Consider the following 142214-nt stretch of genomic DNA (forward strand, 5'->3'; position numbering starts at 1 on the left):
CAGGCCACACGATCCCAGTCCACCCATCATGCCCGTTCTGCCTGCGTGATCTTCTTATGTCCCAGATGAGTGCTCTGAACTGACCTCAGCCTCAGCCCCAGCAGGGATGCACCCTTCTGAACTTCTTGCAGGCAGACAGGGATGCCAGGGGCTTCATCTCTGTCATTCCTCCTCCCGCCCATCACCTAGCCCACGGCAGGCTCCAATGACTGCGCCCTGAACATATTCTACGAATGCTATGCACTGAGAGCACTGACTGGGGAGCAGGGACCGGGATCCACATCTAGCAATGGGCTCTAACTTGCTGTGTGACCCCGGGGAAGTCCTTATCCCTCTCTGGGCCAGTTTTCCCTTCTGTAAAATGAGGAACTTGGGCTTGCTCATTTCCAGGAGCTCAGATAGCTCTGACAGTGACCCCCCCACACACACACCGCAGCCCCCAAACACATGGAATTTTGAGAAAACCAGGAAGGTCATTCCCAACTGCTGATGGAAAGTCAAGAAGACAACAGAATACAACCTGGATTTTTTTTTATTAGACTAGGAAATATAATTTATTTCATAAAAATTAATTTTGTTACAATAGGAATGCTAAACGTTATTTACAGGTTGAAGTTTACAGAATAAACAGAGGTGGGATTGGGGCCATCCCTGCATCCGGGGACATATAACAATGTCCACGGCCCGGGCAGGGGGTCCCGCCCTTTGCCCCGAGGAGAGCTGCTCCCTGCACCCAGGCTCCTGGTCACCTCCCCTCAGAGGGCCTGCTAAGGGACCTGGCTCAGTTGCCTGGTTGCTGGGAGAAGGGACCAGAGGGCCCTGGATCGTCTAGGCGATGGGGAAGGTCCCCCATGCCCTCAGGAGGACCCCCAGCCCGGAGCTCGGGAGCCGGGCACTGCGAGAGAAGGCGGAGGAGAGGCACGTAAAAGATACACCGACTGACCCTGTGGACTCAGGGGGGGCAAACAGGCACGCCCGCTCCAGACGCCCCAGCTGGGGACGCGAGGAGGGCACTCGCTCACACACAGGTGAGGACATGTTCCTGGAGGAGCACCCTGACGTGCCCGAGGATAGAAGCACACACACACACGCATGCGCAGGCACACTCAGAGACGAGACATGTAACCAGCCGTGCGAGGGCCGGGCGAGCCCCGCAGTGGCCCCTAATCTGCCGCTCTTGGGGGACCCGGCCCCGTGCGGCTGCCTCTCGGGCCCGAACAAGAGGACAAACCTCGGTCCCACCCGAGGCGGGCGGTGTGGGGACGGAGCGACCGCAGCCTCGGCAGATTGATGGAGACTGCAAACCCTTTCCGGGCTTTTCTTATCAAGCCGGACAGTCTGAACCCTCCCGGGAGGCTCCAACTGATCGTTTCTGTGCTCCAGGCCCTGGTACACGATTTCTGGAAATCAGATTACGGCACCTGGGTGGCTGGCCTGCCTTCAGCCACCAAGAGCTCCCGTCCCCGGCGCTGAGCAAGCCGGCTTCTGAGGGTGGGGCGGGGAGGAGGGGCATGGCCGACCTGGGTCAACGCCTACCCACCAGGGTTCCCATCAGAAGCCGAGAATGACAGCGTGTCAGAACCCAAAGGGCCTCAGACGGCAGCTGCGGGGCCTTCTGGGTATAAAAAGGAAACGAGGCCCAGAGAAGGCAGTCATATGCCTGGGGTCACACAGCAGTTTAACAGCAAAGCTGGAGCTCGAGTGCTGGCCTTTGGACTCGGGGCTGCCTGGGGGCATTTTAGAGCCTGTGCTGGGGACCGCACCAGTAGAGCTCCTTGCGGCACTGGTTAGGCTGCCCTCAGGGCCAGGCCATCACACAGGCCCACATGACTTGGGCTAGGAGTGACCAGGGAAGCTAAGCCCACAGCGGACGCGCACCTTTGGCAGAGAAGGCTCGCTGCCTTTGAGGCAACGTCCACACAGGCACTGGGGTAAAGAGCCGTGATCTCAGCCCTGGGGGCCCAGCCCCGGATGCAGGCTGGCCCCCTGAGCCGCCCTGATAGAAGGAATCCTCTCTCAAACTGAGCAGGCCCTTGTCTGCCCACAGCCAACCCACCCCGAAGGGAGCTGCTGGGTGGTGAGAACCCCCATAAGCTCCCGAGTCCATGGCAGGGAAGCCAGGCTGGGGGCACTGGGTGGACTGCAGCCCCAAACCTGCTTCCCTCCCAGGAGACAGGACTTTCAAAGGCCAGGACATGCCCAGGCGGTCCCAGTGGCTGCTCACGGCCCTGCCGTGGCAAGCTCTGGGGTCAGTGCCCAGAGTTGTCGGGGGAGCTGGCACTTGCTTGGCCCTGGGTGCCAAGGAGGAGAGGCCTTTGATGAGGCCTCTGTGCCAGCTGCAAGATCCAGGTCCCAGCCATGGCCAGCCAGCCGGGAAGGGACCCTGAGGGCCCCTTTGGAACATCCTGGAACAGGCTGGTGAGGGTGTACCAGCCCCTCTGCTCTGGCAACCCTGCCTGTTCAAAGCTTACTTCAGGATCTCCCAGACTGCAGTGGGAGGGTGAGAAGCGGGTGGACGGGAGGTGCCTGTGGAGATCAGAGGTGGGAAAGTAGCCCTCCGCCCTTCCTCCTCCGCTCAGCAGGCGTGTGACATGGCTGGGCCACCCACCTCCCAAGCTCCCGCTGCAGGGCTGACGGCTAACGTGTTCCTCAAAGGCACACCGAGGCCCAGAAGCGCAGGCTTCTGCAGCTAGAGAGGCCCTCTAACCCATCCCTTCTGTTTCACAGAAGGAGAAACTGAGGCCGGGGAAGGGTGGATCCTAGATTCCTGGGCATTAAGAGAATGCCATCCTGCTCCAGCCCTCCTGGTCTGGAGGCTGCTGGGTGGGAGGTGTCTTGGATGGCCCCACCCTAGGGGTGAAGGAGAGGGGTATCCATGGGGGCCCCACATCCCCCACTTCTTTCTCTGCTAGGGCCCCACTTCTGGGCCATAGCCCCTCTCCAGGAGCCACCAGACAATGGCACTGGAAACATTTTCCCTGGCTCACAGCCGGCCTGGCCCGCCACATTTTCCATCGCAGGGCTTCTTCGTCTGGATTCCCAGGAGCCCAGAGGAGCCTGTGGGGCATCTGCCGGGGCTGTGGGAGGGAGGGAGGACCCCACCCCGCTCCAGACCTCAGGGCTCCTCGGCTTTATGGATTCAGCATCTGCTTAAGATTTTAGAGAGAAACATGGTACCACGGCTAAAACCCCATCTGACCCTGTACAACTGGGGAAACTGAGGCCTCGTAAGGATGTAGTCTAAGATGGGATCATTAGCAGCAAAGTGTTCCCTGTGCAGTCTCTCTCTCCCTGATTCACTCACTCACACACACACACACACACACACACACACACACCCCTGGCCATGAGCACGCCCACACTCATCCACACTCAAGAAAAGAGTTTTCTATTTTTTGTGTTGTTTTTCATTTTCTTTTTTTTCTTAAAAAGGACTTATCCAAATATCTGGATAATAAATCACTTGCGTTTCCTAAGAAACTGGGTTTTTCTTTTCCCTTGTGGTTTTGGTGTTTTTCTTCTTCTCTGAGCCTTACTAGCGGTCTGAAACTTTCTTTCTTTCCTTCCTTTTCCTTTTTGCTTTTGGACAGGCGAAAGCAGTTTGTGTGAATTGTACTTGACTCTTAAAAGAGGAAAATGGTGTGAAAGGACAAGGGGCTCAGGGAGGAGGGAGAATCAAGAACTGAGGGAGAAAGTGAAGAACGCAACTATAACAAACGTAACCCAGAGGTCCCGGGGCTGGGGGTGGCCTCTCCTTGCTCCCTTAGCTGCCTCCAGAGGCCTCAGCCCCACCTTGGGGCCTGCATGGAGGTCTGAGGTCAGGAGAGAGGCAGGGGATGGAGAAGGGGCACTGGGTCCTCCCGACAGAGGACATGGATTTCCTAAGGCTGGTCGTGGTCTGGGGGCAGGGCAAGGACAGGAAGAGTGGAGGGTGACTCCGGCTGTGAGCCGGGGGCAGTGGAGGCCTGACTACCTGCCCCACAGGAGGCTGTCCCAGGCCTCCTTGTGCCCGCCTCCTGCCAGTCCCTACTAGCCACAGCTGGGGCAGCTCAGCAGTCCCCGTCAGTGGCCACGGCCACCAGCATCTCACTCTTGCCCATCTCCTCCAAGGCACTGGCCAGGCTGTTGAGGTCCCCGTCGTCCTGCTGCAGAGCCTCCCAGAGGTCCAGGATCACACCCGTGGGGCTCGCTTTGGTGGCAAAGTAGTTCAGGTACCTGGCGGAGGGAAGGAGAAGGACACTGGGTTCCCCAGATGCTCAGCACCTCCCAGGAGCCTGGGGGTGGAGGGAGCTCCAGGAAGGGGGAAGCCAGCGGTCTCTGGGATCCCACGATCCTGGATCTGAATGCCAGCCCCTCTGCTTTCCCCTGGGAAAGTCACTGCTCCTCTCTGAGCCTCAGTCTCCTCATCTCTAAAATGGAAACTGTCTTGCTCATCATCAATCATCATCATTGTTATTATCATTGAAAGACACTGGCCCCAGAGAGACTGTCCAAACCTGCATTCCATTCTCTCTTCCTCTCACCTTCGTTCCCCACCTGGTCTCGCCCCGTGCATTCCTCTGACCCCAGGAACAAAGCCCTGGACATCTTTGTAAATCCCACTCATTTCTAGTAAGATGTCTTCTACATGGCCTCTGCTTAATGCAGGTTTATTAAGTGATTTCTCAATAAGTATAACATAATCATAATGATTATTATTGCCATTATATTTATCCAGCATTTTAAGCTCTCCAGAAGAGTTTTGATGTACCAAGATGTAGTCTGTCACTCAGCAAGCATTTCCAGAACACTGGCTCTGTCCTGGGCATGGGGGTGCTGGTGGTGATCACACCTCGCTGGTGTCCTAGCTTCATCTGATCCTCACAAGCACGAAGCTCCTCAAAGAACGGGCTCCTCGGACTTAACATGCCCAAACCTGAGCCTCTGACCTACGGCAGATGGTGGGATCTGATCTTGGACTGTCAGGTGGCCTGCTCTGCCTGCCCCTTGGGCACAGGGAGGCGGGGGTGGGCTGTGGTCTGGGTGGGGCAGGCCTGTCCCGACACTCACCGGTCCATGGAGAGCTTCTGCGCCAAGAGCCGCCAGTCATTGCCCCGTGAGTTGGGGGCATCCAGGCTGTTGCATATCTTCTGGCGGATGGACAGTGGGATCTTGAAGGCATGGGGTCCCAGCTGGGTGGTCACCACGCTGCTAGGGGCAGAGCAGAGGGCATCCAGGGAGCCAGCCGGCGTCTGGAAGGGCAGAGGGCAAGGGTGAGAGGGATAGAGGGCTCCCCCATGCACGGCACTGGGCCTCCGCCCCTCCCCACCCTCTGGGCAGGCTCCAGCTGCTCAAAGCCCTCCTCCCCAGAAGGTCAGCTCCCGAGGGCCAGAGCTGTGTGCCCAAAGCCCAGCCCTCAGGGAGCACCATGCTGATGTCCCACCCTGGGCTAATGCTGATGCATGATTACGAAACCATAACCAGCCTCAGCCATAGTCTAATCCCTCTGGACCCACTTTTACAAACATGTGGAAAACAAAGTCAAGAAAAGAGAAGTGACTTGCCCACGGTCACATGCCACGTTAGTGGCAGAGCTGGGTCTAGATCCATATCCAGTGCTCTTTACACTGCACTGCAAGGGGGGTCTGGCACCGTCCCCGGTGGCCTGGGTCTTGTAAACCTCAATCCCGATTTATAGCGGGGGAGAGCCGTGGGCTTGGGCCAAGCATTGACCTGATACAAGGCTGATAACACTTGCCCTCCCTAAAACCAGCTTTCTCAGCTCCCAGGTGGGGATCGTCGTTTCTGTCTCCCTGGAGGCTGTGAAGATTTAAGGAGATAATTTATGTCGCCTGGTACAGGCCAAGCCCAGGACCGGCACTCGGTAAGGGGTAGTCATTAGCAAAAAGTAACCAGGCCCCAGCTCAGACTTTGGAGGTGAGGGGGACATGTCTTTATGGGAGATGGCATTTCCACCCAGAGGAGCGGGAGCAGGGGGTCTGCATGCTGCACGCCCTGCCCCCCGGGGCGCCTGTCCTCAGCGCTCACCTCCGCCAGCGTGGTGTGCAGCTGGAATATCTGGCCTTCACCTTCCACCTGCCGCACGCAGATCTTGCAGGTGAACTCCGTGGAGGCCAGGCTGTGCCTCTCCAGGGTGAAGGTGCAGTGCAGGGCCTTCTGGCTGCCACTCCAAATGTGACAGAAGGGGATCTCCTGTGGGAGGAGGGGGTCAGGGTCAAGGAAGTGAGGCCAGCCTGCTCTGCCCTTGGGGACCGGAGGTAGAGGCAGGTAATGGGGTCAGTTCAGGCCTCTCCATCCTGAGGGGCAGAGGACGAAGAGCTGGTCAAGGGCCCTTCAGCTGAGAAAGGGGGAGAAGGCACAAGCCTTAACGTGTGAGTGTGAGTGTGCATGTGTGTCTGGGGCTGGGAAGCCTGTGGACTCAATGGTGTCACACAAGCGGGTGGGGCAGAGGGACATGACCATTGGAGAGTAGTTTGGACAGTCTGCCAGGCATGAATGCTCTCTGAAGATGATGTGTACAGATATTTGTGCGTGGGAGTGTGTGACGGGGTGGGGGTGGGAGTGTGGCTGTCAATGGCCCCGAATGTGGGGGTGAGCCTAAGGATGACTGGGAGCATGGAGAGTGGGTGGGAGGGAGACACAGAGAGACACTATGGGGAGTGGGGTCAGGCTGCAGGACCGAGGGAGGAGGCAGGCCTGGGCCTGAGAGGGGATGTGGTCCTCCCTGCGCAGCCCCCAAGTGCGTCCCCTCCCCAGCTCCATCCCTCGCCCTCCTTTGGTCCAGCCTCACCTGGTACTTGGCCAGCAGCTTGCTCCTCCAGTGGGCATGGGGGATGTCGTGGAGGGAGAGGCGCAGGTTATGGTAACTGTCCTTGAACAGCAGGGGTTTCGGCTCCTCCACCAGGTAGCCGCCCAGGGTCCGCTCCAGCTCCAGCACCTCCTGTGGGCCGGGGTCAATGGGAAGGGGGAGCCCATCAGACCTGGCCAGTGGGCCCTCTCCCGCTGCAAGCTTGGGAGCTGGGGACACATGTGGGCACAGGGAACCAGGCTGTACCATTGAGGGCAGGGGCCCCCCTGAGCACAGGGTTGGGGATTTGGTAAGTGCTCACAGAAGACTTACTGTGTGTGGACAGAGGGATGGATGGATGGACAAAAGGATGGATGAGTGGATTTATAGATGAACTGATGGATATATGAATGGATAGATGGATGGATAAATAGATGGACAGATGGAAAGATACAAAGAGACAGGCAGATGGGTGTGCAGATGGATATACAAAGGGATGGGTATATAAACAGAAGGATAGATGGAAGGAAAGATAAACAGATGAATGGGTGATGGCTGCATGGACAGATGGACTGTTGACTGAATGAGTATATATACAGATAAACAGAAAGTTGGATGGATGGATGGACAGATAGGGACCGAATAAACAAAGAATGCCATCAAGCCAAAATGTGGCAACTTCCTCCTTGATCTCCACTCCATTCTCTGACCAAAGCCGGACATTAGCCAATGCCCCAGTACCAAGAGATCCAGGCTGCAAGAGCATTTCCCAGGAGGCTCCAACCCATTATGGGCCTCCTGGAATGTCAGGCCAGCCTGGTCCCAGCAGGAGACACTCTCTCCCATGAGACCTTTTCACCTGTGTTGCATCAGTCTGCAACCTGGAGTTTGAGACAAGTCACATGAGCCTGGGAGACAAGGGAGCTAGAAGAGACCACAGACCATGGGTGGGAGGAGGCATGGAGCTACCGGAAAGGACTGTGAGGCTTCGCAGAGGAGTGCAGAGGAGTAAATGGAAGGATGGAGAACAGAGAAGGGTTTAAACAGGGTTTAAACGAAGGTTTGTGCTCTTCCAGTGGTAGTCAGGATGAGACTGGGGTCCTGGGAATGAGGGGAGGGCTGGGGAGGGAATGGCTGGGGGGGACAGGGTGGTACTAACACAGGGCTCCATAACTGCCATCATCAGGCTCTATGTGCGAAAATCCAATCCCTTCACCTTCCCTCCCTCCCTGCCCCAAACGGCTCCTCACCTGCCATGGCCCCTCCCTCCTTTAGGGGCTCTGGCCGTTCTTGTGCATACACTAGGAGTCTGGCTGTCAGCCCCAACCCCTCCCCTCTCCCCCTGCTCATCCCATCAGTCACTGGCTCTGTCCATTCTACCGACTAAACACAAGAATCCAGCCCCTCTCCTCACCACTGCCACTGGCTGCTGCCCAGGGTCCAGCTCAGGGTCCAGCTGCAGCTTCCCAGTTGGCCTCTCTGCCTCTTGTCTACCCATCCCCCCAGTGTAGCCATAGGGGCTTCCAAAAGAGCATCTGTGAACAGGTGTCCACCAGGTCTATGCTCCTGCCCACTGGATAGGTTCCGAATTCCTTGGCATGGCCCCCAAGGCTGTTGGGAAGCTGAGCCTGCCCATCTCTCCAGCCCCATCTCCTCCCTCCCTCACGCGCTCACATCCCTGCATGCTCTGGTCACACAGGTCGACACTCCTGTCTTTGCGTAAGCTGCTCTGCCTCCTGGAATGCCCTTTACCCTTCTCTGCCCGGAACTCCTACTAGTCCTTTGGAGCATAGGTCTCAGGTCAGCTCTGCTCCAAAGCTTCTCAGACCCCCTCCTCAACAACCCAGGCCTGGCGAGCCCCTCCCAGACTGGTCCTCCATCAGTGATCCCCCATCTGTCTCCCACCTCTAGCCTGGAGCTTGGCGAGGGCAGGACTGTGCCGGATTCATCTCTGTATCTCAAGGGTCTGATGCCCTTTGAATATTTGAGGAATGAATGAATGAATGAGGCTGATGGTGGTGGAGGGGAGCCTGGAAGGTACCACGCCAGCTGGCTGGCCAGGCGGGATGCCCCCACAGAGTGCCAGGGCTGTGTGGGTACCTATGGCCTGGCCTTACCTTCAGTGCTACGGGCGTGTCCTCCAGGCAGTAGACCCTGAGGCTGTACTCCAGGGAGGTGCAGAGGGCGGGGGCGAAGATGGCCAGCTGGAGCCGCTTGACGGCCGAGCGGGAATAGGACTCACCGGTGAACACGTAGGTGCCCAGCTGGTCCAACAGGATATGGCAGGACCTGGCCTCCAGCTGGCAGTAGCAGGGGGTGTTCAGGGTCTCCTCGTCCAGGGTCACCACCTCCTGCAGGGTGACAGCGGGGGGTGAGGCGGATGGGTCACAGTCAAGGCCCTGGAGGGGTCCATCCAGGTGGGGCCAGGAGGAAAGGGGCTTCCTCTCAGTTCCCGAGCCCCGGGGCAGGTTCAGATAGTGGACCTGCCCCCAGCCTTGGCTCCTCACCTCCCAGTGGCCCTGGTGGGCCTGGGTCTTGAGCTGGAAGATCCAGTCGCCGGCACTGACTTCGGCACAGTGAGGCACCGTGAGGATGACGGGGCGGCACAGCAGGAGGCCCGTGGGCCCGCAGGTCACGGAGGGGCTCAATACTGTCTGGGTCCCTTCTGAAAGTGGGCTGGGGCAGGGCAGAGGGAGGGAGGAAGGCAGTGAGAGAAGGCCTGAAGCTCAGCAAGGGCCCAGATTGGTGCTGGCTCCCACCTCTGCCCCGGCTCCCTTCTGGGCTGGTAGAAGGCAGGTCTCCACCCCTGGGACCCCCCGAGGTCAGGGGTTAAGGAGAGGCAGAAACATGGCATAGGCCTTGACTGTTTCCAGATCATTGCTGTTACACTGCAACATTCTCACAGCCAAATCTTGCTCGCGTTTTCAAAGGTTCTGCACTCTTGGAATGTTTTTGACAGATGTTGCTAAACTGCCCTCTGGAACCTGGTACCAATCCATGCTCCCACCAGCACATCATGGGAGGGCTGCGTGCCCACGCTCTTGCCAGTATGAAGGTGTTACCGTTTGAAAAATCTTTGCAAATTCATGAAGCAAAAAACTCTCAATATCTCATGGCTGTTTGAATTACTATTTCTTTGACTACAAATTAGGTTGAACATTTTCTCATTACCTACTGGCCATTATAAGTGTGTGTGTGTGCACGCACATGGGTGTGTGTATAAGAGAGAGTGTGTGTGAATCCCTTGTTCCCATCCTTTGCCCATTTGTGTACTGAGATGTTCCACTTTTCTCACTGGTCTCTAAAACCTCTTAACATAGGAAGGGTATTAACCCTTTGTCATGTTGTAGCCAGTTTGTCAGTTGCCTTTCAGTTTTATAATTTGTGCTGATTTTGCATGTTTCTTTCCTTTTTTTTTTTTTTTTGGCGAGGAAGATTGTCCCTGAGCTAACATCTGTGCCAATCTTCCTCTATTTTGTATGTGGGACACTGCCACAGTGTGGCTTGATGAGCGGTGTATCCACGCCCGGGATCTGAACCCGTGAACCTGGGCCACTGAAGTGGAGCTCGCGAACTTAACCACTACACCACCGGGCCAGCCCCTGGTTTTGCACATTTTTTGTGTGTGAGGAAGATCAGCCCTGTGCTAACATCTGCCAATCCTCCTCTTTTTTTTTTTTGCTGAGGAAGACTGGCCCTGGGCTAACATCCATGCCCATCCTCCTCCACTTTATATGGGACGCCGCCACAGCATGGCTTGCCAAGCAGTGCATCAGTGCGCGCCCAGGATCGGAACCGGCGAACCCCAGGCCGCTGCAGCGGAGCACGTGTACCTAACTGCTTGCGCCACCGGGCCGGCCCCAGTTTTGCTCATTCTAAATGTGGACATAATAAGATCTATCAATGTTTCCCTTGGAGGACTACCTCTGGCCTTAGGATCAGGCTTAGAAGGGGAGATGGTGATATTTGAGCACAAGGTGGGTGGGCAGCAGAGACAGAGAGGAAGAGGAGGGGGCAGCCCAGGCCGGGCTGGGGTCTCTCTACTCACAGGGTGTTTTCTGCCTTGTTGATAAGGAGGTACATCTCGTAGAACTTGCCCTGGGGGATGGCTCCATTGGGCACCAGCAGGCTGACCCCTAGGGGGAGAGAGAGGTCAGCAGGGAGAGGCTGGAGGGAGTCCAGGAGCTTAAACAGGGGATGGGGGTTGGCCCCCAGCTTGGGGCAGGGAGAGAAAGACACCTGAGCTCCAGGTGGGCACCAGCAAGGGGTAGGAGAGAAGGTCTGGGGACTGGGTGCAAGAAGAGGCCAGGCCACTGACCACAGCAGGCTTGTCCTGTAACACAGGGGCCTCTGGCATTGCAATGGGGTGCAGAGATGGGGCAAAGACCTGGAGGCTGAGGGTCCCAGTGCCAGCTCCAGCCCCAGCTCAGTGTATGACACTGGGAAACTGTCAACTGCTGGCTGTGCACCTGAGATGGGCAGCCCTGACTTTTCAACAGCACTCTGTAGGTTTGTTGAACTACCTAGGGGTATTCTCTCCCACTTAACTGATGGAGAAACTGAGGTTTAGAGGGTGGCTCGTCCAAGGTTCCCCTGCCCTAATGAGGCAGAGGCAGGCCTGAACCCCAGGTCTTCTTATAGTCACTTTTTTCCCCTCGGCCTCACTTTTCCTGTCTGTGAAATGGGATCAGGGAAGCTCTATCTTCTGTGGGGTGGGGGCTGGGGTTGTCGAGGGGACAAGCTGAGGCCAGGCTGATGGGCAGGCAGAGTGGGGGCCCACCTGTGCCGGGGATGCTGAGCCTCCCGCCCAGGCAGCCAAAGGTGCCACTGACGCTGCTCCCCGGGTCACGGGGCAGACCCAGGAGCTGCTGGGAGCCAAGGCTGGCGCTGCGCAGGTGCAGGAAGTGGGCATCCCTGGCGATTTCACCAGGGTACGTGCCAGGTGGCAGGACCCCCAGCAGGTCAGCCCCATCTGGCAGGCCTGGCCCGGAGCTGGTGGTGTTGGAGCTGTAGACCTTGATCTTGAGGCTGGGCAGGGGGTCCAGCAGGGGCGAGTTGGTCATGGGGATCTTGTCGGCCGAGTCCTGCAGGGCGTACACGGGCCCGCGGTACATGCCGGCACTGGCCGTGAGGTCTGGAGGCATCGACGGGTGCAGGAGCTGTGGGTTGTCTGCAGGGGTCGGGGCTACAGTCAGACCCAGCCGTGCCTCGCTGGCCCAGGCCCACCCTCTGCTGCTGCCGGGGGCCCTTCTGTTGCACAATCCCACCCAAATGTCCAGCTGCGGAAGGCTCAATGGCCACCTGCTGCAGGAAGCTTTGGGGACTCGGCAGCCTGGGTTACTCCCTTCCTTTTCTGCACCTCTCTAATCCATACTCATCCATTATCTTTACAGCAAATTCTAGAAAAACCTTGGGAGGCAGTCAGGAGCCCCCTCTTGGGTCTGGCTGGTCTGGCTGGCTGCCACGCTCCTCTGGGTCCCCCGCCCGCACCCGCCACCCCAGGAGTTCCCAGGTCCTTACTGGGCCTCACAGTCTTGAAGTTGACGGGATGGAAGCCACCAGTGAGAGCGGCGGAGGAGTCGGTGATGTCAGTGTCAAAGTCACGGCAGTTGCGGCGGTACACGACCACCCCCACCACCATGAGGACGGCCACGACCACGAAGATGGACACCACGAGACCCGCGTACAGCGCCACATCCCCCGAGGTCTCCAGGACTGCGGGGACAGGAGGGCCGCGTGAGGAGCAGGGGCAGAGACCCAGGGGAGGCCCGGGGTCCCTGGGGAAACTGGCCTGTGCTAGGTTCTAGTCTGTGCCCTGCCGAGACAGGCTGGCGACCTCAGGCAAGCCTTGAACCTCACTGAGCATCAGTCTCTACTATAAGTAAAATGGTCTCAAAACCCCTGCCCTGCTTCTCTCCCGGAGTGGCAAGGAGAGGCAAAGCCACTCTTGGTCACTCCCAAGGGTTAGCTCATTGCTCGCTGCTGAAGAGGGGACAGGGTCTATGGCTCAGAGTCACTGGGGCCCGCTTGTCCCGTCCCAGCTGGGATTTAAACCTAGAGCCTCACTTGCAGCCTGTAGCACCCTCCATAGGACCTCTAGGCTCCCAGAAATCTCTGCGAGTAGCCGCTCTGAGCTCATCCTCCATTCTGTGCTGAGGGTGGGAGGTGGAGGCAGAGGGGGAGCAGGAGGAGGGGAACGAGATGCATGACAATGGGGTGGAGAGGAGATGAGCAGGAAGAGAGGAGAGAAGGGGCTATAGGAGGCAACCCATGGCTACGCTCCCCTCCCCACGACAGGCTGCTGGGCTGGAGGACACCCAGCTCTGGGTGGGGGGCAGGGCAGGCTGCCCCAGGCCAGGGGGAAGGTGTCAGGGTCAAGAGGCAGGGTCTAAAGTACACTGTCTACTAGAACTGTCTACGATGATGGAATATCCTATGTCTGTGCTGTCCCACACAACAGCCACTAGCCACATGCGGCCACTGAACAACTAAAATGTGGCTGTGGCGACAGAGGAACTGAGTTTTAAAATGTATTTAATTTTCACAATAGTTAAAAATACAAGTTTAAATAGCCACATGTGGCTAGTGGCTACCACACTGGACAGCACAGGCGGAGCCAAGACGGCTGCTCGTCCCCCTTGTTTCTTGCGGGAGACAGGAGGCAGCTGTCCACTCTCCCCTCCCAGGGTGGCCCCTCAGGGGCAGGCCTGCTCTCCCTGTCAGGACTCCTCCAGCCCCACTCCCCTCAGGGCCTGGCTCTCAGCCCCAGTGTCTGCCCACTTCTGCCACCTTCTGGGCCCTGGTCCCTCCTGCTGCCCCACTGGCTTCACTGCTCTGTTACTGCAGCACAGAGCACCCCTGGGGGCTGGAAGGTGAGCCCCTCGGCGTGGTGCAGGGCAGCGGGCATCCCAGAGAACCCAGGAAGCTGCGGTCCAGCTGCTGGGGGTACAGTGAGGGGCACCAGGATGGACAGGTGTGGGCCTGCCTATGGGCCCTGTCCCAGGGAGGGAGGCCGAGGGAACAGGGCTTAGCAACAGCTTTGGCCACACAGATATTTAGGTTTAAATCCTGGCTGGATCCGTGGATAAGTCCCTCCTTCTCTCTGAGACTAGGTTCCTCTCCCGTAATGCGAGGGTCAGGATGGTGTCCTGGGCCTGTCAGTCCAGGGTCTGCCTGTCGGCAGTGATGGAGGCCACGACGCAGCGTCGGGTGCTGGGAGCCCCGTGAGGGGTTGGTGAGGGGGCACCTTCAACTCTCCCTGTCCCTTGCCCTGCCTGCACCCCACACCCTGGAAAAGCCAGCCAAAGAGAACCAGGGACCCCCCCAGAGGAAAGAAGACAGCCATGAAATGGGACTTACGGTGGTTTTGGGGGTCACTTAGAGTTTTCTTATCTGTCGAGGGAAATAAAGGGAAAGAGTGACACAGGTGGCAAGAAAGGGTGGTGGAGACGGTGACGGGGAAATGCGCAGATGAGATGATGGACGTGGTGGGCGGGCAGAGGCCCCGAGGGCGGCTCCACTGCAGGCCGGGCACTGAGGCCTGGGGTGGGCTTGGGGGCTCCAGATCCCCAGCCCCGGGCCCCGCCTTCCTGAGGACTCACTCTGCATGCACAGCCCGTCTGTGCAGTTCTTGGAGTCGAGCAGAGTCCCGCTGCAGTCCCGGCCTCCGTTCTGGGGCGGGGGCGCCATGCACTCGCGGCTGCGCCAGTGGGCACACTCGGTGCTACAGGCCGACCACTTGCTCCACTCCGTCCACGCTCCGTCAACTGCAGGAGCACAGCACACGGCACGTGGGGACCCGTGCATGCAGACACATGCACACGCAGTTGTGCAGAACACAGCAATGCGCACGCACGCGCGCACACACACACAGACCGAGGCAGGGAAAGAGGAACCCAAGACACACAGGCCATACAGAGAAATCCACACCATATCCATGCAGCCCCATGCAATCAGGTGCACCAGGCGGGCAAAGAGAACACAAATAGACACATAAGGTCACTCACACAGATACAGCCCACTCACAAGTGTACACACAGAGACACAAACCCATGGTAAAAAACACCACATCGTTCACACCAACAGAAGTGCAAGGACAGACAAACAGATGGGGACACAGAGAGGAAGACGCAGACATAAGGAGAAGAGGATCCCTTCAGGATCAGGGTCGGTGATCAAGGTGAGTCTAACAGTTAAGCTCTGGGACCCTGGCCCAGGGGCCTGACACTGAGAACCCTCAGCGTGGAGGCCAGAAGAGCCCACCCCTCAGACTGCAGCTCAGAGCCTCTGCCTCTGTCTCTCCAGCAGCAGCCCAGGGCAGAACAAGAGGTCAGAGGTCGTAGCATCTAGTCCAGTCTGGTCAGCCAGCTGTGAGCCCAGGCCAAGCACCTTCTGCTCCCCAGGATGGGGAGAGAATGGCTGTCCTGACTCTGGCAGACACCACAGCACAGAAGGCGGGGCTGGGTGTGGGCAGGGTGCCGCCTGGCCAGCGGCCTTACCTGGGCACACAGTGGTACAGGCGGTCTTTTGGAAGGCCTGGCCCTCGCAGAAAGCACCTCCATTGAGTGGGGCGGGGTTGGTGCAGGTCCGTGTGCGCTTCTGCCAGCCGCGGCCACAGCGGTTGGAGCAGGGAGACCACTCTGCCCAGCTGGACCAGCCGCCGTTCACTGCAGGGGTAGCGGGTGTCACCCGGTTAGCCTGGGTCTGTGACCCGTGGGCCCCAGGCCCCATCCCCCAGCCCTGATGCGGCCCCTCCACTGAGGCCTGGCCCTTCTTTTTTGGACCCCTCCTGCCTGCAGGGCTGGGGACTCAGATACCCATGGGCAGACCTGGGCTGCGACTGTCAGCATCAGAGTGGACCCAGGAGGTCACTATCTATTCCCCACCCCATTGTACAGTGGCAAACGAAGGTCAGAGAGGGTCACCCTGTGAGTGATGGGGCATCTGGGACTGGAATCCAATACAGGGCTCTTTCTGCAACACTTGAGGCATCTCAGCTGTGGCTCTGCCCCTCCCACCCCAGGGGACAGCCTACAGGCCTGGGCAGCAGTCCCTAACTCTGCTAGGACAGCAGGCTTGGGTATGGGGACACCCACTGGGCCCTGCCCCCACCCGGACTCCGAGAGAACTGGATTCTCCTTCAGCGATAGGCAATGCGCCTGAGAAGGGGCAGTGCTCCTGGCTGGGGCCCCAGGAGTGCCCGACTTGACCACTAGCTCTGCTCTGTGAGCTTGGCGAGGGCGCCTCCCCTCTCTGGGCCCCGTCCTCTCCACCTGTTCACCAGGGACCCGCTGGCCTCCGGCTAGGGCAGGGTCAGGAGGGCCGTGTAGCCCCAGGCCCTCCCCTCCCTCACCCGCCCCCCCACTCCCCCGCACCATAGACGACAACTGTGGCCGTGGTGCTGCGGCGCTTGGCCACGAGGTTCTTGGCCACACAGGTGTAGTTGGCGGTGTCCGACAGGCGGGCCTGGCGGATGATGAGGTTGTGGTCGATGGTGAGCAGGAAGTTGGTGTCCTGGGTGGGGTCGACGACGTCCTCGTTCTTCAGCCACTCCACCTACAGGAGCGCGGCGGGGGGCGTGAGGGCCAGGCCTGCTCACCTGCCTCCCGGGAGCCGCCCGCCCTCGGGGGAGGGAGGTCTGGCCGTAAATAGGACGGCAGCCCTATCGACGTCCACCCACAGGGGTGACAACGGCGAGGCAGGACCAGGCACTGTGCCGGGCACTACAGGACACAGGGGTTAAGACGGCCACCCACCAGCTGGGCAGCCTGGGGAAGGGCCTTACACTCGGCCTCAATTTCATCAACTAAGACGGGATTTCATAGCATCAACCCTGCGGGCTGTTGTGAGGACGGAGCGAATCACTATGTGGAGAGTGTGGAGAACAGTGCTGGCTCACAGTGAGGACGAAGTAAGTGTTAGCTGGTAGCACCTGCTCTCATCATTAACTCTCCAAACCAACTCCCTGAGCTAGGGTGGGAGGCTTGGCAGGCGAGTAAGTACATGGTCCCTGGGTCTGGCAGACCTAGATTCAAATCCCAGCTCTGGGGGCCGGCCCCGTGGCTTAGCGGTTGAGTGCGTGCGCTCCGCTGCCGGCGGCCCGGGTTCAGATCCCAGGTGCGCACCGCTCCTCCGGCCATGCTGAGGCTGTGTCCCACATACGGCAACTAGAAGGATGTGCAGCTATGACAGACAACTGTCTACTGGGACTTTGGGGGGAAAATAAATAAATAAGATCTTTAAAAAAAAAAAATCCCAGCTCTGCCACTCACTAGCTGGGTCTCCCTGGGTGACCGCTCCACCCACCCCAGCGCTGTTTGCCCGGCCCTAAGATGGGATGACAAGGTCCACCTTGCAGGGTCTCCATGAAGACCAGTGTGCCGAGTGCCCGGCACAGGTGGGAGCCCAGTGAGGGGTACTGAACACAGGGTGTGTGTCCAAGCCCCCTTCCAGATGCGGGCATGGGCTTGGGGGAGGCTAGGTGATCAGAGCAAGGTTCTGGGGTCAGACAGGGCTGGTCCCGAGCTAGGAACACAGGGTCCTATCTTCCCCAACCCCTGTTCTCCTGGGGCCCCCAGCGGCAAAGCTGAGATGTCCCCCATGCCCTGCTCTAACTCCTGGACCACCAGTGTGGGGGTGGGAGAGAGGGAGTGTGTGTGGAACACAGCAGGGGTGGTGAGAGAGGACAGGTGGGCACTGCCCAGGCATGCAAAGGCCACGTGGGGTGAGTACACGCTCAGATACACACATTGTGAGACCCTTGGGCATCCATAATGCTGCAGCCTTGGGTTCTGGGTGAGGCAAGGGGAGACGATGTGTTTAGCCAAAAGCCCTTCCCTTGCAGAAGACTGAGCCTGGGGCCTGTGCAAGGAGCCCTGGGGGTTCCTGTTCCAGCAGGATTACAATATTCCCATCTGTGAAATGGGGGGCGCTCTGAGAGGCTGAGGCATGGTGGCTGGTGGTAAATTCCATGCCTGGCTGGTCTCTGCCACGCCCAGTGTTCCCCGCGTCCCCCACTCACCTCAGCCACAGGCACCCCCTCTGGTGGGCGGCACTGCAGGAGAACCTCGTGGTCCAGGGGCACTTCCTTGCCCAAGGGCTCCTGATCGAAGTTCTTGCGCAGGTCTGGGAGAAGGCAGGTCCCGAGGCACAGTTAGGCAGAGCTGCAGCCTGAAGTGCCCCACTCTGGTCACTAGGTGGCAGTGCACACCAAGGGGATGCTCCTGGGGCCACCTGGGCTTCACCTGGGCAACTTCCTCTTCTCCAAAGTGGGGGCCTCACCAGGTGGAGTTAGGGGAACGGGGTTCCCTCCCTGACCCTGGGATCCTAAGCACATGGTGGCCCAGGAAGGTGAGGATGCTGGCAGCTTCCTCACACAGACATAGACGAAAAACGGCCGTTGGAAATCCTGGGGCTAGAGGTGGCCCAGGTTGTGGGTCCGGGAGCCTTCTTCTGAGCTGGCATCCGTGGGCCCCAATGTCTCTGCGGTGGGCATGTCCAGCCAGGGATGGCCCGACAGATGTGGAATTCCCTCCCTAGGATCCACGGGGAAGGGGCAGGGGCCCTGGGGAATGGGGTGGGGTGTCAGGGCGGCGTACACGCGATGCGGACGTAGGCCCGGCGACTCTTGGTGGTGCCCGCGGAGCTCCAGGCCACGCACTGACACCAGTAATCCTCCAGCCCGAACAGCTCCTCCACCTGCTGCCGTGAGACCTCGATCTGCACCTCTCGTACCCGCAGGCCTGCGAGGAGGAGAGAGGCCACCGGGGGCAGGTCTGAGGATGTGAGGCGCAGGACACGGCCGCGGGACATCTCTCTCTCTTCCGCCAAGTGCCTCTCATTTCCATCTATTTTCTTGTCTCTTCTGCCTCCACCCTGGCCCCAGCGGCTATGGCCACCACCTGGAAATCATAATGGCTAACGCAAGCCCTCTGCCCTGGTCCAATCCACTTTCCACCCTGCAGCCAGTGCGCGCTCTTCAAAATGCACAAACGGCATGTCATTCCCCTAGTTACGTCTCCAGTCCTCGCAGCATAAACACCAAGATCCTTCAGGCCCTGCTCGATCTACCCACTGCAGCCTCACTGGGCGTGTTCCAGTCCTTCATGTTCTCCCAACCTCTCTAGCCACACGGCCTTTGCACATCCAGTCCTCTGCCTGGAACTCTCTTCTGTCCCCTGTGCCCAGTGGACTCTCAGTCACCATCAGCTTTAGGCTGTGGGCCTCACTTCCAGAGGGAAGCCCGGCCGCACTGACCCTGGCCCACCCCTACCCACTCTCAAAGTACCGCCCAGCACTCCCACCGCTGCACTGGACATTGGTCCATGCGGTCATCATTCCCGCCCAGCCTGATTTCCCCACAGCACTGACCTCTTCTGGAACTATATTATCTATTGATGTGTTCGTGCGTTAACTGTCTGTCTCCTGCAGGAGGATGAGGTGGGGCTTTGCCGTGGCCCAGGGCCTGGCACAGAGAAGGGGCTCAACGAGTATCTGAAGAGAGCAGGTGGCCTCTCCCTGGCCATGGCTCAGGGGCCTATGGGGCTGGGGCTGGGGGGCCCCCTCTTCCTGGGAGTCCCCTGACCTCTCAACAGCTCCCTGCTAGGGCTTAGGGCCTCCATGGATAACTGGATCCACCAGCCCACAGAGAGGGAATCACTCACTCTTCTGCCAACTCTCCCTCGACAAAGCTCTCTATGCTCAGGAAAGGAATGAACCCTCCTGGATTAGGGTGCCCATCTGAAGCTCCTCCCCAAGGCCTGTGGGAGGACTGTGAGGCCTCTTCCTCTAGGAAGCCCTCCCTGACTGCACACTGTCTCAGAATTCCTAAGGCTGCTCCCCCTTGCCATGATATATCCCAGCTCATCCTCTCATGGTTGCACATGGGTTCTGATAAGCCCCTCGGGGGCAGGACTGTTGACTATACACACTATGGTACTGCAGCATGGTGGCTAAGCATAGGGCAGGTTGGTTGGACAGGTTTGAATCCTGGTCCCACCCTCACTCCCCAGCTGTGTGACCTTCGCTAAGTTACTTGGCCTCTCTAAGCCTCAATTCCTTCACCGTAGTAAAATACTCAGGGTAAACTCTAAATGAGTCATGGCAATTACTCTGCCATAGGCCCCAGTCCAGGCTGGCTACAAATCTACTCTGGCAGGTCATTTGGATCTCATCCAGCCCATTCCTTTTACGTTTGGAGAAACTGAGGCTCAGAGAGGATAGGTGGCAGGACCAAACTCCCACAGCAAGTTGCCAGCAGAGCCGAGATCAGCTGTCTGGTGTCTTGCCCTGGTGAGAGCTCTGTCCCCTAATGTCTGACACCTCCCCAGACCTCTCCCAATGAAGTCATTGCCTTAACTCTCCCACATCACGGGCGGGGGGAGGAGGGCCTTGCACAGGGAGCCCAGACAGTGAGGAGTACCCCTGCTGATGGCCAGGGATCTACATGAGAGGGGCCTGGGGTTTGCCGTCAGGGAGCACCAGGAGGGGAGAGGCTGCTTTTGACGGGCAGCTCTGCTCGCAGAGGCTGCCTAGAGTGTTGGGCAGCAGGGCGGGGGCCGTGAGCCTGCTCATCCAGGGGGGTCATCCGCCCCGAAGGTTTCAGCAGCACCCAACAGCCGGACAGAGAAACCCTCCCCCGGTGGGGCTCGACACCTTGGTGATAGTCACCAGCAGGCAGAAAGGAGGAGGCAGGGCCTGCAGTCTCCCAGACTTGGGCCCCTGCACCAGGTGTCCCCCCAGCATGGTGGCCAAGTGGCAGGCAGTGCCCAGGCCAGGACATCCCGACGTGGCATGCGCTGGCAGGTGGGCTCGTCCTGCCTGTCCTGGCCCCCAGCTGTCATCCTCTGGGTGTGCAGGGCCTCAGAGAGGGCCAGGGAGGAACCAGCCACACTGCTGCCAAGAGAGTGGCTCAGAGGACCACTGTCCATTCTGTGCAGCCAGTGGGGACAACAGTGCCCCAATATCCAGGGCTGGCAGGGCTTGTGTGCCTGCTGGCCACATTGTTCCCATGCTAATAATCACAGGGTCTGTGGGGGGCCCCAGCAGGGTACACCGTCCCCTGCTCTGTCTGGACCCCCATGGCTGACCTCTGATATAGGCCAGAGGGGCTCAGGGGGACAGAGAAGTCAGGACAGGTTTTGAGAGGAGAGAGGCCAAGAGGAAACGGGCATTTATTGAGCACCTGCTGCGTGCTGGCTCTGTGCTCAACACTGTGCAGGCACCACCTCGTCCCATCCTCACCAGGTCCTTCTGTTAGCATCCCAGTTTACAAAGAGAGGAGTGGGCTCAGAGAAGTTGAGCAGCTCCCCAGGGTCACATAGCCAGAGAATGGGGGCAGCTGGGTAGGTGTTCTTTTTTCCTTTTAGAAATTCCTTTTTTTATTTTTAGCTTTTGGGTGAAAATGAGACTCCAAATCTACTTTTTTTTGGTGAGGAAGATTGGCCCTGAGCTAACACCTATTGCCAATCTTTCTCTTTTTGCTCGAGGAAGATTGGCCCTGAGCTAACATCTGTGCCCATCCTCCTCTATTTTGTATGTGGGATGCCGCCACAGCATAGCTTGATGAGTGGTGTAGGTCTGCACCTGGGATCTGAACCTGCGAACCCCGGGGGGCTAAAGCCGAGTGTGCGAACTTAACCGCTATGCCACTGGGCCAGCCCCTGGGATATGGTTTTAAGTCTGGGTGGTTCTGAAATCTGTGAGCTTTTCACAGAAAAACAGATGTTGAAGGAGGGAGAGAGAGAGAGCGAGAATGTCAGGGGAGAGACACAGAGAAGGAGAGAGAGAGAGGAAGACATAAGAAAAACAGACACACAAGAGGAGACAGGGATGAGAAGGGGGGCTGGAGAGACAGAGGGAAGGAGAGAGGGCTGAAAAAGCAGGAGGAAGAAAAGGATCAAGGAGGAGATGGTGGAAACAGAACCGAGGCCAAGGCAGGCTCTAGGCAAGGGAGCCACCCGCGCCTGCGGACAGCTGGGGCTGCCCAACGCTGGCTGCCTGCAGGTCACCAGCAGAGACCTGGCCTGAGCCCTGGGAAAGTCTTTCCATTCCAGAGGGGCTGGGGACAGGTGAGCCCCCCGCTTAGCCTTGGGGCACCGTGGAGGCAGGCCAGGGTCTGGGAGATGTGAGGAGCTGGGGCTCTGCCTCCTGCCCGGGGCGCCCGGGGCCCTGCACACATCTCAGAAGGAAGGGGCCTCACGCTTCCTCCCAGGTTCCCACGCTTCAGCCACCTTCCTTTCTCCCTGGGCACTCGGGCTACGTCCTAGCACCACCTCGAGAATTACTTACTACTATTAATGCTTTTTTTTTTTTTAACCGAAAACAATAGAGATTTCTATGAAGGAAACTGTGTATGACTATTGTGAAAGGAAACAGTATCACTTCCCACAGACAGAGGGGACCTGGAAACTCACCACGGCCTAGAATTCTGGGCAGGTGGGAGGCAGGGCAGGCAGGGCTGCCAGACAGAGGCCAGCTCCTCTCTGTTAAACGGGGAGCACAGCAGGTGCTGGGGGGAGACCCTGGTCCAGGCTGGACTTGCGCCCCACATAAGCAGGATGGAAAGAAAATGGGAAAGGGAACGAGCGCTCAGCAAGGGATTTGGTGCTATATCATCTGGTCGCTCAGGCTGGAACACTGGAGGAAATACTGATCCAGCGTGAATCCCAGAGGGGAAACTGAGGCCCAGAGGGGCGCCATGGCGGTGTGAGTTCTCACACTGAGCCTAGGGTGGAGCCAGGCCCAGGACTCAGCATCCCTGGCCCATCTGGGCCCGGGGTGTCCCGGGAAGTCCCGGGGGCGCCCGGGCGAGTGGGGCAGGCTCACCGGTGGCCTCGTCCAGGTCCTCCTGCGTGACGTGGTCGTTCTGGCTGACCCACTCGCCGTTGCACTTGAAGTAGATCTGCGTGGCAGGGAAGGCGCGGCAGCGCAGCTCCACGGGCTTGTTCTTCACGATGTAGGCGTCCTGCGGCTCCTGGAGAAAGTGGGGGAGCGGCTCGGCGGGTGCGGACGGGAAGGAGTCGGGGAGCAACTCGCTGCCCGAATCACTGCCTGCAGAGGAAGGAGAGGCTCCATGAGGCCGCGGGCTGGGGCACCTCTCACCCCTCCGGGGGCCCACGGCAGAGAGAGAGAGGGGAGGGGGAAGTGGAGGGGAGGACAGCCAGAGGAGACCTGCTGGGGATGTCCTCTGTGCCCTGGGCAAGGTCTGGCACTCCTGGGGCCTCAGTTTCCCCATCCCGCCCTGCTTTTAAGGGCCTATTCTTTGGAGCCAGTCCCAGCTCCATGCTGTGTGATTGCACTTCTTTACAGATGGAGAAGTCACGGTGGCCCAGGGAGGTGAGGGGCCAACAGGGTGAGGACACCTCTCCGGCCCTCCCAATGTCCCCTGCACTGGCCCTGCTTGGCCTCCCTCCCATCTCCCATGGAGAGGCCAACGTACATGAAGGGCTGCACGTGGGGCTGAGGCGGGAGCTCAGGCCAGGCCAGCTCTGCCCCGACGCTCCGAAGCCACAGCTGCCCTTTGTAGCCCCAGCCGGCCAGGCTGATTGGAGTGGGAAGCCAAGCCTGGGCTGGCAGGGGCGTGGGGTGGGGTGAGTAGGGGTGGCTGCACCAGGCCTGGGCTCCCTGTGGCTTGGTCCCCTAAGGACCTCCTCCTCCAGGAAGCCCAGGGCAAGCGCAGCATGGAGGTGGAGCAGCATGGAGGTGGAGACCTCCTTCCCAGTAGCCTCCCCCCAGAGCCTCACTCCTCTGCTCCGTGGCTCTGACCCACCCCTTAGCCTTTCCCGCCAAACCAAATCCACACCCTCCGCCCAACTTCAGAGGCTGGGAATGCAGCGAAGCTGTGCCCACAGCAATCTCCTCCCCCAGAGGGGCCAGATGGAAACCCTGGCCGGCCCGCCCGCCTCCCTGGACAGAAGAGCACCTCAGGAGGTGAGACAAACAGGAAGGGAGAGGGGCCGCCAGCACCAGGAGGGAGGGGACCAGGCCAGCCAGGCTATTGGTTTATAATCCACTTAGGAAAATCGACTTTCCAACACCAAGTGCCAAACAATCAGGTGGCCAGGGGACAAGCAGTGGGGGACTTGTCCTCCTCTGCTAGCTGCTCTAGGGGAAACAGCAAATTAAGCCACAGAGGTGCGCATGTCCGCCCAGCCCCTCACCAGCCAGCCGGGCCCTGTCATGGCCCCAGGACTCCAGTCCCTCATGTGGGGCAGGGGTCCCGGGAGGCCCGAGGTCCCTGGGATCATGCACTTGTCCCCCAGTCCAGGAAGCCACAGTGGGCTCTAGGGGTCCCCCTGGGGGCAAAGGGGCCTCGGGGACACTGGGTTCTCCAGGAGCAGAATGAACAGACACAGCTAACATGCCCAGGCCGTGTCGTCTCTTTGTGGACCAGGAGCTCCTGCTAAGACTGGGGGATCAGGAGCTCTGAGAAAACGCATGGCTATCACTGACTCGAGGCTCTGGGCCCGGGCAGGGTGTGTGTGTGTGTGTGAGAGAGACCTGGGGGAGCGAAGGGGAAGCCGGCAAGAAGGGATGTGAATCCAGCTCCATCCAAGACATTCCATGTGACCCAGGGAGAGCCCTTTCACTCTGACCTCGTTACTTCGTCTCTGCAGAGGGCAGGGAGGCGAATACTCTTCCTCTCTCTGGGCTGCTTAGAGGATCACACGAAACAAACATGCACAAATGCCGAGGAGGGGCCTAGCGCATGGCAGGGACAAGGTGCTGCATCAAAATAGCAACTAATGCTCACATCACACTAGGTGCCATGTTTTCAGTACTTTTTACACAGTTCACTTCCCTAATTCTTGCAACAACCTTGTAAGGTGTGTTATGTTAGTCCCCAGTTTATAGATGGGGAACCTGAGGCTCAGAGAGGTTAAGTAACTTGCCTAAGGGCACACGGCCAGCAAGAGGCAGAGCTAAGGTTTGAACCCAAGAAACAGACTTCAGCATCTGAGATGCTGCCCAGGACTCCACACTGCCCATCACTCGAGGTGCTGCATAACACTTAGGGTGTCCCCAACACCTGGGGATCCTAACAGACTCCGACACTGGCTGGGACTCTACAGTTACAGGGGCTGTCTCATCAAAGGGCCAGCAAGGCTATGACTGTCCTTGTTTCAAAGCTGAGGAAATTAAAGACCATCCAAATGGGGCAAATGAGTGACCCAAGGCCACCTGGTTAGTGGGCAGCGAAACTGGGAATAGCCAAGGGTTCCTGAGCCGGAGAACCTGCCAGGCTCCATGCCCACCTCCCCCCCACCAGCATCCTGCTTCAGTCTCAGGCCTGAGGGGGTAAGGCAGGGCTCAGGCCTCAGGCTCAGACACTCCTGGGTCTGAGCCAGCCCTTACCGGCCTCGGGCACCTCATCTATGAACTGGGGGGACTGGGAATCCCTCCGGGGGTGGCGGCCACGAGAGGAAGTGTGCAGGAGCCCGTGGGTGCCGTGGCAAGCTCACCCTACCTTCGAACCCTGCGGCCCCCAGCCTGCAGGTGATGGCTGCCCAGCTCTCTGCGGCACTGCGGGCTGCATTTATGACTGCGCTTTATCACCCTAATGCGGCTCATTTATAAAGCAGGAGCAGACGCGACTGGGAAAGTCAACATTAGACATCCATTAGTGCAGCGAGCCCTCCCTGCCCCACCCTCCTCTCAGCCCCGGCACAAAGATGCATCCCTGGCCTTGGCAGGAAGACAGCTGGGCGTCCTCATCAGTGCCTCTCTGTCACGGCAGCGCCGGGTGGCTCTCGATGGAGCTGCTGCCCCCTTGCCAACATCCCCACCCCCCAGGCGGCCTGGAGGCAGACGCTGCCAGGAGACAAGGAAGAAGAACCAAGGGCTGCCCTGAGAGTCCTCCCCAGAGGGACCACTGGCAGACGACATGCTGGTGGGCGCGCAGTAGGTGCTCAGTGAATGCAAATTAAATAAGGTGTTGGGGGCCCTGCCAGGGCCCGTGTTGCAGCTGAGTTGGGCCCCTGCCCAAACCAATGGATACTTCCCCTCCTCCCTGGCCCTGGCTTCAGCCCTAGCAGCTGAGGGAGGCTCCACAGGTGTCCTGGATGAGGCCACCTGAGCCCACCCCTGTGGGCGGCCAGCCTGGAGGGAGAATAATAACAGAGTCTCGGGGCTCCTGGGTGCCCATTCTGCCAGGTGCTGTTCGGAGGGCGTTTCATATTAACACATGGAGCCCCACAACAACCCTAGACAGAGGTTCCCAAACATTTTTGGTCTTTGGTCTCTCAGTTTTTCATGGCCAAAAGAAATTCCTAGTAGTTCTGTTTATTAAGTCGTTACATCCAAACAGCTTAGTAGGTATTTATATCTTAGCAACTTATTAGCCACTTGAAAAAGTAAAACACATAAATTGAAAGAAAAAATAATATTTGTATTCCACGCCTAAACTAACAGGAATGTGAGTCCCTGTTGGGCATTGAACAACTTTTCAAACCTGGAATCAGAGTGGACACTGCCACCCTTGTTTGTTTCTGGGTACTCCCAAATGCCAAAACCCCAGCTTTGCAAAGATATGACGCCATCGAAAGAAGTGTGATGTAACGTTGAAACCGTAAGCTATCTTGAGCTAGCAGTTGTCGCAGTGTCTGCCAGCTGTCCGATACTGCTGTGCTTCCTTCAAGATTAAAAATATCCCACAGCGTCCCTGTGAATCTGCTGCAGCACCCTGGGGTGCCTCGGCACACTGTTTGGGAACCACAGCCCTATGACTCAGGTACTATTCTTATACCATAATACAGATGAGGAAACTGAGACCAAGAGAGTTTAAGTGACTAGCACAGGGCTATGCAGCCTGTAAGTAGCAGAGCTGGGGTGCAAATCCAGGCAGTTGGACACCTGAATTTGAGTTCCAAATCAGCATTTATGTCCACTATGTGCCACGTGCTTCAAAGATTTCACCTGCTATACTCCTCACGGCCCTCCTGGTGGGGATTACCTTCCCGTTTTACAGATGAAGACACAGGGCGTCCTGGTCAGTGGAAGGAAGCCAGGCTTGGAGCCATACCTCTCGGTCACCTGTCTCCCTGGCTTCACCACAGCTCTCCCCACTGCCCCATCTTTACGGAGGAGAACAGACACCTAAGAAGAGCTCCCCCAGGAGCAGATCTCACATCTGCTGGGCCAGATCTGGACTTCTTGCTGGTGGGAAGTGTATTTTTCTAATGGCAGAACTCACTTGGACCTACTGTTGCAAAAATGCAACCTGCCTTTAAAGACGCATACACAAATGGCCCGGCCATCCCGAGATGAAGGATGTAGGAGGGCACTTCCCTGCCCAGACGTGACCACAGACAGTCACAACACAGGAGAAGAAACACCACTCACGCCAGGGGCCTAGCTGGGGCCCGGTGTTGCTGTGTGGCCTGCCCTCAGGCCCCGGAGCCCCATCTGTAAAACCAGGAGGGTGGTCGAGCCAGTCTCTGGAGCCCTCCTCCGGTTCTAACACTGTGAGATCTGAAGATGCCCTATGGGGAATCTGGTAACGTAGGACTGGCCCGGTGAGTCAATTTTTTCTTCATGAAGCGAATTTGCTTAAAATGGGGTCACCTTTCTTGCCATTGCTATTCCTGGCTAAAGACCCAGCACACACTGTGGTCCTAAGCACAGTGTCGGGGGAAGCCGGGGAGGGAGGAGGAGGAACCATTTGCCGCTGGGCTCTCCCAGCCATGCCCCAGCCCAGTCACCTCAAGCCTCAGAAAATGACCACCAGTGCCAGTGGGTGGGACCTCTTGAGGGTGCCATTGAAACCCTCTCTTTTAATTTCCCTATACCTGCCTGTATGAGGTCTCGTGACGGCTAGTCTCACTTGGATGCCTGATTCACAGAGATAGAGGTTACTTCAAGGGCCATCTCGTACAACATCCGCCATCAACTCCTTATGCAACCCTGACTCACATACCTCCAGGGACGGGGAACTCACCACTGCCTTTCTCGGCCAGGTTCTCCTTTGGACAGACATAATAGAAATGTCTTCCTTACTTTCAGCTGAAATATGTCATCTGAGGTTCCAGCCTTCGCTATAATTTTAACCTCTGAGGTTACACGAAACAGTGCACTTCCTCTTCCCCATGACAGCTTCCCAGTCTCTGAAGGTTGCAGCCTGCCCTCCCCAGCCTTCTCGTCTTTCTTTAGAATATTCACGAGACACAGTTTTGTAACCCGTCCCAACCAACCTGGCTTCCTCATGGACAAGTCCATTTTGCTCACAACGCACCTAAAATGCAGGGAAGGGAGGGGACCAGGGTGGGGTGTGGTGGGCACCTCCCTGCTTCTGACAGCTCGAAGGCTCCTCAGCAGTTTGGCAGCTGCTCCTGGAGGGCAAGGAGCACACCACACCCCTCTTGGGGTGTGTCTCCCATGGTGTCTAGGACAGGGCACCTGCCCCTTGGGAGTGGAGTAGAGCTCGCAGGACAGAGCAAGGACACTGAGCCCAGGCTCCACCCGACAGCAGGACCTGTGCCCGGCGGTACGCTCCTTCCCAGGGGCTGGGCCAGGGCAGTGCCCAAGGTGGAGACAGGGGCTCCTACCAGGCAGGTGGGCGGCCCCGATGGGGAGGAAGCTGAGGCTACAGGCTCATTTAGGAGGTGCCAGAATCCAAGCCACTAGAACAAGCGGGAGCCAGGGGCTTTGGAAGTGAAGGAAGTAGCTTCAGGACAAAGGTAAAGAAACCGTATTTCCCAGAGCTACCCCTGAGAGGAGGGCGAGGCTATACCTCAGAGATATTCCTGAACGGGAGGCTGTCACCAGCTGCTGGGGAAGCCAGAGGGCTTCTGCCTCCCTTACGATGACCCTGAGCCCGGGGCCCAGACTGGAGGGACGCGTGGCTGGTCTGAGAGCCAGCAGACCCAGTTCAAATCCTCACTCTGCCACTGAGACCTTGGGAAGGTCGTCTTCCCTCTCGGGGCCTCAGTTTCCCCATCTGTAAAAAAGAGAATAAAAGGTGCTGCCCTGTCAGTTTTGAGGTGTTGTTGTGAAGGCCAGCTGAGAAAACAGACGTAAATGTGCTCTATTACCTGGGTGGTGCCCGTGCACCAGGGAGAGGCTCCAGGCAGGAAATGTCCTCTGGCTGAGCTGTGTGTGGGAGCCCTGAAACCCCACCCTGGCAGATTCCTCGGCCTCTCGACACCTGAGCCCCAGCAGGCCAGAAGCAGAGGTCAACGCTCAGAGGGGCCTGGAGCCCTGCACTCCACTAGCTCAGAGAGTGGAAGTGACTAATGCAACATCACACAGCAAATTAAGAGCCAAGCTGGACCAGAGCCCAGTTTCTGGTTCCGGGCTGAGAAGGGCGACAGCACAGCCATGGCAGGGCTGTGGGTAAAGGCCTGGGCTCTGTTTTTCCCAAGCCTGATATGGAAACTCATTACCATCCATCCCAGCCAGGTCCACCTTCGGTCAGCCCTATTGCCCAGGGTGGAGACCTCAGTGCGAGGCTGCAGTGGTTTGGTAGGGAGGGCCTTGACACGCCCGTCCACTGGTTTTTGTCTCCAGGTGGGAGACAAGTCCAGGCCTGGGACCCCCAGGCTCAGCACCAGGGGGTGGGCATCTGTAGCTGAGAAAGGCCGTGTGTCTCCAGGGCTGGCTGGTGCGAGCCCAGCCACAACAAGGGGTGCCTGGGAGGGGAGAAGGGGCACAGGCAGGTGGTGAGGGAGAGAAATGTCCCACGCTGGGCACATTTATCATCAGCAATCACAGTCTTTCTCTGGTCCCTGGACGCCGGCTAATTCTCACCAGACTTGACCTCCCACTGCATGGAAAATCTCCTCCATTCACAGCAAGGCCGATGTGCTCAACGGGGAGTGCGGAGAGTGGGGGGAGAGGAGCCCATTTGTTATTATGTTTTAAAAACACACAAACCCCACATGGAAGGACCCCTCCCTGGACACAAAGCCCTCTTTCCATCTGGCCCTGGCTCCTGGTGGCTGTGGGGTTCAGGCTGGGGCCCCCCTCCAAGGCTGTTACAATGGCCGTTACTGATGACAAATGGGGGCTGGCGGGCTTGGGGGACGCTGAGTTATGCCTAACAAAGGAGGCTTCTCGAACAGCCCTTTTCCCATACCCTCTGCAGACCCACCTGTGCCCATGATGTCACTTCCTGTGCTGGCCAGGAAGTGGTCTCACCAAGATGGCAGCTGAGGCAGGAGCTTGCCTCCTGAAGGGGGTGTCAGGCTGATCCTGAGAAATCTCTGCCCTGGAAGGACCCGGGGGCAGGTGAAGGAACTGACGGGAGGCTGGCGATGAGGCCCCAGGGTTGGCACAGAGCCCTAGAATGGAGCCTGGGCCCCGCTGTATAGAGGGGCACGCTACCTACAGAGTAGGGAGGGACACTACTTACTGGGCCATTGGTCCACCCTCAGACTCTCAGAGGTGCCTGGGGAGGCTGTATGCTACACCTACTCCCTCCAGACCCTTCCTCTGGCCACTGGGCCCCCTCGCCTGGGCCTAGGTCCTTCCAGGGCTACTTTTTGGTTCCTCTTCCAAGTCCCAGGCCCCGGGGTGTCCCTGTGCCTGGAGGCCCCGGCCATGAGGAGGGGCACTGTGCTTCCCCTTCCTCTCCCAGACAAGGAGCTCAAAGCCCTCTCATCCACCACACTCTAGATAATAACCATTTATCCAGCACACAGCGTGACAGCAAACATCACCACCAATACAACGATCCCGCGAAGTTGCCGTTCCATTTCACAGATGAAGAAACAGAGGCTCAAAGCAGTGAACAGACATGCTCAGGCTCATGGCTACCAAGAAACCCAAAGCTCTTCCAGTTGAGATTCAACCTCAATCTCTGAGGAATCAGCAGGGGGGAGCTACTTTTCTGCCCATTTTGCAGATGAGCAAATGGAGTCTCTCCAGAGTTCACTAGCTTGCTGGAGGGGAAGAGGGTCTCAGCTTCCTAACCCCAGCACTTGGCCTCCCTTCCTCTGTGGGCCTGTCTTGTTCGGGATGCCCCAGCCACAGATCCACCTTAGGGAGGGGCCTGCTACTAGCCTGGTGCAGCCCCCAAAACATCACTCTCAGAGACACATGCTCACACCAACAGACCCATCCAAAGTGATGATGCACAACTGTCTCCCCTGGACTCCCAGAGAGCCCCAGCCAGGCTGGGACAGGGGCTTCTTTCTTAGGGCTGCTTATGCCAACACTCTAAGGCAATGGCCATGACTCAGGCCCGTGGGGACCTGCTGTTTTATTTGGTCGTCTCTCCCCCATCCAGAATTGGGATGGGGTGAGTCTGGGTTGCAGCTTCAGCACTAAACACCCAGGTGCTCGGGTCCTACCTGGGGGTCCTCCCTTTCCCTTCCCCACACCCAGCCCATGATGCTGACCGACCTGGATGCTGCCAGGTGAACCTTCAAGACGTGCCTCAGCCTCATGACCACCCACCCCCACCTCCTACAGTCTCCAAGCCCACATCCTCCTAGCCAGACCCCTCCTCACTGTGCTCCCTACTTGCCCCCTGCCCCCTCAAAACTAGTCTCCTCACAGCAGCCGGAGTGATCCTACAAAATATAAATAAATCACTGCCCCGCTTACACCCTCCATGGCTTCCACCTGCACCTGGAATGAAGTCCCCACCCCACCGCACCCTCAGACGTCAGGTGCTCACCCATCACGCACTGCGCTCCACGCCCCCCAGTGTGCTTCCTGCCCCTTGAACATGGCTTGCTTGTTCCCATCTCAGGGCCTTTCCTGTCCCCTCCTCTGGAATGCACCCCCCCCCCCATATTCCTGTGGCTGACTCTTTGTCACTGAGATTTCAACTCAGGTGCCACCTGCCACCTTCCCAGGGAGGCCTTCCCTGACCACCCAATGTAAAGCCATCATCCTCTACTCTCCCTGATGCTACCTCCACGTTGTCCTGTTTGTTTCTTTTCTTGACAGTGCTCACCTCTCTCTGGAATTACCTTCTCCGTGTATTCGTTTGATTGTCTGCTGTCCATGTCTGGACAGGTTTGCTCTCTGGAAGGCAAGCTCCTCGAGGGCCTGGAAATCCTGTGTGCTGGTTTAGCTGGGCCTACTGGGGATGCAGGACTTTCTGCAGCTGTGCCGCCACCCAGCCACTCTGGAAACACCTGGGGCGGCAGCTGGTGGTGGGAGCGGGCAGCCAGAGGAGGTGGGCACAGGCTGGCCTGACCTGGCCATGGGAGCCACTTTGAAAACCCCATCATGTAGGGTGCCACCAACTGATGGACCCTCAGAGACCATCTCATCACTGTCCTCTAGGAGGGGGACCAGAGAAGGTGTGGCCTGGCCTCAGATCACATAGCACCTGAGCAGCAGAGCCAGTAAGAGAAACTGGGCTCTAGATTCCCCGAGGAAGAGGGGGCGAGTTTACTTTACAAATCCTCCTTTTCCTTCTAATCAAAACACTTTTTTTCTTGGTCTTTTCTGATTACAATTTAGGAAAAAATAAGGATGAAAATAAAAATCACCCATTCCCAACCCCCATTTACCAGAATTAACACTGGACACTGGTCCTTTCTGACTTGGCTAGACACACATACGTTTTGTTACTTAATAGGGTCTCATCATATATAGCTGTGTATCCTCTGTTTTCCTTTCAAGGCTGTTAACTGAGGACTTTGAAACCACAAGCAAAATGCACCGGGCATCTCTCTCTCAGCACAGTCACACTCGTCAGACGGGCCAGGCCAGCTGGGCTGATATGTCCCTGGCATTGTGTTCCAGGTCGCTGGAGGAGCGCAGGATGCAGAGCTGGTGAGGGGAGCCGCTGGACAATGACATCTGGTTGGCTTTGCACATTTGGGCGCTGGGCAGAAAGATGCCCAGTGTCCTGTGTCGGCCCCAGAAAAGTCAAAACGCCCATGGGTACAGCCTCTGGCCCAGGGGCTGCCTGACAGGGCAGTGGTTACGTTCCTGCTGCCCTTCCAAGCAAGGTGTCCCCATGCTGCCCTGGAAAGTCAGGGTCAGGCCTGTTCTTAGAGCGCAGAGAAGCACGAACTTCCCCTGCCTTCCCAGCGTCACGCTTAGGGCCGAGCAACACCTCCCTGCAAAAGGGAGACCACTGCCAACACAGTGCAAAGTGGAAAAATGCTGCGATCCTCGCCTGCTGCCGTCAGTACCGTCCCCACGCTTGGCCAGACCCCACCCCAGTGCTGGCCGGGGGCCACCTGGCAGGCACCAGGAGGCAGCTCAGACCCCGGGCTACGGGGCCTTAGACCTGATGCAAGCTCTTCATGTCCAGAGAGGAGCAATGACTTGTCCAGGGCAAACAACCAGGCAGCGGCTGCAGCACCCCTGTATCATGGCATTGTGTTGGCATAGAGAACCACAGCAGAGAAAGAGAGAAAGGGGTGCCTGGACCCTGCCATCTGCTCATTTGTGAAATGGGGACAAACGGGAAGAGATGAATGGAGAGGTGGAGACGGAGCCACGGGGAGAGGGAGAGAGAAAGAGAAACCTGAGGGCGCCCAGCGGGGGCGAGTGGAGCTGGGTGGGGGCTTCTCCTTGTACTTTTCTGAACCTGGAATCCACTTGGGTTCCTGCTCAGGCCCTGGGGGCAGGAGAAGAAGGTGGCTATCCATCTCTGACCTTCATCCCCACTCCTGCTCTGCCTCTTCCACAGGCCAGGCCTGGACTAAGGTTCCATGGGCCCCAGAGAAGGCAGACTTTGTAGACACAGACGCCCGGGAATACCCTGGGGACCAGAGGTAGGGAGTCACTGGTCTCAGGCCACACAGCAGGTCAGAAGCAAAGCCAGGCTTGGAATGTGGGCATCCGGGCAGTCAGCCCACCGCTCTTGCTCCTGCCCTCTCTGGTTCCAGTGGTGGGGAAGACTCGGGCACTGAGCTTGGCTGAGCAGCTGAGTTGTCAGCGGCGGAGACATGGGGAGACAGGAGACTGGCCAAGAGGAAGGCCTAGATGGCTGCTCAGGTGCACCTCGAGCGAGGCCGAGTGGTGGGCAGGGACTCACCCCCATTCTTTCATTCACTCATCAAACATTTCCTGAGTGCTTCCCCTTGATCCTGCCTATGGTACCACCTGGGGAGCAATGACCAAGCTTCAATCCCACCCATGGGAAGCTCACAGCAAAGGTTCAAGGTTAAGGGTCCATCATGACTCTCAGACTTGTGCTCAGTCTGCCTCCAGCCTAGCCCTGCAGTCACGGGATGGTCCCTTTGCCTGCTGATCCCCCATCAGTGCAGAAATAAGTCTACAGCTTTGTCTGTAGCTCTCTCCTTCTGTAGGGATTTCCCCAGGCTCCCATAATCTCTCATATTTCTTGGGCTGAAACACATTGGTGCTGTCATTGGCTCATGAGGTGACCTTGGGTAAGCCACGTCCTCCTGGGCCTCAACCTTCCCTTCTGGGAAATGGGGCCACTTTTATCTGCTTCACCTCCAGGGTTGTTGGGAACATCAAGGTCAGAAGTGTGAAACTATTTCACCAGCCGGGCAACCCCGCGCACTTGCTTATTTTTATTATTGCTTTTCGCAGCAAGTGATGGTGGGCGTGCCCTCCCGGGGCTGCCAGGGGGGCTGGCTGACATCTTGACCAACAGCGCCAGGGTTTTTCTCCAGGTTCAAGGGGCTGGCCAGGCGCCCCACTCCCCACCCCCGCCCTGCCCCAGCCTCCCAGTTGCTGCCCTGGCCCACTCCGTGATGACACGGAGCTGCAAAAGGCTGATGCAAGCTGGAAGGAGGGAATGAAACAGACTCGCATGGCGCGGATGGAACCCCACCCCCAGCCCCGTGGGACGCCTGACCCTGCTCCTGCCTGTTCCTTTGCACCTGCTGATGTAATCGCTGGGCCTCCTTGGCTCAGGGCTCGGCCTCTGAGCTACAGCCACAGGAAGGGTGCGAGGGCAGGAGGGCTTCTCTTCTCCAGGGAGGGGTGGCTGGGTCCTAGTGAGGGCAGAGGGCAGGAAAGAGCCTGAAAAAGGGCATGAAGAAGAACATGCACTCTGGAGTAAGCAGGACCTGGGTCAACCCCAGCTCTGCCACCATGTCACTTCAGGGGAGTTGTCCCACGTCTCTGAGCCTGGTACGTAACAGGCACCCAACTCATCACTCTCTTCCATGGATTTCTCAAGGAGGAGAGGATGTCTGAGAGGGGAAAGCGGAAAGGATGGAAGCATGGCTCCGTGGAAAGAAAACACTAGAATAGTCCTGGGCTGACCACCAGCTCACTGGGTGACTCCAGGCTAGCAGGGGCCTCCACTTGTTTATCTGTAAAATGGACACAGCATCACTATGCCCACCTCACAGAGACAGTTGGGGCCAGAGGTGTGAAAGTGCGACTTTCACATGTGGGTGGCTCGGGGGACCTGGGGACAGTCGGGGAGCGGGGGTTCTCAACAGGAGCCTGGGGATCCCAGAGGTGGGGCAGGGAGGTGGGACCTGTCAGCTGTGCTCTCTACCTGGCCTGGCCCCAGGAGCCTCCCCTTAGGGAGGAAGGCACGGAAGAGGAGCGCATGGCTCCCCAGAGGCCTCCAAGGAGCTGTCAAAAACACACAGGAGGCGAGGACAAGAGCCAAGACACACGCCTGGAAACTGCAGGGCCACCTGCACGCAGCCGAGAGTCCCTCGACCCCATGAGCGCTGGGTCTGGGGATGGCCCAGTCTCCACACTATAATTCCCGAAGCTGGTTTCCCTGGAGATGCCTTTGCTCTTTCTCTGAGAAACAAGAGGAGAAAAGAGCCTCATGTAGTTCCTGTGTCTCTCTGGTTGACACTGAAGTCTCCTGAAAGACAGGGAACCAGCCAGGTGGGGAGGAGACATCCATCTCAGCCCAGGGGCAGGGGTCACTCTCTAGCTGGGCCCTCAGTTCTGCTCTGGAGGGGGAGCGGCACTCCAGTCGGGATTCATGGGCTTCCCTGGCCACAAAGACCCACCTTCCCCTTCGGTATGGCCTGGGGTCCTAGCAGGTCCTCTGGGCAACCAGTAACAGCTACTGTTTACACCTAACGTGCTCCCGGGCACTGCGCAGGGCACTTGGCGCACATCACCTCATTGAATCCTCCCAACGCCCCTTGAGGCAGCCACTCTTATCGTGATCCCCAGTTTGCAGGTAAGGAAACTGAGGCTCAGAGAGGTTACGTAACTTGCCCAAGGTCACAGAACAGGGTTGCCAGCACCTGAATCTGGATCTTCCTGACTCTAAGCCCATACACATTAACCTCTCTCTATGCCAGTGGCTCCCAAAGTGTGGCGTCACCTGGGGCTTGGTAAAACCCAGTGCGCCGTGGCCTCCCTCCTGCACCCCCGGGCTCCCCCTCCGCAGGGCTGGGGCGCAGCTTGAGAAGGTGCATTTCTAACAAGTTCCCAGGGCTGCTGCTGGTCTGCCCTCTATGCCCTCTTGCCTCCCAGTAGAAATATAAAACACTTAGCACACATAATGGTGCTGAACACAGGTCAGCTCCCGCTCCCTGAGCTCTCCTCCGATTCAGCTGGAGACCTTTCAAAAGGAACTAAAGGAATTACAGGGCGGCGTGGTGCCAGCCACCTTAGCTGGAATCAGGCCCTGACCTGTGGTAGTAACGACAGCCGTCACCTGCATCTGCGTTCATGCAAATTACTGAGCCTCTCTGGGCCTCAGTTTCCTTATCTGCAAAATGGAATAAGTGTAATATTTCTAGGAAGGACGAAGCACATTATACACACCAATTGCTTAAAGCTGTGCCTGGCACATCAAAAGGGCTTATTGAGTATAAGCTGCATTTTTGTTATTACCATCGTTACTATCGACATCATCGATGTTATCTTTCCAACAACCTTGGGAGGTTGGTATCAATATCCACCTCCACTGTTTACCTAAGTCGCTCAGGGGGAGACAGGGTACTAAGGAGCAGAGGAAAGATTCTAAGCCAGGTTTGGGACTCCAGTGGTAGGAACTGTCCACCACGACAGAGATATGCCCACTCTGGACACTTCCTCTGGAACAGATGGAGAGTTGTTTTCTTACCATGTTTCCTGTGCTTCCTTCTAGACCCCCCAAGCTTAGCCCAGGGTACAATGAGTGTCACCAGTGAAGGGAGACTGTCTCCAATAGGGAACCAGAGGCTGTGTCAGCCATCCACACTCGGTGATCTTGAGCAGCCAGACTCCTTCCCTCCCTGTCTGTCCATCTGTCCTCTGTCTGGCCTGCTCCTCCTTACTGGGCACCGCTGAGGTGTGGGGGCTGGCCTGGCACTGGCTGGTCCAGCCCCTGGGAGAGAGGACGGTCACTTGCTTCTCCTGAGAAACCCTGCCCCACATCTCCTGGGATCCCAAGTTCAAAACAATGGAGGCGTCAGGTTGCCCTTGATGTAAAGCTTTAGGAGGTGGCTAATTTTAGCTGAGAAATACTCGGCATTTTCCCAGCCGCCGTCACTGCCGCACTCCGTGCTGGACAAATGGCCTTGGTTTTCCTCCCCGATTGTTCTCTGCTGGGGGGCTAGAGGCTGACTCCAGCTCAGGACAATTCCCTTTGTGTCTGCTTCCGGGTGGCTCTTAATAACTCAGCAAAGGGGAGGGGACAGCCTGGAGCTCTCAGCCCGAGCTCTCAGGACCCCCTCCACCCCAGCTGCAGGGCCCCTTGCTTCACATAGTAAGGGTGTCCCAAAATGTAGCATTTAAATAGGACTTGCTGGTCACAGTCTCCTCAAATCCGCAGGAGTGGGGGCAGAGAAGGAGGGCTTGTGGCCTGAGGGGGCCCCCCTGTGGACAGATGGGGAAACCAAGGCCCAGAGAGGGTGTGACTGGCCTGAGGTCACACAGCACTCTGGCAGAGCTGGGCCTGGACTGCGAGTCTACAGACTCACAGGCCAGTGCTCTCTGCACCACATGCAGGAGAAATCTCTCTGCTTTCTATGCTTCCACCAGCATAGGGACACCTCAGAGAGTAAGATCCCAGACTGCAAGCCTCCCATGCTCCTGGCCTGCAGTAGAGACACCGGGAACGCTGCCCTACTGCCCCACCTCCCCTCACCTGGCTGAATCCCCCCATCTTCAGGTCTCACCTTAAAGGTCACCTCCTCAGAGAGCCTGGCCCTGACTGCGCCCCTTCCGACTACATTGGGGCCTTGGCTCTTCCTCTGGTATTTCTTTTCCTTATTGCCCTCATCACCTTTTTAAATTATATACTCCTTTGTGTAGTTCCTTGCTTAATGCCTGGGTCCCCACCAGATCCTGGGGTCCCAGGAGGCAGATGCACGGTGACAGTCACAACATTTACCACCTGTGTGGGCTCAGGGGCAGGGTACTGGAGCTCCTGCTGTGTCGAGTGAGGCTGGGGGAGGGGGTCCCAGGGGAGTGACTGGGGCCACTCGAGGCTTGGGACAGTGGCTATTTGCCATCCAGTGTGGACGTGTTCAGATCTTTTCAGCAGCAGGACGGCCTTACTGGCACTTTCTGCCTAAACACCATCCATGGCTGGATGGCACGTGTGCCCACCGCTGACCCCCAGTGCCAGCCTGGCACACAGTAGATGCTTAATATATGCTTCTTGCATGAATGGATGAACATCCTGGGCTCCTCTGGGCCCTCTTCTCCCTGAGAAAGAGGCCTTGATTCGACCTATGCCTGCCCTTCCTATGGATGGCTCTGGAAGGAAGAGAAATGAGGAACCTTGGGGAAGGGCACCCACAGCCCAAGCTGCCCCCACCCCGGAGGGCTGTTTGCTGGCCAGGCAGCCCCCATCTCTGCCTGGCCCCCAAGCACTCCAGCCGGGACCCAGCACGCTATAATTAGAGTCCTCTTTCCAGGCTCCGGTAATGAGGGGTGTTGGGTGCCAGCCGTAATTACAGCCTGGTTAAAATGAACAGGAGCCGCCCCCAAGCCAAATTACAAAGTCTGCAGCCGGACTCCCTCCCGTCCCGCTCCCTTTTTATGGGGCTGGTTACAGGGAGGGACTGGGGAGTTTATGGAGAAGCTGGCTCAGGCTGGGCTGTGGTCTCGGGAGAGTGGAGAGCAGACAGTCTGGGCCCGTGCTGCTTTGAAATGTCCTTGCACCTCCCCCTGCCCTACCCTCGTCAAACTTCCCATGCAAAGCAGAGGTCAGGAATGGGCAAAGAAACCAACCTAGGCCGCTCTTCCCATCCTTTTCATCAGCACCCCCACTCAGGGCTAAGCACTCTGTGCCAGCGGCCTCACCGGCTCTGGGTAGTGTATTTCACGGGCAAAGGCACCATCACCTCTGTCTTACTAACCGAGGTTCAGTGCTTAATTGCCCCAAATCACACAGCCAATAAGAGGCACACCCAGGGCTCGAGCCAGGCCCACATACGGAGAATGTTCTGGAGCATAGAGACACTCCTTGTGCCCCTCACTGCACTGGGCACAGGGCAGAGCATAAGGAAGGGCTCAGTGAATCCCGAGAACAAGGTGAATTGTGAGACAAGGACTGAGAAGTCCAGCTGAGTCCTTCTCTCCCTTGCAGACACGGAGAAATTCAGACTTTGATATCCACAGGCATCTCAGGATCCAGAGGCAGAGCCGGGATGTGGGAGGCCTTGTTGGCTTCAGAATCTCAGGATGTTAGAGTGTGCGAGGGCTACAGAGAAAATCTAGTCTAGGGGCAAATACATGGCAACCTGGACCATCCCAAGGCTGTGGTCCTTGGGAGCACATCATTAACTGACATCACTAATCAATCATCAATAGCGGCACACCTAGATGGGGCCTCAGACTCCTTCTCAGCACAGGACTACACTCAGCCATACCAATCAAGCACTGAAGAAAAGATTCCACCATCTCTGATCTGATCAGTCCCCACTCACCCTCACTTAACTGAAGGGGAAAACAGAGCCCAGAGAGTTGGGGTGACTTGTCTGAGTAACAGACTGGCTCCTACTCCTTAATGACCAGCCTCCATGGATGCCAACCAGCCACTCGCACTGCACCCTCAGCCCAGCCCTGTCCACTCTGGGCTTCCTGTGTGGGAAGGACTCAGCGCCCCCACCCCTGGCCCCACAGTACCGACCCAGCCGGCTGGTCTGCTGCCCCGACTGGAGGCGGCTTTCGTAAGGGACTGTGGGGGAGCAGGCTTGCTCACTGGAGGAGGAGGACATGTCTCAGTGCAGCAGCTGCAACCTCTCTGCGTGGCCCTGCACTGCCCACATGCCCTTTCCTGGGCCTCTGGGCTGGGCTCTCCCCCCAGCCCGAAAAGCTGGCTCCAGCCACCCGCTGCCCACTCACCACAATTGGCCTGTGGTGACTCAGCCTTCTTGTTACGGCCTTCTCCTCCTGCCCCCCTTCTGGCCCTGGCGGCCCCGCTCTGACAAGCCTCTTCAATAGCACCTTTGATCCGGGCGATCCAGGCTCTCGAACAAGGGTGGCCTGCTGCCTTCAGCTAGGGGTGTGGGAGAGAGGGGGGTCTTGGAGGACAGCGACCACGACAGGATGGGCACAATCCTGAGGTCCGCACTTTCACGTGACCCCCAGCCTCACCTGGATGACCAAAGATCCTGAGCCTAGAGGTCTCCAGGGAAGGTGCGAAAGCCACTGAGATTTCTGGGAGGTGCCTGCCTCACCTGGCAGTGCCAGGCCTGGACTGGAGGGTGTTTTCAAAAGGACACTTTAATTAGGGAACAGGGCAGCCAGCCAGCGGGATTACGGGCCACACCCATGCCATCAGAGGCCTCTAAACTCCCAGGCCCAGCCTGCCTCTCTCATCCCCACCTACTGCCACCTCCTCCCTGGGGTTTGGGGAGGGGAGGTCTCCCTGAGCACCCCTGCTTGCTGCCCCCATAGTGGGGCCCTGGGAGGAACACTGGATGTCTCAGGGGTGGTTTCTCGAGCTGAGTTCTGGATCTCAGGCATGGAAACAGGGATGCTGGAGACGGCTGGCCAGAGCGGAGAAGCCACGAAAGGGAGTAGGCCCCAGAGCCTCCACCTGACCCTGTATGCCCCCTCCTCTCTCCACCAGAGGGGACAATGACAGAGGTGTGCTTGTCTCCCGGAGGCTCCGTGCTGCTCCGGGCCTCCTCCCAGCAGACAGTGCTCTCCCACATCTTGATGGGCAGACCTGGGGCTGCCCGGGGCTGCGTGCCCTAAACGTCAGGATGGGGCAGCTGGCGCAGGCCCACTGCCCTGGCTGAGCTTGGCTGTGGCTGCGGCACTGTCCCCACAGGTCTGCTCTGTGCCCTAAGTTCCTCCTCTCTAAAATGGGGGGATCCACAAGGATCTCCCGGGCCTGCTGTGCAGGAGTCAAGTATGTGAAAGTAATCAGCACAGAGTCCAGCTGGGGTGCTCAGAAAACTTGTGCTGAACTTGGTTTAGGTTCAAGACCTGCCCATATACTAACTGGCTGTGTGACCCTGGGCAAACCACTTCACCTCTCTGAGCCTCAGTTTCTTAATCTTCAGATGGGGTTAATAGCACATTCTTCTTACAGATGTGAAAGTGCTTTATAACCTGTGAAGGGCTGCCCGAATCTAAGACTAGTCCTTATTATTTTTCTAATGAACGGCTACACTGATCCTCTCTCCACCCTGCCCGAAGTGAGGCTGGGCCATTTCTATCCCAGCTCACCAGCGTGACTCTGCTGACATCTGGCTCACCTGGCCCCACATAGCTGCCCACCCTGAGGCCCAGCCTATCCCTTGTTATCTGCCAGCTGCCTCTGGACAGGGAGGGGGCGGAGGGTCCTTGGGCAGGGAGCGGGAAGAGGGGCTTAGTTCTCTGGGGAAGAAGTCTTTACCATCAGGTGAATCCTCTGCTCACTGGGCATCAACCCCAAGAGAAAAGGCAATGTTGGGGAGGGGTGGGGACAGGGGTGGGGACCCGGCTGACCCTGGGGCAGGTGGGCATGGGCGGGAGCCAGCTGGACAGAGCCCATCCTTGGTTCCTCCTGCCCTTTCTCTGAGGGAACTCCAGAAAGGTTCCTTGGTATGTCCCAAGCCGTGTGACCTTGAATAAGTCCCTTCCTCTAACGAAACCTCTTCTTCCTCCAAGTACATGGCCAGTCCTGCTGCTCTTGGATGCTTGGGAGTGGAGGGTTCCAGGAAAAGCATGAGGGAAACCAGCCTCTCCACACAGCTCAGCAAGAGCCCAGGGTTCTGAAGGGGCCTTGGGACTGGGTCTGGAGGGACGTGGGGTGGCCTCCGGACACTCAGGAAGCAAGGGTGTTTGAGAGTCCCAGGGCTTCACCCCAGGGTCCCCCGATCTGCAAGTCCCTTCCTCCCATCCTGGGCTTGGCCCACAGGTGGGCAGAGACAAGCATGAGGCAATGCACCGATTCCTCCAGCCTAGACCAAGAGCAGGGGGGCTCTGCCTGGAGCTGAGGGCGCCCCTGTCTCACCAGGAGTGGGAGGGCCCTTGCTCTCGTGGAAAGAGCCTGACTCTTTTTGCCCAGGAGAGAATCTCAGCATCGACAGCTGTGGGATCTTAGGCAAGTGCTTCTGCCCCTCTGGGCCTTGGTTTCTTCACCTGTAAGATGGGGTTAACAGTCCCAAGCCCAGAGGAGGACAGGGAGGAGCAGGTGTGACTGTGTGGAATACTAGTCTGGTGCCTGGCTCAAGGTAAGCTCTCAAAAACAGTCCCCAGTTAAAGTGGTGCTGTCCTTGGGCATGTGGCTTCAAGCCTCTGGGCCTCTGTCTTCCCGTCTGTAAAGCAGGGCTCAGGACATCGCCTACCTCCAAGAGGTCACGCGTGTGAAAGGCTTCGGCCCAGGCCCAGTGCACAGCAGTCACTCTAGGTGTCTGTGGAAACTGCCGAGGCCAGGTGACCTGGCAGAGCTCCCCGCACACCTGGCCACAGCCTGCCCCTGTTCTAGGGAGGGGACAGACCCTTGTCCGCCTACAACAGGCTCGGGTTGTTTTCTCGCTCCTTCTGGTTTGTCAGGACCCAGATGGCTGCTGGGCCTTCAGCCAGGGGCAACACCTTCCAAACCCGCGCGGAGCCTGGCGCGAGGAGGCGGGAGCTCGGCGCCCAGCTGAAGAGGCCTTGGTTCTGCCCATTTCACAGACGGGACACATCCTGAGGCACTAGCCACCGATGTGACTGGTCTGGGTGGGCCTGGAGAGGGAAGGGGTCCGAGAGAGGCTCCGGGGTCCTCAGACAGCTGCCCTGAGTCCACCGCATCCTCTTCACTGGGGCTGCCTCTCAGCCCAAACGTCCCGACCCACCATCTCTTTGGTAGGTGGGCAGAATGGTCCCACCTAACATGAGGAAACGGGGGCTCAAGAGAAGTGGGTGGTGGGCCTGGCTCACTTCCTGAGCTGGTGGCGGAGCTGGGGTTTGACCCCAGGGCTCTTCCCTCCCCACCATGAGGCCAGGCACGCTGGCAGGGGGACGCCAGAGGAGAGGAGCAAGGCGAGATCTGGGGGTTCTGCTGACTCTCCTCCTACTTGCCCCCCCGTGCTGAGCGAAGAACCTGAAGGAGCACCTGCTCATTTGCAGGAGGCCGATTGGGGTGTGGCTTTCCAGGGTCCCCCTTTAACCCACCCCTGCCAGGATGGTCTACACAGGCTTCTGGACTCCCTTCCCCTTCTGCTACTGGGGCTGCCCCAATTCTCCTCCTCAGTGAACTCCCTTAGTCTCCATGCCCCTCCTTCTCCCCAGACCCCAAATGCCCCCAGCTCCATACTCTGACTTCTTCACGGTCTTCCTCTCAACCCTACCGGGCTCCACACTGGCTGGAGTGTTCCTGCGACAACCCAGGGAGGTAGGGGTCCTGGGCTCTGGTCTTAGCTCAGTAACCAACATGCTGTGTGACCTTGGACAAGTCCCTGACCCTCTCTGGGCCCCTGCTTGCCCATCTGTCATTGAGGGGTTAGGTGAGAAGTTCTGATGTTCTATGAATATAAAAACCCACACCCAAATGTACAGGCTGGTATGCTGGTGGGCATCTTGGACCTTGGACTCCTGCCTCACCTCTTGGATCCCCACTGGGACTGGGCGACCAGGCGGGGGCCCCCTCTGCACCCGAGTCCCTGCCTGGGCTCCAGGTTTCCTCAGAGCCTTCACGTGCCTCTGTCTCTGGCCTCTGCCTGAGTTCCCTCTGTGCCCTACCCCATCCTCCCCCAAGGCGCTGGTGGCTGCCCCGTCACTGGAGCCAGCTCCTGGTAGAATTATTTCCCTCTGTGCTGGGCTTCCATTAGTCGGTAAGTACGCCAGACCCAGGTGGGTCACTGGGGGACGAGGTGGCCATAAATCACCATGGCTTTCTCTCCCAGCCTGGCTGCTGACAGCCTGGGAGCTCTGCTGGCTCAGCTGAGTCTCCCTTCCTGGAGAAGCTGGGGCCAGGGCTGGAGTGGCTGTGAGAGGGGCAGCGGTACAAGCGTGTGGCAGGCACACAGCCACGCACCCCATCACCCCTGGGTATGACACTGTGACAGCAGCACCCCAGCTCCCTGAGCAATGTCACCTGGTGATCACTCAAGGAAGGGGAGAGGGTAGAGACCTTGGCAGAGCCTCAGTTTCCTGGTCTGTAAGATGGGGGATCACACACCAACCCCACAGAGTTCATGGGAGGATTACCTGAGATATCCCCCACTCCCCTGCTCCCCTCACACAAAAAGTATGACTCAGTACATTATTGCTTGCCTTCCCCTGCCGGGCTCAGAGTAGGGAGCAGTGGCCTCTTGCCTATGTTTAAAGCCACATCTTTTACACCATACTCTTCCCTTTTGTAGCTGGACAGGGACAAGCTGTCCCTGGATCACTGGGGATCCAAATCTCAGCAGAGCTCCCGGCGTCAGACCTACTGTTTGGAAAGGGTGAGGACTCAGCCCAGGCTGGAAGGTGCAGGAGCCTTTGGCATCCTCAGTGAACAAAGTTTGGTTGAGAAAATTAAATGACATCGCAGGGATGATATTAAAAGAGCAAATTGCTTTAAAGGGCTTCCGCTCCTTCCAGATCTCACTGCAGATGGATGGCACTAATTACCAACAAGGAGTGGCTCTCAGTACAGCAGGTCCCCAGGGGCCCCAGGGTTTCTAAGTTAGGGACTCTGCAAGTGAGGGCCTTTTGACTCCAATTCACAGTCCCTTCCCCCATAGTTAGTGGCACCTGGTGAAGTATAGAGGTCTGTGCTGTCTGGGAAATACTTTTCACTGTCTCCCGGGCCCATGTGCATTTGCTGGGACTTCTCAGAATGACAACTCGGGGATGGCTCTTGCTCCTAATCCACAAAGCAATCTGGCCACACCTGTCAAGGAGGGCATTCTTCTCACCGGGAATTCCACTTCTGGGAAGCTCTCCCGAAGAGCTCAGCCAAGCTGTGCACGTGGAGATGTTCGCTGCAGTGTTATTTACAAGGGTAAAATATCCAACAATGGGGGACCTGGCTGAGATTATCCCCAATGTGGATGATTCTAAGGCATTAACATGCTATGTATGAAGTCTGTGTATGAGAAAGGTCCATGGACTCCTGTTAAGTGAGGCGACCAGAGCGTGAAATGAAGCATCTCCTTTGATTCACCATAAAACAAACCTGGGCCTGGGCCTGAGGGAAACACACTAACACGCAAGCAGTGGTTGGGTCTGGGTGGTGGGATCATGGCTGATGATGTTTCAGACCTTTGTTTCCCATTATTTGGGGCAATATGGCAACATTATCTGTGTAATCTGTATACACAAACAAACACTTCTTGGACCCAGAGCTATTGAGGAGAGGGCCAGAGCCTGGAGCTGTTCCAAAGGGCCCCAGGAATTCCAGCAAGTGACCCTCAGGCTACTGGTCTGGAAGCAGAGAGAACAGTCTAGGCTCATCGAGTGCACAATGTGCTCGGGGCTGAGTGCTTTGGGGGCCAGTGGCCATCCACCCTGCTCTGTGCACCTGTTGCCACAGGAAGGCCCCTCTGGGGATGCCCCATTGTTCTCTGGCCAGGAGGAAGGTGGGGGCAGAGAGAATGGCTGGTTCCAAAGCCAGGAAATAAATCCTCCCCCGAAACCCAGCCTCTCCATTCAGTCCGACTTATTGATGGGGACCCAGGGGGCCCGGGGAGAGCCTGCAGCCTTCCCAGGACGCGTGAGAAAACTTCCCTGCGCTGGGCCCACGCCGTCCTGCAGACTCTGGGGGCCCATCCTGGAGCTTCCTCCGGCTGTTTCCTGGCGTTGTCAGCCCCGCACCCCACAGCAGCAGGACGCCAGGCGCCCGCAGTCCAGGCCAGCTTCCACTCTTCCCCCATCACCACAGCCCATTCAGACCCAGGCCTTGGGTGAGTAAGAGGATCTCCACGGGCCTTTATGGATCTGCTAGTCTGTGAAGGGAAGCAATCCCCATCACCTCCCCTAGGAAATGCACTGCCCCATACTAGGTATAGAAAGCCATGGATATCTGCATATAATTTACATGAATTTGCATCACCACCTGCTATAGTGGGAAGAGCATTGAACCAAGAGTCAGACCTTGAGTCGAGTCCCAACAATACAACCAGCACAAGGTGACCTTGAACACATTTCTGTCCTCTCTAGGCATCAGTCTCTCCCTCTGCTGAACCGGGGACTAGACTGCTGGTCTATTAAGTTGACATGATCTGGCGGGCAGGAAGAAGGTCACACATGGAGCAAGAAGGGGGTCCCTAGGATCCTCCTCCCAAGTGATCCCCACCTAAGACAGGTACTCCCTGAACGCCTCCTGGGAGACACCCTGGGCCAGCTGCTCTGGCCTCTTGGGCCCCCCTGGACCACCAGTGCTCACCTCTCACTTCCAGGCTGGGGGTCCCTGGAGAGGGAGAGTGCTGATGGCCCTGCCCACCTCTCCTGCCCTTCCTCCCCTCAGCAGCCCTGGGGAAGCCAGCAGCTTCTCACACCCTGGAAATGCTGTGAGCCAGGTGCCAGGGAGCTTGGCAGGGCCCCAGAGAGAGGGAGGCAAAGCCCCAGGCTGTCCAGGGATTGAGTGGACTCAGCATGCACACTCACAAGCACACACACATACACACTGCTGCCACCACTGTAGCCTGGACCAAAACAGTGTCACTCCCCACATCAGACTGCCACTCCAGACATCTGCCACCTTGGCCTTCCCTGTAAGCTGGCCCCCCTGCTGCAGGTATTTCCTGGGCAATGGAAAAGGAGGCGGTGGAAAGAAAACCTCATTCCTGGGAAGCTCCTCTGCTGTTGCTGCTCCTTGCATCAGGATCTCTGGGGCACGGTGTCGGGGGAAGGGCAGGATGCCAAGACTCGGGCACTGTGTACTCGGCCTGGGCTTTGCGCAGTGGGGTGGCTAGTAGGGCTGTGCCGGGCTATGGGAAAGGAGGTGGTAGGCTACTTAATGGTGGGAGTGTGGCACCTGTGATACTCAGAGCTGGGCAAGCCTGAGCCTTTGGGGGTCCCCCGAGGCTGGAGTTGACAGTCAGCATGTGTCGGGAGCAGAGGGCACAGGCCCAGAGCCCACAGTGCATGAGGGATGGGGCATGGGGGAAGGAGGTAGAGGTCTGAGCTGCAAAGAAGCAAAGAGCTCGGCGGGACGGGGGGCACATGCCCTGAGCCCTAGGGCCCCGGACCCATGCTCTTCCCTCTCTCCTCCCACCCCTTGAGTCCTCCAGGGAAAACCCCTCTCCTCTCCCCTGACCCCTCTTCCCCGCTGGCCCTCTACTGCCTTGGGGAGAGCAGACTGCCAGGGTCTGACTCAGGTGTTGGTTGTCTCTGGAGCTCTCTCAGTCCTTCTTGCCTCATCTCTGGAATGTACTTTAAGGCCCCCACTGCCTTCATGCTCCCCATCGCTCTCAGGTGCTGTCTAAAGAGGTGAGACCCCATGCAGGGTCTGGCCTTGGGCAAGTCACTTCACCTCTCTGAGCCTGTTTCCTCCACTCCAAAATGGGAGAAATGCCGCCTACCTCCTGAAGTGTTCTGAGGATGAAATGAGGCAATTTCATACACACTCAGCACGGGCCTGGCACATAAGAGAGGCTGAAATACTGCTGGTGGCTGTTATCATTAGCAACCTCTGGAGCCTCGGTTTCCTCTCGTGTACAAAGCGATACACGTCCCACCTTCACAGGGTGATGGTGAGATTAGAAAGAGATGAGAGGGCCGGCCCCTCTCATCTTAGCGGTTAAGTGCATGCACTCTGCTACTGGCAGCCTGGGTTCGGATCCCGGGCGCGCACCGACGCACCGCTTCTCCGGCCACGCTGAGGCCGCAACCCACATACAGCAACTAGAAGGATGTGCAACTATGACATACAACTATCTACTGGGGCTTTGGGGAAAAAAAAAGGAGGATTGGCAATAGATGTTAGCTCAGAGTCGGTCTTCCTCAGCAAAAAGAGGAAGATTAGCATGGATGTTAGCTCAGGGCTGATCTTCCTCACAAAATAAATAAATAAATAAATAAATAAGAAAGAGATGAGAGCTATGAATGCACTCTGTAAACAGAAGTGGGCGAGGCTGAGGGTGAGGCTGCTGTTACTGGGCCTCCGGGACTCATGGTGGGCCCCTCGGGAGGCAGCAGGTCAAACCTTGCCCCGCCCTGGTACAGAGCCACACAAGGGAGAGCCTGCCGAAGCCTGGTGCTCTATCACGGCATCTGCTGTCCAGGCCCAAAGTTGTCCCATTTGATGGATGAAAAAACTGAGGCCCAGAGAGGGCAACAGACCAGCATACAGTCACACAGCACAGCGAGTGAACCACTCTGAAGAGACTAGACCCGTAAAGATAAAACTCAAGATTCAGACACAACTGAAGAGAGCATTAACTGTTTCCTGCCCCTTTTTAAAGTACAGACATTTGGAAAAATACTGTAATATATATGATCTTTATTTTAACCTAGATGTCAAATCACCTTTTTGTTGAGCAAAAAAAAAAAAGCACTACATCTCACTTCATTTACTTATAAAACAGGCACACCTGGTGCACTTAAAGATGCAAAGTCCCAGAAAAGTCAGGTCCATTCGAGAGCAAACGAAACGACTGGCTTGAAATATACAACCCCAGCCCGTGGATTTTTTTCAGAGGAAAAAAAACTCTGAAAAATAAGTATCCTCCCCACCTCTTCCCCGCCTGGGCTCGTGTGCGGCTGTGAGACCCTCACAGGACGGGAGGTATTTCTTGGTCCACTCATTCCTCTATCTGGGCAGGACTGTGTGGGAGCGGGTTCATGGGGATGGAGATGGGGTAGGGACCGTGGACAATCTCAATAATCACTTTGCAGGCAGGAGAGATACTATCTCGAGACACAAAGACAGTGTCTAAAAGCAAACTCAGTAAAGCGCAGGCCATTTTCACGACACAACGGCACGTGATGGATTCTCACTTCCCACCGTGGGGCAAATGGGAATCGCTCTCGCAGACGGGGAGGTGTGCTCTGTGGCCTGCGAGTCTCAGGTCCAGGGCAGCTGCCAGAGGGAAATCTAACTCGTCTTTAAATGCCATCTACCGCACCAACCACCTGATACTGAAGAGTAAAAGGTGCAAGTTTAAAAGTTTAAAAACTGCATGAAGACTGCAGCTGTAGGGCGAGCCTCTGACAGATCATCAGTGTGTCTGTCCAGGCTCCCTTGAGTCGTCCCTGCATCCCGCTGACCAGATGAGAAAGGATGAGGTTTGCCAGGGGAGAAGGCAAAGTAAACTGTGTGTGTGTTGTGCGTATTTTTGTATGTGTTTATGTATACGTGTGTATTTGTATATATTTGGGAGTATGTGTGTATGTGGGTGCATGTATTTCAGTGACAGCGTACGCAAGCACACGTGAACATTTATGAGCATGTGCTAGAAAAGCTCCTGCCTTCCTTACCTTGACTCCCTCGGCAGGAGCTAGGATTCTCTCATCATTCAACCAAGCAATGGAATGCCCTCTGACAGATTTGGAAGACCGAGATAAAACAGAGACAGCAAAACAGTAATACAACTGCTGTCACGGCTGAGCCCATGACAGACATCACTAGTCAACTGTGGCACTCTTGCCAACTGAGCCTGACCTTAGTCTCAGAATCAGCACAGCTCCTGGAAGTCATTACTGCTTGTTCGAGCTGGTGGACAAGAGGAAACCTATTTTCCATCATTGGACCCAATGGTCTCTAGAGTTCCTTCCACCTCTAGCATGCTGTAAGTAATCCCCCCTTCAGTTTCTACTCTGCATCTAGACCTGTGTTAGAATCTGTGGGAGACAGAGAAGTATGTTCTGCTCACAAGAAAAGTTATCATCCATTTTGGGGTGCTGGGAGTCAGGAGGGGTATAACCCTTTGTGAAACCACTAGAAAGCAATAAGGAGACTTTGTGACTTAGCCCTGGGTCAGTGATGGCACATACCTGGCATCCGTGCCACTACATTCCAATGCTGTGCCCACAGCAGACATTACTAACTGATGTTGACCTTTGCAAACAAGTCCAGATGGCCCTAGAATTCTTCTCAACCTAACACACCAGGTATCACCCTCAGGCTTTCAAAACAGCCACCTGAGATAATGTTTTTGTCATTGCTGCCCTAGATTTTAAGGTACAGGCTATACAGGCCTGGGGAGCTGGGATTATCAGGGAAGTCTTCCTGGGAGAGGCAGGAATTAAGCTGGGACTTGAGGAAGCACCCAAACACCCAAGCCAGACTAGACAGATGAGGAAGAGGAAGAGGCCACAGCTGGGAGAGGCGCAATGGTGGCGATTCCCAGGAGGACCCAAGAGCATGCCAGCCAAGGCAGAGAGCACCCTGTATCAATCCAGTAGAACAGCCAGAGAGTCAGGGTCATCCCTGGGGGCCAGGGAGAAGGGGCTCTGATGTCTGCCCCACTGGCACTGTCCCCTCATTAAAGGCATCCTGGGGCGCAGGGCCTGGCGTCTCCACATGGTAAGAGGGCTTCAGCAGCTGGGAGGCCCAGGCGCAGTGGGGTGTCCCACGGGCTCCCAGGGCCCCTGCCCTGCTCAGGAGTAGCAGGGTGCCTGTGCCACAGCAGCACCCTGAGAGGGCAGGGAGATGGGCACCTGTGGCCCACACACTTTCCACCTGGCTCCACACACTTTCCACCTGGCTCCCTTGGGCTGTTCTCTTGAGCCTGGATATGTGCTTGGGGAAAGGAACCACATCTCCACCCCATCCCAGGCATCAGGGCTACAACCTGAGCACCAGAGTGAGAAGAGAGAAATCTGGGCTCCAAAAAGCCCTGTGGGCACTGGGATATGTAGCCAGTACCCTAAGTGGGCCTTTCTAGCCACCTTGTGCTTTGGGGACTGTGAGGGGGAGATGAAGGGTGTCGGGAGGGAGGGGCCAGGAACTACGCCATGGAGCTCTCCTGGAGTCAGGGATGACAGCTGGGAAGCCACATCCCCAGGGACAGCTCTGGATCCAAAGAGCCTTGCCTGGAAAGCATGGTCTCAGCACAGAGCTGTACGGTGTGTTCCCACAGGGCTGGGGGCCCACTCAGCTGACACTGAGCTCAGAAACCTACACTCACACACTGGAACATTGCTCTCTGTCACTACTGTCCCCATCTCCTGGGCAGCCCCTGGCCCTTGCAAGCTGGCGCTGGGGCAACTGGGCCGGGATTTGAGGGGCAGCCGGGAGCTGGCAATCCTGAATGAGCGCCCCTTGGCAGCCTGGCTGTGTCAGGGCAAGAGCTCAGGCTGCTGGTGCCCAGGCTGCAAGGCTCTGGTGCCAAGGCCGGGTGGGCAGCATGCCTGAGATGCCCAGAAGGAGTTTGGAGCTGGTGCCAGCCCATGACATGTGAGCCACCTGGAGATGTGGCCATGTTCTCATGTGTGCGTTCAACCCTGGGGTCAGTCAGGCATCCGCGTGGGGCTGCACAAGGAGGGATGGAAAGCTAGACATGGAATGGCCCACCCGAACGCCTTCTGGGGCCCACCAGCCTCTTTGCCAGAGGGAGCCACATTTGGGACCACCTGGCCAAGCGATGCAAACACAAGCATCTGTCTACACCACTGCCTGGAGGAACAGGGAAGGGCGTACACGTGGGAGTGGAGATGGCAGGGCAATGGGGTGTGCGTTTCACATCTTTCTGTGTGTGTAACCTGTGTCCTCTGCCTCTGCGTGTGCATGTAACTGGGCGCACATCAATGTTCACTGTGAGTTCAGACATCCTCGTGTGCGCCCATGAACACGTGCACAGGTCTGTGTAAATGTGCACGCATAGGAGCTGCTTTTAAAACAAAGACCTTGGCCTGCAAAGGGAAATGATGAGATTCTTAAGAACATCGAGTGCAGCAGACACCAGCCGGTCTACTGGGGGCTGTTACACTAACCGCGTGTCCATTCTGCCTGATACATAAATTACTAATGTAAATTAAAGGATAATTGAAGCCCTTTAGGCCCAAATATTTAAATTATTTAACAGGCAGTCAGGAATGGGAGAAAAAGGGAGGAAGAGCTGAGTTTAACACCCAGAGAAAAAAGTGCTAACTCAGGGGCAGAAGGGGAGGGTGGGCCTCCCAGGGGTCCATCCCTCTTGGATGGGGGTGAAGATGCGCAGGTCCCAGAGGGAGTCCGGGGGGAGGGCCCCTCCTGCTCCAGGACTCCTCTCTCTGGGCTCTGTCTGCACTGCTTCCCTCCCTCTCTTCCTCCCCTCCGGCTGCAGCCTCCTGGGGCATTCCTGCTTGGGTCAGCACCGCTGAGGCCAGACGCAAGGCTGCCTGCCCAGCGGGGGCAGTGGGTGGGGGTGCCCGACTGTCTTCTGCTCCTCAGAGGCTCTGCCACCAAGAGATAAGAGCTGGTCCAGGGGCCCAGGGCCCGTGGACAGGTCCTCAGGGTGAAGCTGGTATCTCCTTCCCTGAGACATCACACACCTGGCAAGAAAGCGCTGGAAGGGGGGTTGGGGGGGGGGTCATTGAGGCCACACCTCATTACACAGAGGAGGAAGATAAAGGCACACAGGAGGAAGGAAATCAGCAGCTAGCCAAAGGGAGGGGTGGTATTCCCCATCCTCTCTCTTTTTCTCTGAGGCCTCTAGAGGGGTCTCCCAGACCCAAGACCCCAAATCACCAGGGAGCCCTACTTCCCTTGGCACCAGCCCCCAGGGCAAAGGAAGGAAGCATGTCTGTCCTAAGGCCCACTGTCTGATGTCTGTGGAACTTGCCGCACCGTTTCTGGCAGACCCTGTGGCACAGACCTCCAACCACACACAGGTTCTAGTTTGGGGAGTGTGGTCATCGCTCACATCCTGGCCAGGGCCTGGGGCTGGGGGCGCAGAGGTGAGGAAGGCCCCATTGCAGGTCCCTGAAACAGCTCCGTGGGCTGGGGAGGGGGTATCAGGTTAGAAGTGCACAGGGTCAGGTCTAGGGAGCTCTCGGAGGGCGAGGCACCCAGGTGACAGTGTCTGCCACGTCCGGGAGCTAGTCCAGGCGCGGAGCTCTCAGTGGGTGAGAAAGAAACAAGCCAGGCCTGCCTACGGAAGTGATTCACCACCTTTCCTCTACAGCATGCCACGGGGGGCTGGCCAGATGGAGATTCTTCACGGGCACCCACCCTCCCTTCAGGCCCAGCTCCAACAGCACCTGCTCCCAGAAGCCTTCCCTGATGTGCTGGGGACGTTCACGCCACAGCCTGAGCTGCTGTCCTCTCTGTGCGACCTCTGTTCTCAGACACCGTGAGCACCTTTGCAGCAGGAACCAACCTTTACTATCCTTATTGTCTCAAGGAACCACTGCCAAACAGCTGGTGCTCAATAAATGTTCAGTGACGAGCTTTCTGGACAACACTGCTGGGCCTGGACATGCCTCCCGTGGACAATCAGGGCCACTGACTTTCTCATTTGGTTTACACTGGAATCTGGGGAAAGGCTGGCGGCTGAGACGCCGCTGGCGCCGGCGTTCTCCAAGCACCAGGGGCATGATCAGACGGGCCCAGGACAGCCTGCAGGGTGGGTCCCTGGTCACACAGGGAATGGGCAAGGGAGTGTGGATGACTCAGTGCCAAGCCCTCCCCACTGCGGGGAGCACAAGGAAACTGGAGAGGTAAAGAAGCAGTCTTCAAGGGAGGCTGCTGGCTGCTCGGCTGACTGCTGGCTTCCCCTCTCTGGGTCTGGTCTTAGTCTTCTTGATCTTATGGAGAAATCACTTGTGGCTTTATCTCCCTTAGAGGGCAAGTGTGGGATCAAAAGGATGGTAGATGTGAAAGGGTTTTGACAAACGCAGAATGTTAGAATGATTATCTTCATTCTTTTATCCTTCCCTCCTTCTTTCCCTCCCTTCCTCCCTCCCTCCACCCACTCATCGATCTCTCCATCCATCCATCCACCCATCCACCCACTTGTCCCTCCCTCCCTCCCTTTCTTCATTCCCTCTCTCCATCTACTCACTCACCTAATCATTCATCCACTGATTATTGCTGCAGAAATATTTACTGTGTACCTACTCTGATGTGACTTGGTAGTGAAGGAGCTCAGAGTGCCCACAAGGCATTCCCTGTCTTGGGCTTCCTCCCTCAGGGAGGACTCCCCTACCATCCTGACCCCCGTCCTATTAGGACCTCTCCTCCCCCTGGGCTTGGAGAGCTGCAGAGCCGTCCCTCTAGAAGGAATCTCTGGGATCCTCTCTCCCTGGGTCTCCACCTTGCTGGGACCTCTCCACGTCCCCTCACTCCCTTCAGAATTTTACCCCTCCCAGCCTGCAGCATCCCCTCCCCACAACCCCATCTCGTCCACGAAGGAACTCCTGTCAGCTTCTTCCTTGTTTGAGGGGCAGCCCTCACCAGCTGGTGGTCTCCTGCACTGGGCTCTGATTTTTCCTTAACCTTCCAAAGGCGGGAGTCTTGTTTCCCCAAGTTAAACCACCAGCTGCCTGCGGCCAAGCCCAGGCCTGGGTCCCAGGCCTCTTAGGGCATCTACCACCTCCACCCTGAGCCAGGCGTGCCACGCCCTCTGCAAACCTCGCTGAGAGATGGAGTGAAGGGGAGACAGAAACACGGGGCATGTGTAGGGTTTGACAGTTCATGGAGCAGTCACCGCCCCAGGCTCTGCAGGTCCCACAGGACGCAGCAGAGCTGACATTATTTGCTCTGTTTTCATAAGAGGCAGGACCACAAGCCAGGTCGCACAGGGACAGGAGGACACCAACTCCGAGGCACCCCACCTGAGAGCCTGGATGGCCTGGGGACAGACCAATCTCCAGAAGGCAGCAGGGGCGGAGCAGGGACTAACAGGAGCCCAAGAAGCAGATGGTACAGTTGGCTGGATCCTCTTTACCACGCTGTGGGGCCAGGCTGGTGGGCATCCAGCCTGCTGCCCTACTGGCTGCCAGGGGTGGGATGACACTCTCAGGAAGAATCCACCCCCTTGGCTCCACCCCCTAACAAGCCCCCAGGTCCAGGGGACCACACTTTGAGTAACAAAGCTCTAAAGGGCTCTGTGCTCTGAGCTGCAGCTTCACCCCACTCTTCAAAAACACCCAGCCCCAGCTTCCCAGAGAGCCGGTGAAACGGAGAGAGGACACGTGATGTAGAATAAAAAGAAGTCTTTTCAAAAGTGGTCCCTGAGGGTGGGGGGAGTGGAGGTCAGAGAGAAGAGAGCCTGGGGACAATAGTGAATAGAGTTGGGATTATTTCCTGAACTCTGACTCCTCGTGGGAACAGGGTTAGGAAAAGCTTTTCTTAAAATGGTTATTATTTAGTGGGCTGTCCAAAATAAACACACACACGCACTGCACGGAGCCAGGCAGGAAGTGAGAAACATCTGGGAGACATCTGGCTGCCGGAGAACTGCGAAGCGGGATGGGGAGAGCCAGAGAGAGCTAGAGACGGCCCGTGTGCCGTGATCCCCCGCAGACGCACGCTGCCACGCCAGCAAGCACCACACCCGCCGACATAACTCGGAGCGTGCACACACGCGCACACTCCCGTGTGCACAGATGCTCGGGGCAGCCCAGGACCCGGCAGGAGCCTCACTCACAGCAGCAGGGCCAGAGAACGCAGGTTCTCGGAAGCGGACATCCTTGCTCTCAGCATCCGCCTTCCCTCCTCCCTCTTCTCCTCTTGGATGTTATTATATTTATGACTTGCGTCTGAGTATGCAAGCTGAGTGTCTTCCTTCCACCTGCTCCCTGGTTATCCTGCAAATGCAGCCGAGGGAGGTGGAGAGAGCCCTGGAGCAGGCAACAGGAGAGCTGGGGGCCATCCCACTCTGGCTTGAGCTGGGGCATGACCTAGGGCGAGTCTTGAGGATCCTCCAGGTCTCAGTTTGCTCCTCTGTAAAATGAGATGAGATTCTCCTGCCTGGCTCACCGGAGAGAAAACACTAGAGAATATTTGTCCAACTGATATTTATTGCAAGCCTTCGGCAGTGCCAGAGAACAGCTGGGTGCTGGATGTCATTTTAAGAGATGATGACTCAAACCTGAGCATCCAGGTTTAGAGTGTAGCCATAACGCCTGAGTGGTCCCAGGGCGGGAGCCACCCTCTCCCTGCAGGCACTGGCCCAGCTGCAGGGATGGACCTGCTGCACTCTGAGGGGCTGGGGCTCAGAGACTTGTGCTGACTGGGCATGGGGCACCCTTTACTGTTTCTGTACGGGGAGTGGTGTGTGGGGGGCTCCTCTAAGGACACTTGGAGGGCAGGGACATTGTGTTGTGCAATTCTGTGTCCCCAAAGATGCTTGGCCCAGTACTGGCCATAGCAGAATAGGTGGAGGGTAGACAAATGGAGCGAGGTTGTGAAAAGGGCACAGACTCTGGAGACAGACACACCTGGGTGTAGACCCTAGCTAGCTGTGTGACCTCAGGCAAGTTGCCTCACCTCTCTGGGCCTTCGTGCCAATTACAAAATGGGGAGAACAATGCTTAGCTACAAGAGTTAAGTAGGATGACATGTCAGGCCCTTCACACAGTGCCTGGTGCTTGGTTTGCACTCAACCAATGTTATTATTACAAGGCACAGAACAGATTTTAAGAGCAGTTGCCACTGGATGGGATCACTTGTGCTGGAGTTGTTATTTTCCCCTGTGTTGCAGAAGGCCTGCCTGGGACACGCAGAGAGGCTTTCAGCCCACCCTGCCTTGGCCACTCAGGTGGGGAGGGGTGGACAGTGAGGAAGTGGGGGTGGCAAAGACTTCCTGAGCCCCTCTGGGGATGAACCCTGCTGAGTGCCTACGCTGTGCTGGACACATGAGGGATGGCATCCTCCCCAAACCAGAGCTGTGATCTCTAACATGAGGGCTACTCGCCACACGTGGCTGTTTAAACTTTAATTATTAAAATTAACAATTCCGTTCCTTAGTTGCACTAGCTGTATTTCCAATGCTCAATAGCCACATGTGGCTCGTGGCTACCGTATCGGGCAGTGCAGGTAGAGAATACTCCCATCCCGCAGGAAGTTCCACTGGACAGTGCTGCACTGGAAGGTGTGAGGCCCCCACTGCACAGATGGGGAAACTGGGCCTGAAGCCCAGGCTCTTTCTGCTCACCCCTGAAGGTGGCCCCCAAGACTCCTCGGTGGAAGGGTTGGGTCCTCATCAGGGGCCCACAGTCCATCCTGCTGCTCTGCAGCTGCAGAGCCAAGCCCAGCACAGAGTGAGTGGCACACACAGCCCCGCTCTCCCTCCCCCAGGCCTCCCTGAAGTGCTCCTGTATGTGTGTGAGATCCTGGGGGCCCTTGACAAAGAGCTCAGACCCAGGGGTCAGCGGGTCCTCTTGGCCTGCCAGGCTAGAGCCCCAACCCTCTGCAGGGGGCAGCTGGGGTCTCACAGGGTACAATGGCTACATGAGGGCCTGAACGGCAGGCTCCCCACATTCTAGCTGCAAGCCCTCCTCCTAGAAGCTTGGTGCCCAAGCCAACTGGCTGACCGAACCCCACTCCCCTGCCCCGTCCCCTCCCCACTCTACGCCACGGTGCTGCGGTTAGCCCAAGAAGGGTCTCAGGCCTCAGCCATCAGGCCAGCATCTGGGGTCTCTGCAGCCTCTTGGAGCACCAGGCCACGTGTGAGTATTTCACAAGAGCTGGGGACTCCTGGGCAGTTTTCACCTCCTCGCTCTGTGACTCCAGGCCAGCCACACACCCTCTCCAGGCTGTAATCTCATCAGAGGTGATGTATAGGATAACAGGGCAGCGGCCTGAGCTGTTATTATCTCCATTGTTGGAAGTGTATTATTAAGATTAACTTGGCCTTAACCCACTCTAATGGCCCAGGAGCACCATTATGATCTTGTGCCCTTGGGCGGCACTTACAGGCTCTGGGCCTTGACTTGGGCCATGGTAATGGGAAGATCCTTCCAGCTCTGACAGCCTGTGATTTAAAGATAGAGATCTCCTGGTGAGGTGCCAGGCCAAGAAGAAGACGGGCCTTCTGTCTTGGTGCCATTTACTACTGTTATTGTTCAGGTCCAGCCCATGCTCCCAGGGGCAAAGCCAGATATGCTGGATAAGCACATTTACCCTCCTTCCCTGCCCTCCCCCACTCAGATAATACAGGCTACCTGGGCAGCACTCAGTGGGGGGAGGACCACACGGCCATTCCCAAGGGCAGCCCTGGGCCCTAGGGCTCACATGCTCATTATGGTCTCTGGCTCATTCCCTGAGCAGACCAGGGGCAGTGGAGCCAGAATTAACCTTGGACATGGTCAGCCACCAGGTTCTATGACGCAAACTGGTTCTCTGACTCTAGAGGGCTGAGTTGCAGTGCAGATGCAGAGTGTTCAAGGAGGCCTTCAAATGCCTTTGCAACAAGCCGAGGCAATGTCTAGGATGGCCGTGGGGGGCTCCTGCTGCAGCTGCACAGTGACAGTCTCTCCAGGAGGCCCCTTGGGCATCTCTGACCCACCGGGCTTCTCAGGGATGCTTGGGCAACCTCTCCTCTAGCTGAAGTCAACCACAGCTAACTAAGCCTCAAGATGCGGGCTCTGAGAGCTGTAGACGGCAGCCAGGCGCAATGGAAGAAGCGGCAGTAGCGCGGTGATGATGGGTGTGGGGTCTGCAGGGTGCTGCCACAGTGTGGACCCCCAGCTGGTTACCTGGCTTCTCTGGAAGATGGGGATAGAGTTCCTGCCTAAGGAGGCATTCTGGATGAATGGGGTCAATACAAACAGAGTGCACAGAACAGGTCCTGGCATACATGGAGGCTACATCATGATGGACTCTTAGAAACATCAAGTCTAAAACAAAAAAATCACAGAATCGTGGACTCCCAGGCTGTTAAATGAGAAGAAGCTTGGAGGGCCATCCTGAACTCCCCTCCAGGCAAGAATCCCTGCCAAAGTCTTCTTCGGCCCTTGGGGACTGGTACCAAGGAGACTGCCTCCTCTTATTTCTAAGGGCCATCAAAGGAAAATTCTGGTTTCTCAGCCACAAGTGTTCTCAGGCTAGACAGAAGGATGGCCAGAAATATCAAATACGCCTTCTGCTTTCCCCGTTCCCACCCTCGCCCTGGTCTCCTAGAAATGAGACCGAGTGGTGGAGGGGTAATGGGGGGGCATGTGGGGGGCAGGAAGTGGGTGTCTGCCTTGGTCAGAGAGGAGGCAGGTGTCTGCCGGGCAGGGAGGAAATTGTTGCTGCTGGCCTCTGCTTAGCTGTGACCCTAACAGGAAGTGATTGCCTGGGCCCCTTGGGAGGCCACAGTCTGAAGAAGCAGAAGGCAGGACAAGGGATGGAGACTGGGCCTTCCAGACCTTGCCATCCACATCCATTCTGCTGGCCCTGTGCCCATGCTTGAGCCTACCAGAGGCAGGCCACACCATAATCTCCACGGCTGGAACCACTGTCTTGGGGGCACTGCCCATACCCTGAGAGCCTTCCTTTCTGACTGGCCTCACCGAGGTGCCTCTTATATTGCGGAATATTGGAATGGGGTCCTGGGGGAAGGGGAAATTAGGACTCAGGAGGTTATGTCAGCAGAGGAATTGTTGTGTCCTTGGTGGCAAGTGATGGGCCCAGGGCCAGCGGGTAAAAGCCAGAGGAAGCAGATTTGGGCTCGACACCAACAGCCGTCCAAGTCATCCAAAATGGAGCAGGCCACAGGGCAGGTGAGTGACAGTGCCGCTTGGGGGTGGGGAGCAGAGGGTGGCATGTAAGAAGGGCAGTTCATAATCTCTGGCGCTCTTTGGAGGCAGAGCTTTTGTGGGGAGGAGTGACCGTGGGACAGGAAGTGGGGGAGGTGAGGGGAGGCTGGCTTAGCAGGGGTGGCATCTAACGTGCCACCTTCCTGCACCTGTCTGAAGCCCACAGCCATTCCCACCTCCAAGCACCCCATACTTGGACACCTGTTTATTTCCCAATGAGCCCAGGCCTGTCTGCCCGACGGAGTAGACAGCTCCCTGAGGGCGGGCCCGGGGATTTATACATACAGGGTGCTCATGGGGAAACAGGACAGACCCTGTGAAGCTGACCTGAGAAACCTGGGCTTCAGGCTCATTGAGTGACCCTCTGGCACGGGCTACCACACATGGCCCACCACACATGGCCCAGGAGCCTGCTGCCCACTGCTCACCCCGGGGACGCCCTGCTCTTGCACTGCTGAACAGAGAACCGAGGTGGGGGGCAGGGAGAGTTGGCTATTTGGGCCTGTCCACCTTAGCACCAAATCCTAATATCAGCCTTGGGAGGGGCGGCGTGAACCTCTGAGCACTTTCGACCGACCAGCCCTGTGCCTGGTACTTCTCAGGGATCCTCCACTGACTCTCATGGCCTCCCGTGAGGCACGAACTGCAGTGAGGGGAAAACGGGCGAAGAGGTAAAGTGAGCCGCCTAGTGACACGAGCAGCAGCCCCTAATTGCTCAGCAGGGGGAGAACCACAGCCTGCTGCCCAGCCGTCCCTTGTCCCACCCACCCCACAGAGAAGGCTACTGTCAGCCTCATTCATTCCCTGCGCCTGGGCCCCCTGCTGCCGTCAGGAACCCCTTCCCCATTACTAGGCTCTGCTGGGGGAAGGGGGGAGGTCTCTGTTGACTTAACATTATGGAAGACGTTTCCCCTTCCCAGGGCTGCTGCTAAAACCCACCCCTCTACCCACAAAGTCATGCGCTGCCTGGTAAACCCCGGACTGCTAGGTGTGCAAGGTGGGAGGAGGTGATAAGTCACCTCTCCTGGATCACAGGCACCAGGGGGCAGAGGGTGGGTTTAGGGTGGCTGGAGGACAGGCCACTCAATCCTGAACCCGCCCTCTCCCCCACCACCCACCATCTACCATCCTGGGTCACTCAGGGGCAGAGAAATCGGCAAGGAGTTATCAGGCCTCAATTTCTAAGTCTGAGCCGGAGGAGGCCTGGCAGGAGCCTGCAGATGCCCAGTCGGGGGTAGCGAACAGCGCGGAGCAGGGGCCTCCCTCCTTCGCAAGGTCAAGGCAGGTGGGAAGGACGAGGACAAGAGCGAATGTGGGCAGCAAAGCCTGGGTCACCCGAGGCCTCGAAAGACAAGAGCAACTGTGGGGCAGTGACCCACGGACAGTGCTGCCTCTCTGGGCCAAGACCAGCCGTGTCCCCGGCTCTCGCACCCCCTTGGGTGGCAGTCAGCACCCTTCAGAGCAGTCTACCCCTGAGTTCTGCGAGCGAGCCCTTCCTGGGGTTCCAAATGGCCGGGACACTGGCCTTTCCAACAGGAAGCAGGCATTCCACCCGGGGCGGGGAGCCACCAGTGCCTACTTACTTTTAATGATCACACTCCTATTTATTTAGTTTGTGAAGGGCCCCCGATTTCTGCCTGAGGGAGTTACAGGCAGTCGGGCTATTTGTGGTGAAGTTAATGAGGCGACGCAGTGGAGGCCTCCTTCTCTCCCGCCCTCCTGTGGGAAGACAGAGGGGGCCCCTCCGTCCCAATTACCTGCCCGACAGGGGCCTCTCCCCACCTTCCTCATCCTTCCCAGCTCAGGTTACCACCCCTCCTCCCGGATCTACTCGGCTCACCACAAATGAGGAAAATGGACTGGCTGGCGTTTTTATTGGTTTTAGTGGCCTTAAGGTAAGCAATAAACGTTTCTTAAGACAGAAAGAAAGACTTACAAAGCCCTAGTAAAGAACATTCCCACTCCCAATAAAGCCGTCCCTTCCCGACCCTACAGAGAAGCTGCAGTCCTGACGGAGACAGGAGGCTCCCAATGCAAACCTGATGGCGCAACTCCTCTGCGCCAGGTGCCGGATGCACACTTGATGTAATAACAGCTCACGTCGAGTCCTCACTGCTCTTCCCCTCATTTTACAGATGGGGGACCTGGGGCCTTGAGAGGTGACATAATCACCCACGGTCACATGGTCAGTAAGAGGCAGAATTGAATTTTGCATCCAGGCTCCCAGACTCAAGACCCCTAACCACTGAGCAATATTGCCCTCTCTACACAATCTCATTTAAACTTCATGACATTGGGCGTTACGGGGGTAGACTGCTACTAATTCCATTTCGAGGTTGAAGATGAATCTCGGATGGGCTAAGTAACTTGTCCAGGGACATAAGGCCACGGAGTGGGGAAAGTGGCACTTCAACCCTTCCTGTTGCCAGAGCTTGTCCACATAAGCACCAGTCTTGGTGACCAAGAGAGAGGGGTCCTTGGGGAATGTGTTCACAAAGCACGATGGCTCTCACAGCCCCCCAAGTTCAGGTCCTGGCTCCTTGGCCTCTGCACCCCACACGCACCCCGGGCTCCCAGCTGTCCTCCACCTCAGGCAGGCCCCTTGGCACACCCACCCCCACATCCCATCCCCACATTCCTGCCTCCTCCAGGAAGCCTTCCTCCATCCCAGCCATGGAGACCCCTCCTCTTCTGAGCTAAAGAAGATATGAGCTTTCTTCGTAGGCATCCATTTTCTCTCCCTAGCTGCAATTTTGTGAGCTCCCTGGGGCAGGTTCTGGGTCCCCTTAGGCTAGGCACAGAGAGAGGAATTAGAAACAACGGGAGCTTCACTGTTCTCAGGAGGAGAAATCCAGGGCAGGGCCCCTCCACGGCCTCACAAGGCCTCTACTGGCCTTCAAAGAGCTCCAGGGATCCCCGAGCCTGGGCCTCCCCATCCATTCCCCCAGAGGAGAAGCACAGCAGACTTCCTTTGCACAGAGGAGAAAGGAAGGCACAGCTAACGATGGGAGCACGGAGGAAGCACTAGCGACTGGTGGTCCTAATGGTGGCTCGGGCACAGGGAGCCCAACACCCACGAGCAGGGAGGCCACTGCCCGGCAGGGTCGGGTGGGAGAGCCCTGGGCCAAGCTTTACGACCTTCTAAGTGGGTGCTCTGCTGACAGCTTAACAGCCAGGTCCTCCCAGCCCCGGGCCTCATATTTCTCATATTTACGAGCTGAAGGCGAGGGGGAGGCTCAGGAATCCAGCCCACACCACCCGATCCTCAGCCCTCTGGCTCCTGGGCCAGGAAGCCATAAAAAATGATCTTGCGTAGCTTCCCTTCCCCCAAATGGTTTTAGGGGGTGGGGGAGGAGGTGGCAAGCGGAGGCTGGGGGCAGGGAAGGTGCAGGGCCTTTTCCAAAGCCTGCACAAGCAAACACTCATGGAGGGAAACGGCTGACCCTTCAGCCTCCTGACACCCCACTGCCCAGGCTCCTGCAGCAAGCTCCATCAGTCCTGGGGTCTCTAGCCTGAGCTGCGAATGGCTGCATATACTTGTATTTATGGGGCTCCTACTCCAAGCTAGGGTACCACCTCCAACACCTCATTTAATCTTCACAACAACCCTGGGAAATTTGACAAGGTTTGGAAAAGCGGGTGTCCGTGGGCTCAGGTCTCCGCTATTCCCTCCTGCCCCCACCGAGAGAAGGCTGTATGTCCTCATCCCACACAGGCTGCTTCTTCAGTTTACAGCTGAGGTGTGTAAAGCCCAGAGAGGGAAAGGAACTTGTCCAAGGTCACACAGCATGTTAGTGGTAAAGCATGGACCTGAATCTAGGGCTCCCAACTCCCAGTGCCATGTGGCCCCTATATAGAGTCAGAGCCCTGGAAGATGAAAGAGCACCTGACCTGCCAGTGGGTGGGACAGGCACGGTCCTTTCCTGTTCAGAACCCCTCTCCCTGTCTGTACCTTGCCTGAGTGTGACCAGAGGCTCTCTACGGGCAGCCCTGGCACTCTAAGGCTGGGGTGCTATGGCAGTGCCAGGTCCCTGGCCCCGGGGGTGGGGAGTCACCCCTTCTTTTCAGGCTGAGGCCAGGAGGCCATGCAGCCCCGGCCATCCTCTGAGACCAGGCACCAGAGCTCGGGGCTGGGCTCTGGGAGCCCTCCAGCACTCTCCCTCCCCTGTCCCTAAGTGTCCTCAGCCCCCGTCTGGCCTGAGAAGGGCCAGCGTCTCCCACAGGATGTGGCTGTCTGGCTGGCTGCAGCCTCCACCACATCCCCTCTGGGCACTGTCCAGGCCCAACGCTGAGGAGCTGAGGAACGCTGACCACGGAAGTGACCCCACCCTTTGTGCCCATCCCGGCCCACTCTAGCACGGCCCCCAGTCCACACAGCCCTTCTTCCCGCCAAAGTGAGTCAGTGCACCCAGGGAAACCAGTCCTCAGCTCTCGGCTAAGCTGGGGGCTCAGGCTACAGTGGGGGTTTAGTAAATGGCCATCAAGCCCCCAGATTGGTGAGGGGAGCTGGCGGGGTCTTGCCCTCAGGGCCTGTTGGTGGCTGCAGGCCTCCTGGTGGCCCCCGCCTCGCGTCTTTCTCTGTGGTCTGGGCCCCTCCCTGGTGGCCCCCCTAGTGAAGGGCTGTCTGCAGATAATCAGGGAACAGATTCGGAAAGAAGGAGGAGAAAAAGCATTCAGGCGCCAGACAGGATCCTTATCTGCTGGGGCGGAATGTCAGAGGCAGCGGCAGCAGGGCAGGAGCCCTGCAACAGAGGCCCTGCGTTTGCAGCCAGGGAGGGGAAGAGGAGACCCGCCCTGGGTGCTGGGCAGGGAGGGGATGGGATGGTCTGTTCTGGGGCAGCGGAGCCTGAGGACCAATGGGAATCTGGCCCTGCCCAGGAGGGGGTCTAGATACCAAATCTTCCCCTCTCCAGTCCAGCTCTCAGGCCCACGTGTTCAGACTGGCCCTGGGACCTCCACGGGAGAACAGGGGAGGAGGGGCCGAGGTGAGTGCCCCAAGTTGCCAGCGAGGCAGCAGGGCACCCAGACCCAGCACCCCTGAACTGGCCAGGCCATTGTCTCAGCCACAAGACTCTGGCCAAGTTCCCTGACTAGCCCTGCCTTGGTGTTCTCACCTGTAGAATGGGGATTAAAACTCCCACTACCTCTTGCACCAAACTACTGGGATCTTCCGTGGAGGCACGGTCTGTGAAAACTAGGAAGGGCACGAAGAGGGAGGGTGTGTTCTGCCTGGTGCTCTGGGCCTCCCACTCCAGGAGGCCTCCCGGCTGGTTCTCACACAGCCTGGGGCCCAAAGGAAGGCCATGCCAGGGACTCCACTTCTTCGGACTGGCCCCCACACTTTCCGGGAAACCCTATAACGTGACAGTGGTCCCTTTCCCAGGGCAGGAAGCAGGTTTTCTGGTGGGGTGCTGTTTTCCTAGGAGGGACCATAAACCAAGAGTAGGACCAAGGAGCCTTCATCCCCTGGCCTGGACTTCTCCCCTGGGGCTGGGCTGAATCCCAAGGAGGAGGGCAATGTCAGTAGGGGTTAAGGGCACAAGCCCCAGATGTGGGTTCAAATCCAGGCTCTGTCACTTTCTGGCTGTGCGACCTCTGGCAAGTGTCCTCCTCACCCTGACCCCCACCTGGGGCCTCAGTTTCCTCGTCTATAAAATGAGAGAGATCTTTTTTTTTTTCGGTGAGGAAGATCAGCGCTGAGCTAACATCCATGCCAATCTTCCTCTTTTTGCTGAGGAAGACCGGCTCTGAGCTAACATCTATTGCCAATCTTCCTCCTTTTTTCCCCCAAAGCCCCAGCAGATGGTTGCATGTTATAGTTGTACATCCTTCTAGTTGCTGTATGTGGGATGCCGCCTCAGCATGGCCGGACAAGCGGTACGTCGGTGCGCGCCCAGGATCCGAACCCGGGCCGCCAGTGGTGGAGTGCGCGCACTTAACCGCCAGGCCATGGGGCCGGCCCCAAGAGAGATCTTTTCAGCTCTAACATGCTGTAACTTTATGCTTGACCTAACAGTTGGGTCTTTGCCCCTGAAAGCCTTGAACTGTAACAAGAAGAGACAGGAAACACATATTCATACACACATCAAAGAAACATCAAACTAAGCGTGACCTGTGTATCCTAGAGCATCCTGGGGCCACCTGTGCATACCCTGGTCCTAATTTCCCGGTGGCCTCAGCCAGGAGCCGTCAGAGTAGACGGCCTCCTGCTGGAGTTGGGCTAGTTCATCTTCAGGGAGGGGGCCAGAAATGCTAGCCAGTGTCCCACAAAGAAGGAAAGACTTCTGGCTGGCACTGGGGATTAAAGGCATGCTCCCTGGTCCCTGTCCCCCTAGCTCACTGAGGGCCTGGCTGGCCTGTCCCCCAGCTGTCATCTGCAGGGGCTGGTCCTCATTAGCTGCTATGGCAGCTGGGAGTGGGGGGCAGGCTGCAGAGCTGAGAACTAAAGCCAGTCTGGGACAGCGCCCGCCATTGAGGCTGGAGTGAGTGATGGACTGGATTGGGAGGGGGAGGAGAGAGAGGGAGGAGGAGGCACAAAGGCATGGCCAGTGGGAGGGGCGAAGGTGAGAGCTGGCTGGAGCTCCAGCATTTTCTGGGCTGTTATTCTGGGCAACTTTTTATTTATTCAGAGGCTGGGGATGCGGCTTAGCATCTGTCAGCTCAATATTTATTACAAGCACGCTGGCCTTGTACCACGGACCCGGTGACGGGGCCACCGCAGGACCCTCTTCCCCCACCTCCTCACTGCCAGGGCGCGCTTGAAAACCTGCAAGGAAGCGCTGAAGGGTAGGACCTTCCCGAAAGACCACCTAATCCAACTCTTTTGGTTTACCTTGGGGAAACTGAGGCCCAGAGAGAGAAGCAGCCTTGCTCAAGGTCACAGGGCACTCTGGTATTTGATTCCTGATCTCCTGGCTTTCGGGCCACCAAAACAGACAAACGCCACTGGAGTAAAAATACCGCACACCACAGAGAGATGCGACAGTGACCTGCCCTCCGATGCCCCACCAGGTGCAGTGGAGCTGACGGAAATCCTGGCACAAGGCTGCGGCTTGGCCACAGGAGTCTTTTACAAGGTGCTCGAACTCCCTGAGCCTCAGTTTCTTTCTCTGCACAAGCAGGGAACTATACCCACCTCACAGAGCGGTTGGGAGGGCTGCATGAAAACACCCTGGAAACTGTAAAGGCCTGTCCAACCGGAATCTGTTTATTGATTAAATGCTGCACAGGCTGGGGTGGGAGGAAGTGAGGCAGGATGGCCGTGGGGGAGGAGCAGGGAATGTCCATGGCCAGCAAATCCCTTCCTTATCAGAGCCTCCAAGGCAAGGCAGGAGGCCACTAACAGATGAGCAAGAGTACCTCTTAGCCAGCTGAGGACACGTAAATGACCCGGAGCAGCGCTGGCGGTGCCAGTTGGCGGAGCTGGTGTTGACATCACACTCCCGCCCAGCTCCAAGCCTTCCATGAGCCGTGAGGTCAGCTCACAGAGCCGTGGCACCTCCCCCACCAGCCACGTGCTGAGCCAAGAGGAGCATGGCACTGCCAGGGCCAGGGCTGGGTGCCAGCTCGGATTCCTCCTTCCTCCCACACGCACCCCCACTGCCATCGCTTCTCCTCCAGCCCCCTGATTGCATCTCAGAGCATTTCCACCATGAGCACAAGACTGCTGCTTCTCATATAACACATAAGCTGTGGTGTGAACTTCTGGTAAATGAAGATCTTATTTAAAACTGTGTGCTATCAGGGGAGGGGAAGAGACAGGCTCCAACACAGCTCGGCCACCTTGCCAGGAAAAGGAGGTGTAGGGGCTGTGCACAGAGCCACCAGCTGTGCCTGGGAAACCACTGGAGAGGGGCCGTGGGGCCCTGGGCAATGCTCTCAACTCATCTATGAGGGTCAGACAGGGCATTGCTTTCTTGATCCATGCAGGAGGGTAGGGCATGGAGCAGACCGCCATTGGAGGTCTGGGTTTGCCATGTGGAACAAAGAGCGGCTGAACCTTGCAGGGCTTCCCCAGAATGGCAGAACTTTGGACCAGAGAGGCCTCGGAGATGATTGGATCCTGGGGGCCTCTACCTTGGCAGCCCTTCAGAACCACCTGGGTTGCTTTTAAAGCTCTCAATGCCCACGCCAGACCCGAAGACCAATTCAATCAGAATCTCTGGGTGGGACCCAGGCAGAGGTGATCCCACCGTTCAGCCAAGATGGAGAACCACCAAGCGTGTCCCTTTTTAACAAGAGGTGTGCATCAGAATCACCTGGGGTGTTTCATCAAAATTCACATGCCCAGACTTTCTAAACCAGAACCGCCAGGGGTAAAGGCAGGCAGGTGAATTCTGAAAACCCTCGAGGAGAAATTATGTACAACCCCGATCATTCACTCACCAACACCTGTGCATTGAGGGCCCACTCGGTGCCAGGCCTTGGGGTACAGTCCTGGGTAGGTGACATGGCCCTGCCCTCATGAGGTTTAGATGCTGGTGAGGTGACAGACAATAAACTAGCAAGCACATATGTACATATGCAAATAATAATTCCAGGTGGTAATAAGTGCTAGAAGAAAAGTAAGAGAGGCAGGGGATCAGGGAAGGCTCTCTGAGGAAGAGACCGGAAGACAGGAAGGACGAGACCCGCCAAGTGCAGTGGGGAGAGCACTCGGTACGGGGGCGTGTTTACTGACGCGGGACCTGCGGACTCATGTCAGCTGCAGAGCCCACTCTGGTCAACCCCCTGTTTACAGGGTCCTGGCTAGACAGGAAATGCTGGGAAGAGGCCGGTGGTGTCACAATTGCCCTCTCTGGCCCTCAGGAAATTCTACAGGCTGCTGGGCTTAAGGGGATTTTGGAAAATGTCCCGCTGGAAGCTGTAAGGGGCCAGAGTTCACCAGTCCAACCCCCTCAGTTAACAGATGGGGAAACTGAGGCTCAGCGAGAGGCAGTGATTTGCTTTGGTGCGGCATCTCAGCTCTGAAAGGGTTAAATGGGACAATGACTCCACTGCTTAGGCCCATTGTCAGCCCCTCTGCCTCCCCCAAATTCCCTGCTGTTTGTCGCTCTCTGTATAAACAACTTTTGTGTTCCAGCCACGGTACAAGCCGGGGACACACCCACGAGCTTCAGTGCTGGGAAAGCGGGGGCACCCCCCCATAATCTCTCTGAGGGTGGGGAGGGCCTTCCTCCCACACCGGGGAGCCCATCAAAGGCCAGACAGAATGGTGCCAGATAAGGCCATGGAATTTGGAATTTAGTGGGATCTGGAATTTCCCTTATGGGGGAGGCTGGTCCCAGCTGTCCACCCAGAGTGAGCATCCCAGGGAAGGTTACGACACAGTGCAGGGGGTGGCCCAGGTACACAGGGTCAGAGGCCTGATGTGGCGGGGAGGGCAGAGTGGGCAGAGAGAAGGCGGCTGGCTGTCCCTGGAACATCCCTGCCCAGGAGAGGCAAGCTGGGTCACCCGGTCACTCTGTGGACACACCACTGAAAGTGGCCACTAGCCTGCTCTTGCTCAGTCCTGATTTCTACCTTTGAATGTGGTGCAGCCAGGAGGGCTAGAGGCCGGGGCTGCGTGTTTCGAGTCCGCAGCTTCCGTCACCGGCCATGGAGTGGAGAAGAGTTCCTGTTCCTCGAACAGGTGTACCCCGACCCTCTCTGACCAATCAGAGCTAAAGCCCTGACAGCTCCTCCCAGTCTCCTGCTGAGTTCCCTGAAGGTGATCGTGGAGGCAAAACAGGGTGCCCTGGAAGGGCAATCTAGAATAGTCTAGAATGCTTCTTTTCTTAACCTTCCTCAGCCAAGCAGGAACGGAGAGAGGCTGATAAGGGTGGAACATCAGCAGCCACACAGCAAGTCTGGAGACAACTTGGGCAGGTTACCTCCCTCCCCACTCTGCTTCAGTTCCCCACCCACAAGACGGAGAGCACACACTCCCCCGACGGCCTCCTGGTCAGACCCCGTGGTCAGAGAAGCTCAGACCATGGGGAAGGTGCCTTCTGCACGAAGTGCCCCGTGCCTGGGGGCAGGGGGCACCACCCTGACCTGCGTGTGTGGGAAAGCCAGAACCGGCGTGGGGCTCATTCTCAAGACCAGCTCTTACCCAAGCAAATGGGACGCTGGGCCCTCTGTGCCCCTTTATAGGGGCTGTCAGGCTGTGGTTCCTAAGAAGCTCTAAGGACTGCACTCCCTGCCCCATAAGCACAATTCCCTAGAAGGAAAGCAGCCTTGGAAAGCAAGTCCAGGACAGTGAGATGGAGATGCCCATGCACCTGGGAACTTGCGTTGAGCCAGCTCTTTCCAGCAGTGATCAGGGTCCCCAGGGGCTTGGGCAAGCACTCTAGCCCAGCAGGCCACGATGGGGAGGCAAGGAGGGTAGCTTCCTTCAGGCTTCCAGCGGCCTCTCTCCCTAAAGAGGCCAGCCCCTCAGCTGGCCCCACCCTTCCCTCTGCAAGCTGCACAAGACCAGGGCGGGGACAGAGGACCACACTGTCAAGGGTGTAATAAACGACTTATTGACGGGTGAGCAGAGTTCTCAGGGCTTGGAGCACGACCTTCCGGCAATTATGCCCTCCACCGCCTGCCCAAGGCCCCCTCCCGCTCTGTGGAGGCCAAGGTCTGGCTGGACCCCTTCCCCCAGGGCACTGCGACCTGCAGGGGCCTGAGGTGTGCAGACAAGCCCCTGCAGGGCTCTGAGGTGCCCTGGGGCTGCTAATGTTCCTCCCCATGCGCCCACGCAAACACACACCCTCTCGGATCAATCCTTAAAATGGCTTAGGCCGGGGAGAGGGGACTGACTGATGCTGGCCGTGACAGGCCTGCGGGAAAAGCCCATCAACCAACAGCTCTTTATTCAGACCAGAATCATATCAGTGGGGGATTCTGCATTTTACAAAGCACCTCCCAGTTCTTCTGGTCACTCACCACGCAATCATTCCACAGGTCACCATTGAGCAGCCAGCACTCACTGGGACATCCAGGGAGGTATACAGGGGATAAGACCCGGTCTCAGCCCCGCAGAGTGGACGCAGAGAAAGCTCCTGGAGGAGGAACTGAATCTGGAGTCCAGAGACGAGGGTCACACCTAGACTAAGCTCTGCCATAAAAGCTGGAAGATTAGGGTGGGTCACCTCACTTCCCTGAGCCCCATTTTGCTCCTCTGCTAAGACCCTCCTCCCAGAGTCATTACAAGGACTAAATGAGACAACGCGTGCAAACTGGCCAACGTGGGCACGACAGCGGGTCCAGAGCAGGAGGGAGGCTAGGGCTCAGAGGGCCTATAACACACCTGGCACGCAGATGCAGTATATGTGGATGGGACCCTCACAGGTCAAGGTGACAGCAAATTAAGCAGCCAGCTCAGCATCTTCCACGGCTCTGTAGAGAATGGAGGGGTGTGTGCATGTGTCACGGGGGCCTTCCCAAGGAGGATCCAAGGCTTATCTGAGGCCCAAGGAGCAAGCTGCAGACCCTGTCGGTAAATAATGAATAACATCATCTCCCACATCGAGCAAAGCCCTTTGCACAACACTTCCTCTCTGCGAGGCGGGTGGTGCAGGATTCATTATCCCCTATTTTACAGAAGCGGAAGTTGAGTCCCAGGGGACTGAAGGGATGTGCTCAGGACCACACAGAGCCAGGAGTCACAATTCAAGCCAGGGCAGGGACGGCCCTTGTGGGTCCTGCCCCTCTCCATCTCACTTAGTGGCAGCAAAGGGAATCTGTCCCCCATGCAGGGCTCACTGCTTGGATCTATAAGCAGAGTGGGGAGGGGCATGTGATTAGGAACAGAATGTATTCAAGCGGCCACGAAAAGAGAACGAGAGAGGTCGGATGTGGCCTGTCTTACATCCACTTCTTTCTTACGTGATACTATTTTGTGCTTTACTTATTTCACTTCTCAGTATGGCCTGGGAATCACTCCATATCAGCTCATGGAGAGTGTCATCATTTTTTTTTTTTTTTGTGAGGAGATCAGCCCTGTGCTAACATCCGCCAATCCTCCTCTTTTTTTTGCTGAGGAAGTCTGGCCCTGGGCTAACATCCGTGCCCATCTCCCTCCACTTTACATGGGACGCCGCCACAGCATGGCTTGCCAAGCGGTGCGTCGGTGCGCGCCTGGGATCTGAACCGGCCAACCCTGGGCCACCACAGTGGAGCCCGCGCACCCAACCGCCTATACCACCAGTTGCAACTATTGTTGCAACCTGTGTCACCTGCGCTAACTATTAAAAAAAAACATTTTTTAATAGTTGCATATTACTCTAGCATGCGGTTGCACCATAGTTTATTCAACTCCTCTACCAGGGCATTCAGGGTGTTGCCACTCTTTTGCAATTACAAACAATGTTCCAATGAACCACTGTGTGCATGTGTTTTTTTGTGTTGATAAAGGTGTATCTTAAGGGACAATTTCTAGAAGTCGGATTATTGGGCCAAAAAATAAAATGTATATGTACTTTTATCAAGTGTTGCCAAATTATCTACCCGAAGGACTGTACCAATTTGCATTTCCACCAGCGATGTCTGAAAGCGTCTGTTTCCCACAGCCTCCCAACAGAATGTGTGGTCGTAATTTTTAATTTTTTCCAGTCTTGTAAGTGAGGAGTGGTATCTCACAATTCTTTTAATTTTCATCTTTCTAATTATGAGTGAGTTTTAACATTTTTTTCACATGTTTGAGGGTCACTGTTATATCGTACTTTGTGAATTGTCTGTTCATGGCTTTTTCCCACTTTTTAAAATTTGTATTCTGTGAACTGTCTGTTCACGGCTTTTTTCTACTTGTTTTATCAGGCTTTCAGTCCTTCATCTCTCAATATTTTAGAGTGCTTTGTGTATTAGGGATATTAGTCCTTTTTCTGTGGTACATGTTATGAATATTTTCTCCCAGTTTATCAAGTATTTTATCTTTTGACTTTCTTTAGGGCGCTTTATTGTCAATATCACTTTTTAAAGTTTTTATGTAATAAAAATGATCAATTTTTAAATGTTATTGCCTCTGGATTTTGAATCATATTTAGAAAGCCTTTCCCTACCCCAACATTACAGAGGAATTCACCCAAGTTTTCATCTAGAACTTGTACGACTGTTGACATTTAGATCTCTAAGCCATTTGGGGTTTATTTTTCTACATGGCGTGAAATATGCACCAAATTTTATTTTTTTCGAAATGGCTACCCAGTTGTCCCCGCACCATTTATTAAAAAACCTGTCCTTATTCCAGTGACCTGAGATGCCACTTTTGTCATATACTACATTTCTATATGCATTTGGGTCTAATTCTGGACTTTCTCTTATCTTCAACTATTCACTAATTCATGCTCCAGGACCACACTGTTTTAATTATAGAGGCATTATAGAATGTTTTAATACCTAGTACGGAGGGATAGTTTTACTTCTTTACCCATTCTCATGCCTCCAATTGCTCTCTCTTGTTTAATCACATTGGCTGATACTTCTAGCACAGTGTTAAACAGTAGAAGACATGGTGAGTATCATGCTTTATTACTGATCTTAATGGAAATGCCCTTAGTGTTTCCCTATTAAATAAGACACTGGCATTAGGAGTAGGATATATATATTTTATTATGCTAAAAGTATCCCTTAATTCCTATTTTCTTGAGAGTTTATACCATGAATGGGTGTTGCATTTTGACCAAAGCCTTTTCAGCATTTATAGAAATATTCATATGATTTTGTTTCCTTAGATTCATTAATATGGTGTATGATATTAATTTGGCACTTGTCATTAATATTAATGGATTAATACATTCCTAGAATAAATCAGATTTAGTCATTATGTATTATTTTATTATTTATTTATTATTTATTTATAAAAAAGAGAATGGAATTAGATACCAATGATGACAGCTACCATTTACTGAACACTTTCTCTATCCTCTACACGCCTTATTATCTGATTCAATCCTCAAGACAGCTATGTGAGGCAGGCTTTACTATTCCCATTTCACAGATGAGGAAACCAAGACTAACCACGGTGAAGCAGCCCAGCCAATATCACATAGCTAGCAAACAAAAGAGACAGGACTGGATCTTGGTTGGGTCTCAGTAATACATGGGCACTGCTATTTGGCTGTTATTTAGATAGATTAAAAATGCTTATTATTTCATAAGAAGTTGGAAGAGGAACGACTCTGTAGGAACCGGGGGGAGGGTCTGCCCCCACTTCCCAGAAGCTCAAGCTGCCCTCCTGAACCCACCCTCCTGAGCTTGGCAGTGGAATGGTGTGAGGGGCTGGCAAGTGCTCCAGCCAGGTGTGCTGTCAGCAAGGAGTCCTCGAGGACCGCCATGTCCCCTTCAACTTAGCTTCCCTCTGTCGTGCCATTGATGTCTCAGACTCCAGGCAGTGTGGGAGCAACTCAGAGAAGGAAGACTGGTCCAGGGAGGTGGTGGGCTGTGCGGAGACAGGGTGCAGAGAGGAAAACCCTAGCCCTCCGCTCCCTGCTGGGCCTGCCTGCCCCATTTCTAAGAACGGGCAGCCGGCCGCAGGATTATGTAACTTCTGGTGGGCATGGCAGATGGTGTGCTGGCTCGGACACATCAAACCCAGCACCGACACTAACCTTTCCTGACGTGGCACTCGGCCTCCTCTGCTCTGGGGTGTGGAGCAAGGAGAGGGATGGGAAGCAACCCAAACTCTTGTCATCTTGCTCAATAGCCATGGCCAGCCAGGCCAGGGGAGATGCCAGGGCCCACCCACCAGCGGGAGGCTCCAGCCAGGGAAATGGAAATGTGGGCCCTCCCCTCCCTGCCCCACAGCAAAAAGCTCTCAGGCCGCAGTGCACAGTCCCTGGGGCAACAGACCCTGCTCTGCCGGCCTCCTTCCACTCAGAGCAGCGGCCCCTGGGGTTTGGAGAACAGTTGCCAAAGCACCTCTCCAGGTGTTTTCTCCCTCAGCTCTACCTGGCACTGGGCTTCCTTTATTCCTTTTGCTTATGTGTAAACTGAGGCTTAAAGAGGGTGAGCGATGTGCCTGTCATGCAAAGACAGAGTTGGCCTTAGAGCTGAAGCTTCCAGACTCCTAGTCCAGTGCTCTTTCCAAATGCATGTGACAATGCAGGCTTCACCGCTCGCTGTAACCCCCAGACAGATCACCAAGTCACCCTGTGGGCCATCCCGAAACCTTCTGTATAACAGTCCCCACGTCAAGAGGCAAGTATGGGAAAGAAAGAAGGGGTGTAACCAGTGATTTGTGGATTCATTTCCTCCCAGGGAGAAAGAAAAGGAAACCGACCTTACTGACCATGCCCCGTCTTCTTTGATGCCCCACTGGTTTGATCTCCCCATCAATCAATCAGGGTCCCCATTTTACAGCGAGGAGATGCACGCTCAGGGAATTGCAGTTAGTGACAGAGCCAGGACTTGAATTCAGTTTTCTGACTCAAGGGCACACCCTCTTCATTTGGACAGATAAGGGCTCTGAAACTCAGAGACAGAAAGTGACTAACTAGCTCAGTGCCACACAGCAGATTAGTTGCGTGGCTGGGATTAGAATCCTGGCTTCCCAATCTTCAGCTCAAGGCTCTTTTTCTGTTGTCTCCTGTGTGTGTGTGTGTGTGTGTGTGCGCGTGTGTGTCTTTGTGTGTGTGGGGGGTGTCTGTACAGAACTGGGGGGCATGAGCAGGAAAATGTGGGGCCAGATCAGATTTGCAGTGGGGGTCACTGTACCCAGCAGCCCTGGATGTCTTGGGCTGCCAGGCAGGAATTCCAGATCAGCCTGTGGTAGGGGCTCCTGGCAAGGACAACCAGGTGCCCAGCTGTGAGGGTGGTAGCTGGGCCAGGCCTATTGCTGCCTCGGCCAAGGGCCTGGGGATGTTTAATCCCCTAGCGATGCTCCCTGAACGTTAGCACTGGACGCAGTGCCAGGGAGAGCCTGGCTCAGCCAGACCCTGCAGCCAAAACTGCTCCCCGGCACCAAACCCAGCTCCTGCCAAGAAGTTGGTGGCAGTTGCTAAGGAGGGCTGAGGCTTGCGGTTGGACCTTGCCCATGGAACTTCAGATAGACTCTCTCAGCCCACACCTGCTCCCAGGCCTCAGGGCCAGACCCATGCAACGGGCATTCTCTTGCGCCACTAGAAGGCAAGATGGAAGGGAATGATCAATGGGCTTGGGAATGCAAGTAGGAACAAACATTTGAGAAGGGCCTGGAGCAGCCGTGCCTTGTGAAGGCCACCTTGCAGAAGATTACCAGCCTGGCAAAGGTCTGCTAGTCTGCTTTCTCCACTCAAAGGGGCCAAGGGCACTTGACTGCAGTACTTGATTAATTCTTCATGGCTCCACTGTATTTAGTGAATAACTTCTTTCCTATCTAGGGGCTCTGACCGCTGAAAACTTGGCTCTGACTTCCACTGTGCCTGGTATATAGTAAGTGCTCAAAAACAGAAAGCAGAAGAGAATGAAGGGAGAGAGGGAGGCAAGGAGGAGCGGGAGGTTGTAAGCCAAGCAACAAGAGAATCTTCTAATTCTTTGTTATTCATCCACAGCAGCAAGTCCAAAGCACCGTAGGGACTGAATCAGCACTGGTGAGTAAGGCCTGACTGTGAGTTCCTCATTCATCCGTTCTACGAGTGTTTATGGAGCACCTTCTATGTGCCAGGGACCATGCTGGGCACCAGGGAAACATGAGTGAGCAACAATCAGACAAATCAGACCCAGTCTCCCTAGTAACCTAGTGTCACAGCTGTTTTCCCATCACCTGGGTGTTTCAACCCTGTCCTGCTTCTGCCGGCTGACCCTGCCTCCCATCCCCAGGGCCCTGGCTCCCTGACAAGGACAGGGAAGGGTGAGAGGCTGCCCCATACGACATAGCCCACCCCACCCCAGGTCACGGCTCACTGTCTCTGAGTCTCACTGTGCCCTGCTGTATCACAGAAGGACCAAAGGTGGGATGGGGGAGGGGACCAGGAACAACTTTCCTGGAATTTCTGACTCAACTTCTTGTAAGCTCTGCATCTTCCATGGGTGCTCAGGCCCCAGGCCGGGCAGGCGGGCGCCTCTGATCACATTACCGAGCTGCTTTCCTTTGGCTCTGTCTCCTGACGCCAGTAATGCCTCCAGACACCACTCAGGGCCTCTGGGGGTTGCAGGCTCCTGGGTGATCTCAGCAGAAGATGTTCCCCCCAGACCCTGGGGATGCCTCCTGGTATCCACCAGGCCTAGGTGGCACCAGAGACCAGAAAAGGCAGCCTCCTTCTTCCTGTCCCTCTCCTTGGCCCTCTGCTCAACCTGGAAGCTGCCACTGGGGACTCTCTGTCCCCCTGCTCTCCTGCCCAGAGATGCACAGAGAGGGAAGCAGGGCCCAGCCCCAGCCAGGGGTCAGCCAGATGGGGGTGAGGGGGAGGCAGGAAGGAGGAGGGCACTGGAAATCACTGGAACCTCTCTGAGCCAGGACTGCATATGCTATCTCACACCACATCACTGCCTGGTGAAGGCGGCGGGGTCATCCCCACCTCACAGATGGGGATACTGAGGTTCAGAGAGGTTGAGCCACCTGGCCCAGGGACTCAGTCAAATCCTTTTATTTCCAAAACCTTGGCTCCTTCCTCTATACTAAGAAGGGACCCCTGGCTCCAGAAGTCTTGTTTTACCAGAAAATCAGATAGGAGTCAGTGGCTGAGTCTGGAATTTGTTTCCCGGGTGGATGTGCCAGACGTTCCCTGCCTGCACCTTTGCATACACATCCCCTACTAGGGACACCCTCTCTGTTTCCCCAACTCTGCTCATCCTTCAAAGGCCAGTCAAGCCAAGCGCCATCCTTCCCTCCTCCAGGAAGCCTTCCCTGACCAGCCACCCTGGCCCACAGGAGCCTTCTCTCAACAGCTTAAGCATCTCCTTTCTCGCCACCCAATATGTGGCACCAATAATAATGATGACAATGATGCCAGTGACTGTTAGTGAGCACTTTAGAATGCAGGAAGCACTAGTACGCATTATCTCATTCATCCACACAACATTCTGATGAGATTTGTGCTATTACTACTTCTAGTTCACAAATGAAGAAACTAAAGCTCAGAGAGAGGAGGCAACTTGCTCTAGGACACAGAGCCAGAGGGTGGCACAACCAGGATTTGAACCCGAGGAGTGTGCCTGCACAGCCTGCCCTCTAAGCACCACACCACATCCCTCCCAGGACACACACATCTTGGCTTGTCCTTGAATGGGCTCCTCTCCGTTGCAGTGTCATACACTCGGCTCGCACCTCAGCATCATAGGCCTGGCACATGGCTCGTGCTTCAAGAAGCAACACAAAGCCCATCAATTCCAAGAGCCAGACCTCTGCTCTGCCCACCTCTGACCCCAGAGCCCAGCACTTACTCGGGTTGAACTCAAGTACGTGCACACCAAGTTTCAGTGCCAGTGTTCCAACACTCGATTTGGGGACAGGATTCTTCATCCCCCACCCCCAAGATCGGCAACTCCCACTCCTGAGAAATGAAACAGTGAATGGTACGGCCAGGTCTGGGCAGTCTGTTTCTACCACATCCTCCACAGAGCCCCGTGAGCCTTGGTGAGGGTCGCTGGGTGGGGGGAACCAGTGCCTCTTCTCTCTCATGCCCAGGCTGCCTCTGCCGGTGGGGTCCTTCTCTGCCTCCTGGGTCCTGCTTGGCATCTGGGGCTCTTGGTCTCCAAGGTGGGGGATGCTTACAGAGCAGAAAAAAGGGACCAAGGTCCTGGAGGTTGATTTATGGCTTCAGAGAGAAAGAGAGATAGAGACCCAGGGCCGCATAATGCTCACAAGGGCATTCCAGTCGATATATTGACTTTCTGGAGGGGCCTCTGTAAACACAAGTGGTTCTGGGCCTTGCCTACCTCTGTCTCTTGCTGGCTGATAGGGCCTCTTCAGATGGAACCAGACAAAACCCCACAGTCCTTAAGGATCATCCTTCTACCTTCCCCCCACTCCAAATTTACAGACGGGCAGACCAATCAGGACCCAGAGAGGGGAAGGCACTTGCCCAAGGTCACACAACAGAAGAAGGGCAAGAACGAGTCTCCTAACTCCCAGGTCAGGAGCTGCTGGGCCTCCAGGCCCTGAGCCTCTGCTTTCTCCCCTGCCCCACTCCCCTGGAGAAAGCCGTCTCAGGTAACTCAGGGGTCTCTCCGAAGGAGGCTGCGCCTGGTGCCCCATGGGTGCTCACTGTGCGCCAGGCCCATGCTAAGTGCTCTAGGGTACACCAGGTCATGTGATCCTCAAAACAATCCTGTGAGGCGATATTATTATCCCATTTTACAGATGAGGAAACTGAGGCACAACGCAGTTAGGTGAGCTGCCCAAGGTCACAGAGTTAGTAAGTGGCAATGCTGGGAGGCTGTGTGGACCTCCTCAAGTCTCCAGTTGGCCAAGCACCTTCTATATCTGCAGCTGAGGCGCTGGGGAGGGGCTTCTGTGAGGAGGGGTATGTAGAGGGGCTGGGGGTTCCTAGAGGTGGCGATGACAAATGAGCCTTCCCCCTCTGACTGGCTCGTGGGAGCTGCTGGACCGAGGATTCTGTCCTTCCTTTCTTGCCCACTCTTTGTTCTCTCGTGGGGCATCACAGAAGTCAGAGAAGTATACCTCCCATGCCCCCAGCCCCAATATAATCCCCCAGTGCTTAAAAAGTATTTTCTGGGTTCACTCCATCTTCAAGAGCCACAGAGAGAGAATCAAAGAATAACAACTCTTTTCCTCTCAAGCCCCTGCCCCAGCTCCCAGAGGTAGCTAAGAGGGCCGGGTCCCCAACGCGCACCCCTTCAGTTGAGCCTGCGAGTCCCAGAAGTGGAAATATGGCCAGAGGTTGGGTCATTAGAGATTGGTGCCCACCCAAGATGGCGGCCAACCAGAGGCTGACAGGGCCAATTTCCCGAGAGTGGGAGAGGACTGGGGCCAGGCACCCCTGCCCAGGTGCCCCAGCTAGCTAGCCTCCATCCCATCTTCTCTTCAGGACATGCTCTTATACCTGAAAGGGAGAGAGTGAAGGTCTGGTTCATGTCACCCCCTCCAGGAAGCCCTAAGGCTTAGAACATTTACTCTTTGCTGTGCCCTTCCCTGTATATACTGTTGTTACCCTCACTTGGCATCCAAGACTCTCTGAATGTCATTTACCACGTCTGGAGTGGACGTGAGCATCCTGCACAGTGACTTCCTTGAGGGCTGGGTCCGGGCTACTCCAGCTCTGACCTGAGTCCCAGGTCAGCTTCCTAAGTGGGCACCCACTTTCCCAGTGGGGTTCTTACAAGGACCAAGTGAGGTCCCACCTATATGCACATTGGTGGGGCTGTGATTTCCTACAGGTCTCCTGGCTCCCGGCACATCTTATCCCAGAGTTATGGATGGCAGTCCTCAGTATAGGCAGAAGTGGGAAAGCAGGGGAGGCCTTTGTGACCAAGGGGTGTTCAGGACAGTGAGTCCCGGGCTCATGTGTGTCTGTGCATGTCTCTTTTTTCAGTTGCTTCCACTGAGAGCCCCAGCCAGCCATGCCCGCTCACGTTGCTCTCCATTAGGGACACCACTCATTCAAGCTCTGCCTGCCTCTTCTCCAGCAAAGTCCAGAGGCGACCCCACTCCCACTGGATGGCTGAAGCATGAGCCTGACCCAGGTCAGGGAGGAGATCTCCAAACCACAGGCCCTGCCACTGCTCTGGGTAAGCTGGGAGTTGACTGCAGGAGACCCCAGGACTCAGACCCGTCCTCATGGGGGTAGATGCCCAAGTTCCCGGGCTGGCTTTAGGGCCTATGTATGGCTAACCTCCCTCCCTGTGGAGCAGCAGTCCATGCCGCTGTCCCATCTGCCCTCAACGGGTGAAGCTAGCCTCTGCTCTTCCAACTCTAGAACCTGGCACTCGACCAAATCATGCCCATAGTCCCCAGCACAGGGCGAAACCAGATCTCCTTAGCGCTGATGGGCAAATGGCCTGGATCCCATCCTGAAGCGGTATCCCCAACAGAATACAATGGATGGAGCACCCTACACCTGGGGGTGACTCACCGTCCCCACACTACACATACCTATTTACACAGAAACACACCACAGCCATGCCCACAGCACACTGCACAACCCCGCCCCACACCCAAACACACACACAGCCATCTACATCACACATCCCCCCATAAAACGGGCACAACCTTCAACACACACATCCATTCGGCCTGCACACACCACCTCCACACACACCTAACACCCCAAGGCAACACCACACCCACTGCACACTCCTCCCTCCTCCCAACTCCTTAATACAGTTTCACCCCCCCCCACACACACACACTCCTTAATACACGCTCTCACACCCACAGCCCGCCTTCCTCGAGAAATGAGCCGCGCGGCGGCGGGGAAGTTGTGAGGCGCTGGGGGCAGCCTGTTCTGGGAGGCGAGAAGGAGGGAGGCGCGGCGGCTCGCTCGCTGGCGGTGGCAAGAGCTCCCCGGGCTCCTGCAGACCGATTTAGCTCGGCAGGGGAGGGGGCGGCGAGGGGGGCACGGGAAGGGAAGAGAAGGCAAGGGAAGGAGGGGCGGGCGGTGCCGAGGTGCGCACGGCGGGGGCAGCGGCACTGAATCAACCCCGCAAGCTGCGGAGACGCTAATCAGGCCGCTTTCCGGGCAAGGGTAAATTCAGGAGCTTCCAGCAACCCGGCGCTTTTGGAGAGAAGGAAGAGGAAGCAAAAGAGGTGGGGGGTGGCGGTGGGGAGCGGGGAGGCGGCTGATTTACGCCTGCACTTCAGCAAATGTTTTCACTGCCATTAGCATCTCCGAAGCCGAGGATCGGAGAGAAAGGGGCGCCGCGCTGTGGCTTGGCCTCCCCGGGGCTTGCCTGCCCTGCGGGGGCGCAGCGGCCGGGGCGGCGCCGAGCGGAGCGGAGGTCGAATCCAGAGCGCCCACCCAACTCACAGCGAGGAGCCCAGGCCAGCTCCGGGAGGCCAGACTGCTCCCAAAAAGCCAAGGGGCTCCCCGGGTGGCCCCGGCTCACCAAAAGGCGTCGGGTCTGGGGGAAATTCCCGAGGTGCCCGGGCAGCACCTGGCTGAGCGCAGGCCCAGAGGGGGCAGGAGGTGGCGCCCCAGCCCCAACTTCAGAACCAAATCAAAAGGGTGGAGCGCACGGCTTCCCTCCACCCTCCTGAAACTGCCCTTCCTTGTATTATTCTAATTACGGTATTTTTAATGTTCCTTAAAAAAACAAACAAACAGAAAAGCACAGAGCGCACTTGTTTGGTTTCATTTCGCCTTCACAGCTTTAATGACTCCATTTGTGGAAGCTGTTTAAGAAACGGGGGGGGGGGGGGGGGGGGGGGGCGGCCAGGAGAAACAGCAGCTCTGGCCCCAGCTGCCCGCTTCCTCTTCTCTCCCTGCTGGGGGCCATCGGGCCTGACCGCAGTTTCTCTCTACTCCCCAGCCCTAGCCCTGGTCCCAACCTATGACCTTCCCCTCCTCCCTTTCCTACAGGCCTCAGTGGGTTCCAGGTTGTCTCCTACCCGCCCCCCCAGCCCCAGCTCTGAGGTTCAAAAGTCGGTATGTTTAGCCAGCAGGCACCTGGGGGGAGGCTCCAGGAAGAGCCATTCAGAGTCACTAACCTTGCTCTCTGGGGTCTGGAATGGAAGGGGTGCATCTCCTCCTCCAGCCTCATCCCCAAAGTCCTAGGCAGCCCACACCCTCCTTTGAAGACATGAATGAGGAGGGGAAGGAGAGGTGGGAGGCAGACCTCATCTTAGGCCTGACAGCCAGGAACAGGGTCATAGTATCTTCAGTTGCGGGGGAAGGGGGAGATGGGCCCCTAAAGCTTCAAAATAAAAAGTAAAAAGGTATTCTGTCCCTGATTATACAAATGGGCGCAGGGCTCTAAAATGCTATCGTGTAACCCTTCGGTCCAAGGGAGCTTGGTCTGTGATTTATCTTAGCTGGGGCAGGTCGGGCCAGTCGCTGAGAAGATCAGTGCTGGGGGACCAGGGGTGGAGCTACTTCTAGGCACTAGCTGGTCTCAGGGCCTCACCTCTGACCTTTGGCCCTGCTCTGCCCACCTCTCCTGGGTCTATGCTCTCAGCTCTCCTCTTTCGCCCATCCTGCTACAAGTCCCAGTCTAACCCAGCCTACCAAACCATCCTTATGTTTTGCTGCCTGCCTTAGGTGGTGCCTCGATTTCAGAATCTCAATCCCAGACCCCCGCTGGCCAGTCTGCCGCCCAGGTGGAATGAAGGAGCCAGGCCTACGCTGAGGTTTGTGAGGCCTGAGTTCAAATGCCAGCTCTATCCCTGAGTCCCATCCCAACCCTGGGCAAGTCAGGGCCTGTCCCAAAGCTTCAGTAGTTAAATAAGTGTGTTGGAAAAGAGGGGACTTGTTTTGTCCTACAGAATTCCCAGTTTGGGGGGTGGGGAGAGGAGGGAGGGGAGAAATTACATATGAAATTCCTCCCCTGCAGAGGTACTTTCACTTTAATGAGAAACCCATTAAGACACTCTTGATTTTCCATTTGTCTGCTATAGTGTAGAGGGAGACAAGAATGACCACCAACACACACACACACACACACACAGCAGAGACATTGGGAAGACTCCAATTTTAATTGCACCTTTAAAAGAAGTATCATGACACCTTGGTTCTTTCTCAACCATCCCAGCCAGAAGCCAAGGAAAGGCTCATTAAAAGCTCCAGGAATGGCTGAGAGGCGGGGTGGGAGGAGATTCCCAGGGCCAACTGGGCTTTTGAAGTGGCCTCTCCTGGCCAGTCACTTGCTGACATCTTTTTCTAAGGGTCTGGGGTTTTATGGTTCCAGGTTTGATTTCTCCACCGTCAAACTTTATGGCTTAAAAAAAATTCTCAGTGCTTTAAAGGAAGCTCATATTCACTGGGGATGGGGTGGGGAAAGGAGAGGTGCCCGCCACTTGAGGGGAGCTTGGACGCCCCCAAGAAAGAGCCCCCCCCCTCTGTGGGGACAGCCTTCTCTGCTTCAGCATGATATGAGGCTCACAGCAGAGGGGTGGATGGAACCAAGAGGAGGAGTCCAGTGTGGCCTGAATCAACCTTGCTATTGGACAGCAGCCCTGCATACAAGTCTGCCATCTGCGGTCAAGTGAAGGCAAGATTTGAGGAAAGCCAACAATCTGGACTTGGTTTTCCCCATCAGTGAAATGGGACTCATGAGGGATCCACTGGCAAGACCCAAAGAACATTCTGAAAGATGCTCTGTGCCCGTGACATTAGGGTCATGTAGGAGGAAGGGGCATGTTCTCCCTCCTGAAGGCAGGTTTCTAAGGGCCGCACATTCTGGGCAAATGGAAGGCTGCAGGCCGACCCCACCAGTTGGCCCCGCTCCAGGCTGGTGGGCAGGCAGCCCCTGCCGTGCTAAGTAATGAGCATGATTCCAACACCCGTTCTGCTCGCTGGTGAGAAATCAAAGCCCGGTATTAGACGCCATTTCTGGCTGGGCGCCGTTCGTGCCCAGATCCATCAAAGCCCTGGGCCTGGGGTTCTTCTGGGGAAGGTGGAGGCTGGATGCTTTGTTAAGCAGGAGAGGCAGGCCACCCCTAGCCTTGCGAGCCAAGCCTCTTCTGCAGCTCTGGAGAACTCTGGGCCAACCAATCCTGTCTTTCTCCTGCCTACCAGAGCCTCCCACCCCCAGGAACCTCAGTATTTATTCCTGATCCCATTGCCCTGCTGGTACACAAACAGCTTCCCAAGACCCAACCCTGCCATGTACCATTTACAGAGACTTCCCCCTACCCTTCAATCACCTCCATCAAATACCCTCAAACCAGAAACCAACACCCCAACCGAACACCTCCCACATCCCACCGCACTCTTTAAAACAAGGTTGGTCATTCGGCAGCCTGCCCCCTCCCCCATCATTACCTTCCAACTTCAAAACACTGCTTTAAATACCACAGTCTGCCCAAATCATAATTAACTTGGATCAAATGATTGTGTCGTAACTTTACAACACAGGGCTGGGGAAAAGAAAAAGTGGAGGATGCGCTAACACCAAGCCCTCACTCCTGGGCCGTGGGAATCATTAATTCCAGAGTGCAGAATCTTTGGCGATGGGGGGGGGGCGGATGTCGACATCGCAGCGGAAGGGGGGGCTGCGTCATCTCATCCACTTTCCGCACCAGTTTTCCTGCTCCATTCGCAGCCTCAACTCAGAGGACTCGGTGCAGGACGCCTCCCACCCCCACCCCGCCCCGGCAGCCGAGGCGCCCGGCGGCCGCGGCCAGCCCACCTGCTTGGGTTCCGGCACCAGAAAGAGGCTGGCTCCCGTGCGTCCACAGGCTCCCCAGGAGGACGCAGCCCAGGCAGCGACGCCGGGCCCAGCCACAGACGAGCGAGACATGTATACATCCACAGCGGGAGAAGGGAGATAACGACTTAGGAGCCCACCAACCTCCTCAAGGCATCTTGCTGGGTCCAGAGTAGGAGCTGTACGGCGGCGAGCGCACCTTGTCTGCTCGTCGGACGGGGTGAATGTCAGTGACCCATTTAAAAGCAAACTCGGCAGAATCACTACGTATTACCCCCTCACCTCTGCCACACGCAACACCAACATTCAGAAAAAAATTCTTCCAGACCTGCGGGTCCCACGATCTTGGGGGAAAGCTGTACGTGCAGGGTTCAGCCCTCCCCCCCTCAACAGCCAAAGCCCTTCAAGCGGCCTCCTTCGGCTGGCGGAGCGGACCTGCGCTCCTCGTGCTCCGCAGGTCTCTCGCTCCCTCCTTCTCGCCTGCGCAAGCCGGCACCCGGACTAGGAAGTTGCCGGCGAACAGCAAGCGAGCACACCCTTGGCCAGTGCAGACAGCTTTTCTTGGGTGCCGCCGCCAGACGCGCCGGGAGCCAGGGGTCCCCTGGAGGCGGGTCCCCCCTGAGGCGCAGACCCCAACTCGGACACTCGTTCCAAGCAAAAGAAGCGATCCCTTCCAGGAAGGAACAGGAGGCTTCCGGCTTACTTTGAACCCCCTGGCCTGCGCCCCCCGCGAGGTGGCTGCGCTATCTCCCACTTTGGTGGGGCAGAGAAATCTACCATCCAACTTGCGCGTCCTTGCCGCTTTCCCTGAGCGCACAGAAGCGGCGACGGACTGCCTCAACTTCGGGCCAGAGGGAGGCGCCAGGGTCCCCTCGCCCCCGCCCCCATGCCCGATTGCTCCTTACCTGCTAGGCTCAGCCTCGGGTCCCAGCACAGCAGCAGCGTCAGCAGCAGCGCGCCCCGCGCTCCGCTTTGGGCCCCCATGCTCCCGCGGCCGGGCTCGGGCGCCTCTCCCCCGGGGCTCTCTCCCTGGCCCCAGCCTCGCCGCCGCCGTCTCCGCCGCCGCCGCCGCCTCCTCGCCGTCCTCCCCGGAGCCCGGCCGCGCCAGCCCGTGCCCTCCGTGGGGGCAGCGGCAGCCACGCTGCACAGAGGGCCGCCCGGCGTTCGGAGCGCGATGGGTGCGCGGCGCCCGCTCTCGAGCCAGGCTCCGGCGCGCCCCCCTCTGCGCCCCTCAGGCTCGGGACTCCGAGCGCTCTCCGGGCTCCCGCACGCTGGCTCCGAAGTTGCGCGACCGAAGGTGAGTGCGCTCTGCGGCGCTCCCAGCGGCCGGCGCCGCGCCGTCCGAGCCCCGGTGCGCGCCTCTCTGCGCCCGCCGTTCCCCGCGGCTCCGGCGCCCTCGCCGGCCCCCGCCGCCTGCCACAATGCCGAGCGCGGCCGCCCGCTCGCCCTAGTGAGTCCGCGAGCCGAGGGGACCGCGCGGCCGGGGCGGGGCCCAGGCGGGCGGGGGCGGAGCCGGCGGGGGCCCTGCAGGGGGGAACCGACGGCCGCCTCGGCGCCGCCTCAGCAGAGCTGGGGGCCCTTCAGGGGGGGTCCTCGCGAAATGCTAGGCCCAGAGCGTTGGAAAATCCGGCCGCGGATTCTAGCTGAAAGCGGAGTGTGCCCAATTTTCGTTTCCAAAACCTAAGGAAATGTACCTTTGTGCTCTCCTTTGGCTTGGCTGTGTCACCTTTCTCCTCTGATTAACTCAGGACTCGCACTTTTGGCTTCCTGCTCTGTATCGCGTTCTATGCCTTCTACATGTGGGGGTCTTTCCAAAAATGCCTCCCTAAGTGAGAAAACCTCAAACACTCAGGTCCTGGTTAAGCTGGGGCTTACAGCATGTGAACTTGGGCATAGACTTGAATCATCCTGGTTGGCCCTACTTGTCTGTGTGTACTTGGGCAGAACTGTTCGCCAGACCCCTCTGAACTTTCTGCAGCACTCAGGTCCTAGGATATTAAAAACCGGCTTCCTGAGTGACAGTGGGGCAGAGGGGAGAAGGCAGCCATTTTGGGCTCAGGGTAAACTTGGGCTCTGCCCCTTACCTGCTGTGTGACCTTGAACAAGTTCCTTAACCATTCTGATGCTCTCTTCATCATCATATGTAAAATGGAGAAAAATGATAACTATTTCTTAAAGGGGTGTAGAATTGAATGAAAAAATATATATGGAAACTGCAGCACAAATATCAATAATCTCTTTCCCAGATCTCCCCTTCCATCTAGTCTGATTCCTGGAGGAAAGTCCGGGCCACCCAATGGTGGGCCAAGGGGCACATGGGGCTAGGTGGAGTTTGGAGATTGTCTTGAGATTGAAATTCAGAGATGTCAGAAGTGTGGATCAGCTAACATTGGCAGAGACCCTCTATACACCAGGCATAGGGTTAAGCATTTTATATGCATCATCTCGGTTAATTCTCACAAGTCTCTGAGGTAAGTATGTACCATTTGTATTCCCATTTCATAGACGAAGGAACAGAGGCACAGAGATCTAAAGTTATTTGTCCAAGATCACACAGCTTTGAGTGGATGAGTGAGTGAACCAGGCAGGGAGATGGGATTGGAAAGAAACTCTCTGAGCTGGGGAGCCTCCACTCCCACCTCCTCTGGGGCTGGATTGGCAGGTGAGAAGGGGCTGGCAGCAGCAAGAATGCTTCTTCCACCTAGCCCTGATCTGTTCATTACTTGGTATTTTTCTGGAGCTGGGATCTAGAATCACTCCTCAAATATAGATGCAGTGGGCTGCTTCAGGAAGGGGTGAAGGCAATCAGAGGATGGTCCAGCCAGGCCCAGGAGCCAATAGGGGATGGGCTGGAATAGGACCAAGTGTCCCTAGGGATGCTTCCCTAGACTGGAGGAGAAAGGACTTGGGGGCCAGACCTGCAGGCTGGAAGGGGACCTGGCGAGGGCAGAGAAGCCACAAGGACCGCAGAGTACCCTCCTGCACACACACTCCTCCCACAGGCAGGGGTCTGGAGCATCTCGGGGAGGGTGCATGTAGTCAGTCCACCTCCCCAGCCTTCTCTGGCTGGGAACCCAGGATCAGGAGGCTGGATATGGGTGGAGTGGGACTCGCTGGAAGAACTTTGGCCAGTGGAGAAAGGTCCTTGTGGGTAAACGTAGGTGGGTTATTTTTAGCTTCGCCTAGGACAGCCCAGGAAGGGCGGGGGATGAGAGTCAAGAGCTCATCACACCCAGCCAATCCCACCCATCCACATAACCACAAGCACACATGCGCACACACCCCAGACACAGTTACAGGCACACCTCGCCCATACACACCTACCAAGGTACACACAGGTGAAAAATGACCCTCTCAGAAACACACAAATAGGCACCCAGCTGCAGAGACAACCACATAACTAAGACACAGGACTCAAAAAGCACACACATACACCTTGTCACAGATACAAACACATACCCCAAAGCGCAAATACACCCTTAGGCAGATGACACTAAAGACAAATAGATATTTAGATACTTAACTGCCACCAGGACTTTACTGTTCAGGCAGTAATTGCATCAGGCAGACCCTTCTAGTCCAAGTGTCAGGTTGCATGATTTTGTTTAAGTCCTGCTAGAGGGAAGGGGGGCCTGGGGGAGACAAGCAAAAGGAGAGTGGTCATTTCCCCCTCTCGTGCAGGGCCCTGCCCCTCTTCCCTCCCCAGCCTAAAAACTCTTTCAACCCTTGAAATATGCCCACAGGAGTTCCTGGGTCCTGCTTTCTCCAGGACTCCAGCATCAGGGAGGGGGACTTCCCACACTGGGGACCCCTGTATAACTCCCCTGCACCCCCTCCCATGCTGTTCCAGTGTCTAGGAGAATGCCCCTTCCCCAGCCACCTGCAGCTGAGCAACCCACTGCGGATGTGATTGCTCCCCAGCCGGGGCATCTCTGAGTCCCTGCCATCAGCTGGGGCCAGAGAGAGGGCTTCAGAGGGGTCAGATCACCCTGAGCCCACACTTCCCCAGGATGGGTGAAGAATGGGCAGGGCCCACCCTGGGATGACACATTGGAGTGGCTGGATTAAGATTTACCAGGGTGTTCCCAAACCCAGTGCCATTGGACTCACAGCAAAGGGGTCCTGCTGTGAGTTAAGAAAGAGGATGAGATGGCCAGCTGCTTGGAGACAGGGTCCCCCTTCCCTGTTCCCCATTTTATATCCAGCGCCTAAGATGTGTGGTGCATATGGTAGGCAGGCATCAATAGTGGTTGAGTGGATATATCAGTGAGGCTGGGGAGAGAGGGGTCACTGGGCAAAGGGCCAGCAGCCTGTCCTGTGAGCCCTAGAAGGAGGCTCCCTCATCTCCTCCATTTCCTGGGGGCTGGGGGGCTGAGGCTGGAGGTGGGGCAGCCTTCGCGCAATACAATTGCTTTGAAATCAGTCCCAGAGCCGGTTCTGACCCTTAGTGGGGACTTCAGATGCTTCCACGGGCTACCCTCATTTCTCCCAAACCAGACCAGGCTCTGGAATCCGGAGCTGATGGTGACTGGATCCGAGGCTGCTTTCCGGGCCCGGAGACCTTGAGCTGGCTGCCGAGGCCTTCCAAGCTTGTTTCCTCAATTGCAAAATGGGAACAATAACTGCCTCATAGGATTAAAAAGAATATACACAAAGCCCCTCATCTGGCTGAATACAAGCTACCTATTTTATAATAATGACGATTTAAAAGCGGCTGTTGGGGTTCCCGGCAGCCGCTCTTCGGTTGGCGCCTCCCTCTGCGGCTGGTACCCGTGTGCTCGCAGGAGCCACCAGGCGGCGCGCTGCAGCTCTCACCTCCTCCGCGGCCGCTTCAGCCTCCACCCGAAGGCGGTGCGTCTGGCAGGAGAAGCGGCCCTGGCTTCTACCTGGGGGCCGCCCAGGAGTGGGTCTCGGCCTCGGGGTTGTCACGGAAAGGGGGCTCTCAAACGACTCGGCCTACAGGATCTTGGAGGGGAAGGTTTGGGGATGAGTTCATAATTCCTCTGCCGACCCATCCGGGCCAGGATGGACCCCCAGTGCCTGGACCCCAGGGAGGGAGGCACCTAACGTTGAAGTCTTTGCCGCTCCACCATCTCTTTGTAATGGTCTTATTATAGCTAATGTTGAGCACTTTCTGTGTGCCAGATACTGTCCTGAGTCGACTGTCTGCTGACAACAACCTTAGGAGATAGCTGCTGTTATTACCCGTTTAGTAGGGGAGGGAACTGAGGCACTGAGAGGTAACCTGCCCAGGCCACGTACAGCTAGTGAACGGTGTACTGGAGAGTCAAATCCAGACAGAATGGGTCTCAAGTTGTCTTTTTTTCAATTGAGATAAAATTCACATAAAATTCACATAACATAACATTTACCTTTTAAAAGTGTGCATTTCAGTATTTTTTTAGTATGTTCATGATGTTGTGCAATCATCACCATCATCTAATTCAATAACATCTTCATCACCCAAAAAAGAAACCCCATACCATTAAGCACTCACTCCCCATTCTCCCCTCCCCCAGCCCCTGGCAACCACAAATCTACTTTCTGTCTCTATGGATTTGCCTGCTCTGGGAATTTCGTATAAACGGAATTAAACACTATGCACGAATGCACGAACTTAACCACTATGCCACCAGGCTGGGCCCTCATAATTTTTTATAGTGAGTTTTTTTGAAATAGGATCCAAACTTCATATATTGTGTTTGGTTTGTTGGTCTTTGTATTAGTTTCCTAGGTCTGCTGTAACAAAGTACCACAAACTGGGTGGCTTAAACAACAGAAACTTATTGTCTCACAGTTCTGGAGGCTAGAAGTACAAATTCAAGATGTTAGCAGGGCCCTGCTTCCTCAAAGCCAGGGTCATGAAACTTGGGCTCTTCACTTCAGCTAAATACTGTGAGGACCCTCCTCCTCCCACCCTCACACCAGACGCACAGCTAAAAGCCTTGGGGTCAGGCAGATCCGGGTTCAAATCCTGGCTCTGTCTTGGACAATTTACTCATTTTTTTCTGCTGTCGCCTTCTCAAAATTCTTTGTTATTGTTAATTTTTTAAAAATCAACTTTCAATTTTAGAGCAGCTTAAGATTTACAGAAAAATTGCAAATATAGTGCAGAAAGTTCCCATATACCCATATACCCCTCACCGAGTTTCCCCCATTATTAATATCTTCCATTAGTAAGGTGCATTTGTTGTAATTAATGAACAAATATTAATATATTATTATGAACTAAAGTTCATTCCAATTTCCTTAGTTTTAACCTAAGGAAAATTCTGTTCCAGGATCCCATCCAGGATACCAAATCACACGTAGTAGTCAGGACTCCAAAGGCTTCTGTCGGCTGTGACAGTTTCTCAGACTTTGTTTTTGATGATCTTGACAGTTTTGAGGATTATTGGTCAGGTATTTTGTAGAATGTCCTCAATTGGGATTTGTCTGTCTTGAAGTTCTTAATAATTTTTGAACAAAGGGCCCTGTTCAAGATAATTTTGCACTACGCCCCCCAAATTAGGTAGCCTGTTTTGCTTATGAGACAGAGAAAAGGCAGGCAGAGCCTGGGCTGGGACGTGTCCCAGACTGTGGCCAGCACCCTTGGTACTGCGTGGGGACGTCTTCCGGGCTCTGAAGAGGGAGTGCTGGGGGCTAGCCCCAGGAAAGAGAAGGAAGCCATAACCCTGGAAGAGGACTGCATTCCAGGCGGAGGGAAGAGTGTGGGAAAGGCGTAGGGTCAGGAATGTGGATGGTGTGGTCAGGCGGTAGCCAGGTCCTTGTCCTTCCACTAGGGGATGAAATGGCAGAGAAGGCAGGAGGGAAACTCTCCCAGGGAGGGCAGCGGGGACTGGGCTACAGATGATTCTGTAGGAAATGGGGAGTCACGGCTGATGACTGAGCTTGAGAAAGGCCCTAGAGGACTGAGCTGTAGGAGCATATTTCAGGCTGGGGTGTCAGGGCAGACTGAGGAGGAGAGCTCGGAGCCAGGAAGCCGGTGAGGCTTGGTCCCGGGACAATGAGACCCTGGCGGAGGGCTGCAGTGGGTGGGGCCTGGGGACTCTTAGAGGGAGAAAGAAGTCTCTGGACTTTGTGCCTCTTTGAGAGTGGGAACTTGGGAGTGGGGGAGGGAAAGGGGGACACGGAGCTGGACAAGGGAAGGTGGGGTTGCCTTGGGAGAAATAGTGAGTTGGGAGGAGGGGTGGGTTGGCGAGAAGGTAGAGAATTTGGGTTTGGATGTGGTGAGTTAGAGGTGCTTGTGGACATCCCAGCCCATAGCTGTGAATGCAAGACTGACCAGTGCCTACAGGAGTGGTCACCGTCTTAAAAAAGTACCAGCCAGCTACCGTATACTAAGCAATTACAGCAGCCAAACACTGCACCAAGAGCTCTACGTGAATTAGCTCCTTCAATCTCCATCATGACCCGTGAGGTGGATGCTATGATTACCTTCATTTTTAAAAAGGGGAAAACTGGGGCCGCCCCGGTGGCGCAAGCAGTTAAGTGCGCGCGCTCCGCTGCGGTGGCCTGGGGTTCACGGGTTCGGATCCCGGGCGCGCCCTGACGCATGGCTTGTCAAGCCATGCTGTGGCGGTGTCCCATATAAAGTGGAGAAAGATGGGCACGGATGTTAGCCCAGGGCCAGTCTTCCTCAACAAAAAAAGAGGAGGATTGGCAGATGTTAGCACAGGGCTGATCTCCTCACCAAAAAATAGATAAATAAATAAAAAGGGGAAAACTGTGCCTCGGATTTCCCTTCTTAGCTCGACACAGAGGCCAGATTCAAACCCAGGCAGTCCGGCTGCAGAGCCTACATGGCTAGCAAACCCGAGGGACCACCTCTCTAAATCCCCTGGGTGTGGTTCTTTTATTTTGACATGATTTCTCATTGTTCATCTCCATTGTTTTTGGAAGCTGGATGCTAATCATTGACCCATTAATGGAAACTGAGGCTGTGAGAGTGAGAGGGACAGCTGGTAAGTCCCAACTCTGAGCTTTAAACCCCTATTCTTAGGACCAGTCCACACTACCAGCCTCTTCCAGCTCCTGCCTGGAGCCATGAGTGGGGAGTTATCAACGTAGAGGTCAGAGGAGGAGGAGAGGGTACAGTCTAATGGGGTTTAAAAGAGCGAGATAGACCTTTCAAACTTTCTCCTACTCTATTGTTTTAAACATTCCAATTTGAATGTATTCAGGTAAACATCAAGTTACTTTGTCTAATGAAAACATCAAGGCACTTCACAATCATCTTAAAACTATAATAATACAGCGCTTGTCATATAAAATTGCCTTTTGCCATTTCAAATATGTCCAATTTTAGAATTGCTCATGTGATGCTTCCAGCATCGTTCACATAATAATCGACTGTTAATCAAATTAAACACAATATTTATACCACCCAGCGAGTACAAGATAATGTACATAATTCACTCACTGAGATTAATATTTAAATCAACTTTATTTACAAAACACTATCTTGAGAATTACAATTCTCTAAAGCTTTCATTTGGGCAAAAGTATAATCAGTTAGTTATAGCAGTTACAGCAGTTCCTTAAACTAAAAATGAGAGAGAATTCAAAATTAATTTGGAAAAGAGACAAAATTTCCACGTTTCTTGTTGTGGTTCTGGATTTTCAGTAGCAGGTTCTTTTGACGCCTGAGTTGACACTGAAGATAACTCACTATTATTTTCAGGGTAAATGCCCGAAGATATCCTGCAGTGGAAAGGACTGTTGAGGTGGTTCATACAAGCTTTCTGCAAGAGCAGGAGGGAAAAGAGGTGGTTGTGTTGTGAACTGGATGCAGCGGCAACAAAGATCTTCATCGGAGGGAGAGGCAAAGGAAAGAAACTCAATAGCAGAATCGAGTGTGTGAGTGTGTGCGCGTGTGTGTGTGCAGGGGGAGGGCTAGTGAAAACCTTCTCTTTCTGTTGAATACTGACTCCTCAGTGAAAGGCCATATGGGGAGCGCTCCTTTTCAGATCCTGTGCTCTATCTTTCTTGTAACATCAGCAGCCAACTCATCTGGTTCTGGATATTTAGATTTCTCTTTGTTCCGCTCTTTTGCTATAATATTGATTCCACCCTGAACTATGAAGTTGGGGCTGCTCAGCTTTCATGGGTTGCTTCTAGATCTGCTGTTCCTGATGACTCTTGAGCATCGCTGGGGGCCAGCCCCGTGGCTTAGCGGTTGAGTGCTCGCGCTCCGATGCTGGCGGCCTGGGTTCGGATCCCGGGCGCGCACCGACGCGCCGCTTCCCCGGCCATGCTGGGGCCGCGTCCCACATACAGCAACTAGAGGGATGTGCAGCTATGACATACAACTGTCTACTGGGGCTTTGGGGCAAAAATAAATAAATAAAATTAAAAAATTGAGCATCGCTGGCATCTTTTCAGCAGGACTTGAGGCTGTCACTGTGAATGTATATACAGAGATATATATTCTCTCTTAACACGGCTAAGGTTTTTGAGAATTTTACCTTTTCTTTCAAGTAGTTTGGTAAGTTGTATGGTGAGAGATTTTTAAACAAGTAAAAACTTCTGCTCCAAATTCAGAGAGCTATAAAAAATTCCAATGATTGCTGCCCAGAACATCATCACCCAAGGACATGTGCCCAAATCAGGACTTAGGCTGACGTGGCTTTGTCGGTGTTGTCTGCTGGAACCGGGAGAGCCCAGTGGTGGAAAAGGTCCAGGTCGAAGAAAGGAAGGTCCAAGAACTAGTGCACCCATGCTCCTGCCCAGTGCTTCCTCTTCTTTCTGTCTTTTAGAAAATTTGATTGAGATGTAGCTTTCATACATACATTTCATCTGTGAAATGCACAGATCTTAAGTGTAAAATTCTATGACATTTGACAAGTGAAAACTCCTAGTAACCACGACCCCAATCAAGATACGGACATTGCCATCATCTCGGAAAATTCCCTTGTGCTCCTTCTCAGTCAATCCTCCCCCTGCAGAGGCAACCACACTTGTGATTTCTACCACCACAAATTGGTTTTGGCTTATTCCTGAATGCCACATAAATGGAATCAGAAAATATGTAGACTTCAGTGACTGGCTTCTTTCACTCAGCGTAGTGACTGAGATTCATCACAGGGTGTTGTGTTGTTGTGGTAATGGAATTTCATTCCTTGTTACTCCTGAATCGTATTAATTATTTGAACATACCATAATTTGTTTATCCATTCTCTTATAATGGACATTTGGATTGTTTCCCATTTTAGTCTAGTATGACTAAAGCTGCTATGAATATTCTTGAACAAATATTTTTTTGGTAGATATATGTTTTCATTTCTTGGCAGTAAATACCTAGGAATGAAATTGCTGGGTCATCAGGTAAATATATGTTTAATTTTATAGAAAACTGCCCAAACTGTTTTCCAAAGTTATTGTGACATTTTAAACTCCCACCTTCAATGTATGAGAGTTCCCGTTGTTCTATCTTCAACAACATTTGATATTGTCTTTTTAATGTTAGCCAGTGGGTGTGAAGTAGTATCTCAATTTGGTTTTGATTGGCACTTCCCTGATGACTAGTGATGCTGAGCACCTTTCCATGCACTTATTAGTTTTGTATATCTTCTTTTATAGAGGATTTGTTCAAACCTATTGCCCAATTTTTTTGTTTGTTTGTTTTTTTATTATTGATTTGTAGGAATTCCTTAAACATTCTGAACACATATCGTTTGTCAGACATATGTTGTGAATATTTTCTCCCAGCCTGTAGTTTGCTTTTTCATTTTGTTAACACTGTGTCTGAAGAAGCCAAAATTTTAAAGTTTCAATGGATAAAGATGAATTCTATGATTTTTCCTTTTATGATTACTGCATTTAGTGTCATCAAGATATTCTCCTATGTTTCCTTCCAGACGTCTTATTGTAACGGCCTTTATGTTTCAGTCTGTTATCCATCCCTTATTATTTTTAGTGTATAGTGTGAGGTTGAGGTTGAGGGTCATTTTTACCGTATGACTATCAGTTGTTCCAGCAACATATTTTTGAAAAGACTTCCCTTTCCCTATTGAATTGCTTTGGCCCCATTTATAAAATCAATGGACTGTGTAAGTGTGGATATATTTCTGGGTCCTCTCTTCTGTTTCATTAATCTATTTGTCTGTCCTTACCCCAATACCACACCATTTTTATTAAGATAGGTTTATAGTTAATCTGTAAGCCCTCTAACCCTGTTCATCTTTTTAAATATCATTTTGGCTCTTCTAGGTCATTACCATTTCCATTACCTTTAGAATCAGCTTATTAATTTACACAAAACTTCGCAATTTTGATAAGATGGCATTGAATGTATAGATCAATTTGGGGAGAATTGACATTTTAATATTGAGTTTTCCAATCCACAAATAGGTTTATCTCCATTTTCTTTATTTCTCTTGGTACTGTTCTGTGGTTTTCAGTGTGGAGCCTTTGTACACTTTTATTAAATTTATTCTTATATATTTTATGGGTTTTTAATGCTATTAAAATGTTTTTTAATCTCATTTTCTAATTGTATAAAAATACAATTGATTTTGTATACATACACAAACATATCATCTGTGAATAAAAGAGTTAACTCATTCCTTTCCAATTGTTATCAATTGTATTTATTTCTCTTGCCTTATTGTACTGGCTAAAATCTCCCGTAGAGTGTTGAACAGAAGTGGAGAGAATGGACACTCTTTACACGGTCTGGATCTCAGGGGAAAGCTGTCGGATTTTTGCAGCTACCTGGTATCATGTTGAAGAAACTCCCTTCTATTCTATTCCTACTTTGCTGTGGTTTTTTGTTTGTTTTTATAAATATTATGAATGAATATTGGATTTTGTCAAATGCTTTTTCTGCATCTATTGAGTATATTTTTTCTTCTGTCAATGTGGTGAATTATGTTGATTTATTTTCAAGTGTGAAACTAGCCTTGGTTTGTGGGAGAAACCACACTTAATCATGACATATTATCCTTTTTATATATTTCTGGATTTGATTTGCTAATATTTTGTTAAGGATGTTTGCATCGATGTTCATGAGGGATGTTGGCTTGCAATTTTATTTTTTGTAATATTTTTGTGAGGTTTTGATATAGGGTCATGCTGGTATCATAAAATGAGTAGGGAACTCTTTCCTTCTTTTCTACTTTTGGAAAGAGTTTGTGTAAGCTTGACATTATTTCTTCCTTACATATTTGATAGAATTCACCAGAGAAGCCACTTGGACTAGGGTTTTTTTTGTTGGAAGGTTTTTTTTTGTTGATTATTAATTCAATTCTTTAACAGACTTAGGCCTATTAATATTTTCTATTTCTTCTTGGGCTACTTTTGGTAAGTTGTACTTTGATGGAATTTATCTGTTTCATCTAAATTATCGTATTTATTTGTATATGGTTTTAAGATGTCTGTGAAACCTATAGTCATAGCCTCTCTTTTGTTTCTGATATTGGTATTTGAGTTTCCTCTTGCTCTCTCTCATTTTTTCCTTTGTTCAATTCAGCTAAGGAATTATCAATTTTACCAATTTTTTCAAACCACCAAATTTGCCTTCGAAGGATTTTTCTATTCTCTCTCTATTTTCTATATTATTGTTTCCCACTCATTAGTAATACTTTCCTTCTGCTTACTATGGGGTTAATTTGTTCTTTTTCTTACTTTTTAATGTGGATGCTTGGATCATTGACATTAAGCCTCTATTCCTATCTAATATAAGCATTTAAAGCTATATATGTCTTTTTAGCGGCACTTCAGTTACAGCCCATAAATTTTGATGTTTTGTTTTCAATTTCATTTACTTTGTTTAAGTAACCTACAAGAAGGAAAAAAAAAGGGGGAAACCAAGAAACAGAATGAACAAACAAAACCTAATAATAAAATGGCAGATTTAAGCCATAGCATATCAATAATTACTTTACGTATAAATAATCTAAATATATCAATTAAAAGACAAAGATTGGCACAGTGGATAAAAAAATTACCTAACTCTATGTTTTCTACACGAAACTCACTTCACATATAGCAATATAGGTAGATTGAAAGTAAAAAGAGGGAAAAATATACCGTGCAAACACTAATTTTAAAAAAGCAGAGTAGCTATATTAAATAAGATAAAGCGGACCTCAGAGCAAAGAAAATTACCAGGGACAAACAGGGACATTAAATATTGATAAAAGAGACAATACACCAAGAAGACATAGAAATCCTAAATGTATATGCACCGAACAGCAGAGCTTCAAAATGTATGAAACAAAAACTGATAAAACTGAAAGGAGAAAGAGAAATAAACAAATCTGCAATTATCGTTAGAGACTCTAACATCCCTTTCTCAACAACTGGTAGCACTACTAGACAGAAAATCAACAAGGGTAGAGAGGAACTGAGCAACACCATCAACCAACAGAAGCTAATAGATGTTTACAACACACTCCATCAGAAACAGTAGAACAGATATTCTTTCAAGAGCTCATGGAAAATTCACAAATCAGAGAGAGTCTGTACTCTGACCACAGTGAAATCAAACTGGAAACCAATAACAGAAGGATAACGGAAAAGTCTCCTAAAGGCTTGGGAATTAAATAATTAAATAACCCATGGATCAATCAGGAAGTCTCAAAAGAAATTTTAAAAAATACTTGGAACTGAATTATAATGAAAATACAACATATCAAAATTTGTGAGATGCAACTAAAGCAGTGCTGAGAGGGAAATTGATAACACTGAATACTCACATTGGAAAAGAGGAAAAGACCTCGAATCAATTTCATTTAGTTCAAATATTTCCCATGGGATTATTCTTTGACCCATGAATTATTTAGAAGTGTGCTGTTTAATTTCCAAATACCAGATACCTTTTCGTTATTGATATTTAATTTATCCAAGTGTGGTCACAGAACAAACTTTTCATGATTCCAATCCTTTCAAATTTATTGGAATTTGTTTCCTGGATGAACATGTATATAATATGTATAGTAATAATGTATCATATATAATATCTTGATGAATATTCTGTGTGCATATGCAAATAATGTTGAAAACAACTAACAAATTGATAGTTTTGTTCAAATCTATATTCTTACAAAAATTTTAATCTACTTATCCTATCAAATACTGAAAGAATAATGTTAAAATATTCAAATATAATTTCTCTACTTCTTTCTTTAATTTTGTGAATATTTGCTTTATGTATTTTGAAGCTCCATTGTTAAGAACACAAGCATTTAGGAATGTCATGTCTTTTTTTTTCAGGTTTCAACTTTTTAATTATCTCTGTGAAGGACATCCTAAACACTACATGAGACAGAACAGTATATTTTTTTCTTCCAGTATTAAAAAAATGTCATTCACAAATATTTTTAAGAAACTTCTATATAATCGGGGTGGTGAGCTTGAGTAAAAAACACCTCTAAGTAATCATGTTTGTGATTTCTTACAGTTACATTCAAAAATTGCTTCCTAACTATGATAAACATTGTGTACAGGTTTTTAAAATGTCCCTAGATGCATATTATTTTTAAAAAAATCAGTCTGGCAAACATTTTTCGCCAGACCAATAATCCGGAGAGCCCAAACTAAAAAACTGGTAAAAGGAAAAATACCCAGACTCTACAAATGTCCCAGAATTTGTCTTTAATGGGAGAAAAATTGTAAAAAACACATGGAGCTTTCTAAAAGGTCTTTAACAAGCTGCCTCAAGACCTCAATTCAAAAACAGAAGTTGATGCCCCAAAACAGATGTTTCGGTGCAGCTCCAAAAATCTTGATAGAGCCATTTGGAAGGACGATCCTGGATCAGAAGTTTTATTCCTTGTGTGTGTATGTTAGGTGTGCATGCCTTGTCTCAGTTGTCCTAATTGTCTCTGTCATTTCCTCCTGAGTAGGGGTCGTAACCGCTCAGGCTTCTGCCCCCTTAGTCTCTGGACCTTCCATAACCGTATCCGTATCCTCCAGGTGGACTGTCACACCTGCCACTCCCATAGCCCTGGTCCCCATCGCCTCTAGAGTAGCCCGACCATGCCCATGGGCCCCAAGGCACCCCCTCTAGTTCCCCGGGGCCGACTTGCCTGCGTGGTCCTCACAGATCTGGCGACCATCCAGAGACTCTCCATTCACGGCTCTCATGGCGTCCGAGGCACGCTCTGGACTGGTGAAGGTGCTGAAGCCAAAACCCCGGGGTCGCTGGGGGACCAGCGACAACCACCTTGTTGTCCTTGACAACCACCACCTCAGAAAAGGCCCGAAGCTGCTGACATGGTCCTCCAGAGCCTGCTCATCGGTGTTGGAGTCGAGCCCTCCCACGAAGAGCTTCCCCTCCTCAGAGGACATGGCGGTGAACTGGAGTGCTGGAGATCAAGGCGTAAAAGGGCTGAAAGGACAGCTACCCCAAGGAGCAGAGAGCCTCCGTGTCTTCTTGATGGATTGACCCTCCATCGTGATGTAATGTCCCTCTTGATCGCTGGTAACGCTTTTTGTTTTGAAGGATACTTTGTCTGATATTAATACAGCAACAACAATTTTTTATTATGTGATAAGAAAAACTTGTTTTATATGTTACAGCACAATATTGTAAATAGAAAACATAGGGGCCGACCCGGTGACATAGTAGTTAAGCTCAGTGCATTTTGCTTCGGTGGCCCAGTTCGCGGGTTTGGATCCCGGGCACGGCCCTACAGCACTCGTCAGCCGTGCTGTGATGGTGACCCACACACACAATAGAGGAAGACTGGCACAGGTGTTAGCTCAGGGCTAATCTTCTTCAGCAAAAAATAAATAAATAAATAAATAATATATATAGTTACATTTGAGCAAGAAGAGAAAAGGCAAACAAATCTGTCAAATTAATCAATGTGAACTTTATGTATTCATTGTACATATAGACCATAGCATATCCTTAAAAGTTTTTAAACAGCTTTGTTGAAATATGATTGGCATATAATAAACAGTACATATTTAACATGTATAATTTGTAAGTCTTGACATTTATATAAACCCACGAAACCATCACCACAATCAAGATTGTGAACCTATCCATCACTCCTAAAAATTTTCTCACGCTCTTTTGTAATCGCTCCCTCCCACCCCTTCCTGTCCTCCTCACCCCGGCCAAGCAGACACTGATCTGTTTTCCGTCACGACACGTTAGTTTGTAGTTTCTAGAGTTTTATAAAAGTGGAATCATACAATACGTACTCTTCTTTTGTCTGGTTTCTTTCACTCAGCATACTTATTTTGAGATTCATCTATGTTGTTGAGTATATCAGTAGTTTATCCTTTTTTATTGCTGAGTAGTAATATATCATATGGATATACCACAATTTGTTTATTCAGTCACCTGTTGATGGACATTTGGGTTGTTTCCAGTTTGGGGCTATTACAAATAAAACTGCCATGAGCATTTGTGTGCAAGTCTTTACATGGACATGTGATTTCATTTCTCTTGGGTAAACATCTAGGAATGGAATACCTGGATTACAAGGTACCTATATATTTAAACTTTTGAGATACTGACAAACTGTTTTCCAAAGTGGTTGTATCATTTTACACTCCCACCAGTAGTGCATGAGAGTTCCAGTTTCTCCACATTCTTGCCATTGTTTGGTATGGTCAGTCTTTTTAATTTCAGCCATTCTAATAGGCATGTAGTAATACGTCAGTGGTTTAATTTGCATTTCTCTACTGACTAATGATGTTGAGCATCTGTTCATGCACTTATTTGCTATTTGTATGTCTTCTTTGATGAAGTGTCTGTTTAAATCTTCTGTCCATTTTTCATTTGGTTATTTCTTTTCTTATTGTTGAGATTTTATATATATATATTCTGAATATGAGTCCTTTATTAGGTAATATACTTTGAAAAGATTTTCTCCCATTCTGCGGCTTGTCTTTTCAATCTCTTAATCATGTCTTTTAAAGAGCAGAAGTTTTTCATTTTGGTGAAATCCAATTTATCAATTTGTTCTTTAGTGGATTGTGCTTTTGGTCGTGTATCTAAGAAATCTTTTTTTAAAAAAGACTTTTTTTAATGTTTTCTTCTAGAAGTTTTATAGTTTTAGGTTTTACATTTAGGTTCATGATCCATTTTGAGTTACTTTTTTGTACATGGCACAAAATAGGGATCCAATACCATTTTTTATTTTTTGCACATGGATGTCCAATTTTTCCAGGACCACTTGCTGAAAAGACTGTCTTGTGTCCCCTGAACTACCTTTGCACCATAGTAAAAATCAATTGTCCATCTATGTGTGAGTTTATATCTGGATTCTTTATTCTGTTCCATTAATCTATTTGTCTATCTTTTTTTTTTTATTGAGGTGCCATTGGTTTATAACATTATATAAATTTCAGATGTATATCACTATAATTTGACTTCTGTATACATTACATAGTACTCATCTCGGAAAATCTAGTTTCCGTCCGTCACTGTACCCCCTTTACCCATTTTGCCCTCCCCCCAACCCCCATCCCCTCTTGTAACCATCAATCTGTTCTCGGTATCTATGTGTTTGTTTGTTTGTTTTATCTTCCACATATGAGTGAAATCATATGGTATTTGTCTTTCTCCATCTGACATTTCATTTAGCATAATACTCTCGAGGTTTATCCAGGTTATTGAAAATGGTAAGATTTCATCTTTTTATGGCTGAGTAGTATTCCTGTGTGTGTGTGTGTGTGTGTGTGTGTGTGTGTGTCTCTCACATCTTCTTTATCCATTCGTCCCTTGATGGGCACTTAGGTTGTTTCCATGTCATGGATATTGTAAATAATGCTGCAATGAACATAGGGGTGCATATATCTTTAATTCATTTTGAGTTAATTTTTATGTATGGTGTAAGATAGTGGTTTAGTTTCATTCTTTTGCGCATGGCTGTCCAGTTTTCCCAACACCATTTATTGAACAGATTTTCCTTTCTCCATTGTATGTTCTTGGCTCCTTCATCAAAAATTAGCTGTCCATAGATGTGTGGTTTTATTTCTGGGCTTTTAATTCTATTCCATTGATCTGTGGGTCTATTTTTCTGCCAGTAACATGCTGTTCTGACTACTATAGCTTTGTAGTATATTTGGAAGTCAGGGATTTTGATGCCTCCAGCTTTGTTCTTTTTTCTCAGTATTGCTTTGGCTATTCGAGGTCTTTTGTTGTTCCACATAAGTTTTAGGATTCTTTGTTTTAGTTCTGTGAAGAATGTCATTGGGATTCTGATTGGGATTGCACTGAATCTGTTGATTGCTTTAGGTATCACGGACATTTTAACTATGCTAAATCTTCCAATCCATGGACATGGAATATCTTTCCATTTTTTTGTGTCGTCTTCAATTTCTTTCAATACTGTCTTATAGTTCTCAGTGTTCAGGTCTTTCACTTCCTTGGTTAAATTTATTCCTAGGTATTTTATTCTTTTTGTTGCGATTGTGAATGGGATTGTTTTCTTGATTTCTCTTTCTGCAAGTTTATTGTTAGTGTATAGAAATGCAACTGATTTTTATATGTTGATTTTGTACCCTGCAACTTTACTGCATTCGTTTATTATTTCTAATAGTTTTTAGATTATTTGTTATCTTTACATCAATACCACGTTGTTTTGATTCCACTAGCTTTATAATAAGTCTCAAAATCAGGTAGTGTTAGCTCTCCAACTTTGTTCCTCTTTTTCAAAGTAGTTTTGACTGTTTTAAGTCCTTTGTATTTCCGTATACATTTTAGAATCAGCTTGTGAATTTCAACTAAAAAGCCTGCTGGGATTTTGATTAGGATTGCATTGAATCTACACACCAATTTTGGGAGAATTGATATTTTAACAATGTTAGAGCTTCTTTATTTTCTCCTGGCAATATTTTGTAGTTTTCAATGTTCATGTGTTACACATCTTTTATCAGATTCATCCCTAAGTATTTCATATTTTTCTGCTATTGTAAATAGTATTTAAAAAATTTTAATTTACAGTTGTTCATTGCCAGTGTACAGAAATACAATTGATTTTTTAGTATATTGATCTTATATTCTGCAACCTTGCTAAACTCACTTATTAGTTCTTGTAGCTTTTTTCTTTAGGTTCCTTCAGATTTTTTACAGAGACCATCATGTTGTTTGTAAATAAAAACAGTTTTATTTAGTTATTGCCAGTTTGGTTGCCTTTTCTTTCTTTTACTTGCCCAATTGTACTGGCTAGAACCTGTATAATTTTTTTTCCAGCTTTATTGAGATACAATTGACATATAACATCGTGAAAGTTTAAGATGTACAAGCTGTTGATTTGATACCCTTATATATTGCAAAATGATTACCACCTCCATCATGTCACGTAATTACTACTTCTTTTTTGTGGTGAGAACATTTAAGATTTATTCTCTTGGCAACTTTTAAGTATACAATACAGTACTATTAACTATAATCACCATGCTGTACATTAGATTGCCAGAACTTATTCATTTTATAACTGGAAGTTTATACCCTTTGACCAACATCTCCCCCTTTCTCCCACCCCACAGCCCCTGGTAACCACCACTCTACAATCTGTTTCTACTGAGTTCAGCTTTTTTAGATTCCACATATAAGTGAGATCATACAGTATTTGTCTTTCTCTGTCTGACTTATTTTGCTTAGCACAATGCCCTTAAGTTTCATCCATGTTGTTGCAAATGGCAGGATTTCCTTCTTTCTCATGGCTGAATAATATTCTGTTGTATATATGCGTATATATACCACATCTTCTTTATCCATTCATCCATTGACGGACACTTAGCTTGTTTCCATATTTTGGCTGTTGTGAACAATGCTGCAATGAACATGGGAGGGCAGATATCCCTTTGAGATCCTGTTTTTATTTCCTTTGGATATATACCCAGAAATGGGATTAGCGGATCATATGGTAGTTCTATTTTTAACTTTTGAAGAACGTCTATACTGTTTCCCTAGTGGCTGCACCAATTTACGTTCCCACCAACAGTGCACAAGGGTTCCCTTTTCTCCACAGCCTAGTCAACACTTGTTACCTCTTATCTTTTTGGTGACAGCTATTCTAACAACTATGAGGCGGTATCTCATTGCGGTTTTGATTTGCATTTCCCTGATGATTAGTGACGATGAACATCTTTTCATGTACCTACTGGCCATTTGTATGTCTTCTTTGGAAAAATAGTTATTCAGTTCCTCTGCCCATTTTTAAATTGGATTGTTTGGTTTTGCTATTAATTTGTATGAGTTCTTTATAAATTTTGGATACTAACCCAAGATATATAATTTGCAAATATTTTCTCCCATTCTGTAGGTTGTCTTTTCATTTTGTTGATTGTTTATTTTTCTGTGCAGAAGATTTTTAGTTTGATGTAGTCCCACTTATAATTTTGCTTTTGTCACTTGTGCTTTTGGTGTCATATCCAAAAAACCATGGCTAAGACCAAAGTCAAGGAGGTTTTTCCCTATGTTTTCTTCTAGGAGTTTTACAGTTTCAATCATATGTTTAAGTCTTTAAACTATTTTGAGTTAATCTTTGTGTGTGGTGTAAGGTAAAGGTCCAATTCCATTCTTCTGCGTGTGGTTATCCAGTTTTCCCAGTACCATTCATTAAAGAGACTAGCCTTTCCCTATTGAGTATTCTTGACTCCCTTGTGAAATATTAGTTGACTGTGTATGTGAGGGTTTATTTCTGGGCTCTCAATTCTGTTCCATTGGTCTCTGTGTCTGTTTTTATACCATACTGTTTGATTGCTACAGGTTTGTAGTATAGTTTGAAATCAGGAAGTGTGATGCTTCCAGCTGTGTTTTTCTTTCTCAGGATTGCCTTGGCGTTCCACACAAATTTTAGATTGTATTTCTGTTTCTGTGAAAAATGTCACTGGAATTTTGATAGGGATTATATTGAATCTATGGATGGCTTTGGGCAGTATGGACATTTTAACAATATTAATAATTTTTGTGATCCATGAAGATGGGAAATCTTTCCATTTGCTTGTGTCTTCTTCAATTTCTTTTATCAAAGTCTTATAGCTTTCAGTGTACGGATCTTTCATCCCCTTGGTTAAATTTATTCCTAAGTATTTTATTGTTTTTGATGCTATTGTGAATGGGATTATTTTCTTTAGTTCCTTTCCAAATAGTTGCAATATGTATGATGCAATATGTAAAATGCAACTGTTTTCTATATGTTGATTTTGTATTCTGCTACTTTACTGAATTTGTTGATTAGTTCTAACAGTTTTTTGCTTGAGTCTTTAGGATTTTCTCTATATAAAATCATATCATCTGCAAACAAAGACAATTTTACTTCTTCCTTTCCAGTTTGGAGGTCTTTTATTTCTTTTTCTTGCCTGATTGCTCTGGCTAGGATTTCTAGTATTATGTTGAATAGGAGGGATGAGAGTGACACTCTTGTCTTGTTCCTGATCTAAGAGAAAAAGCTTTCAACCTTTCATCATGGAGTATGTGAGTTGTCGGCTTGTCATATATGGCCTTTATTATGTTTCTTTGTATACCCAATTTGTTGAGCATTTTTATTATGAAAGGATGTTTTATTTTGTCAGATGTTTTTTCTGCATCTATTGAAATGATCATATGATTTTTATTTTTCATTCTATTAATGTGGTGTATCACATTTATTGATTTGCTTTGAACAATCCTTGCATCCTTGGGATAAATCCCGCTTGGTCCTAGTGTATGATCCTTTTAATGTGCTGTTGAATTTGGTTTGATAATATTTTATTGAGATTTTTTGCATCTATATTCATTAGGGATATTGGTTTGTAGTTTTCTTTTACTGTGGTGTCCTTATATGGCTTTGGTATCAGGGTAATGCTGGTCTTGTAAAATGAGTTTGGAAGTGTTCCCTTCTCTTCAATTTTTTGGAAGAGTTTGAGAAGGATTGGTGTTAATTCTTCTTTGAATGTTTGGCAGAACTCACCAGTAAAACCATCCAGTCCTGGGCTTTTCTTTTTTGGGAAGTTTTTTGTTACTAATCCAATCTCCTTACTCATTATTGGTCTGTTCAGATTTTCTATTTCTTCTTGATTCAGTCATGGTAGTTTGTACGTTTCTATGAATTTATCCATTTCTTCTGGGTTATTCAATTTGTTGGTGTAAATTGTTCATAGTAGTCTCTTATGATCTTTCATATTTCTGTGGTATCAGTTATAATGTCTCCTCTTTCATTTCTGATTTTCTTTGAGTCTTCTCTCTTTTTTTCTTAGTTAGTCTGGCTAAAGTTTTGTCAACTTTGTATATCTTTTCAAAGAACCAGCTCTTAATATTCTTGATATTTTCTTTTGTTTCTCCAGTCTCTATTTCATTTATTTCTGCTCTGATCTTTGCTATTTCCTTCCTTGTCCTGACTTTGAGCTTAGTTTCTTCTTCTTTTTCTAGTTCCTTGAAGTGTAAATTTAGGTTGTTCACTTGAGATCTTTCTTTGTTCTTAATTTGGGCTTTTATTGCTGTAAAATTCCCTTTTAGAACTGCTTTTGTTGCATCCCATAGGTTTTGGTATGTAGTGTTTTCATTTTCATTTGTTTCAAGATATTTTTCGATTTCCCTTTTGATTTCTTCCTTGACTTGGTAGTTCAAGAGTGTGGTGTCTAATTTCCACATATTTGCAAATTTCCCAGCTTTACTCCTATTATTGATTTCTAATTTCATACCCTTGCAGTTGGGAAAGATAATTGGTGTGATTTCAATCTTCTTACATTTGGAAAGACTTGTTTTGTGACCTATTATATGATCTATCCTAGAGAATATTCCATGTGTGCTTGAGAAGAATGTGTATTCTGCTGATGTTGGATGGAATGTTCTATGTATGTCTGTTAGGTCCGTTTGGTCTAAAGTGTGGTTCAAGTTCAATGTTTCTTTGTTGCTTTTCTGTCTGGATGATCTATCCATTGTTGAACGTGGGGTATTGAAGTCCTGTACTATTATTGTATTGCTGTCTTTTTTTTTTTTTTTTTTTTACCTCATATCTGTTTGTATTTGCTTAATATATTTACATGCTCCTATGTTGGGTACATATATATTTGTGTTTGTTATGTCTTTTGATGAATTGACCACTTTATCATTATATAATGACCTTCTTTGTCTCTTATAATATTCTTTGCTCTAAAATCTACTTTGTCTGATATTACTATAGCCACTCCACAAATCTATAGAGAGGGAAGGTAGATTAGTGGTTTCATAGAGCTGGGGGGGTGAGTGTTAAGGGGAGATGAGGAGTGATTGCTAATGGATACAGGATTTCTTTTTAGGATCTGACTGTGATGATGGTTGCACAACTCTGTGAATATACTAAAAACTATTGAGTAATATACTTTAAATGGATGACTTGCATGACATGTGAATTTTATCTCAATAATATATATGTATATATATGTGTGTGTGCATATATATAGGGTTGGGTGTATAGATAGACAGATAGATAGATATGGTTATATATATACATATGTATGTGTGTACATGGATAGATATATAGATAGTTACTCAAGCTTCATTTTGATTAGTGTTACCATAGAATATCTTGCTTTGTCCTTTTAACCTAATCATTTTGTGTTGGCAGCATACAGTTGGGTTCTGCTTTTCCATCTTGTCTGACAATCTGCCTTTTTTTTTTTTTTGAGAAAGATTGGCCCTGAGCTAACATCTGTTGCCAGTCTTCCTCCCTTTTTTTCCTTTTTTCTCCCCAAAGCCGCAGTAAATAGTTGTATGTCATAGTTGTACATCCTTCTAGTTGCTCTACGTGGGATGCTGCCTCAGTATGGCTTAATGGGCAGTGTGTATGTCAGTGCCCAGGATCCAAACCAGCAAACTCCGGGCTGCTGAAGCAGAGTGTGCAAACTTAACCACTACGCCACCAGGCCGGCTCCTGACAATCTGCCTTTTAATGGGTGTATTTAGGCCATTTAGATTTAATGTGATCATTGATATGGTTAGGCTTAATCTAACATCTTGCTATTTGTTTTCATATGTTTCCTCTGTTCTTTGTTCCTCTTTCTTTTTGTTTTTTTGCCTTCTTTTGGATTAATTGAGAATTTTTTTATGATTCCACAATATCTCCTTTATTGTCTTATTAGCTATAACTCTTTTTTATTTATTTTACTGGTTGCTTTAGTGTTGATTAGCATACATCTATAACTTATCACAGTCTATCTTCAAGGATATTATATCACTTCATATTTAGTATAAGCACCTGACAATTGTATATTTCTATTTCTCCCCACCAAGACTTTGTGCTATTGTTTTCCCACATTTTACTTTTATATATGTTGTACACTCCACATTAAACAGTTATTATTTTGTTTAGTCTATTACCTTTCAAAAATATTTATATAATAAGAAAAAACTTATATATATTTACCCATGTAGCTACCATTTCCAGTCTTATTTTTGCCTTTGTGTCAATTCATATTTCCATATGATGTTATTTTACTTCTTCCTGAAGGACTTCCTCTCCTCTCTTTCAATGATTTCAACTATACAGATATTAGGCCTCCTGTGGTTATCCCACAGCTCGTTGATGTTCTTTTTATTTTTGGATTCTTTTCCTCTGTGTATTTCATTTTGGATTGTTTCTTTTGCTTTGCCTCCAAATTCATGAATTTTTCCTTCTGCCATGTATGATCTATTATGAATCTCACCCAGTGTCTTTTGCATCTTAGACACTATAGTTTTCATCTCTCCAAGTTCAACTTGGGAATTTTTAAAAAATATTTTCTATGTTTCTAATTTCTGAACATTATAGAGTACATTTATGAAAACTGTTTAAATGTCCTTGTCTGCTAATTCTAATATCTGAAGAGCTTTTTTTTGTTTTTTTTAAAGAATTATTTCTTTTTTTTTTTTTAATTTTATTTATTTATTTATTTATTTCCCCCAAAGCCCCAGTAGATAGTTGTATGTCATGGTTGCACATCCTCCTAGTTGCTGAATGTGGGACACGGCCTCAGCATGGCCGGAGAAGCGGTGCGTCAGTGCGCGCCCAGGATCTGAACCCGGGTCGCCAGCAGCAGAGCGCACGTACTTAACCGCTAAGCCACAGGGCCGGCCCTGAAGAGTTTTGATTGATTGGTTGCTCTATGGGTCATATTTTTCTGCTTTTTGCAAGCTTGGGTAATTGTGATTGGATACCTGACATTGTGAATTTTCCTTTTAGGGTGCTGGAAATTTTTGTATTTCTATAAATATTCTTGAACTTTGTTTTGGGACACAGCTAAATCACTTGGAAGGTAACTCAGATCTTGCTTTCAAGATCTTTTAGATAGGACCAAAGCAGTGGTTAATCCAGGGCTAATTATTTCCTGCCACTGAGGTAAGACCCTTCTAAGTACTCTACCCAGTACCTCATAATTATGAGGTTTTCCAGTGTGGCTGGTTGGAGCAGGCACTATTCCCAGCCCTGCATGAAATTTAGGCACTGTTCTCTCTAGTCATGTTAGTTGGTTCCTACTAGGGCTTCAGGTAGTTTCCTCAAGTGAATTTGCTCATCAGTACTCTGTTGAATACTCAGGGGGTACTCTCTGCAGGTCCGTGGAGGTCTTGCTCTGTGCCGTCTTCTCCTCTTGAGCACTCTTGACTTGTGAAATCTAGATGCTTCAGTTTCCCTGGACTCTCAGCTCTGTCTCTCAACTCAGGGTGTCTTCCAGGCTCTACCTGCAATCCCCCCTCCTTGCTCTGTGGCCTGGGAACTCTTTCAAGGCAGTAATCTGGGGAAATCATAGAGCTCGCTTAATTTGTTTCCCATATCTCGAGAATCACTGTCCTTCATTTTCTGATGTCCAGTGTCTTGAAAGCTATGTCTCATGTATTTTGTGATTTTGTTTTTTGTTATTTTACGTAGGAGGATATATGCAATCCCTGTTACTTCACTTTGTCTAAAAGCAGAATTAACACTTTTCTCTTATGAAAGAATTTACAAATTTATAAATTCACAGAATTTATAAATTTCTCTTAATTTCTTTAATTAAGAGAAAAAACAGGGGCCAACCCGGTGGTGTAGTGGTTAAGTCTGCACCCTCTGCTTTGGCGGCCTGGCGTTTGTGGATTCAGATCCTGGGCATGGACCTATGCACTGCTCATCAAGCCATGCTGTGGGGCATCTCATATAAAGTAGAGGAAGATGGGCACAGATGTTAGCTCAGGGCTGATGTTCCTCACAAAAAAATAAAAGAGAAAGAAAAAACAGTATTTTATACTTACAACTCTCTATGTTTCTTTCTATAGATGTGCATTTCCTTCTGCCATCATTTCCCATTAGTCTGAAGAATGTCCTCTATTATTTCTTTTGGTGTGCATACAATGGCTATACATTCTTTAAGATTTTATTTATCTGAAAAAAATGCTTTATTTTAGTCTTTTTTTTTAATTTGTCCTTTTTTTGGGGGTGGGGGGAAATTTGCCCTGAGCTAACATCTGTTTCCAATCTTCCTCTTTTTCTTTTTTTTCCTCCTGAAAGCCCCAGTGCATGGTTGTATATCCTAGTTGTAAGTCATCTAGTCCTTCTGTGTGAGCCACCGCCACAGCATGGCAACTGACAGGTGGTGTGGTTCCCCGACTGGGAAGCGAACCTGGGCTGCTGAAGCGGTAAGAGCACTGAATTTTAAGCACTATGCCATCAGGGCTGGCTCTTGCAGTCATTTTTGAAGCCTTTTTTTTGCTGAATTTAGAATTGTAGGTTGAAAGTTTTTTTGTAACCTTGGTAAAAATCTTGTTCCATTATCTTCTAGCTTGCATTGTTTCGTTTAGAAGTCAATGTTATTATTGTTGTTCCTCTGAACATAATGTGTCTTTTTTCTCCATCTGCTTTAAGATTTTCTCTTTGCTTTAGCTATTTATTACTATGTAATGAACAGCATTAAACTAATTATTTCATAGTATCTGTGGGTCAGGAATTTGGGAGCAGCTCAGTTTCATGGTGTTTCCTTGAGATCTTTCATGAGATTGTGGTCAAGATGTTGACTGGAGTTACAATCACCTAAAGGTTTGACTGAGACTGGAGGATACAGTCCCAAGATGGTCACTCACATGGCCACTGGCAGGAGGCACCAGTCCCTTGCTGGTTGTTGGCAGGTGGCTGCAGTTTCTCACCATGTGGACCTTTCCATGAGTCTGCTTGAGTCTACTCATGGCATGGCATCTGACTTTCCCTAGAGTGAGTGACCCAAGAGTGAGCACAGAGGAAGCCACCTCTTATGACCTAGTCTTAACTCACACATTGTCCCTTCTGCCGTGTTCTTTACTAGAAGGGAGTCACTAAGTCCAGCCTACACTCAAAGGGAGAAGAATTAGGCATCACCTCTTAAAGGGACAGGTATCAAAGAATTTCTGGACATGTTATTATTGAGCATCTTAAAACTGTGAACTAATATTTTTCATCATTTAATCATTATTTCATCAAAAAAATTTTTGCTGCATTATCTATCATTTCCTTCTAAGACTCCAAGTATACGTCAGACAGCTTAATATTATGTCATAGGCTACCAATGCTCTAGTCATTACTTTCTATCATTTTTCTTTCTCTGCTTTTATTTGGATAATTGTATTGACCTAGCTTCAAGTTTCACTTATTCCTTCTTTTGCAGTATCTCAGTCCATAAGTGAATTCTTTATTTCAGATAATGAATTTTTCTTTTCTATTATTTCTGTTTAGTTCATTTTAGAGTTACTATTTCTCTTCTGAAATCCTCCATCTTTTCACCCTTTATGCCCGTCTTTTCCTGAATATTCTGTAAACTATTTATAATACTTTTTAAAAGTCCTTTTCTGCTTATTCCAATAAGTGGGTCGTCTATGGATCTGCTTCTAGTGGATATTTTTTCTCTTGGTTATGGGTCATATTTTCAGTGGTATGTCATGAATGTTTAAGAACCAGCTCTCTGATGAAGCGGAAGAAGGAGAAGGAGAAGGACAAGAAAAAGAAAAAGCAGTAGCAGCAACAGCGGCCCTGATCTGTAGTGTTTGCCAGTTTCCATCGTGTAAATGCTCCCACCACAGCTGAGTTCAAGTTATCAACATAACATAATAACATAACTGAGCACAGAGTTATAAAAAGATGTGCAGAACTGGCTCTCATGAGCAGAGCTGGCTCCAGCAAGCCACTGCGTTTTTTCCTACTTCCTCAAATGTATGAAAATATTTTTTATTTTTTATGAATAGTATCTAGAAAAAAATGTGAGGACTGAAATATAATTTTTCATTGTTTACTGATGTCGTTCATAGAGAGTGTGAACACTTTCCTCTGCCTTGTGGTGAGGAGCAGATCAATCAGATCCTTCCTGGGTTGCGTTGATGGGTGTTGGGCTTCAGCTTAATTAGATTGAGTTCACCTATGGTTTGCTCTATCCCCAACCTCAAGTGCAATGGGCAGACTCGCGATCTTGTTATTGAGCTTGGAAAGGGTTTGGCTGCAGTTTCAGATGGTCTTTGGTTTGCCTTTGATTCGATCCTGGCAGGGCCTTGGGACTGATGTGCTGGAAGAAGGCGCAGCACCACACGATGCTCTCAGGAAGGCACTGCAGCTCTGTGGCGAAACCCAGGGGCTACAGAGGCCTCTGCTTGGATTGGGGTCTGAGCTCCTCTCCTTGACAGTTGTGTGACTTTGAACAGGACCCCTAGCCTGTCTCACCCTCAGTTTCCTATCTGGGAAATGGGCACGCTGCCTCCCTTGTGGGGTTGTCGTGAGGAGGAAAGGAGGTGAGCTGTGTGATATGACTGGTTCGGTGCCTGGCACACAGTAACTCCTTTTCAGTGTCAGTTACTCCGGTCCTCTGCGGTCGGAGTACTCATCTGTCCTGGAGGGGCTGCCTTAGCCCCTCTGACCAGGGCAACAGCAAAGGGGGCCTCGTAGGGGCTTTAGTCCCCCATAACTGCTACCTGCCCTCCTCTAAGCCATCACTCAAAATTATATTGCTTGATATGGACAATTGGCATTTTTTCTCCAGTTTATATAAAAGTATGTCTAAGAATACTGTTATGGGCTGAATTGTAGCCCCCCTCAAAAAAAGCTACGTGGAAGTCCTAACCACGCGTGCCCCAGAATGTGACCTTATTTGGAAATACAGTCTTTGCAGATTTAACCAAGTTGGGATGAGGTCATTTGGGTGAGCCCTCATCCACTTTGACTGGTGTCCTTATGAAAAAGGGGAAATCTGGACGCAGACACAAACACACAGGGGAGACGAGGTGAAGATACACGGGGAGAATGCCGTGTGAACACGGAGGATTGGAGTGACGTGGCTGCAAGCCGAGAAACTCAAGGACTGCGGGCCACCACCGGAAGCTAAGAAGAGGCAAGGAGGGTTTCTGCCCGGTCTCAGAAGAAGCACAGCCCTGCTAACTTCTACCCTCTAGAACTGTGAGGTAATAAACCTCTGTTGTTTTAAGCCACCCGGTTTGTGGCACCTGTTGCGGCAGCCCTAGGACGCTAATACAAGCACCCTCAGAAGGTGTTATTCTATTGACCCTAACGTACAGCCAAGTACAAGTCCCCTGTACCCCTCTCTGTGCTCCCCCAGTATCTGAGTGTCTTCTCCCGAGGCCCCCCTAGTAGGGGCTCTGGAGCTGCCCCTGCCCCTGCCCCACCCAGAGAAAAAGCTACCAGTCCTCCTCCCCCTCCCCCAATGCCAGCCTGCTCTCACCTTCCAGGAACCACCTCTCCCCTCACTCTCCAAAGGAGGAAGCTGGGCCCACAGGGAGGCAAACAAGTCCTTCCTGTGCTCCTGGGCTCTGCAACAGGGGTCCTGTGGGATTCCTGCAGCCCCACCTCCACGGGAAGGGTACTGCAGGCCCTGTGGTTGCGTTGGAAGACGCGGAGGCTCACAGCAGTTGGGCAACCTGCCTAAAGCCAGCCGGCTCATGAGGGGAATGTCAGGAATCAGGCTCAGGGGGCATTCCAGAGCCTTCCTCTGTGCGCTGCTCCAGGCCGATGCCTGTGCTGTGTGCTGGCCCCACACTGGGCCTCTGTTCTCCCCGAGGCTGTCCCGGCAGACCTGCCTGGTCCACTGAAGGACTCTCCCACAGGCTTCGGGCATTCTTGCTAAAGAAGCAAGTTCTCTTCCAGGTGGCTCTGGTTGGGCGGCAGGGCTCCCCGGGGCTGGGATAGTCTTTTCCTGTTGAACAGTAATTTACTTGTCTCCCACTGAGCTTATCTCAGGGAAAAACAGGCTGGGAAACAGAGTAGCAGCTTGTGAAGACACCGTGTCCTCTCAGGCACTTCCCTTCCTTTTTTTAAAAATCACTTATCCTGATGTTAGTCAATTGCATAACATCCTATCAATTTTTTTCCATCCTCCATCTGACCTGGACACTCTGCTGATGGCTGACTGGATCTTCGTGGGGTGGACAGGGCATTGGGAGGCCTGGGGTCCAGTTCTGGCTTGTCCCCTTGCTCCCTGTGTGACTTTGGGCAGGTCACCTGATGCTGATGGCAATGATACTGGCTCTGTTTACTGAGCACCTACTGTGCCCTGGACCCCTTGCACACGTTATCTCATCCATGCTCACGGGCCCCTATGAGGCAGCATAGGGGCCCCACCACCAGATGTGAGAGGCGAGGCTCAGCGAGGCTGAGTAACCCCGACGAGGCCACCCGATGAGTAACGCCAGGGGTAAAGATGAGGCCGTCGGCCCAGGTTGTTTTCACATCACCATGCTGCTGCCACTTCTCCTTTGTGGGTGGCAGTTTCTCCAACTGGGAAATGAGGGACTGGACTAGATGGTCATTGGGCCCTTTTCCAGCTTCCTGGGCAAATGGCTCCACTCTTGCCCCCTTAAAAATCCCTTCTCCATCCAGTGTCCAGTGACCCTTTAAAGCCTAAACCAGGTCACGCCCCTCGCACGATCTGCAGGGCCTTGTTTATCAGCTCACTCATTTTTGGGGGGTCTTCCCCTGAGGGCAGGGGCCCTGTCTGTCCTCTCAGGGCAGAGTGCCATGCATGGAGAACACTGCCTGGCGCACAGTAGGTGCTGGGGCAGTAGCCGGGGAGGGAGCTGAATCAGCACAGCAGGGGGCTGCGTTGAGAGGCAGGAATGGGACGGGCTGGGAGGGGACTTTGTAGGGGAGCTTGGCAGCGCTGGGTCAGTCCTGCAGTCGGTGAGAACCTCAAGCTTGTCTGCCCGAGTATCGTTTACAGAAAATGGTGAAGTTGGTCTTTGGTTCTTGAGCTGACCCCCTTGACTGTCATCCCAAGTTTGTCTCGGCCAGGTGCCAGCTCACTATCCCCAAGGTCTTATCTGACGAGCTCTTTCTGCCTCTTACATAGCCACCTGTATTTTCACGAGAGCTGAGTGAACTTAAAGTACTGGGGATCCAAAGGGGAATTCTAGACATCGTGAAAGACTAGAGGAGACATATTTTGGGGCAATTAGGGTCTAAGCAGGACCTCAAAGCCTTCCTGATACGCAGTGACTCACTCCAGAGCGGGACTGCCACTTGAAGAGATGCAGCTGCTCCCAGGTCACCTGGTTCAGGAAGGGTGGGGACAGCTGTCTCGTCCATACTATTGGTAACTCTCCCCCTTCTCCCCATTGTAGGATTGTGGTCATCTCATCAGACTCAACCATCTCAACCTCCTCATTTGACCAAAATGGACCTGAAGCCCAGAGAGGGTAGTAACTTGCCTGAAGTCACGCAACAAGACTATAGCCTGTGCTACATCCTTCTCACTCCCAGTCTTTTCTCCACTTCAGTGATTTTCACTCTGTGCTCTAGGGAGTCCTTAGAGGTATCTAAGAAGCTGCCACAGAGTGGGATGGGGGGGAGGTGTTGAGTAGGAGGATTCCAGAACCCCACCCCACTCCTTAAGGGCAGCTGGTTTACACATTAGGGGTCTGTTTAAAGAAAGGATTCCACTACTAAAAGAAAAAAGGTTTGGAAACCACGGTGATCCTGGTAAGGGGCATGAGTGGGTGGAGACTTAGGAAAGATGGAGGAGGCAGGAGGATGGCCCTTCCTGAGGCTGTACGGGCATCATCTGCATCATCCCGGGGACGGTTTGGTCCAGGGAGAGACTATTTAGCAGGTGATAGTTCTCAGGGAAGCACGTGGTCTACAGGGCAAGAGCGTGCTCAGCTCCTGGCACAGAAGTAGAAGATGATGATTATAAGGAGAAATTTTAGTGTGCTTTCGGCATCATACCAGGCATTTTTCATAATAGATATTAAATTGATGTTTGTTGACTGAATAAATCAACGAGATGGGCCTATATCTTTATAGAGAGGCAGGTAAGGTGCCTGAAGTGTTCAGAGAGAGAGAGGAGTCTGGAGAGAAATGGAAAGCATGATGTTTGCAGCCTCCACTTAACATCTTGATTTGCAAACCCAGCTCTCCACAGGGTGGCTGTGAGTCTGTCACCAAGTCATCAACCATGTGCTGAGATCCTTATCTCTGCATGCTTGCGCATGCATTAATTCCCCAGCTTTCCTTCCCTCCAGAAAGGTCTCATGGACATCAGGTGTGGGACACAAGAGGGGATTCCTGGAGAGTCTTCTCACTTGGGAAAACAGGCACAGAGAAGCAAAGTGACTCTCCCAAGGCCACACAGCAGTTCCACTCTAGCGCTGTGGACCCTAGAAACAACCTTATCCGGAATTTTGGCCTCTAGATTCTCTCCCTGTGACAAGGACCAGGTCAAAGGTGATTTCAAGAACTGAGTGAAAACCTGCCGCATGAAAAGGGTCCAGAGAAGCCAGGGACAGAGAGAAATGGGACAGGACAGGCAAGTCGATCTGGTTCCTCCCTCTGCCTGGGGAGGACGCGGCCCCAGCCTCCTCTCCCTTAGGGCAAATCCACGTTGAGTTTGGAGTTTCTGGCAGGCCTGGGAGCCTGGGTGGGCCCTGCACGCTGGTGACCTAAGCCCAGACATTATGAGAAAGGAACTGGGGTCACATTCCACTGGCCTGTCTCCTTCTGCAGCACCAGAGCTGACAGGTCTGACATGTGTCACGATGCGCTCCCCGGGGGGAGCACCCACCCAGTGCCCGGCCACAGGAAGCCGGCAGAGGCCTGTGCTAATGACACCTGCCCTGGGGCTTTCTGTGCCGTGATCACGCGGCAGCGGGGCGGTGGGAAGGGGAGGTGAAGCCTGCTGTTCACGCCTGGCTGGATTTAGGACACTCTGGGCACAGGGCCTGCTGACAGCTCAGGGGGTGGTGGGGGCACCAGAGCCTAGAGGCAAAAACCCCAACTCACACACTACAGTCACAGACCCTGGGCATCTTGAATGAAACACAGTCATATAGCCTTAGAGTCATGGTGCTTCTGTTTTCAATGCTGAGACGAACATGGGGTACCCAGGAAGCACACAGAAGGGGCCCCTCTCACTCTTGGGGAGCAAAGACTTCCAAGGGCCCCTCACATCTGAGCCACTTAATGGATAATGCATATTCTATTGCTAAATTTAGGCGGGCATTCAAGACCTTCAGCTCTGTCTAGTTGAAATATAATGCAAGTCACATATGTAATTTAAAATTTTCTAGCAGCTACCTTAAAAAAAGTGAAAAGAAACAAGTGGCATTAGTTTTGACATATTTTATATAACTCAATACATCTAACACATTATTATTTCAACATATAATCAATATAAAAATTATTAATAGTTATTACATTCCTTTTTTTTAAATACTAAATCGTCAAAATCTGGTGTGTATTCTACACTTCAAGGCACATCTCAATTTGGATGCTATATTTTCATCAGAAATACTTGATCAGTGTTTAGATTTCGTGAAATTTACAGCAGAAAATTACACGTTGTTCTAAACATACTAAAAAGATTTTCGATAAGTAAATCAAGTATCAGTTTTTAAATTTAATTTTAAATTTAAATGAATAAAAATTTAAATTTTTAAAGATGAATTAAAATTCAAAAGTAAAACTGAAATTTCAGTTCCGTTGTCACCCTAGCCACATTTCGAGTGCTCAGTGGCCACTGCATTGGGCAGCACAGACGTCTCTAGGCTTATGCTCCTGCTGCCCTTCCCTCCAGCCTCTCTCCAAGGCCTTGCCCTCTCCTTCCGGTTCAAACCTCTAAGCCCCGCGCCTTCCCCAGACCCCACCCTGCTCACCCCCACTAGCAGAGGGTATCAGGGACGAGCACCCCCACCCTGACAGTCCCTGACTCTCATTGTGGCCCATTTCCTGTCCCTACAGCTTGCAAGGGCCGTCTGTCATCACATGGAAAGTTGGCAGCAGAGCTGGGACCAAGACCTGCCCTTCCTTTTTCCCAGATCTCTTCCCACGCCCCTTCTCCCTCATCCTCCTGGAGCCGGGCCAGGTGTGCAAGGAGGCAGATACAGCCACGATGCTCTAAGATCTAGTGCCACTGCCCTCCCTGACTCCCTCCTCTGGGGCCTCCCAGGCCTTGCCTGCGCGAGAGGCAGGGCCCACACAGCCTTGCTCCCCTTCTTCAGAAAGCCGAACTCAGGAGCAGGGAGAGGAGCATTTTGGTGGGGGAGAGGGGGTGTGTCGCAGAAGGCATCGAGGCTCACCCAGAGAGGGGGTGGTAGTTACCCCAGGACAGCCTCTGCCTCAGCTCTGACTCTGGGCCACCCAGCCTTTCTGGGCCTCTGTTTTTCCATCTGCCCGATGGGATCGCCTCATTCTTTAAAGATGGTGCCCTCTGAGAGGACAGCAGGGTGGGCTTGCCCAATCCAGCAGACACTTGCCACTACCTCCATTAACACCCGGAGCATTTGTTCAGCCATGCCTGGGGCTGATTCCTATAGATGTCATGTTCAATCCAGAGGGGATCTGAGGCCCCCTTCTATCATACGGGCCCCATATCACACCAGCTCCTCCTCTGTCAATTCCCCATCAAAAGAAGGAGAAGCTCTCTCTGTCCCTCAGTTTCTTCCCCTTTTCGCGCCATTCTGGCCTATGAGCTCAGATGGTGTCCCATGAGCTCCAAAGATTGAATGGATCAGTATCTCCAACCCTTTCAAGAAAAGTCACACTCTCCTTCTGTCTTCTGTGGCTCCTGCCAGCCAAGATCTATGTGAACCTAACTTTCTGCAGTTGGTATCACAAAAACAACAGATATGTTACATGTGCATTTCCAAACTGGACAGGGCTACCCCATCCCTGGCAGTTGCTATATCTGTCCCGTCCTTCCTCCCAGAGAATAGCTATACAACCGTGGCAAGATGGGGAAGTGGAGGCACCTTGCATGATGCCTGGTACATATCAGGGGCTTGGTAAGTTGAAAGAAGGCATGGATTTAGCCTCCTCTGAGTAGGTCAGAGGGCCCTCTCTTCAGCATGGATCCTTTAGGGCACGGGGTGGACATGTGATAGAAGGATCCAGGGAGGGAGGTGGGCATGTAGGACTTGCCTGACATAATTGTTGAATAAACAATTGAATTTCCACAGAGCCATGGCCAGTCCTGCAAAGAAGCCCAGTGACACCTGTCCACGGTGACCACTGGCCAGCAGTTGCCAAAGGTGTGCCAGACACTCCATGAAGAGGGACACTTCTCCGAGGCAGGAACACCAGGGCACTTATTCTTCAGCCACTAGGATTGCTGGTTGTTGCTAGAGTCTGGAGGCATGAATATGCCCACCTGTTTAGTTCAAGTTTTATTTATTCTGGGTGGGAAAAAACCCATAATGTCATCACTTCTTTTTTTGGATTATGTAAAAGAAGATGTGTTAGTTTCCTCCTGGCCTGGCCTTACCCAGCAACTACAGATAACCAACCACCTAACCCTTGTTAACAGTTCAGGGTGCATTTCTCAATCAAATCCTGAGATTATGCAGACAGGTCTATTTATACCAACATGGCTAAAATATCTATTCTTAAAAATAAAAATATGCTTTATATTGGGGGTACAACTCGCTTTTCCACTTAACATGATCACATTGCTATTATTCGAGGTCAACACGCAAAGATCTACACCATTCTTTCCGATGCCTACGTGGTGTTCTGTAGAGTGGATGCATCATAATTTGGTCAGCCAGTTGTTCGTCAATGGACACTTGAGTTGTTTTCAGGTGTGTGTGCGTGTGTGTGAACACAAGCAATGCTTCAAGGCCACCTACACCAGTCAGTCTCACAAGACTGGAAATGCCACCTCTTGGCTGCACTGGTCCCTGCCACCAGCTTTGTGAATGGGTGTTGTAAGTCAGAGGGGGGCTGGAGGCCTGGGTGGGAGTGTGGATGGCGCAGCCTTCTGCCCACTGCTAGGAAGGTGGGCAGGCAGGGCATGCAGACTGGCAGGAGCCCACAGCCTTCCTCCTGAGATGCTGCCCCCTATCACAGGCTCTGGCTCCCCCCTGGACCCATCCCAGTCTTTCCAGGGAGAGTCAGGAGCGGTGAGGCAGGAGAATCTCTTAGCTGGAGCTGCGAGGATGAATGTAGAGAAGTAATGCTGCAGTTCCAGTCTGGGGACACTAATTACAGTCATGTGTTGCTCAACAACGGGGATACATTCTGAGAAATGCGTCGTTAGGCGGTTTGGTTGTTGTGCAAACATCATAGAGTGTACTTACACAAACCTAGATGGTATAGCCTACTACACACATAGGCTACATGTTACAGCCTACGTGCTCCCAGGCTGCAAACCTGTACAGCATGTCACTGTACTGAATGCTGTAGGCAACGGGAACACAATGGTAAGTATTTGTGTATCTAAACAGAGAAAAGGTACAGTGAAAATACGATACAAAAGATAAAAAATGGTACATCTGTATAGGGCACTTACCACGAATGGAGCTCGCAGGACTGAAAGTTGCTCTGGGTGAGTCACTGAATGAGTGGTGAGTGAATGTGAAGGCCTAGGACATTACTGTCACTACTGTAGACTTTATAAACACTGTACACTTAGGCTACACTAAATTTATAAAAAATACTTTTCTTTAATAATAAATTAACCTTAGCTTACTGTAACTTTTTTACTTTATAAAAATTTTAAATTATTTTTTAACTTTTTGACTCTTTTGTAATAACACTTAGCTTAAGACACCAACACATCGTACAGCTGTACAAAAATATTTTCTTTCTTTATATTCTTATTCTGTGAGTTTTTTCTATTTTTAAAATTTTTTATTTTTAAACATTTTTGTTAAAAACTAAGACGCAAACACACACATTAGCCGAGGCCTACACAGGGTCAGGATCATCAATATCACTGGCTTCCACCTCTGCATCTTGTCCCACTGGAAGGTCTTCAGGGGCAATAACACGCACGCAGGGAGCTGTCATCTCCTGTGATAACAACGCCTTCTTTTGGAATATCTCCTGAAAGACCTGCCTGAGGCTCTTCTTGAGGAGGTGTCACTCTTTTCAGAAATGCGTCCATGGTGGCTCCTTGGTTTCTTTTTTTCATTGGAGATTTGCTTGTAAGCAGATAATGCACCATGAACATTTTCCTCTCTATTAATGAAAACCTTTCAGTATTGGGGTTCGGTTTTAAGCAGCTTGTGGAGGTCTGCAAAAGCTTCTGCTACCTGCTTCACTGTGAATTGTCTTGGGGCGTCTTCCTTTCTTCTCATGCAGTTTCATTGTCTCTTTCTATGATGTTATGATGTCACCAGGCAATAGGAATTTTTTAGCTCCATTATAATCCTATGGACCACCACAACATCATTACGCAGCACATGACTGTAATCCAGGGGACCTTGGTACCAAGAGGTGGGAGACTGTTCTGGGAGGCACCGTCAGGGCTGGGAATGGCTTAGAGTCCCTTCCACAGGACTGGCCTGGCCCTGGGCCCAGCTGCTGTGGGCAGATAGAGCTGAGGTGGGGGGTGGCTTGGAGCTGACCCCCAGTCCTTGAGGAGCCAAAGGAGAAGTGGCCAGGACTGGCAGGAGGCTGGAGGGAGCCCTCCCCTCCCCCCCGCCCCCCAGCGCCGGTGGCCCAGCTCTAGACTTGGCCGAGGCAGATGAGGGAGGCAGCACCATACTGACGTCCCCTCCCACCTGCAGGAGGGAGTACTTGTGTGGGGTCAGCCGCCTTCCTCCTCCGCCCCCCTGCTTGGAGGAGGGTGCTGGGGCAGCTAAGGGGTTGGGGAGGGGATAGGTTAAAGGCATCTAGGGACTTGGGAGGAGGGGAGATGCTATTAAAAATGTAATTTGTTGAGTGTGTTTTTTCTGATTACAAAAGCAATGCATATTCATTGTAGAAAATTTGGAAAATAGAGATAAGCGCAAAAAGCAAATAAAACCCCTCCTAATCTCCCCATTCAGGGCCAGTCACTCACATATCCAGTGTGATGGTTAAGAACCAGGCTTGGGGCCTAACTACCTGGGCTTGAATCCCGGTTCTGCATCTAACTAGCTGTGTGACCTTGGACAAGTGCCTTAACCCTTCTGTACTTCTCACATCGCCGTGAGGAAGAAGTGAACGTGCCTGAGGCTCTGGGAGGAGAGAAAGTGCCCCTTGAGTGTCAGCCGTGGTTACCGTAACGAGCCCCCTCTCCACCTCCACCTGCGTGACTGATGGTTTCTCAAGCTTCACCTGGCTGAGACAGGGCTGTTGGTTCCACCCACCCAAAGTCCCGTCCCTTAGCCTCCCCCGTCTTGGGACACCACGTCCCCAGCACTTGGGTGTCCCGCACTTGGAGTTGTCCTTGAGGCCTCTTTTGGATGTCAACCAGTCCACCAGAGGTCTGGTTGGAGGAGGAGGAGGGGGAGGGGAGGGGAGGGAGGGCGGAGGGGAGGGAGGGGCGGAGGGGAGGGGAGGGGAGGGGCGGAGGGGGAGGGGAGGGGGAGGGGCGGAGGGGGAGGGGAGGAAGAGGCAGGAGGGACAGATGATGGCGCCTAGGAAGGGGGAAGTCGAAGGATTGAGGGGTAGCGAGAGAGAGAAACACCCGTATTACTCTCCTACCTGAGGGTGATCATAGGTGTACCCCCTCCCCAACTTGGGTCCTCCTGCCCAAACCCACCGCACCTCACCCCAGCAGGCATTCTGCACATTCTGGGCCCAGCCCCCTCCCCTCCGTTCTCTCAGTCCCGTCAATAATTTATGGCTTGCAGGGTACAATAACTATCAATAATGCACAGGCAATAATGTCCTACAGCTCTCTGCACAATTGTGTTACTCCTGATGTATGCGGGGCTGGGTCCTGGCCCTGAGCCCACTCACCTTCCTCCCCTAACAGGACCCTCAGCAGCTCAAGAGAAGAGCTGCGCTGGCCAGGGTTGGGAGGGAGGGTGTCAGGCTGGGAGGCCAACTCTGCCCACCTCACAGGGCAGAGTTCCAAATCCTGCATCCAGGCCTCAGACTCCCCCAGGAGAGCCTGCCTCTCAGTTCCAATATTCAAACAGGCAGGAGTGCCCCCAAAGCCCACCCCAGTGGGCAGCTACCATTTATTTAGTTCTAATCGCACACCCACTTGCTAATCAGTGTCCTCACCTGTAAAATGGGGCTGCTGATACCCACTCTCCCCCTTCCGCCTGCACTTCACGGTGGTTTGGGAGCAGGTATGATACTACCTTGGAAAGCTGGGAGAGCATTTCACGATTTGACAGGATGAATGTCTAAGGGTGGTCATTATTGCCATTTAGGCAGCATCTGGCCAGACACTTTGGGGGCTGAATAGAAAGGGGGTTAGACACAGGAACACACAGACCCTGCCCACAGAGGGCTTCCTGTAGGGGACAGGCAGGTAATATACAGTGAATGAAGGTGGCTGGGTGTGAGGTTGTAGGGAGTGGCGGGGATTGTGGACAATTGGAGATGCACATCCTAAAACAGGTGGCTACTACTCAGCAACAGCAAATGATGCCAAGTGGGTACATGGGTCTAGTGTTACCATGTTCACTTACCTATCAAGGGTAAGTGGGAATGTGGATTTTTATGAAAAATCTGATTTTTAAATGTGGGTTAAAAATTTAAAATAGTGAACTGAGGGGTACTGGCAAAGCAAATCCATCAGTGGGCCAAACCTAGCCCCAGCTACTAGTTTGGCCTAGAAAGTGGCTGCTTAACAATTCTCGCCGGCACAGAGCCAGCGAGGGAGCTTTGGAGTGGGCGTCGGGGAGCCTGGGTCTGGCCCTGGCCGCACCTGGTTGTGCGGATCGTCTGATTTCTCCGAGTCTTATCCCCCTCGGTACAGTAGGAGTGCTGGACTTGGTGGTTGAGGAGGCTCCTCCAGCTCTAAGGCTAGTGTGGAAATAGTACTAGCCCTCTATTGGCAGAGTCTAGGGGCTTGGTGTCTGCAGGTGTCACAGGCCAGGCAGTTTGGGATTGGGGGGAAAGGGCTTGGGGGGCACCCCCTAGAAGTAAAGGGTGGGGGGTGGCAACACACAGACCCAGGCCTCACCAGGGTCTGAGGCCACAGCCCTCGGTCACTCTTTGGAAGCCCCTCGCAGTGAGACACCGGGGCATGAACCCTCTTTGGTAATTCAGCCCTCCGGGTGGGGTGGAAGTCAACCTCTCCACGGCTAAATTCTGTCTATAGCAAACTGATGCTGCTAACACTAACGTTAGCCGTGGGCCTCCCACCTGCTGACCTGCTTATTTCACTGTCAAGTGGAAGCCTCACAACAACCCCGTGAGGTGGGAAGCATGATACCCACTTAAGAGAGAAAAAAACATAAGCAAAAAACCAGTAAGGCTCAGAGAAGTCAAGCAACTTACCCAAGGTCACACAGACAGGGAAAGAGTGAATGCAAGAGCCATAATTCAAACCTAGGTGTGTCAAGTTCCAAATCTCAATCCCTCCCTACATTCTTCTGCCCTGAAGTAGGTTTGAGGTTTGTGCATGTGGCTTCCCATGTTGTCTAGAGTAGGACTCACTTCCATGGGTGGGAGAGGATTGGGGGAGCTGTGGAGAGAAGCCCGCCCGCCACCTGCAAAGCTCAGATGAAGCCACAGCGCGGTCTGGCAGGGCTCTCAGGTCACTGCCTCCTGAGCTCCTCATGACCACCCTGATGGGGCAGGGCAAACCATACCCATTGTCCAGAGGGGCATGTTGAGGCCATGGTGGAGCTTAGCCCTAATAGTGGCAGGGCCACTGGGGAAAAGCACAGCTCTGGGGATAGTCAGCCTGCTTTGGGATCCTGGCTCTGCCAGCTCCGTGAATCTCAGAGCCTCCTGGGTCGCCTCCTCCTTGGAAGGGCTGTCGTGAGACTTCAGGCAGGTGGCATGTGTGGAAGTACCTGGCTTATATTAGGTACTCAATAAGCATCTGTGTAAAAAATAAAATAGAAGACAAACTTCTCAATTACCATTCCATTTCCTGGTATCTTGGTTGGGGACAGGAACACGGCAGTCATTAAAATAAGGTGACCTGTGTTATATGCTACTAGGTTTGACGTGACATACTGGTTTAAAAAAACAATTAAAAAAAAAAGAAAAGAAAAAGGAAGCTGAGGTGAGGCTGTGGTTCCCAGACTCTGAGCAGTAGAACTGAGGGTGGGGATCTGGTGGTGGTGGGGAGGGTTGGAGGACACTGAGGCCTTACAGGGGAGGGGCCCTTTGATGGGGCTGCTGGTGCCTCCCTGACTTGACAGTCACAGGTGAGCCCACCCCGGGGGACAAGACTTTTATCTGGGGGCAGCCAGTCCCTGGAGCTAGGGCTCAAAGGACTCATCCTAGGCCAGGGGCTGGAATTGGGCAGCCAGGCTGCCCCGGGGCTGGCCGCCTGGGGAGGGGCCCTGCCGGCTGCGTCTCAGAGCCTGAGGCTGAGGGGGGCTGAGAGCCAAGTGAATCACTTTGAAGGATTCTGGTTATTTAAATTGCTCTTCTATTTCTCATCACTCATCGTCCCACTTTACACCATGTGGTCCTCTATCAATACCAACCGGATCACAACAATGTGTTAATAACCCAAGCTGAGGGTCTGAGTTCTAGCCTCATTGGGGGAGCGGGTGAATTAGCACTAACGAGGCCCAGAGAGGTGACACCATGTGTCCACATCACACAGCAAAACAGAGGCTTGAATTCTGAAGAGGAAACTCCTCATCATGATCCCTGCCCTGGCCCTAGCCCCTTAGTCCTCAGGTAGTTCCCCTCAGAACCTCATGGGCAATTGCATTTTTCCAGGTAAGTCTGTGTGGGAGGGGCGCCCTAGGGTCCTGCCTCCACACCTGCGGCCTGGTCTCTCCTGCAATATTAATCCGGCTCTTATCAATGTTTCATCTGCTTTCCATCCCACATCAACCCCACTACCTCTTCGCACATTTGAGCCTGGGAGCATGAAAAATAGATGTGTGTTCTCCACTTGCCCTAATGCTTTTTCTCAGGTTTGGGACTTAGCAGGAAGCGCTCTTGCTCAAATGTTCTTCCCTGGCCCCTCAGCACCTCCTGCCCCAGCTAGGCTCAGTGAAGGACACTAAATGGACCTTGCTTCTGGGCCCAGCATTCACCTTTTCAAAGCACGCTGTCTAGTGTATCCCTGGGCAGGCAGGAGGAGTTATTTTTGACCACTGGGCTCAGAGACGCTGATGCACTTGCCCAAGGCCACACAGGAAATTTGTAATTGTTGTGAAGGGGCAAGAGTCAGCTCTACAGTTGTCATCCTCTGATCTCTCCCTCCTCCAACGTCCTCCTCAAGCTGCATCCTTTTGCAGAATGAGCTCCTGAGGCCCAAGCCCTTTCCTTTCTTTCCTGTGATAGACAATAAAATCTAGGAGGGAGAGAAGAGGCAGGAGGAAGCTTAGGCTGCTGTCGCTGGTCCTCATCTTCCATCACATCAGGCCCTGCCTCAGAGACCTTGATTGGCTCCCCCTTGCCCATGAAAAAAAGCTTAATCCCTCAGTTTTGCAAGGAAGGCCCTTTGCAAATCTGGGCCCAACCCCCCTTCTCCCCTCCACCCCTCCCCGGTAGAAACCCGGGGGCTTTAGCTTCCCAGGACCCCCTTTCCAGTGCAGACTGCCTCCCCTCGACTGGAACTGCCCTGTCCCCGTTGGTCTCTGGAAATCTTTTTCCTCCTAATCTAGACCAGTGATTCTCCAATCAACCAACCGACCACGGATTCTGCACAGAGAACCTCCTGATGGCTGGGTCCTGTCCCCAGAGAGGCTGCTTAAGTTGGTCTGGTTGGAGCCTGGGCATCAGCATCTTAACCACGTGACACTCAGTAAACTATAAGCTCGGTATACACAATAAAACGCATCGCCCGCCACATGCCTCAGAACAAGCCTTGCCAGGGTAGGGAGGACAAGTTTTAAAAGCTTGGTGTTGCATCTAGTTTAAGTATCACCCCTTCCCCCTGAAAGCTGGTGTGCTTGTTTTCCAGAGCTGGGGAGACGGCTCGCCTCAAAATGACTGGGCCGGCCTTCCCCTCTGGCTGTATCTCCTTCTCCTCAGGTCCCAGGGTGGAAGGGTCCACGAAGGCAACAGAAGGGGCTCCCCACTGCTCCCTGCATTCACCCCATTTCCTATCACTCCCCCACCAGGCTGCAAACTCCTCCCAGCAAAGGGCTGTGGCTCTTACCGCCACCTCCCAGCACCCAGCGCGGTGCCCGCACATGATAGGCACTCAATAAGTGTTGGCTGAAGTGATGACAGATGTGGTCCCACCCCTGCAAGTGTGGCTGTCCCGAGGGAGCTGCTGGCAGAGCTGGGCCTGGGACCATCTGCTCTAATTTCCAGGATGTGCCCCCACACTCCTCACCTGCTCTTCTTCTGCCTGTCTTTCCCCATCCACCAGGACTGTGCCCCAGGCAGCTCAGGAGTAGGAAAGACACAGGTACCGGCACTGCCTTCCCAACTCCAAGAGACACAGTACCCCTGGGGTTTGCTGAGGTTAAGGGCCCCAAAGTCCTTCAAAACCAAGGCAGGCCACGCTCCTCATCCAGTCCCGGGTAATCAACCCTGAAGTGCTGCAACTATCACTGTAAACTCAGCTCCACCTGAGCCTTCATTAAAGGGGGAGGCACAGGCTCTTTACATCTCTGGAAACTCGAGAACAGCGATTCTCGAAGTGTGGGCCTCACACTAGCAATATTGGTACCCCCTGGAAACATGTTTGAAATGCAAATTCTCCAGCCTTACCCCAGACCTACTAAATCAGAAAGTCTGGGGATGGGGCCCAGCAATCTGGTTTAACAAGACTTCCAGGTGATTCTAATGTATGTTAAAGTTTGAGAACCGCTGTTCTACAAGCAACAGCAGGTCAGGGCCCTATAAAAACCTTAACACGGAGCCCTGGTTGGATCGACATGGGGGCCTGCGGCTGTATTCTCTCAAGGCCAAGCAGAACCTTTGGGGGACACATCACCCACCCTGTCCCAGGCCCAAGTAGGGCTCCAGTGAGGGGCTGAAGTGATCCGTGTCCGTGTGCAGCCAGCAAACCCCTTGGGCCGTGGCCAACAGGCAAGGAGTACTGCCTGGACCAGGAGGTGGCCATACCTGGCTGGGTCTGGAGGAGACTCCTGATTCTAGGAGAGCCCTGACCTAGGGAACAATGCACGCTGGTGACTGATGAAGACGAAGGTCTGATTGAAGGCTCGGACCAGCAGACTTGGGATCCCGATGGTAGGAGCTGAAGGCTGCCTCTCCGGGTGATGTGCTTGCTCTGGGCTGGCAGAAGACAACTGGCTTGGTGACTGGCTGTGCCTCTCTGACTTGGGCTTGGAATGAGGACTGTGTGGGAAATTGGAGGCCCAGCCTGCTCTCAGCGTGGTGTTATCTAGTGGCTAGTGCTCAGGGTGGGAGGCCGCTGGCCTGGGCGTGGGTCCTAGGGAGATGTGGGTCCTGCCTCTGTTGGTACTCTGCACCTCCCCCCACACCACCCATGCTGCTCTGGTCGGCTGGGCCCTGGCAGCTTCCCGCGGGGGAGGAGGTTCTGAGATGGGTGGATATGGTGCTCAGCCCAGAAGCCTAGCTGGGGGCCTGGGGAGAAAGGAGTGGGAGGAGGAGAGACCTTGGGGCATAGCTGTGTAGGGAACCCACCTGATGAAGGATGGAATAGCAAGGAGAAAGGATGCCAGAGCTTGGGCCAACATGTGTGGCCTGGCTGGAGGGGAATCTGACGTCTACAGAGTGTGTGGCTGGAACAGAACCCTATAGATGGAGGGGAGGGCTGCTGGATGCACACTTTGGTCAGCTCTGGACGCTGGGTACCTGGGGCAGACTGACACCCTAGGAGGCTTGGGCCTGTCTGAGTTCCTGAGCTGGCCGCATCTTGGGTGGTTGGCTGGGGAAAGAGGCGGAGTCTCGGCCTTGGTCTCTGAAATGAGACTGGCATTGCCCCAGGCCCTGCATTCCCACATCGGAAGTTCTGCTATTAGCTGCTGCCTCTGATGCCCGGCTATGTCACAGGTAGGATCCCAGAAGAGGCCACTGTTTCACCTGGGATCTCACGCTTCGGGCCTGGCTGTTGGAACTAAGGGCCTTCTTTGAGCAGGGCTGGGGTTGGGAAAGTAGACCACCTCTCTAAACAGCTGCTTGGCTTGTTAGGGAGCCAATGGTCTGGCGGCCATGAGACTCCCCAGCAGCCTGTTTCGCCTGAAGCCCTGGGGTTTGTTGGAAGATCCAGATCTGGCACCAGTCTGGCTTAGTCTGTGGCTCCGGAAGCTGCTGACGGGCAAAAGCTCAGTGCCTGTGTGGGCACTACGAGCCCGGTGCATGATACAAGGGGCTATGCGGAGAACCAGGTCCTGTGGGCAGGTGTCCTGTGTGGGAGCCCCAGTCTTGGACAACCTGCTGCCCCAACATCCGGGCTTAGCTGGGTGGTTCCTGGTGCCTTGGGGCAGGCAGAATTTTTTAATCGGTGCTCGAGTGCCACCTGGGGAAGATGAGCTTGGGGCCAGGGAGGCCTTGAAGCTTGAGTCCAGACTGGGGGCTGGAGGATTTCCTACTGTCTGCGGCTGAGGCTGGGAAATGTCACCTCAGTTGGATAACTTGGGACTTGCTCAGCTGTATTCTTGAGCTGTGGCTCTTGGTGAAGGAAGAGGCTTGGAGGTCTAGAACCAGCGGCTTGGCAGAGAAGAGGGCAGGCCACAGGATCCCCAGCACTGATCCTTACTGTTGTCTTAGCAACACCCTGTCACGGCCCCAGGTCATGTGCTCATAGCTCTGCCTCCTTGGCAGGAGAGCCCTCAAATGCTGAGTGGGGTTCTCTTTGTCTGCCCCCTACCCCCCCAGATTATCACCAGCCCCTGGCGGGCCCTCTAACTGTAGGGAATTAGAAAATGGCTCTGTGTTCCCTCGGAGTGCCACGTGATACAGTTGTAGTGGGGTGGGCAGTGGTTTAGCAAAGCTCACAAGCTGGGCTCCTGATCCTGGGCAGGGCTCCTTAGGCTGCCTGGCGCTGGCCCCCTCCCCCTCCCCGCAGTGAAGGCCATGTGGGAGGGACAACTCCTTCCTGTCGTCCTACGGGGCCTCTGAGGCTCCCTCCTCTGTGTGGTGTGATTCTGCCTCTGTGACGTGTGCCGGTGCCAAGGATGAACAGGATGGGCCCGCTCTGCCTCGAGGCCTTTAGTCCAACAGGGGTGGGACCACATACCAGCTGATCGCTGTGGGGTGGAAAGGCCTAAGTGGCTCCCCTCACGGAGTGGGTGAGGTAGATAGCAGGAAAATAGGCTGCAGGTGGGAAAAGCATGCTCCTCCCTTGCAGCAATGAAGGCTGTTAACGCCTCCCCCTCTCCGTGAACAGAGGCCAGGCTATGGTGGAGACTGACCCAGGGCTGAAGTCAAGCTGAGGGGCCTGGGGTCTGTCTAGAACAAGAACTGAGGGCTAAGAGTCAGTGGACCACGCGTGGAAGGACAAACTACCACGAGGGTCTGGAGTGAGGCTGGCACCAAACTAAGTGGAAGCAGCTGGTTAAATAGCATCAAATGTTTTTGAAGGCACCCCTCCCTGACTGGCTACAGAGCCGCCTCAGCTGAGCTGCCATGGCCTTCCTGGGCCTCGTGCCTGCAGCCCGGCCTCCACGGTTAGGCTGCTGTGTGTGTACCACTGCCCCCTGCTGTCCCTGGAGCTGCTACAGGGAGTCAGGTGCTCCTGCCTCGGCCCAGGACAGGCCCCTCCGTGACCATTGTGTCACTGCGATGGGCCTGCACTTGGGTATCTAGATGCTATCTCAGCTGTCCGCTGGGCTTCCCTCTGGAGATGGTGCCCCCGGGTGGAGCAGCTTTCCGTGTGTACCCTGAGAGCAGCCCTCTGGCTCTGTTCTCTGGAAGGTCCCCTCATCCAGAGGGCCTGGTCTCGCCCCCTACCCAGAGCAGCCGTGGTGTGAATCTGACTTTCTCTGTCATTTGCCTTCCACCAGCTTCTGACTTGCTTTTCCTAGTGAAGTGTAAGGCTAGGGGGGCCAGCTCATCTGGGGCTTGGAGTTTTCCTTCTCTCTCTCCTCTTTGTGGACCTCTTCATTCTGTCTTCACTATCTTTACCCTTGGGATATTTCCCTTCAGAATCTGTTTTCTCTAAGCTGCCTTCTCCCCGGATGTTGGCATGTCCATCCTCCATGTCTTAGCTTTTCTTATCTACTTCTGCCCTTCTGGGAGAGCCTTCAATCTGGATGTCAAGTAAGTTCATTTGTTCTTTAGCTGAGTCAAATTTCTCAGATCTATTGTATCCTTTATCTGAACTGTTTTATGCCTAATTTAATATTGCTAACACCATTAAAACCCTTGGTCTGTCCTAACACTTCTACCTCTGGAATCTGTGATTCAGTTAGCCATCTTGAAATGTTGTGGTCCTAGTGTGTCACTGTGCTTGAGCTCACTTTCCCTGGGGGTGTTAGCTACCTCCAGCAATGCGTATGTGGGGAGGCAAGACCCTAGCTCTCACGGGGCTCACAGGGGGAAGATGAGCCCTAGGGTGGACCACCCAAGGAAAACGGCTAGGAAACCAGCTAATCATCACCCTTCACCCCACACAAGGCCGTCTCAGGGCAGGACCTGCCCTTGCCTGCCAGGCAGAAGGGACAACAGGACAGCATCACACTCCACAGCCACAGGGAGAGGGTGCTGGAGTAGAAAGCTTCCTTCCCAAGAAGGTCCCCACCTGTTCTTCCTTAGCCCAGGGCTTCTGCCAGGTCCTGATTTTTATTCCTGTGGACACCTGGTCCAGGAGTGAGTTGCTGCAGGTAGGAGGCGGGCCCTGTCCCAAGGTAGTAGGGGAGAAGCAGGAGCCAAATTCAAGGTGCCTTGGTTCCTAGCTCCTCCTCCACAGCCAGCCAGGCTGCCTCCTGTCCCAGAAGAGAGCCTCCCCCTCAGCAGGCCAAAGCAGCCCCTACCGTGAGGCTGCTTGTCTCTTCTCCAGTTTGTCATCTTAGTCTTTCTGGGCCTAATCCTGGTGGAGGAAGCTTGCAGTTGTGATCAGCATTTTTGGAGCAGGAACTGGACTCAACCTTCTTGTTTCCTGAAGGAGTTCAACAACAAAGTATTGGTAGATTACGAATTTGACTGCACTCGTTCTGGCAGTCATAGCAAATAGACACGAACCAAATACTTAGTGGACTTCTCAGCACGATTCGTTGTGAAATTCTTAGGTCCTTGCTGCTTTTCTGTACTATCTCTTTAACCATATTTTTGGAAGGTCCTCCTCCATTTCCCTGCCTCACTGGTAAGGCTGTCTGCCCTTGATCCTAACAGTAGTCTCTTCCTTGATTCACTTTTTCCAGTATCTTCCTAAGTCACCAGAGTGCTTGTGGAGGAGCTGTGAGGACATCCAGACCCACTCCTGGAATCATCACTACCAAGTGATAAAGACTGCCCAACGGCAGATATTGGGCCACTGGGCAGACCCAAAGAGCGTGACGTGAGGCTTGCCTGTACAACCAGGTCCAACTGTTCTCTGGAAGATCCAAAAGACTTAAAAATTGCCATTACTGTTGACAGCATGCCACAGTCTCTTGTGTCAAAAGACTTGTTGATGTTTGTCACAGTGTCTTGCAATCCCGGAGTGGGAAGTAACTGGCCACCTGAATAGGCATCTTAGCCTTACCCAGGGATTTCTGCGTTTGAACTAGGTTTTCTTGTAGCTTCAGTTACACGGTGCTGCTGCCTCTGAATCTCGACTCATTTCTTCTGACTTGATACCTTTCCTGTATGCTTCGTTTCTTCCAGATGTTCAGGGTTCCGTCTGGAATCACTTGCCTTTTGGCTGAATTTCCTTTAGTGTCTAGTGAGTCCACTGGTGACATTCTCAGCTTTTGTCTGTCTTTAATTCACCTGGAGTTTTGAAGGATATCTTTGCCAGATGTAGAGTTCTTCCTTGACTCGTGCCCTCTGCACCAGAAAGATGTCACTCTGCTGTCTTCTGGCCTTGCTTGTTTTGAGAAATCAGCTGCGATCCTTAATCTTCTTGGCTGCTTCTGGGTTTTTCTTATATCAATTATCAAAATTGTGTCTACATTTGAAATCTATTTGGCTTGAAGTTTGTTGTGCTTCTTGGACTTCTGGGTTTGTGTCTTATCTGGAAAATTCTTGGTTGCTTTCAAACTTTTGTCCCATCTTTCTTTTGAGTCTCTGACTACGCTTATTGATATGATCCTACAAGTCCCTGTTCTGTTGGGTGAGAGGAAGTGACTTGAGATGTGAAGAAGGTAGTTTCTGACCAGGGTCTTGAACCTGCCACCCCGAGGATGCAAGGTGGTCGGCCTCCTCCTGAGTTGGAAGCAGTGAAGGTTACAGCACGAGGGAGGACAGCTGGGAAGCTTTATTTTGAGCTGATAGAGCTGCTTTGGATCCTGGAAGGGACTGTCACCTGGCAGGTATCTCCCACTATGAAAGGGCATGGAGGAAACCCGACACGGGGTCCAAGCCAGATGCCAGTGCCTCTGGAGACCATGGAAGGATTGGCTCCTTCTCTGCCTGTTTCTCTGCTTTTCGAACAACTCCTAGGGAACAGGTAGGACAAACACTGTGTATGTGGTGGGACTCAGGGTCTTGACATAGAGAAGAAAGGTCAAGGCTAGTTCAGCTAGACCTTGTAGCCTCTTTCCTGGGTGTTGCTGGGGAAGAGGCCAGAGACGATGGTATCAATGACTAAGATCAGAAATACGTCCTAGGTCAAGGCGGGGTAGACAGCTATTCAGAAAAACTGAAAGCGTTGTAAGCAACATGAACATCGGGGTCCCCGCCTGTGGGTATCTGTACCAGTCACAGAGGATGCTCCTACCTGCATGTCCCTTCTAGGCTCAGGTTGTGTTAGGGACTAGCTAGCATTCCTCATGCTTACATACACACCAGGCACTGCCTGCACCTCCTAGTCCTGTCGCCTAACCCCAAATCACAGCGGCTTGATGCCTCCTCAGGAGAGCCTCGTCCCTTAGCCTCTCTCTGCTCTATTGTTTGCTTTCAATACTTAGAGGCAGAAAGTCATTTTTGTGTTTTATAAAAAGTCTGGGCTTATTTAACCTCCAATGGTGCCGAAACATTTAATTTTAATTCTCACCTGGCTTCTCTTGAATCTTGCATCTTAAGAATTCTTAGCCTTTAAAGTCAGATCATAGGTGAGTGTATGATGCCGCCCTACTGACAAGAAGGGCAAATTCCTGTTGCGAAATACATGTGTTTATTTGGGAAGGGAACCCAGGTTAAGCTCTGCCGGCTAAGCCTTGGGCATCGTTCTTGGTGATTCTTGATTGTCTGGCTCTCTCTCTGACAAGAGGCCAAGGGAAGAAGTAGTTGTAGTGTCTGCCTGGGGCCATCTCAGATGTGGCGGTGGGGGGCTTGAGGTGTGATAGGACCAGGTTTACTTGGGGACAATTTTAATGACCTTGTGGAAAGCAGCTGGCCTTCCGTACCTCCTCTTGCAGGGGAGGATGCATCAGAAAGGGACTAACAAGGCTGGGGTGGCTGGCCATTTAGAATATGCCTCAGAGTGTAAGAGTCCTTACAAGGGAGAGCAGCAGATCTGTGGTTCTAACACCTTGCCTTTAAGAATTGAGGGCATTGGGACATGCCATGCTAGAGATTGGGCAGCAGCACCTAGGGTTCTGGGAGATCAAGAATATGCTGCAACTGTGGGGAAAGTGACAAGTATAGGGATCCAGGACCTGCAGACTCCATATTCCTCCTAAAGAAGAAGGCTGGCAGAAAAGAGACCAGAGCTGACCCCAGCCAGAAGCCAAGGCTGGCAGGGAAACCCCGCTGGTTCCCAGGCGCAGCCAGAGAGGCAGTGATGTGTAAAGAATACGGGAAGGCTCTAGAGTTCTACCTGTTAGCCACGGACAGGACTTGGGGATGGACAACCTAATATACAGCTGGTCCAGGAACCACTTCTCCACTCCGGGAACCCTTGTGCTTCTGAGTCTCTGGGGGAGAAGACTAACTCTGAATACCTGCTGGTCAGGAATCCGGGTCAATTTTTCTCTATTTGTCCTCTTTGCATTTTTGTTTGAGAGGCTTCCATTGACATATCTTCAAGTTCTCCATTTTTTTCCTCGGCAGTGTCTGGTCTACTGACGAGCCCATCAGGGGCATTCTTCACTTCTGTTAGTGTTTTTGATCTCGAGCATTTCCTTCTAATCCTTAGTTTCCATCTCTCTGCTTACATTACCCTTCTGTTCTTGTGTGTTGACTTTTTCCATTTGTGCCCTTAACACGTTAATCAGTCATTTTAAATTTCTTATCTGATCATTCCAAAATCTATATCATATCTGAATTCTGATTCTGATGCTTACTTTGTCTCTTCAGGTAGTGTTTTGTGCTTTTTTTTAGCATGCCTTGTAAATGAAAGCTAGACCTAATACTGGGTGATAGGAACCGATGCAATTAGCTGGGCTAAGTATAGTGGGAGCTGTAGCTATAGGGGCTGGAGGCTATGGTTTGCTCTGATATCCTCCTCTTTTCTCTATTGTCTTTGTTTCCCTAAGAACTCCTTCTTAAATAGGGTCCGTGTCTTGTGGCTCTCTGTAATCCATGCTCTGCTGGAGCCCTGTTGTGGTAAGGTGTGGGGAGGGAAAGCATTGTGTAGTCTTGTGATTAAGTCTCAGAGTTTTAGTGGGCCTGAGGCCCTGGGCTGTGACCTTCAGAAGTGCACCTTGGCCTCTTGTCTCTCCTTCTGTGAGACAAGAAGGCTAGAAGGGCTGGAGCTGGCTAACTAGCCTTCTCCCAGGGGAGGTAAGACTGATAACATACTTGTCCTTGGAAGACAGGCCTCTTATGGAGGATGCCCTGGGCATATTTCAAATGGGTAACTTTTCCCCCTACCTGCCTGAAATATGAGGGGATTTTTCTCTGCCCTTCACGATGAGAAGCTGGTGGGATTTCTGGAGGTAAAAATCTGCAGAAGTGTGGGGCCCCATAATATTGCAGCTGTTAATTTCTCATTCTCAAGCCAGTCCAGCAACGTGGCCCCCAGCAGCCTGTCCAAGTGTTTCTACCAGTTACTGGTTCCAGTGGCTTTTGCTGCAGGGAAGTAGATCTTGGTTATGGTTCCGTATATTTGTCCCCAAACTTTGGGCTGGCGGTTTGCCCTATGACCCCAATTCTCTAATGGATCTAAGAAATCATTGACTTGCAGTTTGTTCAGCCTCTTTCTTGTGAGGACACGGGTGACTTCTAAGCTCTTCATCAGAATAGCTTTCTCTGCTCAGCTGGTCACAGAACATCCCCATGTGCGGCAGTTTCCACCCAGGGTTTTGTGGGCCTCAAGTAGCAAAAGGACCCTCGGTGCTCCAGGCTGTCTTCAGCCCTCTTAGGGTGGAGACTTCAAGTCTGAGGCAAAGCTGTAACTATATGTGACAGGATCTGTTGCAGAGGCTAAGTGCAGCCAAGAGGTGGGGCTCCCTCCTTCTCTAGCCCCCAGTATAGATTGGGGGCCCTACCTTGGGTGTGATGTGTTGAATACTGGAGCCCTGATACCACTTGGCCTGGCTCATTCCTAAAGTGGAGGTTCCATACTGGGGGAGGCAAGCTGCCCCCCAACCCCCTCCCCGACCCCAGCTTTGCTGGGTACCCATCCTTGGTCCCTTTATTTTTAAAAGAGGACTCTGGATATGTTCTCTCACCCATGACCTTGTGTTTGGGGTTGGTATCTCTTAGGTCAGTGTGGGGAAGGATGGTCTCTGGCTTGGGTAGAATTAGCCTCCTCACCTTGGTTTCTTCAGAGGACTTGGTGTTCCCTGCTGACCCCGTGTCTTCCTGAGTTTTGCATGAGTCACTAAGCAAGATGGCAAACTAGTAACTTCAGGGATTCAGTGACTCTTTGAACTTGAAGACAGGGGAGTTCACGAATAACTGTAAGGGCAGCTCTTGCCTATGGTGCACATGATCTTGGCTTACAGTCTTGTTCCTAGGAACCCAAGTGGTCTGGTCTGAATTGGTTTATCAAAACTTAAGATGTCTAGCTCTTTCTAGACTCCTATAGAAGCTTCAGAAATATGTGGCCATCAAGAGAACCTCAAATACCAAACACCTGATCTCAGACAACACGTGGCCCTGGAAAGCTGGGTCTGGGTCTGCAGAGTCTAAGCTCTGAACCTGGAGGAAAACTTGATCAAGAGTCAACGAGGGGCTGGTGTGGGCCCCGGGCATGGCCATCTGTTGGCATATGTTTTGGTCATGGGCTTACCCCAGCAGCGGCACCTCTGAGACCTTGACACCTTGGAGCTGCAGGGATCCCCACCCCGTTCTGGTGCTGTGGCGGTGGGGTGGGGAATAATTAGAAGCTCATGTCTGGGGAAAATCCCTGCATTAGGGGACTGAGTTTATCCTAGAGAGTGGTGGTTAGTGTACTTATCTATCCACATAAGTGGTGTTATGCTCATGTCTCTTCTGGTCCAACGCTGCTTAGACTTGCCCACACTGTGGCTGTGTAAGTCTAGGCAGTTACTTCTAACGGTACAGCACGCCATTGAGTGTGGATCACGTTTATGCTTGTCTGAGTGTGGTGTAAAGAACTGAGAGCCTCTAAATGTCTCCTCTGTGTTCATGAGGTCTGTGTTTCTGACGTTACCTGACCGTGGGATTGCTTATCCAATGTCACTATGTCCTACTAATTCTCAGAGCTGAAGGTCTTCCTCCTTCCTCCGTATCTCCACCAGAATGTAGACGTTTTGATAGGTAAAAGATGGTCACTATAAACTTGTATTTCTGACTAGTAAAGTAGTATATCATTTATTTTTTCTCCCTTTTCTGAACTACCTATTGGCGCATTTAATCTCTCCTGTCGGCATTTTTGTTTCATTTGGTAGGAGTTCCCTGTATCTTACGGATGTTCTTGGTCACTTTTTTTAGTGCTGCTGATAGCAAAATTAGACTGGTGACTAGAAAAGATACGGCCAATAAAGAACAAGCCTAAAGAGTCATGTTCCATCCTTTTCTATTCTCATCTTGTTATGACTCATGATTTTGGTGTTAATGAAGGATTTCTTACCCTCAAGGTCAAACATTATCTCTTTTTCTCTACCAGCTTTAACACTTTTATTATAGAAATTTCCAACACATACAAAAGTAGGCTATTCTAACTTCTGAAGTTCTTGTAGAACTGTTGCTGGTACAACCCCTATCCTCAGACCATAATCAATGCTGCAGTCAAATGCTGGGCTTCCCATTTCCTGGCCCAGAGACAGGTGGTATACATCAACAATCTCGCAGACTTTCCAGAGTTCTCTACTGTCTCAAGCGTATTAAATCCATGCTTCCACGACCTATCTGAAGTGTCATATTTGGGCTGCACATTTGCTTCTGTTTCTGAACGTTAAGAACTCGTTAGGTATCCTAGGGCTGTGACTTATGGGTTTTTACAAGAAGTAGTAATCAATGTGGTGGATAGGACTTAAATTAGACCTGTATTCCATCTGTAGTGAGGGAAGCATAAATCTGACTTCTCAAAACCTTACTTGAAGATTATACTCGGCTGTGTCCAAAGACCTAAAAATGAGTGCTTGTTCTGTCAACTTTTATGCCCTGTCTTATCCAATCTCAATGAATGTGGTGGGATATAAATATCTCTAATTTGCAGTGATTGGGAAGAAAGGTGACATGGAATTGAATTTTTTCAAGCCATCAACACCCTTGTATCAAGACAAAAACATCTAGTCTCGTGGAGAAAGTCTGATCCATTGGTTTCTTCGAGATGTACTTAGTGACTGAAAGTGAGCGTAGCAAGTCTTTTTATGCAGCTTTTAACTCCTACCACTTGACCTGACAGTTCTCAAGTGAGCTAATCTTGTAAGTAACCAGCAGGAGCTAACTTAGCAATAGCTAACCAGCAGTAGCTAAGTTAGCAGTAGCTAACTTCTGGAATTAACACCTAAGTTTAAAATCCACATCCAATCCTAGTGACTAAGGCTGCAGGGACTGTGATGTGGCAGTACCTCCATGTCTGCCTGTACATTCACACATCGCTTCACAACTGGAATGCCTGAATCTTCACTTGGAAAATGCTGAGTGATGAGAGGCTTAGGGAAACCACGCGACGACTTAATAGCAAATGAAGGCAGCCGACTTAGCTAAGCATGTTGAGGTTTGGGCTCGCAACTCCTTCCAGCCTGCATTAGCTATTGTTTGGTTTCTGTCCCTTGTCAGTTAAATCCAAAGTAAGACCATTTGGACTTGCATATGGTCACACTTTCAAATGCAATATCCTGCCTGCCTGGGGTTGGGCGAGATCTTATTCTACCTTCTAGAGGTAAAAATTAGATAATATAAATTAATATTAATAAAATGCATTGCTAATATCATTGAGCAAGTTGGAAGTTTCATGGTTCTTTTTCCTCTTAGAATGGAGGTCAGAAAATCTTTTCTATACAGGTCTGGATTGTAAATATCAGTTTTTTTGTGGGCTAAGAGGCAAAATCAAGGATATTATGGAGGTACTAATGATGAGGACTTTAAGACTTAGTTATAAAATTAAAAGTAACTGAGTTAAATTAAGTATAAATGAGTACAATCTGTCATAGGTCTAATGAAAAAAGTAGAACTTGTTTTTTGAGAACTATTTGAGATTCAAAGTTAATGTTCCCCATCAAAATTCATTTATAAAAGTTGACTTGTCAATGCTGATCTATAGTGAAATTTTTATGTATCACATATTGGAAAATCTTCAGGTAGAAACGTGCTACCAAATCATATCTTGTTAGTAGACCTATATTACAAGAGTCTTCAAGGTGAGAGAGACCTCATCTTGATAAAGAATGATGAGAGTGACCCAGTAGAACTATCCTTAAGACTACTTGAAGCATGAGATTCTAGAGAAAAGCAAAGGGTCCCTGGCCCAGGTGGACAACTAGTCTTTCTATGAGAACACTGGCTCAAGAAGGTGTTGATGACAAGTCAGCTTGTAGGCTTGTGACGAAGTTCCTACTGCTACCCAAATGAGAGAATGAACAGTTGTCTGAGAATGAAGGGAAGTAGATGTGCAATGTTCTCCCACCTTCCTTCCCCTGTATCTGTCGGCCACAAATGTGAGATGGGTGCTAGGGATGAGAGAAAATGATCAAGATCATTAGCCTCTAATGCTGCTCGATCCAGCAGGCTCTTTGCTCTAGACTTCCTGGAGGCTTGGGCATACATGTTTCATCAGGTGATCCTCTACTTGTTTATGGTGAAGAGGAGGAAGCAGAATCTTATTGCTGGAGATGGACAGAGCACAGGATGCTTAGTTGAGATACCCTGACCTGGGCCCAGCCACTTTGACCTTACCTTGGCCTAAGGGGTGTTATGAATTTTCTGCTGAAGATCAGGGAGAGGCTGTGACACTCTAGGCACTGTTCTGGGAAGCCCCTTGCAACCAATATGGGTCCTCAGAAAAGGACTTGGGAGGATGTCTAATTGGCTATTATGTCCTCGAGTCCTATAAACAGAAGGCTGAAGAGTCCTATTTCCAAAAATATTCCTTAAACTTTCTATAAATATTCTAGTATCTATTTCTCAGACGGGGACTTGGTGGTGAGAACTTGAACAATACCACTCACACCTAAAGAAAACTAAGTTGTTATCACTGATTATATTAGGTTGACATCTTACTGGCTATATTATAGTTCTCTTAGTTTTTATGAGAACTAGGATCTGAATAAGGTCTACATACTACAATGGTTGGAGTCTTATGTCTCAATGTACAGATTTCTCCATCTTTCCCTATAATTCTCTGAAGCAGGGTCGCTTGTCCTGCAGAATTATCCACATTTGGGACTTTGCTAACTGCATCTCTGTGGTATATTAATACATTCCCCTCTCTCCTGTGTTTCCTGTAAGTCTGTGGCTCTAAAAGATAAGATTCAAGGCTACTTTTTGGCAAGAGCATCTCTTAGGTAGCTGTGTACTCCCATCAAGAGGGATGTATCCTCTGTTGCTTGAGGTTAACAGCCACTGACTGTCACTGAGCTCTACTTATTAGGGATTGCAGTGTAGCAGCATTCTATCATTCTTCATCTCTAAAGAGCCATCCCTCCCCTTTCTAAAAAGGCAGAAGTGCATGATTCTTTCCCTTTACCAGTTCTCATATCTTAACCAAAAATGACTTGGTAGAGGAAGATGGAAACATCCTCATGGTAGTCAGATAAGGATAAACAGTCTCTTGGAGCCAACTGTTCTGCAGCAATTACAATGCACGGCATTGCTGGTGAAGTGGGTTCAAAGGACACAGTGCTGACACAGAAATCTGCAGAATAGGTAAAGGGGTGTTA

At 52.3% G+C, this 142214-nt stretch overlaps 1 protein-coding gene and 1 pseudogene across 2 annotated transcripts; both read right to left on the bottom strand.

Annotated features, from left to right (window-relative positions):
• Positions 1-514: 514 nt before the first annotated feature.
• Positions 515-86226, bottom strand: UNC5B (unc-5 netrin receptor B). 2 transcript variants are annotated; one of them, XM_087432057.1, is made up of 17 exons: positions 85723-86226; positions 22613-22837; positions 18385-18528; positions 17808-17911; positions 16162-16342; positions 15286-15453; positions 14389-14553; positions 14147-14179; positions 12308-12502; positions 11568-11957; positions 10836-10923; positions 9295-9463; positions 8905-9138; positions 6791-6940; positions 6028-6192; positions 5050-5231; positions 515-4215 (listed from the first exon to the last, which is right to left on the bottom strand). In XM_087432057.1, exons 1-17 carry the CDS (start codon positions 85799-85801, stop codon positions 4050-4052), a joined length of 2838 nt encoding a protein of 945 aa, XP_087288183.1. In that variant the 5' UTR covers positions 85802-86226; the 3' UTR covers positions 515-4049. The 2 variants fall into 2 exon arrangements, with proteins under 2 accessions (XP_087288183.1, XP_087288185.1); XM_087432059.1 differs by lacking the exon at positions 14147-14179.
• Positions 86227-99695: 13469 nt separating this feature from the next.
• On the bottom strand, positions 99696-100111 carry LOC101401214 (RNA-binding protein 3 pseudogene; annotated as a pseudogene).
• Positions 100112-142214: the final 42103 nt, after the last annotated feature.

This window comes from Ceratotherium simum, chromosome 6 (assembly GCF_057802395.1).
Source record: "Ceratotherium simum simum isolate JZ-2026a chromosome 6, ASM5780239v1, whole genome shotgun sequence".
NCBI classification, from domain to species: domain Eukaryota; kingdom Metazoa; phylum Chordata; class Mammalia; order Perissodactyla; family Rhinocerotidae; genus Ceratotherium; species Ceratotherium simum.

Coding starts and splice junctions, on each gene's coding strand:
- UNC5B (XM_087432057.1), bottom strand. CDS start 85,801: ATGGGGGCCCAAAGCGGAGCGCGGGGCGCGCTGCTGCTGACGCTGCTG. Junction 10,924..11,567: donor GCTCAGCATCCCCGGCACAG/GTGGGCCCCCAC, acceptor CTCTCCCCCTAG/GGGTCAGCCTGCTGGTGCCC. Junction 6,941..8,904: donor ACACGCCCGTAGCACTGAAG/GTAAGGCCAGGC, acceptor CCCGGCCCACAG/GAGGTGCTGGAGCTGGAGCG.